Here is a 144,179-nt window from a genome sequence, read left to right as displayed (position 1 = left end):
GCCATTGATGGAATTGAAACCAGAGAACAGGAACGCATAGAAGCTGATATAGAGAGAGACAAAAGGATCTCCAGGAATGAAACAATATTAAGTGAACTGTGTGACCAATCCAAAAGGAACAATATCTGTATTATAGGGGTTCCAGAAGAAGAAGAGAGAGGAAAAGGGATGGAAAGTATCTTAGAAGAAACAATTGCTGAAAAATTCCCCAAACTGGAGGAGGAAATAATAGAACAGACCACGGAAATACACAGAACCCCCAACAGAAAGGATCCAAGGAGGACAAAACCAAGACACATAATAATTAAAATGGCAAAGATCAAGGACAAGGAAAGAGTTTTAAAGGCAGCTAGAGAGAAAAAGGTCACCTATAAAGGAAAACCCCTCAGGCTAACATCAGACTTCTCGACAGAAACCCTACAGGCCAGAAGAGAATGGCATGATATATTTAACGCAATGAAACAGAAGGGCCTTGAACCAAGGATACTGTATCCAGCACGACTATCATTCAAATATGACGGTGGGATTAAACAATTCCCAGACAAAAAAAAGCTGAGGGAATTTGCTTTCCACAAACCACCTCTACAGAACATCTTACAGGGACTGCTCTAGATGGGAGCACTCCTAGAAAGAGCACAGCACAAAACACCCAACATATGAAGACTCGAGGAGGAGGAACAAGAAGGGAGAGAAGAAAAGAATCTCCAGACAGTGTATATAACAGCTCAATAAGCGAGCTAAGTTAGGCAGTAAGATACTAAAGAGGCTAACCTTGAACCTTTGGTAACCACGAATTTAAAGCCTGCAATGGCAATAAGTACATATCTTTCAATAGTCACCCTAAATGTTAATGGGCTGAATGCACCAATCAAAAGACACAGAGTAATAGAATGGATAAAAAAGCAAGACCCATCTATATACTGCTTACAAGAAACTCACCTCAAACCCAAAGACATGTACATACTAAAAGTCAAGGGATGGAAAAACATATTTCAAGCAAACAACAGTGAGAAGAAAGCAGGGGTTGCAGTACTAATATCAGACAAAATAGACTTCAAAACAAAGAAAGTATCAAGAGATAAAGAAGGACACTACATAATGATAAAGGGCTCAGTCCAACAAGAGGATATAACCATTCTAAATATATATGCACCCAACACAGGAGCACCAGCATATGTGAAACAAATACTAACAGAACTAAAGGGGGAAATAGACTGCAATGCATTCATTCTAGGAGACTTCAACACGCAACTCACCCCAAAGGATAGATCCACCGGGCAGAAAATAAGTAAGGACACGGAAGCACTGAACAACACAGTAGAGCTGATGGACCTAATAGACATCTATAGAACTCTACATCCAAAAGCAACAGGATATACATTCTTCTCAAGTGCACATGGAACATTCTCCAGAATAGACCACATACTAGGCCACAAAAAGAGCCTCAGAAAATTCCAAAAGATTGAAATTCTACCAACCAACTTTTCAGACCACAAAGGCATAAAACTAGAAATAAACTGTACAAAGAAAGCAAAGAGGCTCACAAACACATGGAGGCTTAACAACATGTTCCTAAATAATCAATGGATCAATGACCAAATCAAAATGGAGATCCAGCAATATATGGAAACAAATGACAACAACAACACTAAGCCCCAACTTCTGTGGGACGCAGCAAAAGCAGTCTTAAGAGGAAAGTATATAGCAATCCAAGCATATTTAACAAAGGAAGACCAATCCCAAATCAATGGTCTAATGTCACAATTATCAAAATTGGAAAAAGAAGAACAGATGAGGCCTAAGGTCAGCAGAAGGAGGGACATAATAAAGATCAGAGAAGAAATAAATAAGACTGAGAAGAATAAAACAATAGAAAAAATCAATGAAACCAAGAGCTGGTTCTTTGAGAAAATAAACAAAATACATAAGCCTCTAGCCAGACTTATTAAGAGGAAAAGAGAGTCAACACAAATCAACAGTATCAGAAACGAGAAAGGAAAAATCACGACGGACACCAGAGAAATACAAAGAATTATTAGAGAATACTATGAAAACCTATATGCTAACAAGCTGGGAAACCTAGGAGAAATGGACAACATCCTGGAAAAATACAACCTTCCAAGACTGACCCAGAAAGAAACAGAAAATCTAAACAGACCAATTACCAGCAATGAAATTGAAGCAGTAATCAAAAAACTACCAAAGAACAAAACCCCCGGGCCAGATGGATTTACCTCGGAATTTTATCAGACATACAGGGAAGACATAATACCCATTCTCCTTAAAGTTTTCCAAAAAATAGAGGAGGAGGGGATACTCCCAAACTCATTCTATGAAGCTAACATCACCCAAATACCAAAACCAGGCAAAGACCCCACCAAAAAAGAAAACTACAGACCAATATCCCTGATGAATGTAGATGCAAAAATACTCAACAAAATATTAGCAAACCGAATTCAAAAATACATCAAAAGGATCATACACCATGACCAAGTGGGATTCATCCCAGGGATGCAAGGATGGTACAACATTCGAAAGTCCATCAACATCATCCACCACATCAACAAAAAGAAAGACAAAAACCACATGATCATCTCCATAGATGCTGAAAAAGCATTTGACAAAGTTCAACATCCATTCATGATAAAAACTCTCAGCAAAATGGGAATAGAGGGCAAGTACCTCAACATAACAAGGGCCATCGATGATAAACCCACAGCCAACATTATATTGAACAGCGGGAAGCTGAAAGCATTTCCTCTGAGATCGGGAACTAGACAGGGATGCCCACTCTCCCCACTGTTATTTAACATAGAACTGGAGGACCTAGCCACGGCAATCAGACAAAACAAAGAAATACAAGGAATCCAGATTGGTAAAGAAGAAGTTAAATTGTCACTATTTGCAGATGACATGATATTGTACATAAAAAATCCTAAAGACTCCACCCCAAAACTACTAGAACTGATATCGGAATACAGCAAAGTTGCAGGATACAAAATCAACACACAGAAATCTGTGGCTTTCCTATACACTAACAATGAACCAACAGAAAGAGAAATCAGGAAAACAACTCCATTCACAATTGCATCAAAAAAAGTAAAATACCGAGGAATAAACCTAACCAAGGAAGTGAAAGACTTCTACTGTGAAAACTACAAGTCACTCTTAAGAGAAATTAAAGGGGACACTAACAGATGGAAACTCATCCCATGCTCGTGGCTAGGAAGAATTAATATCGTCAAAATGGCCATCCTGCCCAAAGCTATATATAGATTTGATGCAATCCCTATGAAACTACCAGCAACATTCTTCAATGAACTGGAACAAATAATTCAAAAATTCACATGGAAACACCAAAGACCCCGAATAGCCAAAGCAATCCTGAGAAAGAAGAATAAAGTAGGGGGGATCTCACTCCCCAACTTCAAGCTCTACTATAAAGCCATAGTAATCAAGACAATTTGGTACTGGCACAAGAGCAGAGCCACAGACCAATGGAAGAGACTAGAGAATCCGGATATTAACCCAGACATATATGGTCAGTTAATATTTGATCAAGGAGCCATGGACATACAATGGCGAAATGACAGTCTCTTCAACAGATGGTGCTGGCAAAACTGGACAGCTACATGTAGGAGAATGAAACTGGACCATTGTCTAACCCCATACACAAAAGTAAACTCAAAATGGATCAAAGACCTGAATGTAAGTCATGAAGCCATTAAACTCTTGGAAGAAGACATAGGCAAAAACCTCTTAGACATAAACATGAGTGACCTCTTCTTGAACATATCTCCCCGGGCAAGGAAAACAACAGCAAAAATGAATAAGTGGGACTATATTAAGCTGAAAAGCTTCTGTACAGCAAAAGACACCATCAATAGAATAAAAAGGATCCCTACAGTATGGGAGAATATATTTGAAAATGACACATCCGATAAAGGCTTGACGTCCAGAATATATAAAGAGCTCACATGCCTCAACAAACAAAAAACAAATAACCCAATTAAAAAATGGGCAGAGGAACTGAACAGACAGTTCTCCAAAAAAGAAATACAGATGGCCAACAGACACATGAAAAGATGCTCCACATCGCTAATTATCAGAGAAATGCAAATTAAAACTACAATGAGGTATCACCTCACACCAGTAAGGATGACTGCCATCCAAAAGATACACAACAACAAATGTTGGCGAGGCTGTGGAGAAAGGGGAACCCTCCTACACTGCTGGTGGGAATGTAAGTTAGTTCAACCATTGTGGAAAGCAGTATGGAGGTACATCAAAATGCTCAAAACAGACTTACCATTTGACCCAGGAATTGCACTCCTAGGAATTTACCCTAAGAATGCAGCAATCAAGTATGAGAAAGATCAGTGCACCCCTATGTTTATCGCAGCACTATTTACAATAGCCAAGAATTGGAAGCAACCTAAATGTCCATCGATAGATGAATGGATAAAGAAGATGTGGTACATATACACAATGGAATACTACTCAGCCATAAGAAAAGGGAAAATCCAACCATTTGCAGCAACATGGATGGAGCTGGAGGGTATTATGCTCAGTGAAACAAGCCAAGAGGAGAAAGAGAAATACCAAATGATTTCACTCATCTGTGGAATATAAGAACAAAGGAAAAACTGAAGGAACAAAACAGCAGCAGAATCACAGAACTCAAGAATGGACTAACAGGTACCAAAGGGAAAGGGACTGGGGAGGATGGGTGGGTAGGGAGGGATAAGGGGGGGAGAAGTAGGGGGGTATTAAGATTAGCATGCATGGGGGGGTAGGAGAAAAGGGAGGGCTGTACAACACAGAGAAGGCAAGTAGTGATTCTACAACATTTTGCTATGCTGATGGACAGTGACTGTAAAGGGGTTTTTAGGGGGGACCGGGTATAGGGGAGAGCCTAGTAAACGTAATATTCGTCATGTAAGTGTAGATTAGTGATACCAAAAAAAAAAAAAGGGCAGTTCCTGTGTGGTAACCTCCAATGAGTTCTACACAAGGGTATAAAGGGCATATAAAAGTGTAGGCAAAGGGTCTGTTTGTGTTTATACAGAGGATCAAAGCCTAATTGGGATACCCCAAAAATGAACTAAGATACGATATGAAAAAGAACTTCCAACATCAGCACTCTCGGGAAGACTCATGCCAGAAGATGATCATCAAAAAACCCCAACAAAGATCCACGCACTGCTACACCTGTAGATGCACTCATCCCACCAGTTCCTGGACTTGCCATGGGAATGAGGAAGGAGATATCTAAGCTGGCCTGTGCATGCAGTAAAACAACAGGTTTGGCTGGATCTGTACTGTTGGAATTCAATAAAGAATTAGGAGAAGTGCAAATTGTAGCGCTCCAGAATCTTGCAACTACAGACTATTTACTGTTAAAAGAACATAAGGGATGTGAACATTCCCCAGGAATGTGTTTTAATTTGTCTGATTTTTCTCAAACTATTCAAATTTGGTCAGACAATATCCATCATATCATTGATAAGTTTTCACAAATGCCTAAGGTGCCTAACTGGTTTTTTTGGTTTCACTGGAGATGGCTGGTAATTACAGATATGCTTTGGTTATGTAACTATACTCCTATTATGTTAATGTGTGTGCGCAATTTAAGTAGTAGCTTAAAACCTATACATGCTGAAGTTACTCTACAAGAAGATATGTCAAAGAAATAATCAATCTTCCCATGTGTTCTTCCGCCTGCTACTTCTATAGCTTTTCTTCTTCCTTCCTAATTACAACCCTTAAATAGAATTCGTGCCTCATATCAAATTTACCCAGTATCATAATTCTTCCAAGTGGTAAAGATACCTCAAGACAAATGCTGGGCATAGAAGCTACAGGGCATAAATATGCAAAGAAATAAAAAGCTAACCATTTCAAACAATAAGGCTTCTCTCTCACTTACCAACTTTACATTTCCCTGTATGGCCCCGGAAGATGACTGGTTAGCCAGAGACGGGTAAGATTCCTCAAGGGAGGAACAACCTAAGACAGGCACAGTCGCAGGGGGGTCATCAGGTGAGAAATTGGGGATCAACAGAGGTGAGGCTTAGAACCTCACCCCCCCCCCTGTTCTGAGAGAAATCTTCTGCATACGTGGATGTTTTATTGCCCTTGTCTAGCTTGGATCAACACATAGTCTACAGGCACACACCTGATCATCTACATTTGCTCTCTTACAACACTAAACTATGTTTTCTACCTTTATCTTGTATCTACCTACCACTTCAGCGTTTTATTAAAAATAATAATAATAAAGAGAGAAATGTGGTATCCACATATAAATCAAGTATAAAAATCAAATGAGTATTCATATTTGAACTGACTGTTTATAGTTCATAATGCATGAGCAAAACCGAAAGTTTCTGTGATGACTGCCCTTGTACTGTTCACTATGTAACTTATTCACTATGTAAGAATTTGTTCTCCATGTAAGAACTTGCTTGTTATGCCTCAGAAGATTGGAGACTGATGAAAATTAGGCTTGGGGTGGATTAATGATTGTGCATTGAGCATTGACTCCCCTATACACAATTTTATTGTTGTTAACAACCATTTGATCAATAAATATGAGAGATGCCCTCACAAAAAAAAAAAGAAAAGAAAAGAAAAAAAAAAAAAGTACACACTTCCAATGGTAAAATAAATAAGTAACCGGGATGTAATGTATAGCATAAGGAATATAGTCAAGATAATGTAACAGCTTGGTATGGTGATACCTGGTACCTAGAATTGTCATGTATATAAATGTTGAATCACTATGTTGTACACCTGAAACTAATGTAATGTAATACTGTGTGTCAACTACCCTTCAATAAAAAATAATTATCTAAAAAAAAAGAAAACAAAGCAAGATAATCCATTGTGGGATTTGCTTTGGTCTGCTGGGGGGCCCAACTTGTTTTTCTGACTTTACCCAGGTGCTACTTTTCTTCCTCTAGCACTAAACAAATGATTTGCAACCTGGGCAATGTAGCAAGCAAGCCCAAAACAAATGTAGTAGAAACAGGAAGGATTCCATCTTGAAAATAAAATTGCATTTTAAAACCCCCAAAAAAAAAAAATACCAAAAGCATTCTTCAACGAACTGGAACAAATAGTTTTAAAATTCATAAATAACCACAAAAGACCCAGAATAGCCAAAGCAATCCTGAGAAGGAAGAATAAAGCTCAGGGGAACTCACTTCCCAACCTCCAGCTCTCCTACAAAGCCACAGTAATCAAACAATTTGGTACTGGCACAAGATAAGACCCACAGACCAGTCGAACAGAATAGAGAGTCCAGATATTAAGTCAAACATATATGGTCAATTAATAAAGGATAAAGAAGCCATGGGCATATAATGGGGAAATGACAGCCTCTTAAACAACTGGTGTTGGCAAAACTGGACAGCTACATGCAAGAGAATGGAACTGGATCATTGTCTAACCCTATGCACAAAAGTAAATTCAAAACGGATCAAAGAACTGAATGTAAGTAATGAAACCATAAAACTCTTAGAAAAAAACATAGGCAAAAATCTCTAGGACATAAACATGAGTTACTTCTTCATGAACATATCTCCCCAAGCAAGGGAAACAAAAGCAAAAATGAATAAGTGGGACTACATCAAACGGAAAAGCTTCTGTACAGCAATGGACACCAATAGAAGAAAAAGGCATCCTACAGTATGGGAGAATATATTCACAAATGACAGATCCGATAAAGGGTTGACATCCAAAATATATAAAGAGCTCACACACCTCAACAAACAAAAAGCAAATAATCCAATTAAAAAATGGGCAGAGGAGCTGAACAGACAGTTCTCCAAAGAAGAAATTCAGATGGCCAACAGGCACATGAAAAGATGCTCCACATCACTAGTCATCACGGAAATGCAAATTAAAACCACAATGAGATATCCCCTCACACCAGTAAGGATTGCCACCATCCAAAACACAAACAACAACAAATGTTGGTGAGGATGTGGAGAAAGGGGAATCCTCCTACACTGCTGGTGGGAATGTAAATTAGTTCAACCGTTGTGGAAAGCAGTATGGAGGTTCCTCAAAAAGCTCAAAATAGAAATACTATTTGACCCAGGAATTCCACTCCTAGTAATTTACCCTAAGAACACAGCAGCCCAGTTTGAAAAGGACAAATGCACCCCTGTGTTTATTGCAGCACTATTTACAATAGCCAAGAAATGGAAGCAACCTAAGTGTCCATTAGTGGATGAATGGATAAAGAAGATGTGGTACATATACACAATGGAATATTATTCAGCCATAAGAAGAAAACAAATCCTACCATTTGCAACAACATGGATGGAGCTAGAGGGTATTATGCTCAGTGAAATAAGCTAGGCGGAGAAAGACAAGTACCAAATTATTTCACTCATCTGTGGAGTATAAGAACAAAGGAAAAACTGAAGTAGCAAAACAGCAGCAGACTCACCGAACCAAAGAATGGACTAACAGTTACCAAAGGGAATAGAACTGGGGAGGGCAGATGGGAAGCGAGGGATCGGGGGGGGAAGAAAGTGGGCATTATGATTAGCATGTATAATGTGGGGGGGCACAGGGAGGGCTGTACAACACAGAGAAGACAAGTAGTGATTCTACAGCATCTTACTATGCTGATGGACAGTGACTGTAATGGTGTACGTGGTGGGGATTTCATAATGGGGGGAGTGCCTAGTAACCATAATTTTGCTCATGTAATTGTACATTAATGATATCAAAAAGAAAAAAAAGATCAGGAACAAGACAAGGATGCCCACACTCTTCACCTTTATTCAACATAGTTCTGGAGGTCCTAGCCATGGCAATAAGACAACACAAAGAACTAAAAGGCATCCAGACTGCTAAGGAAGAAGTTATACTGTCACTGTTTGCAGATGACATGATACTGTATGTAAAAAACTCTAATAATCCACTCCAAAACTACTAGATCTAATATCTGAATTCACCAAAGTTGCAGGAAACAAAATTAATACACAGAATTCTGTTGCATTCCTATACACTAATGATGAACTAGCAGAGGGAGGAATCAGAAAAGCAATTCCATTCACAATCGCATCAAAAAGACTAAAATACCTAATAATAAACCTAACCAAGGAAGTGAAAAACCTATACTCTGAAAACTACAAGACACTCATGAGATAAATTAAAGAAGATACCAATAAGTGGAAAGACATCACATGCTCATGGACAGGAAGAATTAATATTGTCAAAATGGCCATCCTGCCTAAAGCAATCTACATATTCAATGCAATTCCCATCAAAATACCAACAGCATTCTTCAGTGAACTACAGTAAATCATTCTAAAATTCATATGGAACCACAAAAGATCCCAAACACCCAAAGCAATCCTGAAAAGGAAGAATAAAGCTGGGGGAATTATGCTCCCCAACTTCAAGCTCTACTACAAAGCCATGTAATCAAGACAATTTGGTACTGGCACAAGAACAGAACAATAGACCAATCTGGAACAGACTAGAGAGCCCAGATATAAACCCAACCATATATGGCAAATTAATATACGATAAAGGAACCATGGATATACAATGGGGAAATTACAGCTTCTTCAATAGTTGCTGCTGGCAAAACTGGACATCTACATACAAGAAAATGAAACTGATTATTGTCTAATCCCATACACAAAAGTAAACTCAAAATGGAAAAAGACCTGAATGTAAGTCATGAAACCATAAAACTCTTAGAAGACAACATAGGCAAAAATCTCTTGAATATAAACATGAGCAACTTGTTTCTGAAAGCATTTCCTCGGGCAAGGGAAACAAAATAAAAAATGAACACATGGGACTACATCATGCTAAAAAGCTCCTGTATGGCAAAGGACACCATCAACAGAACAAAAAGGCATCCTACAGTATGGGAGAATATAGTTGTAAATGACATATCTGACAAGACGTTAACATCCAAAATATATAAAGAACTCACTTGCCTCAACACCCAAAAAGCAAATAACCCAATTAAAAAATGGGTGGAGGATATGAAGAGACAATTTTCCAAAGAAGAAATTCAGATGGCCAACAGACACATGAAAAGATGCTCCACATCACTAATCATCACGGAAATGCAAATTAAAACCACAATGTGATATCACCTCACACCAGTAAGGATGGCCAGCATCAAAAAGACTAAGAACAACAAATGCTGGCAAGGATGCAGAGAAAGGGGAGCCCTCCTACACTGCTGGTGAGAACGTAAGCTAGTTCAACCATTGTGGAAAGCAATATGGAGGATCCTCAAAAAACTAAAAATAGAAATACCATTTGACCCAGGAATCCCACTCCTAGGAATTTACCCAAAGAATACAAGTTCTCAGATTCAAAAAGACATATGCACCCCTATGTTTATCATGCAGCACTATTTACAATAGCCAAGATATGGAAGCAACCTAAGGGTCCATCAGTAAATGAATGGATAAAGAAGATGTGGTACATATACACAATGGAATACTATTCAGCCATAAGAAAGAATCAAATCCTACTATTTGCAACAACATGGATGGACCTGGAGGATATTATGCTCAGTGAAATAAGCCAGGTGGAGAAATAAAATGCCAAATTATTTCCCTCATTTGTGGAGTATAACAATGAAGCAAAATTGAAGGAACAAAACAGCAGCAGACTCACAGACTCCAAGAAGGGACTAGGGCTTACCAAAGGGAAGGGTGTAGGAGGGCAGGTGGGGAGGGAGAAAGGGACTGAGGGGTATTATGTTTAGTACACATGGTGTGAGGGTTCACGGGGAAAACAGTGTAGCACAGAGAAGGCAAACAATGAATCTGTTGCATCTTACTACACTGATGGACTGTGACTGCAATGGGGTATGGATGCAGACTGGATAATATAGGTAAATGTAGTAACCACATTGTTTTTTCATGTGAAACCTTCATAAGAGTGTATATCAATAATACCTTAATAAAAAAATAGACATAAAACAAAAGTAGAAATAATAATAATGCCGAAAAAAATTTTTTAAACACTGTCATTTTCTGTGTAGGCACTGATTGGAAAAAGTTTGGGAAGGAGTAATGTAAGAATAGGAAATTGAGAGAAGAAGCCCAAAGAATGAATCCTAGAGTATCCAACATTAAGAGATTAGGGAGATGAGCAAAGGAGGCTGAGGAGAGGTGAACAGTGATGAGGGAAGTGAGTCAAGACAGTGTGTTATCTGCAGCCCAGGGTTTAAAACAGCTGGGTATAGAAAAGAGTGCCTGTGTCAGATGCTGCAGGCTGGTCAAGTAAGATGAGGCCTGAGCCATAACCCCTGGAACTAACAACACAGGGTCACTGGCGACCTTGGCAAGAGCCACTCCAGTGGAGGTGAGGGAGGAGCTGAAAGCCTGACTGTGAGCTTTCGAGAAAGAGCATGACTACTTTTTCTGGTTTTGCTATAAAGGAAAAAGAGATATATATAAGTCATCATGAGAGAAGGATGTAGGGTAAAGAAGTTTTTTTTTAAATCTTAAAATGGGTGACATTATAGCAAGCATATATGCTGATGGGAGTGATGCAGCAGATAGGGAAAACTTGTTAGAAAAGGGAAGCACTTCTGGAGCAAGGTGCTTGAGAAGGCACAGGCAAGAGTTTCCAAAGTAACAGGAGGCAAGACCAAGGATGTTGTCATTGCGTAGATATGGTAATAAGAAGTACACAGGCTCTCTCTCATTAGTGAAAGTAAGAATGACAGAGAAAGTATATAAAGTTTCAGGAAAAAAGAAAAGTTGTTAAAAAGTCATCTAGGAAAAAATCCATTGCTTTCTTCCTTCAACTCTGAATCCTGAGAAATTGAGCCATTTTAAGGACCCACTGATCTCAGTACACTATCAAATGAAAAGGGTTCTTATGTGTTTATACATTATACTTCATCTTTACCATGAGACAACAGAAGTGATGAACATTCCTTACATAAAGTAATAACACTGTACTCCCTACTCTCTCTGCTCTCAGTTGGACAGTTTGGAGCTACTTATACTAAAATTAACCTTGCACACATCAAACCCAATACCTTAAGAACCTAGTCTCTTTTAAGGAGATGAGCCTAATAATCTGTATGAACAAAATGATGTCCCATTTCCCTACAGAGTAGATTAAGAGCAGAATTGATTTAATGCCAAGTACGTTTTAAATACTGCACCTCAAAATGCATCATGTTCACATAAAAAAAAATGATGTAACAGCCTGGAAATTCAGGAACAGACAATGCAGCTTTCAGCATCAATTGAGAAGGTTCATTCCCTTCATGCCATCCATGGCTGTCTCTACAGCCCATTCAAACACAATGTATTAACAGCTTCCATGAATATGATGCTTCTGAATGAGTTTTCTCCACCCTGGTTGATGTTGGGGTTAAAAGCCAAGGAACTATCTGTATCCTGCTCCCCCTCTCCCACATATACACATACTAACATTGTAAGTAAGCATGCCTGCAGACAGATAGAAGCTGCACAAGACCAAGAACAAAGACCCCAGAACTCTGAGGACCCTGTTCCACACCCCCATTACACACATGCACACCCTAGGATTGTGCTAAATATTCTTGAAGATGTTGTGATTCAAGACAGCTATACTGGACCCAGAATTCTCATCCCAATTTTGCCATCAAGAAGCAGTGGGCTTGATAAGCTACTGAAAATCTGGTCTGCACAAGGCTATGATGTGAACTTCAGCTCTGTTTCTAACCAGCTCACCTAAGTCAGTCTCAGACTTCTTTGGGGATAGGGGATAATTAATTTCTACTCTGCAGGGGTGCTGGGACAGAACAGAGACTCAATGTAATTATTTTATTCCTTCACCTCCCTAAGCCTGTTTCCTAATCTTTAAAATGCAATGATTTCTAATGCCAGCTCCCCTTCCCTTAAACGGTTGCTGTGAGGAGCCAGGGAAATCACTTATATGACATATAGGCTTCTCCAGGATATTCATTAAAGCAAGACGCTGGCAGAGAGATGAATGGTGGAGTATTATGATCATTTATTTGATGCAAAGAAAACGTTTCTATTTTGGAAAAGTACACTTTCTCACAAAAGAACCTGCACAAAAATAAAAAAGAGAAAAGATGAACTAAAAGTGGATAACTGTAAGAGGAAAGCTACAGAAAGGATGTCTTACCACAAGGTAAAAATTAAGGCTTAAATTCACATGTCCAGTTTATTCCTCCTAGAGCCTCCAAAGAATAATCTCTTAAGATTGCTTACAGCCAAAGGTGGTGTTTCTAAAAGTATGACCCTAAGGACTAGCTTCTTTTGACAACCCTGATGAGATTGTTTAAAATATAGCTACCTGGGACACTCCCCCAAGAACTCTGATCTTTAGATCTGGATTTGAACCCAGAAATCTACATTTCAATAAGCCTCCAGATGATTCTGATACCACCAAATACTGAGGACCATCAGAGCAGCCTGTCCCAATGAGCAGCCCAGTGCCCGTGAATTATTTGTGCTTCCTCCAAGAGGACTCCTAACACCAGCCCCAGACTGAGCTGAGCCTCCCGCTCACCCCCAGCACTCCCCAGGCTGGTGTCTGCAGTGGCCTGTGTCTCCATTCACAGTCACTGGTCCTGAAAATGGAAAGCTGGCTTTGTGGGAATATAATTGTTATTAAATGATTATACCATGAGCAAGAATGCTGAAAATCCTGGTATAAAATGCTTCTAGAAATAGGATGAATGGGAGAATCTGCCACGCATCTCATTTCTGGTCAGAGAGAAAGAGGTTTACAATGTGTATCAAATGTTTTTAAAATGTGCAAACCTTTTGAGCCAGCAATTCAACTTCAAGAAAACTATCCTTAGGAAATACAGAGATGTGTGCAAAGATGTGTGTACAAAGATAGTCACTGCACCTTACATATAATAGAAAATAATTTAAACCAATCACCCAAAAACTGTAAACTGGCCAGAAAAATAATGGAACCATAAAATAAAATGCTATCTAACTACACTATTGACTATTTTTAGAACTCACGTTCTAAAAATGTTTTATTGATAAAGAAAAATGTTCATGATACATTACTAAGTAAACAGCTGACTATAAAATGGCATTATTATTCATTACTATATTTTAAAAATAGACCCTATTTGTTTCATATATATTTATATTCATATATATTGTATAAACATGTATCCCCAAACATGGAAGAGAGATGGAAGGACATTAGTTAATTATTAAGAGTCCTTCCATGACCCCTATTGTTGCTGAGGATATCTACCAATACATGCTACAACTAGTAGTTAAAAGTTTAAAGAGAAACAAGATTTGCATGGTCTCAAGTTCATTTATTAATACAGATGGAAAGTAACTTCACACTAGAGAAACCCAGCGGACACCACCATCACCAAGCCATCCAGAATTATAAAGCCAGTAATAAGACATATGGAGGTTATGATCTTTGAATATGATGCACTGAGGAAAGTACCTTTCTGTGTTATTCTTGCAACAGTATATAACTTCATTACAATCAGGTAGGAATAGCTAACAGATTCAAATCAAGGTATATCCTACAAACTAACCAGTCAGTACTCTTCAAAACTGTCACGGATTGTATGAGATTAAGGAGACATGACAATTAAACACATTGTTTAATCCTAGATGGGATCCTGGAACAGAAAAAGGTGAAACATTGGTGAAATTCAAATAAAGTCTGTAGTTTAGTTAGCAGTATCATACCACTGTCAGTGTATTAGTTTTGATAATTATACTATGGTATGTAAAAAGTTAACATTAGGGAAAGCTGGGTGAAGGATATGCAGAAATTCTTTGTACTGCTGTGTTAGTTTACTATTGCTGCATAAAAATTACCACAAATTTAGAATCTTAAAGCAAAATGCATTTATAATCTCACACTTCCATAGGTCAGAAGTCTGGCACAGCATGGCTAGATTCTCTGCTGAGGGTCTCACCTAGCTGAAATCAAGGTATCCATAGACACTAAGGCTCTCACCTGGGACTCAGGGTCCTCTTGCAAACTCACTGGGGGCTGTTGGCATGATTCAGTTCCCTGCAGTTATAGGAAGAATGTTTTGTTTCCTCACTGGTTATCAGCCCGGGGCCACCCTTGTGTCCTAGAGGCCTCTCTCTGGTACTTGCACATGGCTCCCTCTATCTCACAGTTATCAAAAATGTGTTGAGTCCTCATGCTTTGAATCTCTATGACTTCAGCCAGAGAAAGTTCTCATTTGTAACCTTAAATACAAATGCAAAGTTTCTTTTGCCATCCAATAAATATATTCAGAGGCTTCTGAGATTAGGGCATGGCTATTTGGGGGACACCATTTTCTCTTTATTTTTTTTTTTGCAACCTTTCTCTAAGGCTAAAATCAGTTCAAAATAAAAACTGAAAGAATGATTATCTCTTGGTGTTGATATTTGGGGATATCTGTTTTTTTTTCTTTTCTAAGTCTTCTGCATTGAGTGTATAATATTGCTACAGTCAGAATTTGAGATTTCTCTGTTGTCTTGCAAATATATATAAATGCAAAGTCTGATAGCATAAGAAAACTTTGCTGACATCTTCAAAACCAGACTGGCTCAAGAACAGCAAACAGGAATGCTACCTGCCTCTAACCTCCCAAACTGTCCATTCTTTCTCAAGCAAACACTGCTTGGAATTCAAGCAAAATTCTAAAATTAACTTTTCCTATCAAATAAGTCATTTGTGATAAGGTCTTACCTGTCCAAGAGATTCCCCAAAATACATTTTCTGAAGATAACCTGTAGTTTGAAAAATTGAAGGTGAGGGGATAGATGGCTGTGTCAGAGCTGAGACAGAGACATCTTTCTAAAACCACATATAATAGGAAAATATAATTAATAAAACTAATCCTGAAAGAGCAACAGGAAAGAAGGCTGCGCCAGACTGCATTCAGCTGGAGAAAAGAACTGACCTCACAGAAAAGGGTAATGTACCAAAGTTGTGACCCAGAGGGACCCAAGCCCTTCCCCACACCACCTCACTGGCGGGAGGAAGAGAAACAGAGTGGGGAGGGAGTAGAGGCCTGGGACTGCTGAACACCTAGCCCTAGAGATCACCTCTGGGAGCATAAACCTATATTACATGGTGCTCTGGTGATTAGTGGGGTGGTAAAGCTAAGAAAGGCAGAATACCTGGAGAGACTGAGATTCCAGCTGCTTGTGGAAAACAGGGATCCATATCCAGTTGATCTGGGAAGGCAGACTGAGAGAATTTCTAAAAGTGAGAGGGCTGCTAAAGGGGCAAGACTGCACAGAGCTTACTGCTCAGGAGAAAGGACAGGTATACAAAATTGTCCAGGTGCACCCTGACCGGTAGGTTGGGAACTATCACAGTCTTCAGGTGCTCCATCCCACTGGCTGGCTACAAAGCATCAGGGCCCCCCACCAGGATACGCAGCCTGCTGCACCTTCCTCCCAGTCAACACTCACCTGGCTCACAAACCGGCAAACCCTGACCTGGAGAAAGGCCAGCCAGAGGGAACTCTCGCCTACAGCAGCTACAAACGCAAAGCATAGAGGATTACACCAGGGTGTGTTCGACCCACTGGTTCTGGCAGTGGAGACAGGCATAGCAGCCAGAAAGCAGGAAACAGCTATTTCCTCCCCCCAGGCAAAAGCACCACTCTTCTACGACCCCCAACATCACTCCAGGGGCTGAACAGCTCCAGACAGTAGAGCTTCTGGGCACTAGATGGCGCCACATACAAATATGAAATGGCAAAGGAACCTGGCTCAAAGAAAAATCTCAACACCACCAGAAAAAGGGTTTTGTGAGACAGAACTAATCAATTTTCCTGAAAGAGATTTCAAAATAAAAATCATAAACATGCTCATGGAGGTATAGAAAAACATTCAAGAACACAGGAACAAATTTAGGACAGAGATTCAATCATTGAGGAATACAATGGAGGGTATTAAATCCAGATTAGATATGGTGGAGGAGAGAATAAATGAAATAGAAATTTTAAAGAGGAATACAAAGAAGCTGAGTCACAGAGAGAAAAAAGGATCTCTAAGAATGAAAGAATATTGAGAGAACTGTGTGACCAATTAAAATGGAACAATATTCATATTATAGGGGTACCAGAAGAAGAAGAGAGATAAAAAGGGATAGAAAGTGTCTTTGAGGAGGTAATTGCTGAAAACTTCCCCAGTTTGGGGAAGGAGATAATCTCTCAGGCCATGGAGGTACACAGATCTCCAAACACAAGGAACCCAAGGAAGACAACACCAAGACATATAGTAATTAAAATGGCAAAGATCAAGGATAAGGACAGACTATTAAAAGAAGCCAGAGAGAGAAATAAGATCACATACAAAGGAAAACCCATAAGGCTGTCATCAGACTTCTCACCAGAAACCTTACAGGCCAGAAGGCAGTGGCATAATATATTTAATGCAATGAAACAGAAGGAACTGGAACCAAGAATATTCTATCCAGGAATACTATCATTTAAATTTGAAGGAGGGATTAAACAATTTCCAGATAAGCAAAAGCTGACAGAATTTACCTACCACAAACCATATCTACAGTGTATTTTGGAGGGACTGCTAAAGATGGAAGTATGCCTAAGGTTAAATAGCTGTCACCAGAGGTAATAAAAAGGGATAGACAGAGAGTACAGAATATGATACCTATTACAAAAAGAATGGAGGAGGAAGAAAAAGGAGAAAAAAAGAACCTTTAGATTGTGTTTGTAATAGCATACTAAGTTAACCTTGAACCTTTGATAACCATGAATCTAAAGGCTGCAATGGCAATAAGTACATACTTATCGATAATCACCCTAAATGTACATGGTCTGAATGCACCAATCAAAAGACAGACAGTCACTAAATGGACAAAAAAACAAGACCATCTATAAGCTGCCTACAAGAGACTCACTTTAAACTCAAAGACATACACGGACTAAAAGTGAAGAGATGGAGAAAGATATGTCATGCACTTTTACCACACAAACAGACTTCAAAACAAAAGAAAGTCACAAGAGACAAAGAAGGACATTACATAATGATAAAATGGTCGATCCAACAAGAAGATATAACCATTATAAATATATAGGCACCCAACAGAGGAGCACCTACATATGTGAAACAAATATTAACAAAATTAAAAGGGGAAGTAGAATGCAATGCATTCATTCTAGGAGACTTCAACACCCCACTCACTCCAAAGGACAGATCAACCAGACAGAAAATAAGTAAGAAGACAGAGGCACTGAACAACACATTAGAACAGATGGACCTAACAGACATCTACACAACTCTGCACCCAAAAGGATCAGAATACACATTCTTCTCAAACGTACATGGAATATTTTCAAGAATAGATCATATATGAGGCCACAAAAAGAGCCTTGGTAAATTTAAAAAGATTGAAATTGTACCAAGCAGCTTCTCATACCACCAAGGCATGAAACTAGAAATAAATTATGCAAAGAAAATGAAAAATCCCACAAACAAATGGAGGCTTCACAACATGCTCCTAAATAACCAATGGATCAATGACCAAATTAAAACAGAGATCAAGCAATATATGGAGATGAATGACAACAATAATTCAATACTGAAAATCTGTGGGACACAGCGAAGGCCATGCTAAGAGGTAAGTATATTGCAATACAGAGGTATCTCAGGAAAGAAGAACAATCCCATATGAAAAGTCTAAACTCACAATTAACAAAACTGGAAAAAGAAGAACAAATAAGGCCCAAAGTCAGTAGAAGGAGGGACATAATAAAGATTAGAGTAGAAATAAATAACATCGAGAACAATAAAACAATAGAAAGAATCAATGAAAGCAAGAGCAGTTCTTCAAGGAAATAAACAAAATACATAAATACCTAGTAGACTTACCAAGAAAAAAAGAGAATCTACACACAAAAACATAATCAGAAATGAGAAGGGAAAAATCACAACTATACCACAGAAATACAAAGAATTATGAGAGAATACTATGAAAAATTATATGCTAACAAACTGGATAACCTAGAAGAAATGGACAATTTTCTAGAAAAATACAACCTTCCCAGGATAACCCAGAAACAAATAGAAAATCTGAACAGACCAATTACCACAAATGAAATTCAATTGGTAATCAGGAAACTACCTAAGAACAAAACACCTGGACCAGATGGCTTCACCGCTGAATGCTATCAAACACTTAGTGAAGACCTAATACCCATTCTCCTTAAAGTTTTCCAAAAAGTAGAAGAAGAGGGCATACTTACTAACCCATTCTATGAGGCCAGCATCACTCTAACACCAAAACCAGGCAAAGACACCACAAAAAAAGAAAATTACAGACCAATATCCCTCGTGAACATACATGCGAAAATACTCAACAAAATATTACCAAACCGAATACAAAAACACATCGAGAGGATCATCCACCATGGTCAAGTAGAATTTTTTCCAGGGATGCTAGGATGGTACAATATTAGAAAATCCATCAACATCATCCACCACATCAACAAAAACAAGGACAAAAACCACATGATCATCTTCATAGATGCCAAAAAAGCATTTGACAAAATTCAACATCCATTCATGATAAAAACTCTCAACAAAATGGGTATAGAGGGCAAGCACTTCAACATAATAAAGGCCATATATGACAAAAACACAGTCAACATCATACTTAACAGCAAGAAGCTGAAAGCCTTTCCTCTGGAATCAGTAACAACACAAGGATGCCCACTCTCTACACTTTTATTCAACATAGTTTTGGACATCCTAGCCACGGCAATAAGACAACACAAAGAAATAAAGGGCATCCAGATTGCTAAGGAAGAAGTTATACTGTCACTGTTTGCATATGACATAATATCATACAAAAAAAACCCTGATGACTCCACTCCAAAACTACTGGATCTAATATCTGAATTCACCAAAGTTGCAGGATACTAAATTAATACACAGAAATCTGTTGCATTTGCATACACTAATGATGAACTACCAGAGGGAGAAATCAGAAAAACATTCACAATTGCATCAAAAAGAATAAAATACCTAGGAATAAACCTAACCAAGGAAGTGAAAAACCTAAACTTTGAAAACTACAAGACACTCATGAGAGAAACTAAAGAAGATACCAATAAATGGAAACACATCCCATGCTCATGGATACAAAGGATTAATATTGTCAAAATGGCCATCCTGCCTAAAGCAATCTACAGATCCAATGCAATTCCTATCAAAATACTAACAGATTCTTCAGTGAACTACAGTAAATCATTCTAAAATTCATATGGAACCACAAAAGACCCCAAATAGCCAAAGAAATCCTGAGAACAAAGAATAAAGCAGGGCGGATAACGCTCCCCAACTTCAAGCTCTACTACAGAGCCACAGTAATTAAGACAATTTGGTACTGGAACAAGAACAGAACCATAGACCAATGGAACACACCAGAGAGCCCTAATAAAAAACCCAACCATATATGGTCAATTAATATACGATAAAGGAGTTATGGACATACAGTGGGGAAATGACAGCCTCTTCAACAACTGGTGTTGGCAAAACTGGACAGCTACATGCAAGAGAATGAAAATGAATTATTGTTTAACCCCATACACAAAAGTCAACTGGAAATGGATCAAAGACCTGAATGTAAGTCATAAAACCATAAAACTCTTAGAAGAAAACATAGGGGAGAAGTAGGGGGGTATTAAGATTAACATACATGGGGGGGTAGGAGAAAAGGGAGGGCTGTACAACACAGAGAAGGCAAGTAGTGATTCTACAACATTTTGCTATGCTGATGGACAGTGACTGTAAAGGGGTTTATAGGGGAGACCTGGTATAGGGGAGAGCCTAGTAAACATAATATTCGTCATGTAAGTGTAGATTAGTGATACCAAAAACAAAGCAAAAAAAAAAAAAAGGGCAGTTCCTGTGTGGTAACCTCCAACGAGTTCTACACAAGGGTATAAAGGGCATATAAAAGTGTAGGCAAAGGGTCTGTTTGTGTTTATACAGAGGATCAAAGCCTAATTGGGCTACCCCGAAAATGAACTGAGATACGATATGAAAGAGAACTTCCAACATCAGCACTCTCTGGAAGACTCATGCCAGAAGATGATCATCAAAAAACCCCAACAAAGATCCACGCACTGCTACAGCTGTAGATGCACTCATCCCACCAGTTCCTGGACTTGCCATGGGAATGAGGAAGGAGATATCTAAGCTGGCCTGTGCATACAGTAAAACAACAAATTTGACTGGATCTATACTGTTGGAACTCAACCAAGAATTTGGAGAAGTGCAAATTGTAGCGCTCCAAAATCTTACAACTACAGACTATTTACTGTTAAAAGAACATATGGCATGTGAACAGTCCCCAGGAATGGGTTGTTTTAATTTTTCTGATTTCTCTCAGACTGTTCAAGTTCAGTTGGACAATATCCACCATATCATAGATAAGTTTTCACAAATGCCTAAGGTGCCTTAATGGTTTTCTTGGTTTCACTGGAGATGGCTGGTAATTACAGATATGCTTTGGTTATGTAACTATACTCCTATTATGTTAATGTGTGTGCACAATTTAAGTAGTAGCTTAAAACCTATATATGCTGAAGTTACTCTACAAGAAGATATGTCAAAGAAATAATCAATCTTCCCATGTTTTCTTCCGCCTGCTACTTCTATAGCTTTTCTTCTTCCTTCCTAATTACAGCCCTTAAATAGAATTCGTGCCTCATATCAAATTTACCGAGTATCATAACTCCTCCAAGTGGTAAAGATACCTCAAGACAAATGCTGGGCATAGAAGCCACAGGGCATAAATATGCAAAGAAGTAAAAAGCTAACCTTTTCAAACAATAAGGCTTCTCTCTCACTTACCAACTTCACATTTCCCTGTATGGCCCCGGAAGATGACTGGTTAGCCAGAGACGGGTAAGATTCCTCAAGGGAGGAACAACCTAAGACAGGCACAGTCGCAGGGGGGCCATCAGGTGAGAAATTGGGGATCAACAGAGGTGAGGCTTAGAACCTCACCCCCCCTGTTCTGAGAGAAATCTTCTGCATACGTGGATGTTTTATTGCCCTGGTCTAGCTTGGATTAACACATAGGCACATACCTGATCATCTACATTTGCTCTCTTACAACACTAAACTATGTTTTCTACCTTTATCTTGTATCTACCTACCACTTCAGCATTTTATTAAAAATAATAATAATAAAGAGAGAAATGTGGTATCCACATATAAATCAAGTATAAAAACCAAATGAGTATTCATATTTGAACTGACTGTTTAGAGTTCATAATGCATGAGCAAAACCGAAAGTTTCTGTGATGACTCCCCTTGTACTGTTCACCATGTAACTTATTCACTATGTAAGAATTTGTTCTACATGTAAGAACTTGTTTGTTATGCCTCAGAAGATTGGAGACTGACGAAAATTAGGCTTGGGGTGGATTAATGATTGTGCATTGAGCATTGACTCCCCTATACAGAATTTTATTGTCGTTAACAACCATTTGATCAATAAATATGAGAGATGCCCTCACAAAAAAAAAAAAAAAAAAAAGGACAGACTTCCAATGGTAAAATAAATAAGTAACCGGGATGTAATGTATAGCATAAGGAATATAGTCAAGATATTGTAACAGCTTGGTAGGGTGATAGCTGGAACCTAGAAATATGTATATAAATGTTCTACCACTGTGTTGTACACTTGAAACTAATGTAATGTAATACTGTGCGTCAACTACCCTTCAATAAAAAATAATTATTAAAAAAAAAAAAAAAAAAAAGAAGAAAACATAGGCAAAAATTTCTTGAATATAAACCTGAGCAACTTCTTCCTGAACAAATCTCCTCAAGCAAGGGAAACAAAAGCAAAAATGAATGCATGGGACTACATCAAATTGAAAAGCTTCTGTACGGCAAAGGACACCATCAACAGAACAAAAAGGCTTCCTAGAGTATGGAACAATATATTTGTAAATGACATATCTGACAAAGCGTTAACATCCAAAATATATAAAGAACTCACACACCTCAACACCCAAAAAGCAAATAATCAAATTAAAAAACGGACAGAGGACATGAAGAGACAATACTCCAAAGAAGAAATTCAGATGCCCAACAGACACATGAAAAGATGCTCCACATCACTAATCATCAGGGAAATGCAAATTAAAACCACAATGACATATCACCTCACACCAGTTAGGATGGCCAAAATGGAAAAGACTAAGAACAACAAATGCTGCTGAGGATGCAGAGAAAGGGGAACCCTCCTACACTTCTGGTGGGAATGTAAGCTAGTTCAACCATTGTGGAAAGCAATATGGAGGATCCTCAAAAAACTAAAAATAGAAATACCATTTGACTTGGATTTCCACTCCTAGGAATTTACCCAAAGAATACAAGTTCTCAGATTCAAAAAGACATATGCACCCCTATGTTTATCGCAGCACTATATACAATAGCAAAGATATGGAAGCAACCTAAGCATCAGTAGATGAATGAATAATGATGTGGTACATATACACAATGGAATACTATTCAGCCATAAGAAAGAAACAAATCCTACCATTTAAAACAACAGGGAAGGACCTGGGGGATATTATGCTCAGTGAAATAAGCCAGGCAGAGAAAGACAAGAGCCAACTGATTTCCCACATATGTGGAGTATAACAACGAATCAAAATTGAAGGAAAAAAACAGCAGCAGACTCACATACTCCAAGAAGGGAGTAGCGATTACCAAAGGGGATGGGTGTGGGAGGGCAGTTGGGGAGGGTGAGAGAAGGGGATTGAGGGGTATTATGTTTAGGACACATGGTGTGGCGGGTCACGGGACAAACAGTAGCACAGAGAAGGCAAACAGTGAATCTGTGGCTTCTTACTACACTGATGGACAGTGACTGCACTGGGGAAAGGGTGGGGACTTGATAATATGGGTGAATGTAGTAACCACATTGCTTTTCATTTGAAATCTTCATAAGAATGCATAACAATAATAACTTAATAAAAAATATAGATACATTAAATACTTACTTGTACATATATGGGTGTCCTTTATTTTATATAAAAGCACCATACTAGACATATATATTCTTCAATCTATTTTCAATGCTTATTTTCCTGGGCAATATTTGCAAACATCATTTCTGTTCTTTCTAATGACTGAAAAGTACTCCACTGATTATAAGTACCACCTTTTGCATAACTTGCAAAATACTGATTAACTTTCATATGTTTTTAATTTTCTCTCCTCCTTTAAGACAGGCTGCAATATGAACATCCACATACAATTATATCTAAATTCCTAGTAGAATTTCTGGAATGAAGGATATGCAAACTTAAACTTCTGGGAGATACTGCATAACTACTCTCCAAAAATATTGTATCAACATACCTCCCCACTCTTACTAAAACTTCTATTGGGTTCCTGTCATGTGCCAGGTATCACGTAGAGGTGGACAAGTATGTATTTACATTTTAGAAAGTATCAAGAAATAACAGAGAGGTAAGAATGAGGCTTGAGTCAGAAATCTGCACTGAGGACCAGGCACAGGGACCTGTACTTGTTAGAAAAACTCTGAATTCTGCCACAATGGGACAGAAAAGGCAGTATGTCACACAGTATGTCTTAAGGCAGAGTTGAGTACTAAATGCCAGATTAAACTGTAGAAAATTATAAGAGTGAATTCTTTTTCTAATTTCTGAAAGCACCTTACATGCACTATCAGTGTTCTTTGCAACCATTTAGAGCTGGGAAAACAGTCAGAGAAGTCAGGGTTATTGAATGAATGAATGGGTAAAATGACCACTAGCTTTAACATTGCTGGGACAGTCATATTCTGACCAAGTTTAAGCCCACAAGCATTTACAATTTTATTTATAATAATTAAAAGGGGGTCAATGTTAGTAAATTCCTATTTGGAAAAATAAAAGACATAAATTAGACCAGCATGCCTTGCAAAGTCACATTTAGGCAATTCAAATTCAGTGCTAAATATTCTTTTAGAATTCATGAAAAAATACCCTTTTAGACTAATATCATAAAATATTACAATTCATGAAAAAGATAACCAAAAGGCAGGTAAAGCCAAAAAGAACAAATGGTACAAATATCTACAGACATGACAATATACAAACTGTGACATAAATCTATCAGAAACCAGTAAAACTGTACTGATCCTGCACTTCCAGTTTGCTAAAAGACAAAGCTTGAAGTAGAAACAAACTCAGTTATAGCTGACACAAGAAAATCCAGACTGAGGCATAACACGGTTTCCAGAAAGGATGTGAACTAACAAATATTAGGTATTTGGATGGGACTGCATTCAACTTGAGGTAAAAGAATGCCTTAATAGGTATGTAGTGGAATGGAAAATATAGGAATAAGGGATATCTGGACCACTGAACAACCAGATAATTGACACTAACAAAATCCACTGGTATCTGGTAGGGCCCCCAGGTACCAAACCCCAGGGGTTTAAGGGATTCCAGTCTTTAATCAAATCAAAAAGTGACAATGGAGAGAGTAAGGAAGAGCCTCAGGGGTGGACGGACTTGTTAACTTTACATACCAAGACACGAAGAGTGCGAAATACAGGAGGTGGGCCTCTGGGACAAGACAATACGTAACCGTAAAAATAAGTCTTTAGGTCAGGGTAGGGCTTAACGCTAAGTTCCAGAGTTTTAGACCAAAGGTCTTTAGGTTCTTCCTCCTACACTTAAGATTCTTGTAGAGTTTAAGATATGTTGAGCCTGCAGGTAATATCAAAAGGCTGGATCTTTGGAAAGAAACTAGTTACAACGGCTGGGAACCAGGAAAGGCCTAATTAAGGATTTGCCTAAATAGAATTCGATGTTGGAACTGAATATTTTATATGTAAATATTTTACTGCTATCAGAATTTGTCTTACTGCACTTACCCCAATCTTACACCACCAAACTAACCTGCATCACCTATTGATGCCCTTGATTCCCAAGGAAGCGGAGAAGAAAGACACTGGTGTGGCTTACAGATATTTACCATACGTCATTAGCCTCACATTACATACTAATATCATGGAAGAAGGCTATCTGAGATATGAAGGTTACGGGGAAAATCTTCAGAAACTTTTCGAAGCTTAAGTTCTATCTCTACACTTCAGTACCCTTCACAATCTCTTCTCAGATAAGCATCACCACCCATCACTGAAAAATCTCATATCTCCTAATAGGAAAAGTAAGTATACAAATGAAATATATGTCTACAAGTGAATATGTGACCTATAAATGAAAAAAGAAGTCCCGTCTATGCTCTATCCTCATGTGCGTTCTTGGCACCTCATATCACATACCTCCTGCTCATCACACCGGAAACGTCCCCAGATAGATCAATCCAGGCACCTCTAAAAGCGTACCACCAAGGAAGAGATCCATAGATTTCCTCCACCAAACTAGCTTACACCACATACACAGATCGCTAGCAACTCGGCCCTAGCTCACTTCATCACAGTCACAGAGCCCTTAGTGAATTCCATTAAACAGGGAAGCAAAAACAGAAGCAATCCAGACACTGACTGCAGGCATCGGTCCTTATGGTTGCGTGCACAGTGTGACGCACAAAAAAGACCTTTTCACAGACTCCTTTTAAATCTCTCAATTAAATCCATCAAGTCAAGTTAGTGGATGATGCTTCACAGTAAACAATCATCAAGAGGAAAACATGCACTATGTCCTACAATGCTGGGTTCCTTAAAAATGGGGGGACAAGGAGAAACCATGTAGACAAAACCAGAGCATTTGAAAACCACCCAGTGTACACACCTGCCAGTGAGTGAGTAAATGAGGTGCTCTAACATCACACAAAGAGGGAAAATATACTTAAGATTATTCTATTTAGGGTACAGAATTCATGGCAATTGCTGCACTATATGGATACCTAAAATATATGTAAAATATACTGAACTGTCTGTTCTGTTAATACGAGGCCAAAAATGTGTCAATTTGATTCTCACAGAAACTGAAAAATCCACACAAATCTCTCTTTTCCTGTATCTGTTCATCTTGCCTGTTCCCTATTCTCCAGGAAGGGCCTCCTCTTTCTCTAACTCTTCTCTTCAGGTTGCCTGCCTTGTGCCCAAGCATGGCAGGCAGAGAATCCTTGGGATCCAAGACTCTACAGTGGCTGTTTGCAAGGCGGGAGGAGGCTACTCTAACTGCCACACTGGGTACACCTTGTGAGAAGGAAAAGGGAAGATAAAGCAATGCCTCTCTGGATAAAAGAGTGGGATGGCAGGGTGCCTGTGCAACCCAAGGAGCCAGAGGTAACAAATTATGGGCAAAAGAACTGCAACCAAAGGCTGGAAGGAGGAAAGGTCTGCAATCAGCGGTGTCTTCTAGCTGTCTGTTGTTTGCATCTAATGGGCAGAGTTCATTTTGCGAAGCATCAGGCACTGAGGAAGAGCACCCATGCTGCTGGAAGTTGATAGAAAGTAACACCCATGAGCAGAAGATGCCAGATAAAGCCTTGCCCTACACACAATGCCTATAAGGAAGAAAATAAGGAAAGTAGAAGAGAGATGCAAGGGCAACTGGCTTCGCCCAGCCTAGCACAAGGAAGACAGGATTCAAGGAGAGGAAACCAAATGGAAAGATCCTTGGACCACATCTTTCCTCACAAGGAGCACTCAACAAATTCATCCAATTCTTGAACCAACTTACAAAAAGAACTCCTTAATCACTTCCTGCACTCTTAAAAATGGAAAGTTCATTAAACAGATCAACTGATACGATTTCAGAACAAATGTAACTGTTCAACATAAATGTAGCTCCTTCCTAAGGATATTAACTAACAGAACATATAATTTTAAATGGGTAGTATGTTATAAAATATATTATAAATAATTATTCGTTTTTTATATTAATGAACATCTATAAGAAATGTTGAGATGATTTCCCTAACATAAGATCCTGGGGGACAGGGGGGCTGTCACACCTGTCCTGTAGGATTCCCCCTTCACAGAGCTCAGCCATTTAGGTGGTGTTTTAGCTCACCTACTACTGCCTCCACCCAATCCTGTCTTCTTGTTGGGAAGCTGACCTCGCTATTGGCCACCTTGTACCTTTAAACTGCCTGCTTGCAACATCATTCTCCCACCAACCTATCACCACCTGTAGAATCTTGGGGTTTCCATGGAGTTGTTTGTAAACAGACTTGGAGCATCGCAAGTGACCAGTGACCGGTAAGCTTCGTACTGGACACACGGGCTCTTTGGCTTCAGCCACTCAGACATCCTCTAGCATCTTCTCCTCATCTCTTGGATCTACAGTTGGTGTTTCCTCTTCTTCTCTGACCATGTCAGGTAAGGAAAGAAACTCTTAAAAGATTTTCATTAGATATTTTTCCCATTAAATATAGTAGCAGGTTCAAAACAGCATGAAATAATGGGAGAAAGTGTTGAACTAGAAATCTGGAGACCTAGTTTCACTTTTGACTTTGACATTTACTAGCTGTGTGACTTCAGACAAGTCATTGACTCTCCAGGAAAATCTGGATTTTGATCATCTGTTACATTAGGATGGCAGGTTGGTTCTCTCGGGTCCCTTTCTTTTCCAGTATTGAGTCTTAAATGACAACCATGTAGAAAATGAAATCAGAGGCATTTGAAAGTGTTTCCACAGAAACAGAAAAACAAGGTGATGTAGAAAACTGGCAGGATACACTGAGATGTGTCTCATCTGTAGTGGCCTCCCTCCACTAGTGTTTCAAATTTACTATGTTTTAACTTAACGATGTTCAAAAGTAGTACCACATGTGTGTTCTATCTAAACCAGGTGAAAAGAGAAAGTAGGGAGAGAGGATAGAGAGTACTGGGCTATTCAAAAGGAAGGAAGTTGAAGATTGTTTTCATCAGCACAGGCCAACAGGAACCAAGAGGGTGGAGAAAATTTAAGAATGAAGGCAAGCATGGAGCAGCTCTCAAGGAAGAGGAGCAGTTTGAGTGGGATGTCGAAGGAATCAAAGATTTTAAATTAAAGCAGAAGCACAGAGTGGAATCTGCTCAGAGCAGGGCAGAACACAGCTGATCTAAGCAAATGCTTCCATGAGTAGACTCAGAAGGAAAGCCAGGCCAGATAGGGTATATCAGGCATCAGAAAACAGGAGCTTATTAGAAGTCACACACAACTGTTTGTTCTTTCCCACTGCCTCTGAACCACAGACAGCACCTTACAGTTTTGAATATAAACGTTTTAGAAGTATGTTTTAGAAATCATGCTTTCTATGAACAAGAAACTAACTCAAGTGGTTATCTAGGAGAGTGAAGGAAAAAGAATTTTTACTATTTTATGTCATTCTGATTTTTAAACTACATAGATGTTTTGCCTATTAAAAATAAAATTAAGTCTTTTAATGAAATGTTATCTCCTAACTTGAATCAGGACTAACTGCTTTTGTGATAAGTAAGTTCCAAGTCAAGACTGCTTTTCATCTTTAGTTATTTTCTTCCTAATAAAGAGGGCACACTAATAAACAGCTATTAGATGCTTTTACATATAAGCTATTATAAGAAGAAAAATCAAGCCCACATCTTTAATTCCACATTTATCTAATAAAATTTTGTGTAGTCCTTTGGGTTTTCCTACATTAAAAAAAAATAAATTTAATTCTAGCCATGATGGTTTCTCTGAGCTTTCAGGATGACACTTTCCTGGATGTTCAAAACGATTGTGATCTAGGTTTTAAGATAAATATTAAAATCTTCATGATGCTTGTTAAGTGTCTTTTTCTCTTACGTGATTATATTAATTGAAATATATATATATTTCTACTAGGCCTGATATCTGTTACATACTGGCTAATATTCAGACAGCTATGAAAGGGCACAATAATGGAATTCTTTTATACTTAATATCTTGCTCTCTGCTTTGTACCAGCTTTTACTGAAATATTTGTCTACAAAAATTATAGCTACCTGTACTTGCACATTTATTGCATTTTGCTACTGTTTATGCAACTTTTTACTGATATTATCTTCTCTTTCTGAATGTATTGTCTAGGAATTCATTCAAAATCACCTTCCAGTGTGGGCTATTTTTTTGTCTAGCAGTGTTACTAACATACAGTAGGCAATATTCACTTTCATTGTATTGCACATAAGACACAGAACTTCATTTGTTAGTTAACTTATGCTTCAATGCTTGCTCCATACACACCCCACTTTTCATTAGTATCTCTATATTTCCTTTTAGTTTTGTGATACATGCTTATCACAAATTTTCTCATTATCTTTCCAGAACTTATTATATTTTCCTCTATATAAATCATATGTAATATATCACTTTTATACGAGTATGATTTATACTGTCATTATTGTTACTATTAAACCACCTTATTCATGAATAACCTGAAGGTCACAGAGAAAATAAGTAACTTATTTCCCTCAAAAAGCACTTTTTGAGAAACTCACTCTCAGGTAGTCATTTTGACGGAGGATCAGAAACCTGGCTTGAAGACGGTAAGAATGGACCCTTCATTTACCAGCTGGACTAAGCTATACGTGAACGCTGGGTAAGAGCATGCGAACTGCACAAGCAAAAGGAGACACTGGGGATTACAACAGGAGCAGCTGTGCTATTTTCCAATGGACAAAAACAAAACAAGACAAAAAAGCCCATATGAAAAGTTCCATTTCCCCTGGTTTCTGGCAGTGTAATGCTCAGAGCAGAGTCCTGGCAAGGAAGTCAGGATACTTAGGGTCCTGCAACCTGGTAATGACACTACCAGAATGGGAGAACATGAACAAGCCCATCTGACCTCTCTAAGCCTCAGTTTCCTCACTTGTAACACAGGAGTGTTAGTAGTTCTTGAGGGACCTCCCACTTCTAAAATGCTTCAATTCTAGGAAATAGCACGGGAGAAGATACTAATGCAGGCTCACAGGGAAGAAGGGCGGGGGGAAGGATGCTTCTAGCCTAGAGAACCATTAGGAACCCCTCTCCTGGGTCTGCTGCACATCTGCCCAAGCTAGGAGCACGGGCAGTGAGTCCCGAAGGGTACCGGACGGCTCCGGCACCGAGAACCATCAGAAGCGGACTGGTTCTTGCTATCTCCAGTGGGTTGGTATTAGAGTCTTCCTGACAGCAGCGACCTTAAGGTAATGCTACTCCTCCAACAGAGAATTTTCAACCGCTCTGATATTTTTCCCCTACAGAAAATTTCCAAAATCCATCTTTACTTGGAACTCCAAGCTCTCTGCAGCTCTCTCTTCCCATGGGAGCCATGCGGCTTCTTCCTTAACAGGAAGTGTCTGCAACTTCCCCAGGGTCTCTGCTCCCAATGCCAGTTCGACGTGGCTGCTGCCATCAGCCTCTAGCATCTCTTTCCAGCCACTCATGGGTAGTGCCTACTTTTACCAACATCCTGGCACAATTCTGTTGTCTGGAGTTACTGGCCAGAGCCAGATCTCCACTTCAGCTGCTTCCTACCCATGTGGTTTTGAGTGGGATGTCACAGGAAGCATGGAAAAGAAGTCCTCTTCCCTTGGAGACCTTACTGAGACTGTCACTGACCAGAACACAGCCATGTCCATGGCGGCCCAATATGATAAGGCTTCAGATGCCAGTAACATGGTCCCTCTGTATCCATCACTTTCTGCCAGCCTTGTTCAGGGAACACCATCTCACATGCCAATTCGGGGACATAGCCTGTCACTTCTGCACCAGCAAGGGAGCCGTGTATGTTACTACAATCAAGGCACACCGGGGCCTCTGCTATCTGGAGGACGTGGCCCCTGCCTGCAGCCCTATGGCTCTGTGTCTCATATGGGAAGGAGGGCCTCTGCCCCTCAACCAGGAATGGTGACGGCGCTAAAGGAGGTTCAGCCCGCAGATACCCTACCACCAGGCTCCACATCTGGAATCTAGTACTCTGCGTCTGCTCAACCCATCACAGAACCACGTTTTCATGGTGAGTGCAAAACAGCAAGTAGGGAGAGGAATAAGGTGAGCATTCAAAAGAAAGGTCCAAGTTCTCTGCAGCTCTACAGATAGGCAGAGTTTAAGTCCTGAGACTTTAGTAACAACCACTCTCAGTGCTCTTCATTTTCAGACCTAATAGAGGTGGGAAGGCAGGACGCCGTAACGGCCGTCTATGCCACAGGCACATAAAACCCAAGAGCGTACCAAGGGATACCATGCTTTTCATGGCCCCAGCCGATCAGTCCCCCCGTACACTCCCACACTGCAATGAACTCCCTTTTCCTCATCTATTCCTGATGTTTGGAAGGCATTTCACTTACTGTGCTAGTACAAGTTTAACTTTCCCTCACTTCCTTAATTGACACCAGGATTTAAGACCTACGTTCTCTCATCTTGTCCAAAGCAAGCAGGCTATGAATCTGTCCTTGCTTATGTATTTCATCAGGAAAAACAACATTCTCTCTCTTAGTCTATGGGGTGAGGTGTTCTTAACGTCTCAGGAAAGCAGAAAGGATTGAAGACTGCATATAAGACTGCTAGGCCTTGTAAAACACTTCATATTTTAAAAATCACTTTTACCTTTTATTTGACTTACAAAAACCCTACCAAGTACAAAGGAAACCAAGCAACAGTGACATCGAGTGATCACCAGTAAGAGCTAGAACAGTTGCCTCCTCTATCTCCTAGCACAGGGTGCTGCCCATGATGCTTAAGAACTAGGACAAAAGTCTTGTCCGTGTTGAACAGTGCATGATTGCTGTGCGGTGTCTAGCAGCACCTCACTTACCAAAGACGGACTTCTTCCTTGTTCCTTGGTAGTGATGGAGACTTCGCTGGGAATGGAGACTTCCCTGGGTTTGCAGCCACAAACTCCAGAACTCCCCAAGACCTGCAGCAGAAATATCCAGACAATTGAGAGTAACCGACCACCGGAAGTTGGGGGCATTTCAATGACAGCTTCAGTACAGACTTCTAGTAATCCTTCGGCACTCCCTCCAACTAAAAATGAGATTAAAAGTTTGGATGGTATTAAAACCAAGCCTTCAAAGCCTCTGGATGCCTCCCAGAGCCACACAGAAGACCAAGACGATGCACTCCTCCCTTTACAAATCCCTGGTATTCACCGGCTCCTGGCCTGCATTCATCCCCTTGGCCAAGAGTGGCAGCCTGGTTCTGAAGACACTGACCTGGGAAACAACAGCCTGAGCCCTGAGGACCAAGGGACACTGGGAAATGAGGCTGAATCGAGCAGCGGTTTTCCTAACATTGCCGCCCTGGTGGAGGACAGTCACCTCCCTCAGCTCTTCAGCTCCTTGAAAGACCTTGATCAGTCCAAAGGTCCCGAGGTGGTCAAAGCCAAAGATACCAGAGCCATCGACTTAAACCAGCTGTGGGAGAGGTCACGTACCAAAAAGGGGTCCTCTGGTCAAGCCAGGAAGACCAAACATAAGGCCTCTGAGCCTCTCAGTGCTGCTCCCAAGGCCAAAATCCAGCCAAAGGACCCGAACAGTCTCTTAGGAGGAGACATGAGCATCTGCAATGTTGCAGACGATGACAAGGCTCCTAACTGCAAATCTGCAAAAGCTGCATCAGGCAGGACCAGCAAAACTAGGAGCCATGAACAGGAGAAGACCAAAACAACCAGAAAAAGCAACTCCAAGAAAGCTGCAGAGGGTAAGCAGTCCGGGAGCAGAGTCAGGGCAGAGGAAAAGGCAACCGTTCCCAGGATGAAGCGCAAGAAAAATCAACCTGAGCTCAGTCAAGAGAACTTTAAAAAACCTTGAAGCACCCTAGGCATGCACATGCTGGAGTCTGTGCAGGTTTTTCATGCACTGGGGAAGAAGACTGATAAGGCAACTGGATTCTCTTCTTCCCAGACCTTGGGAAATTCAAGGAACCCCAAAGACCCCCAGCCACCCCCAGCCACCAAACCATGCCTGAATACTCTACAACAGGGTAAAGGTCTTGAGGAAACTCATGCCAAAGCCCAGAAACCAGATGGCAGCGTCAAAAAAGAGTGTCCATCTCCAGACCAGGATGAACGGCCACCTCCTGGGAAGGTCACATTGGTGCCCCTGCCTTTTCTGAGTGAGGACAAGCCTCAAGCTCATCGAGTTCCTCGGAGGCCACAGTCTCTGGCCTCACGCCGGCCAGCTGTGGCTTCCTCTACCCGGCCTGGATCTACTGACGCAGCTCAACCTACTGCAGTCGGTTTGTCCCGGCAAGCACGTGCATCTTTGACGGGTCCTGCCTGCTCGTCTCTGGGTCCAGCCTTGACCAACTCAACCCAACCAGACCTGACCAACTCTATCCAGCCCGGGGTCACCCGGTCTGCTGCTGCTACACCTGCACCCTACAGGACATCATCTTGCACTCCTCTCCAGCAGGAGCCCATTCCCACTGCTGTGCCCCAGCACCAGCCTCCACCCAAGCCTCAAACCCAGCTTCCACCCCAAGAATCCTGCTTCCAACCCACTCCATGGAGGAAACCCAATATTTCTGGGCCAGTAATGTCAAAGCCCATCACAGAAGAGCAGAGGCCAGAGCGGGAGGCTATGAAGAGGCGGGCTCAACGAGAGCGGGAGAATGCTGCCAAATACCCCTTTGCAGGGAAAGTACAGTTTTTCATCGAGAGGGAAAAGGAAATGGAAATTGCTGACTACTATAGCTACGTAATGTAAGAGCTGATAGGATTGTTGGTGCCACTTTGGTTACCAGCTGTAGACAGACAGATAATAAGGTTCTACAGATAGATAGATAGATAGATAGATAGATAGATAGATAGATAGATAGATAGATATGTTTCCACACATAGACAGATATGTTTCCACGCGTAGATAGACATAAGTTTCTCTATTTATTCTGATAGATTTTAAGACAATAAATATAGTAGAATTATAGATGAGTAACAAAGCAGCCTTTTGAGTTTTGATATGCTTTCAACTGTGGTTTCTCTTTGGTGGGAGTGGGGATGAAAGCCTGTATGAGAAAGACAGACCTGCAAGGCGGACGGCACGTCAGGGAAAGAGGATAAGAACTGGGAGGGAGGAAGGAACTCGGCCCAGGGTCAGGAAGGACAAAGGGGAGAGAGAGGTTACAGGTTTATAAAAAGGAGCCGGCGTGCAGGACATGGCAGAAATAAGAAGTGCATCAGGGCTAAGGCTCAGGAGATGAGTCTAGGTTGACCAGGAGAAATGTAAAAAGTCTCTCATGAGGGCTGACATCATGTCTCATGACCACCAGGTAAGTATTTTAGAAAACAAGGGATTCAGGACACTCCAAAACTTTGGGCTGCCTAATCCATATATGATTATGGCCGGGAGAGGTGAATACAAATCAGAGAAGAATCTGCCAGATGAATGGCAGGAGCTCAGAGCTATCCTGGGGGCAGCTGATAACAGGGCCTGAGCCCAGTGAACTGCTGCAGCAGGAGGCCCACCCAGAGCAGGGCCTGGGATTTAAATAACCATTTATTCGACGCCTGCGCACCAGGCCCAAGAGCACACTACTGTCTGTATCACTGTGCCACTTCACTAGTGAGGTTCAGCAATGGACTGAGGTCACATGGCATGGGGAGGGGCAAGGCCTCAATTTGAGGCCTATATCCCTGCAAAGTCCTTGGTATTTCAGGTGCCCCTAGGCGGCCAACCTGGCTTTTAGAGCATGGCACCAAGAGCTTAATGGTGTACGAGATCAAACTTCAAGAAGGGCCTAAATGTTAACTTGACAGGACTGGTCCTCCTCCATCAACCCTGATGCTTGCAGCCTGCTCCAAATGTCACTAACAACGTAAGCTAATGAGAAATATCACCCTGGAAGCATCCGTTTCTTCCAGGTGAGAGCGAAGGGAGTGTGTGCGTGCTGGGTTGCCCTGCCGCCAACTGGAGGCCCAAGGCTCAGGATGCTCCAGAGGCAGCTACTTAGAAGGTCCCTTGGGGCAGCCACAGGGAGGGTGCAGGACTAGACAGGAAAGGGAATGGAGTGGGGAGAGGGGGAGAGGAGAACAGCAGGTAATGACCTTGGGAAAACTGGTAATTCACATTATAAATGTTATTAAGATAAAGAGACAGTTCTCCAAAGAAGAAATTCAGATGGCCAAAAGACACATGAAAAGATGCTCCACATCACTAATCATCAAGGAAATGTAAATTAAAACCACAATGAGATATCACCTCACACCCGTAAAGATGGCCAGCATCGAAAAGACTAAGAACAACAAATGTTGGTGAGGATGCGGAGAAAGGGGAACCCTCCTACACTGCTGGTGGGAATGTAAGCTAGTTCAACCATTGTGGAAAGCAATATGGAGGATCCTCAAAAAACTAAAAATAGAAATACCATTTGACCTGGAAATCCCACTCCTAGGAATTTACCCAAAGAATACAAGTTCTCATATTCAAAAAGACATATGCACCCCTATGTTTATCGTGCAGCACTATTTACAATAGCCAAGATATGGAAGCAACCTAAAGTCCATCAGTAGATGAATGGATAAAGAAGATGTGGTACATATAAACATAAGAAAGAAACAAATCCTACCATTTGCAACAACATGGGTGGAGCTGGAGAATATTATTGCTCAGTGAAATAAGTCAGGTGGAGAAAGACAAGTGCCAAATGATTTCCCTCATTTGTGGAGTATACCAATGAAGCAAAACTGAAGGAACAAAATAGCAGCAGAGTCAGAGACTCCAAGAAGGGACTAGTGGTTACCAAACGGGAGGGGTGTGGGAGGGCGGGTGGGAGGGAGAGAGGAAGGGATTGAGGGGTATTATGTTTAGTATACATGGTGTGGGGGATCACGGGGAAAACAGTGTAGCACAGAAAAGGGAAATAGTGAATCTGTGGCATCTTACTATACAGATGGATGGTGACTGCACTGGGGAATAGGTGGGGACTTGATAATATGGGTAAATGTAGTAACCACATTGTTTTTTTCATGTGAAACCTTCATAAGAGTGTATATCAATTGTACCTTAATATAAAGAAAGAAAGGAAAAAGAAAAGAAAACATGGTGTCTTGCTTTCTGAGGTTTCCTGGCTCTGCTCTCCTCCCCAGCTTTAATCAAGACATTTCCCTTTGTGTCTGGTGTTCCTCCGAGAAGCTTCTCCTCTGTGTGGGCCACAGGCTGGAAAGGAGCTCTGGCCGCTCAGGTTCAAGATGTAGAGGGGCTGGACTACTCCAGCTCTGCGGACTCTGTCCTGGGTCCCTTGGACTTAACTCACTCTGTGGTTGGGGAAACCTCCCCTAGTCTCTGCTGCTCTTCTCACATTGGCCCACAGAGCTTCCCAGTGACTACCTGCTGGCTCTTTGTAGGCCTCCTGCCCTCATGCCCATCCTCCCGTCTGCCACTTCTTCTGAAGCAGACACCGAGGCTCCAGGTAGGTCTGTGGCTGGTGGTGGTGGTCAGCCCCACCCTCATGTTTGGGATTCCTGGTTTCATGGTAAGTGCTGCCCATGGGTGTTGGGTTTTGGTGGATCTATTTCCATGGGATGGTTTGGGGAGATTCAAAACCTATGCCCCTGATTCCATCTTTCCGGAATTCTACTCCATCATTTGACATACTTATTTCACACTGGAGGCCCTGTGAGTTTCAGTCCCCCAAAGCAGAGCTCCTCGTGCCCTCTCCTGTTAGGACTCTGGGTCAGATGAGGCTTTCTGAGTCTCCTCTGTCTTACATGGCACCTCATGTCTGCATTTGCTCAGTCCATGTTTTGAAGAAGTCGAAACACAACAACATAACTAGCTCAAGAGTGGAGGGACATCTGGCCACCACAAGGGGTGGAATAAACCTGTGGGCAAGTGGGGAGTCTGGAAAAAATGTGTCTTTGCCTTCCCTCTTTTCTGTCTCCTTGTATCTACTTTCCTAAACATGTACAATATGGAATCTCCAATCTGTCCTCCTCCCCAGCAAAAAACCTGGTCCATGTTCAGTTTTCTTCACGTCAGTTCATGGTAATCCTTTTTTAAATTGCTCAGGCCACAAACATTTAAAGTCATTTGACTCTTCTCTCTCCCTCCCAACCACACATCCAGAACATCAGCAAATTCCATCTGCCTGACCTTCCAATTGTTCCCAGAACTTTCCCACATCCAATCACTTTGCTACCCATCTTCTCTACTTCACGCCCCCATCATACTCTACCAGGACTACCAGGAGAGCCTCCTACCTCAGACGTTCCCCAACTTTCTAGATTCACAGAGCCTTTGGTGTCTCACCTGTAGGCTACAGGAAATACTTTATAGTTCCATTTATTAAGTAGTTAGCTGCCAACAATCTAACAAGTATTTATGCTTGTAGTAGGCTAGGCAGTTTCTTAATTTAAGCCCAGAAATTCCACTTGTAAGTTTTATCCAAGAGAAATAAAATTGTAGGTCCACAAAAAGTCTTGTACAAGAATGTTCATAGGAGTTTGATTTGTATTAGTGTCCAAACTGAAAACAGCCCAGGTGTCCTTAGGCAAAGAAATAAACTGTGGTGTCGTTATGTAAAAGAAAACTACTCAGCAGTTGAATGTGATGAATTTTATGGTACACATAACAACACTGATTAATCTGGACAACATTATGCTGGGTGAGAAAAGCCAGGCACAGAAGAGTACATAGTGTACACATCCATTCAGAAAGTCTAACACAGGCAAAGCTAATCTATAGTGATAGAAATCAGAGTAACAGCTGATTCTGGAGGGGAGATTGGGAAGGAACAGACAGATACTCTCTGGGAATTATGGAAATGCTCTAAAAATAGAGCTATGAGTTACATGGGTATATGCATTTGTCAAAATTGGCTGACCTGTATACTTAAGGTCTAGGAATCTCACTATATGTAAATTGTACCATGATTAGAATAAAGAACCAAACTCATCATTCTTCTTTCCAAATCTTTTCCTCCTATTTTTTTATCTTAGTTAATAGATCACCACCTATTCTTCAAGCCCAACTCATCCTAGATTTCACTCTTCCACTTCCTGCCACCTTCACCTACTTTATTACAAAAACCTAGAGTCCATCTCCTAAATAACTCTCAAATCTGTCCCCTTATTTCTTTTATTAATGACCCAGGCATAATTCACATCCCTAGACTATTGAAATAGACTTATAACTGGACTTAAGTTTTCTTAACTATTTACAATGTCAACAGAGTGATCTTCCTAAAATTCCTAATTTACTATGTCATTCCCTCACTAGAAATTCTTAAAAAGATTTACACTCCATGTAGAAGAATATCTAAACTCCTGGCAGAACAACAAGCCAAGACTACCTGGTCTGCTCTGTGAACATGCCCAAGGGATTTCATGTCCAAAGTGATCTAGTTCCCAAGTAGAGGTGTGGCAGTTCTTGTTTTCTATCTGATAAACTATACATTTCATTTATGTTTCAGGTTCGAGTGTGATAACCTGGATTTTATAATCATCTCAGCCCGGTAACAAATGCTCATCCTCCTCCCTCTTTGCCTCAGTGAAAGTGGTCTCCATCTCCAGTCACCAAGACTCAAAGCCTGGAGACACCAGCTCTTCCTTGCCCTCCTCTCTCACACGCTGGCGCAGAAGTCCTATCCATTTATCTTCAACAGTATCTACTGTGGCCGAAAAGCTGCCTTCTGCAAAGCTTCTTCTAATATCAGGACCGACCACCACCTCTCTTTAAAATTAAAATTGTCATTCATATTTTCAGCATCCCAAGGAGTCCCACTTTCCCTGGGTATCACCATAACTGTTGCTTTAACTGGAGTTTTGTATTACAAACTTCAAAAAGATCAGCCTGAAAATGAGGACTCCTAGTGATCAAAATCAACTGTCCATTTTACCTCAAAAGAAAAAGTCCATTTATCCCAAAGTCAACATCAGAAGCTGGTCCAACACCAAAACAAAGGCTTACTTTCCTCTCACTGAAAATAAGCAAAAACTGAACTGTTTTTGTTGGGACTGCTACTTACCAAACAAATGTGCAGAGCATGGGGGGTTGAAACATATTACCTCTGAGATGCCTTCTAACTAAGGTACTTTGCTAATATTCAGTGTGGCAGATTAAAGACAGCTCTTAAAGTCAGTCCTCCCATTAGAGGTGGGGTCTATGTCACCTGCCTTTAAATTTGGGCAGGATCTATGACTACTTGACCAACAGAATACTGCAAGAGTGATGCCGTGCCATTTTCCAGGCTCAGCCCCTAAGACACAAGCAGTTTCTATTTCTTGTGTCTTGAAATGGAGCCCTCAGCCACTCTTGGAGCCCTCAGCCACCATGTAAGAATTCCAACTGCCTAAGGCCACCATGCTGCAGAAACATGTAGGGAGGTCCTGAAACTGCATGAATAAACAGAGATGCCCAGCCAGCCCCGAGTTGATGTCTCAGACATCATGGAACATAAATGAATCTTTCTCAGTGTGTTGTGTCTGCATTCCTGCCTCACAACAACAAAATTATTTTAATTAAGTTCTGGGGTAGTTTGTTACCCTGAATTTGGTAACCAGTACGATAAAAATCTGATAAAATTAGAAGTATTAAACAGAAGTTTCCATTCTACAGAAATATGTTGCTAATAAAAAAATCTGATTATATCTTTCAGATATCTTTATGAAATTTTAAGTAAATCTATTAGCTATGAAACAAAAGAAGAGCAGAAAGTTTGTGTGTCATTTTTAAAAAGAGAGAATTAGGGGTTAATATTGGAATCTTAATATATTTTGCTTTCCAGAATGCACATGCAGGAGAACATGTCAAATTTCACCTCAGGATGACTCCTAAGTTCACACTTTAACACAATTATTTTTCAAAACAAAGCATTTCATTCATTTACTTAACCAATGAACATTCAATGAATCCAGATTCCATTCTCAATGCTAGAGATAAAATGATGAACAAAATGAGCAGTTCCTGTCCTCTGAGAGCTTACAATGAGTGATAAAATATAAAAAAGAGATAACCAGTAAGCCTCAGCTGAGCTCAAAAATAATAAAATCATCTCAGTGGACAAGGTACAGATACACAGAAGGGCATCTCCAGGCCTACTGGGGTCTAGGGATGGAGCCCAGCACTGGCATCCAAGAACTCAAATCCTAAGGAGTAAAGGAATCTTGCTCTCTGCAAGACTACAGTGCCAAGTCAAACTCGATGCTTGAGTTTCTTTCTTTAGAAGAAGCTGAAAAAGAGAGCTGCAAACTGGGGCTAGGTGTCCTGACTTCACAGGAAGTCACGGGCCTGGGGAGGTGAAGAACAGAAAATCCAAGCCAAGCTGGATCTGAGATTCCCAAATATGATCACAGGACAAGAGCAGCAAAATACCATAAGATCTGATTCTGGCCTGGGAATACTATGGGGGTGAGAAGGACAACACATGATGGCAACTATAAAACTATAAAACCATTTGACAGGAAGGAAATAGAAAGCTCACCTATAAAACTGTGCATCTATTCCTGACAACACACAAAACATATACCGGTGAAATGAAACAAAACCAGAACCTCTTAAAGCCCACCTAAAATGCTTTGCCTACATAGAAGAAAAGCTGTAGTACTATTCTGTAAGGGAAGTTTGTGCTTTGATTTGTTATCTATTGAGTTTTTATTCTTGTTCCGAAAGTGATCAACAATTGCTATCATGAGGAAACAAAACTCAGCAGCCTGCCAAATATCAAAGGAGGTCTGATGGGCACAGTTAATTATGAGTCTATTCAGCTGTGTAGCCGCCATGGTGCAGCTCTGGCGAGGACTGTGGGGCCAGCCACAAGTGAAGATGACTCTCCTCTTTAAGGGGAGTCGCTATGACTCTAAAGGAATAGATAAAAGTGAACATGAAATTGCAGGTATTCTCACATACAGATTTGACTACTTTAAGACAAAAACAAAATGAAAAGTGCTTTGAGTCATAAATACATTTTTCATAATTTGATCACAAGTAAAATAATTTCCTTAACCAACGTCTATTAAATTAAAGTATGAGTGGAATATATACGGTTGTCCCAGGTAACTTCTGCCTTATCTATTAGCGAGGCAAATTAGTATCCAGGATCCAGCCATTTCATTCTTAAAAAAAAAAAAAATTGAAGTAAATGTCTAACCAGTTTGATAAGAAACTAGCCAGGAGGCAATACTGAAGAGTCAAGAAGAGCACAGACAAGTTCAGAAGCCAGAATGTTGAGACTCTGATCTTGACTCTGCCATGCAGTAGATGTGAAATCTTTGGGAGGCAGCCTTGCTTCTCTCTGCCTCAGTGTCCTCATGCACTCACATACCGTAACGGCACTCCCATATTACCTTTTGAGTGGGTCTTCACAAATGGAACCGAGTAATACAGAACAATACTTTGATAAGAATATATTTCATTTTGCATCAAAAAATATGAAAACCTACCTTTATGGTGGCAATCTAATGAAGAGCTCTTTTATTTTCAGATGGGAGTGGGGACTTTAATTTTTAAATAAGTTATCTTTCACAAGCTCAGAAAGGAATCACTACATTTAAATGGAAAATTCCCCATCCAGGAAGAAGCAAAGCACGCAGGGACGGCATCTGTTTTCCAACAGTGCCCCTGAAGCCAGCGCTAGAAGCAGGAAGGCAGACGGCCAGGAGGCGAGGCAAAGGGTGTGGCCACACCACCTGGGTGGGCTAGAGATAGGACAACGCCCACCACCCCAAAGGCTCTAGGCAGGCTGGGAAGGGGGCAAGCACTGTAGTTGGTGGCCTGGCAGGTTATCTGTTGCACTGCTCTGGCAACAGAGCAGCAGCTTCTGAATGTCGCCTTTGCATATAGATATCTAAACCATTTGTTGAGAAGATAATCCTTTCTCCAATGAATTGCCTTTGCCACCCTGTTGAAAATCAATTGATCATATAAATGTGAGTTTATTTATGGAATCTATTCTGGTCATTGATTTTCTTTTAAATCTGTCTTGACACTGATACCATATGGTCTTGACTGCCAAAGCTTTATAATAAACCTTGGAATCAGACAACTTAAATCTTCAAACTTTGTTCTGTTTTCTCAAAGTTGTCTTGGCTATTCTATATCCTTTGCATTTCCAAATGGAATTTAGAATCAGTTTGTCAACTTCAAGAAACAAAAAAAGCCAGCTGGGATTTTGACTGGGATTGCAATGAATCTATGAATCAATCTACGGCAAACTGACAACTTAAAAATATTGACTCTTCCAACCTATGAATATGGCATATATCTCCATTTACTTAGGCATTCTGTACTTTCTTCAGAAATGTTTTGTAGTTTTCAGTTTTGCACATCTTTTGTCAGATTTATCCCTAAGTATTTCATTCTTTTTAAGCTGCTATAAATAGTATTATTTTTAAATTTTTAATAGTTTATTGCTATATAGAAATAAAATTAATTTTTTGAGTATTGGTCTCATGTCCTGAAAACTTGTTAAACTCATTTATTAGTTTGAGTAGCTTTTTATACATTCTATAGGATTTCCTATATAGACAACCATGTCATCAGTGAATATAGACCACTTTCTTCTTCCTTTCTAATCTGGATGACCTTTATTTCTTTTTCTTACCTTACTGCACTAGCTAGAACCTCTAGTACAATTCAGTGGGGAATAGATGGTCTTTTCAATACATAAGGCTGGTTCAATTGAATCTTCATATAAGAAAACATGAACCTTGACCCCTAACTCACACTGTACACAAAAATTAATTTGAGAAGCCTCATAGACCTAAATGTGAAAGGTAATATTCACATACAATAAAGCAATAGTATTATACTATCAAAGAAAATATAAGAGACTATGCTAATGGGTAAGAGCATGCAAAGATTCCTTAAATGAGACACAATAGCAGTATAAATAAAAGATTTAAAAAATTAATTCAACTTAATTTATCAACGTATATATAAATTTTATAAATCAACTTATAAATTTCATTAAATTAATAAAACTTCTATTCATCAAAGACCTCATTAAAAAAATGAAAAGGTAAGAGACAGGCCAGCAGAAGATATTTGCAAAACATGTACCTGACAAAGGGCTCCAATAAATTAATAAGAAAATGTCTGAATAAATTTTAGGGTAGGGGGAGAAGATTTGCTCAGACCTTCACAAAAGAAGATATCCAAATGGCCAAAAGGAGAAGAAAAGGCATTTGACATCATAAGTCATCAAGGAAATGCAAATTAAAACAACAATTGAGAAATGCATTTCAGCATTTTGTAAGTACAAAGCAATATGCAGATATGGCTGTGTAAAACATTTAAAGCCCACCTTATCTACCTCCATGTAGTACACAATTCAGCTAAAGTACTCTATAAAAGAAACAGATAATACACATAAGTAAAAACATTAACATAAATACAGTATCATAAACCTGATTTTTGGACCACAAAAAGAAAACCTGAGACACCACTACAAACCAACATTCCCAACCCTCACAAGTATGCAACCACTTGGAAAAACTGGCTATATCCACTAAAGCTAAACATGCATATTCATCCTAAAACCAAGCACTTCCATTTCTGGATATATACCCAACATACATGAGTGCTTACATCCACCAAAAGACATGTACAAGAATGTTAATGGCAGTTTTATTTGTAACAACCAGAAACTGGAAATAATTCCAAAGTCTACCAACAATAGAATGGATAACTACATTGTGTTATATCCATACAGTGGAATACTACAATACTGAAAAAGAACTACTGCTACATGAAAGCACATATTACAAATAGAATATTGAGCAAAATAAGCCAGCCACAAAAGATTACATCTATATGATTCTATTGATATGATGTTCATAAACAGGCAAAACTTACCCACAATTATTTCTGACAGGGGGAATACACAAGGTACCAGAAATTACCTATATCTTGAGTTGTGTGGTGACTAGGCAGGCACATATGCACATAAAAATTCCCTATGCTCTACACACAAGATTTATGTGTTTTATGTAAGTTCAATCAACATTAAAGAAAACTAAATAAAATGCCTGTTTCCAAACATAACCAGTTCTAACTATACACATACCTGTTTCTGGGCCATAGCTGTACTCCATCACTCTAATTTTCTTGTAGGTTTGATGTCTACAAAATAAGATCACTTCTTTTTCTTTCAAAATTTTCTTGCACATGTATGTTTCCAGAAATAAGACTAATTTTCAAATTCTTTAGAAAAATTCAATTGGGATTTTTATTAAGATTATGCCAAATTTGTAACTTACTTGGAGAGCATTTACATCTCTATAGTATTAATCTTTCCATTCAATTAACATAATTCATTTATTCAGGAATTTTCAATCAAGTTTAAAAGTATTCTTCATGTTGGCCTTGAATAGTTTTTATATATGATGTATATTAAGTAATTATGGTTTCTGTTGCTATTATAAAAGAAATATTCATCCCATTGCATTCTTTAATCATTGTTGGTACATTAAAAGCTGCTTTTTAAAAAAATATCTGGCTGCAAAGAAGAAATTCAGATGGCCAACAGGCACATGAAGAGATGCTCCACATCGTTAATTATCAGGGAAATGCAAATTAAAACCACAATGAGTTATCTCCTCACAGCAGTTAGGATGGCCAACATAGAAAAGACTAGAAACAAGCTCGGATTAACATATAGTCTACAGGCACACACCTGATCATCTACATTTGCTCTCTTACAACACTAAACTCTGTTTTCTACCTTTATCTCGTATCTACCTACCACTTCAGCATTTTATTAAAAATAATAATAATAAAGAGAGAAATGTGGTATCCACATATAAATCAAGTTTAAAAATCAAATGAATATTCATATTTGAACTGTTTATAGTTCATAATGCATGAACAAAACCGAAAGCTTCTGTGATGACTGCCCTTGCACTGTTCACCATGTAACTTATTCACTATGTAAGAATTTGTACTCCATGTAAGAACTTGTTTGTTATGCATCAGAAGATTGGAGACTGACGAAAATTAGGCTTGGGGTGGATTAATGATTGTGCATTGAGTATTGACCCACCTATACAGAATTTTATTGTTGTTAACAACTATTTGATCAATAAATATGAGAGATGCCCTCACACACACACACAATATATATATATATATATATATATATATATATATATATATATATATATATAAACACACTTCCAATTGTAAAATAAATAAGTAACCGGGATGTAATGTATAGCATAAGGAATATAGTCAAAATATTGTAACAACTTGGTATGGTGATAGCTGGTACCTAGAATTATCATGTATATAAATGTTGAATCACTGTGTTGTACACCTGAAACTAATGTAATGTAATACTGTGTGTCAACTACCCTTCAATAAAAAAATTTAAAAAATAAAAAAATAAAAACTAAAAATAAAAAAAAAAGAAAAGACTAGAAACAACAAATGCTAGCAAGAATGTGGTGAAAGGGGAACCCTCCTACACTGCTGGTGGGAATGTAAACTAGTTTAACCATTGTGGAAAGCAATATAGAGGTTCCTCAAAAAACTAAAAATAGAAATATCATTTGACCCATAATTCCACTCCTAGGAATTCACCCAAAGAAAACAAGTTCTCAGATTCAGAAGGACATGCACCCCTATGTTTATTGCAGCACTATTTACAATAGCCAAGATATGGAAGCAACCTAAGTGTCCATCAGTAGATGAATAGATAAAGAAGATGTGGTACATACACTCAATGGAATACTATTCAGCCATAAGAAAGAAACAGATCCTACCATTTGCAACAACATGGATGGATCTAGAGGGTATTATGCTCAGTGAAATAAGTCAGGCAGAGAAAGACAAATACCAAATGATTTCCCTCATTTGTGGAGTATAACAATGAAGCAAAACTGAAGGAACAAAGTAGCAGCAGACTCATAGATTCCAAGGGACTAGTAGTTACCCAAAGGGCAGAGGTGGGGAAGGGTGGGTAGGGAGGGAGAAGGGGATTGTGGGATATCATGATTAGTGCACATGGTGTGTGTGGTGTCACAGGGAAGACAGAGTAGCACAAAGAAGACAAGTAGGAACTCTGTGGCATCTTACTACACTGATGGACAGTGACTGCAACGTGGTATGGGGAGGGACTCTACAATAAGGGTGAATGTAGTAACTACATTGTTTTTCTTGTGAAACCTTCATAAGAGTGTATATCAATGATACCTTAATAAAATAAATAAATAGATATCTGACTGCCTTGCCAAACTCCCTCATTCATTTTAGTTATGTTTCATTTGATTCTTTTAAATTCTAGGTTGTGTGTAAAGTATTAAATAAAACCTTTTCCCCTTTGTATAAGAATCTGACTTTTGGTTAATTTTCTGGTTTCCTAGAAACAGACAAAGATGACATGTTTCAACTAAGTTACTGGACAACACTGCGTATAATAAAGAGCCATGGTTTGTAACTTTTTTCTGGACTAGGAGTCACCATAGCCTTGGATTCCTTTTCTAACCTGCAAGTCCCATGTGGGGACCCTGGAAGTCATGCCTGTGGAGTTGTTACCAGAAATATTGTTTGCTGAGGGGCATTAAATCAGGCAACTTGTGTGTCTAACTAATGTAGTCTTATTTTCTTGCATCTGAGCCATCTGCTGAGTGCACTGCTACCAAGATTCCTACCACTAGGAACATCTGACACTGCCTTGCTGGCATGTATGGTTCCTGTCCTATGTCCTTCTGAATAGACTAGTTAAGTGTATAGCCCCCAGTAGTCTTGTGAGTCTGAATCTTTGATCTTCCCATGGGCATTGCAGAGCAAAGGCCGCAGTTGGGTAGACGTTCAGACCCTGGATTCAATTTGACCAATGGACTATGAGGTAAAGGAATGAAGGAAATGCTGACAAGGCACTGAATGCCTGGGTGGGAGTCCATTTACCCATAAAATTTTGTGGCACGTAATAGAGGAGAAATCATCCCTTTGTGGGTCAGATGTGGGTTGGTGGGTTGTAGTAAAACCAAATTCATAGTCAGCGGAGAAACTGCCCACTGTCTATGAAAGGGACCTGACCAGAAACCCAGGTGCAGCCGGGCTAAAGGGACAGATGAACACCTGCCTGGATGAGTGTTGAAGGAGGGCCACAAAGACAAGAGAAAGAACCTGAAGATGCTTATGATGGGACTGCCACCTAGAAGGTGAATAGAACTACAAGTGGACTCCAATTCCATTCAAACTTTAATGTACGTGGAGAAATGTTTGAGAGCACCCAAGAAAGCAGAGGGCAAAAGCAGACAAATAGCTGTGTGGTGGTCACAAGGCTCAGGCAGAGCTACAATAACAACAGTTAAACAGGATTTGGGGTCACGAATAAAAGGTTAAAGAAAGCTCTCCATGTTTAGGAAGGGGTTACCCCAGGCCAACCTCAGAGTCTGACAAAAGCTATATGCTAAGTACTTGAGTAGATTCAAGGCCACATTGATGCCTGACAAGTGTCCTCTGCTGCCATCTAGTGAAAATTGGTAGGAATACAAACATTTTCTATAGTGCCAAATTTTTAAAGCACTAATGGGACATTTTCTTTAAGCTATTAAATGTAACGTTAAATTTAAATATTTCTTTTAAAATAATTTAAAATAAGCTGAAATTTCAGACTGAATAAAACCCTTGATTTATACATGGTCTGTAGGGAAAAAAGACTCTTTTTCTAAAAAGGTTCAATAAATTTGGCTGTAGCATGTTTAGTTTGCTAAATCCTACCATGTAATAATGTTTGATATGAAATGCCTAGAATCCCCAGAATAAAGGGTACTGTAGGCACTTCAAAGACTATTCAAGTTGTATAGGGTATTGAGGAGACATCCTTATCCCACTGAGTAGTACAAATCCTGGTGATCAAAAAATGGGCTAACTTGGGGATAAAAAATGGCAGAATAAGAAGGCAAGGTGGAAACCTCCTCTCACACACACACACCAAGGAAGCAAGTACAACAAATACAACTAAACTTGAAAACAACATGAAGACTGCAGAACAGACCACTTACACCTGGTGAGTAAGAGAAGACCGCACAGAGAAGGGTAAAGAGGCAGACCCACCATCAAGCAGGACTCCAGCCCTTCTCCCACCCCAGGCCAAAGGGGGGACGAAGAGGAACAGAGTGACGAGGGGACACCTGCTCAGGAACTCTGCACACCTGGCCTTGGAGATCTTCTCTGGGAAAACAAGTCCACATTGCAAGGGGTTCTGGTGATTAGCAGGGATGGAAACCAGGGATAGCTGGAACACTCTGGAAGGCTAAGACTCCAGCCACAGGTGGAGGATAGGCATGTTCTGCTCGTCCTACTCAGACCCAAAGCAGAGGTGGCAGTTTGAAAGACTTGCCAGCAGCTCGAGGGATCCTAGAGGTATAAGGGTTGGAAAGAGCTCTCTCCACAGGAAAAAAGGCAGGCAAACGGACATTTCCCCAGCCCTGCCTTGACCCAACAGGAGGGGCACTCTCAGAAGCCCCAGAAGCTCCATATCCCTCACTGGCGACTCAGCCCTAGGCACTGCCCTGGGCACGCACCCGCTCACTTGGGCCAGCACTGTCAGACATTGCTGCCTGGCAGGCACAGGGAGACTTTCCCAGCTTTCTGTCTTGTCTCAGGCCAATTAGAGGGGTGTCTGCATGAGCAGGCTACAAGCACTCCTTCCTCCCCACAGGCATCCCTGCCCAGTGTTGCAGGTAGCCTAGCCCGGTGCCACACATGCACACACACGTGCCCCACAATAGACGCCACACACAACACAACTCACAGCTGCTGCCACTGCCACTTCCACTGCCACCATGCACCCCACCACCCATGTGCCCTGATGCCTCTGCACGCCTGCACACCCTGCCAGCACCTGACACCTGCCCTGGAGCCAAGCAACCACCCTTTTCCACACCATTAGTCCAGCAGGGCAGGCAGAATGTGACCCTGCTCACAACTATCTCAGCAGAAGCACTGCTTTCTTTGATCACAAAGGGCCAGCTGAGACAAACTGCCATCTGGGGTGGACTGAGAAAGACCACTGCAGACAGACAGACAGAAAGGCAGCCCCACCCATTGCCCAAAGACAGCAACTGGGGCTCCACCACAAAGGAGAACCAGGCACTGGAGAGTAAAGAGTCTTGAGCTTCTAGGTACCACAGGACACCTTCTTCATAAAACCATTACTCTCTAGACCAGGAAGCATAACAGATCCATCTAATACAAAGGAAGAAACACAGAAACCCCGACAAAAAGAGGAGGCAGAGGAACATGTTTCAAACAAAACTTCAGTATAAGACACCAGAAAGAGGGCTAAATGAAACAGAGATCACATAATCTTCTTGATAAAGAGTTCAAAGTAACAGTCAAAAATATGCTCACTGATCTGTGGAATGGCACTGAAGATCTCAAGGAGTACTTCAACAAAGAGATACGAGACCTGAAAAAGAACCACTCAGAGCTGAAGTATATAGTAACTGAAATGAAATATACAATGGACGGAATGAATAATAGATTGCTGCAAGTAGAGGAGACGATCAATAAAATGGAAATTAAGAGAGCAGAAACACAATGAAACTGAGGAACACAGACAAAAAGGAATCTCTAGAAATGAAAGAATGCTAAGAGAACTCTGGGACAACTCCAACAAAAAAATGTTTGCATAATAGGGGTACTAAAAGGAGAAGAGGGAGACAAAAAGACATTAAGGCTTTTTGAGGAAATAATTGTTGAAAACTTCCCCAATCTGGGGAAGGAAATAGACACTCATGTCATGCAAGCACAGAGAGCCCCTAATAAAAGGAACCCCAGGAGATAATACCAAGACATTCAAGAATTAAAATGAAAAAGATTAAGGATAAGGAGAGAGTACTCAAAGCACCCAGACAGAGAAAAAAGATTACTTATAAGGGAAATCCCATCAGGCTATCAGCAGTATTCTCAGCAGAAGCTTTACAGGCCAGAAGGGAGTGGCATGAAACATTTAATACACTGAAACAGAAGGACCTTCAACCAAGAAGCCTCTGCCCAGCAAGACTATCATTCAAATTTGAAAGGCACATTAAACATTTCCTAGATAAACAAGGGCTGAAGGAATTAATAACCACTAAACTGCAATTACAGGATGTGTTAAAGAGACTTCTGTGGATGGAAATATTCTCAAGCCTAAATAGTTTTCACCAGTGAAAATAAACCCACAGTAAAGGTAGTAGACCAATTACTTACCAACCAAGTACAAAATTAAAACAAAACAATAGTAAAACCAACTATACATAAAATCACTCAAGGGATACACACAAAAAAAATGCAGATTACGATATCTAATACATAGAGTGTGGAGAATGAAGAAGAATAAAGAAGTGCTTTTAGATTGCATTTAATATAGAGCAATCATCAACTTAATAAGGACTGTTAGGTAGTTAGGAAGCTATCCTGAACCTTATGGTAACCACAAAACTAAAGCCTATAGTAGATACACAAAAAATTAAAAAAGAGAAATCCAATCACAACATTAAAGAAAATCATCAATAACAAGAGAAGAGTATAAGTGAGAAAGGAACAGAGAGAAGCAATAACAACAACCAGAAACCAATTAATAAAATAGAAAAAAGTACATACATATCAATAATTAGCTTAAATGTGAATGGACTGAATGTACCAATCAAAAGACACAGAGTCACTGAATGGATAAAGAAACAAGACCCATCTATATGCTGCCTACAAGAGACTAATTTCAGACCCAAAAACACACACAAAATGAAAGTGAAGAGATGGAAAAGATATTGCATGCAAATAATAGGGAGGAAAAAGCAGGAGTAGCAGTACTTATACCAGACAAAATAGATTTCAAAACAATGAAAGCAACAAGAAACAAAAAAGACATTACATAATGATAAAGGGATCAGTCCAAAAAGATGATATAACAATTATAAATATCTATGCATCCAACATAGGAGCACCTAATATATAAAACAAATATTAACAGAACTAAAGGGAGAAAGAGACTGCAACTCAATCACATTAAGAAACTTTAATACCCAACTTATATCAATGGACAGAACACCCACACAGAAAATAAATAAGGAAGCAGAGGCACTGAACAACACATGACATCAGATAGACTTAACAGATATCTACAGAACATTCTACCCAAAAGCAGCAGGATACATTATTTTTCTCAAGTGCACATGGAATGTTCTCCAGAGTAGATCACATACTAGGCCACAAAAAAAACCTCAATAATTTCAAAAAGACTTATATTGTATCAAGCAACTTCTCAGACCACAATGGTATGAAAATAGAAATAAATTAAACAAAGAAAACAAAAAAGCCTACAAACACATGGAGGCTAAACAACATGCTTCTAAATAGCCAATGGGTCAATGAACAAATGAAGAGAAACCAAGCAATACATGGAGACAATGAAATAAAAAATAGAACAGTTGAGAATTTGTGGGACATCACAAAAGTGGTTCTAAGAGGTGAGGACACAGCAAATCAAACCTACTTCAAAAAACAAAAACAATCTCAAACAGTCTAAACTCACAATTAAAGAAACTAGAAAAAGAGGAACAAATGAAAATAAAGTTAGTAGAAGGAGGGACATAATAAAAATCAGAGCAGAAATCAATAGAGAAGAATAAAATGAGAAAAAAATCTATAAAACTAGTAGCTGGTTCTTTAAGAAAATTAAAAAATAGGCAAATCCCTACCCTGACTTATCAAGAAAAAAAGAGAGCAGGCACAAATAAACAAAATCAAAAATGATAAAGGAATAATCACAATGAATACCACAGAAATACAAATAATTATTAGAGAGTTCAATGAAAAATTAAATGCCAACAAATTGGGCAACCTAGAAGAAATGGAAAAACTCTTAGAAAAATACTACCTTCCAAGAGTGACCCAGGAAGAAACAGAAAATCTGAACAGACCAATAACCAGCAATGAAGTTAAATTGGTAATAAAAAAACTCCCAACAAACAAAAGTCCAGTACCAGATGGCTTCACAGCTGAATTCTACCAAACACTTAAAGAAGAGAGAATACCCCTCCTTCTTCAAATATTCCAAAAAGTAGAAGAGGACGGAATACTTCCAAACTCATTTGATGAGGCCAGCATCACTCTAATACCAAAGCCAGCCAAAGACACTACAAAAAAAGAAAGTTATAGACCAATGACCCTGATGAACAAAGATGTAAAAATCCTCAACAAAATGTTAGCAAACCAAATTCAAAAATACATCAAAATGATCATCCGTCACAACCAAGTGGGATTAAATCCAGGGATACAAGGATGGTACAATATTCATAGATCAATCAACATCATATATCACATTAACAAAAAGAAGAATAAAAACTACATGATCATCTCAGTAGATGCTGAAAAAGCATTTGACAAAATTCAACATCCATTCATGGTAAAAACTCTCAACAAAATGGGTATAGAGGGTATGTACCTCAACATAATAAAGGCTATATACAAAAACCCACAGCTAACGTCCTACTAAATTGCAAAAAGCTGAAAGCTTTTCCTCTAACATCAGAAACAAAACAAGGATGTCCTCTTTCACCACTTTCCTTCAACATGGTACTTGAGGTCCTAGTCATGGCACTCAGGCAACACAAAATATAAAACTCATCCAAATTGCTAAGGAAGAAGTTAAACTGTCACTATTTGCAGATGACTTATTATTATATATAGAAAATCCTAAGGACTTGATCCAAAAAACTATTAGAACTAATAACTGGATTCAGCAAAGTTTCAGGACACAAAATTAATACACAGAAATTTATTGCATTCTATGTAGTAACAACAAACTAGCAGAAAGAGAAATCAGGAGAAGAATTTTATTTACAATTGCAAAAAAAAGAATAAAATACTTAGGAATAAACCTAACCAAGGGGGTGAAAGACCTATACTCTGGTAATTACAAGACACTCATGAGAGTAATTAAAGAAGACAAAAATAAGTGTGTTACAATGGAATATTATTTAGCCATAAGAAGAAAACGAATCCTACCATTTGCAACAACATGGATGGAGCTAGAGGGTATTATGCTCAGTGAAATAAGCCAGACAGAGAAAGACAAGTACCAAATGATTTCACTCATATGTGAAGTATAAGAACAAAGAAAAAACTGAAGGAACAAAACAGCAGCAGAGTCACAGAACCCAAGAATGGACCAACAGTTACCAAAGGGAAAGGGACTGGGGAGGATGGGTGGGAAGGGAGGAATAAGGGGTGGGGGGAAAGAAAGGGGACATTACAATTAGCATGTATAATGTGGGGGAGGCACGGGGAGGGATGTGCAACACAGAGAAGACAAGTAGTGACTCTACAGCATCTTACTACGCTGATGGACAGTGACTGTAATGGGTTTGTTGGGGGAACTTGGTGAAGGGGGAGCCTAGTAAACATAATGTTCCTTATGTAATTGTAGATTAACGATACCAAAAAAAAAATGTAGCTAGAGGTAGCGAACATACAAATTAAGTAATAGTCCGTGTTTGGAAAAAAGTTTAGATAAAGATATTAGCAACATAAAAAAAAGTAGAAGTGAAAAAAATAATAATAAATAAGTGTGTTAATCTACCCCATGCTCATGCATGGGAATAATTAATAAATACAGTCAAAATGGCCATCCTACCCAAAATAATTTACAGATTCAAGGCAATCCCTATCAAAATACCAATGATGTTTTTCAATGAATTAGAGTAAATAATCCTAAAATTTGTATGGAAAAAGGCCCAAATAGCCAGTGAAATCCTGAGAAAGAAGAACAAAGCTGGGTGTATTATACTCCCTGACTTCAATCTATTCTACAAAGCTATGGTAATCAAAACAGTATGTACTGGGATAAGAACAGACCCATAGATCAATGGAACAGAATAGAGAGCCCATATATAAAACCAGGTATATATGGTCAATTGTGATAATGAGCCATGAGAATACAATGGGGAAAAGACAAACTCTTCAATAAATTGTGTTGGGAAAACTGGACAGATACATGCAAGAGAACAAAACTGGATTACTGTCTAACTCCATACACAAAAGTAAACTCAAAATGGATCAAAGTCCTAAATGTAAGACATGAAATCATAAACTCTTAGAAGAAAACATAGGCAAAAACCTCATGAACATAAGCATGAGTAATTTTTTCCTGGACATATCTTCCTGGGCAAGAGAAACAAAATAAAAAATGAACAAGTAAAATTACATCAAACTAAAAAGCTTCTGTACAGGAAAGGACACCACCAGCAGAACAAAAAGCAACTGACCATATGGGAGAATATATTTGTAAACAATTAATCCAATAAAGGGTTAACATCCAAAGTATATAAAGAGCTCATACACCTCAACACCAAAAAAACAAACAACCCAATTACAATATGGGTGGAGGACCTGAACAGATATTTCTCCAAAACAGAAATACAGACAGCCAACAGGCACATGAAAAGATGCTTCATATGACTAATCATCAGGGAAATGCAAATCAAAACCACAAGGAAATATCACCTCATACTAATTAGAATGGCCATTATCCAAAAAACAAGAAATAACCAGTGTTGGCAAGGATGTGGAGAAAAGGGAACCCTCCTCCACTGTTTGTGGGAATGTAAATTGGTGCAGCCACTGGAGAGCAGTATGCAGGTTCCTCAAAAAACCAAAAGTAGAAATACAATTATGACCCAGTAGTTCCATTTCTAGGAACTTACCTGAAGAAAAGAAAATCCTTGATTCTAAAAGATATATACACCCCTATATTTATTGACACATTATTAACAATAGCCAAGTTATGGAAGCAACCTAAGTGTCCATCAATAGATGAATGGATAAAGAATATGTGGTATAGATACACAATGGAATATTATTCAGCCATAAAAAAAGAAATCCTGCCATTTGCAGTAACATGGATGGACCTACAGGGTATTATGCTCAGTGAAATAAGTCAGGTAGAGAAAGACAAATACCATATTATTTCACTTACTTGTGGAATATAAAAACAAAACAAAACAAAAGTAGTGTTTGGTGGTTGGGATGGGTGAGTGGGGAGGGTGAGAGGAATAAAGGGGCACAAAAATTATCAATCATAATATAAATTGGTCACAGGGATGGTAGTACACATGGAGAATATAGTCGAGGATTCTGTAACGTCTTCCTGTGTTGTCAGATAGTAACTGCACTAGTTGGGGTGAGGATTTAATAATATCGTAACTGTTGAACCACTGTATTGTATACCTGAAACCAACATAAGATTGTACATCAACGAAACTTCAATTTTTAAAAAATGTGCTAACTTGTCCTTTTTTATGTTTAAGGTGTTAACCAAAGTCATGGGGGTGGACTATGGGCAAAGATTACACAAAGCACTTCTGCATGAGACTCTAACCTTAGGTTTCTTTACCTGAATATGTCAACTGTGCTGCTAGGTAACACTGCTCATAATAAAAATGATCGTTGATTAATTGCACCTGGACTGACAGACCTATAAATAGTTAATGGGGAAACCACTGTTTAGGGGCTTCCTGAGTGTGGAACTGTTCAAACTGGGCATGTCCCTTGCAGAGACCCTGGAAGCCCTGAAAGCTATGTCTGTAATTACTGTGAGATTGTCTGCTGGAGGTATCGGGCTTTTAAATGAGAGCAGCTTTCCTAAAGGCCAGATGTGGATCTCACCTCTTGCACTTACTGAGTGAAATGTGGCAAGGACACTCACTGCAAAGACGCCTGCAGCTGCCCCTCTGATTACCGTAGTTCCTGACCTGTATCCTTTTAAACAGGCTGAGTGTGGCCTGTGGTCATCTTGTGAGTCTGAATAAGAGTAAGAACATGACTGATGGGTCTTAGAAAGATAATAACATCAGCTGACATGATGACTTTATTTTCCTTTCCATAACTATTCTCATATCCTTTTCACTTGCTTGTTATAATTTGTTGAAATACAGTGAACATAGTGGGGGAAAGGGTACAGCAGATGAAGAGTAAGGGAATGCCTTATCGCCACCTTATATATTTTCACTTTTTATCATGAAATAATTTCAAACTTACAACAAAGTTACAAAAAGAATATAAAGAACTCCAAGAAAGACTTCACAGAGATTGACAAACTGTTAATATTTTGCCACATTTGCTTTATTTTTATTGTCTCCCTCTATGTATTTGTCATTATTATTATTATTATTATTATTTGAGAGTATCACATCACGTAGGTGTACTAAAATATTTTGTGTATTTCCTAAAAACAAGACATCTACTTACACAATCACAGTATAATTTTCAAACTGATAATTAATATTAATACAATGCTATTATCTAATTAACAGAACTATGAAAATTTCATCAGTTGTCCCAGTGTTATTTCTATAGCATATCTTTTTCCTGGTCCCAGAACCAATCTTTAGCCATCACATTGTTTTTAGTTGCCATGTTTCTGTAATTTTCTATAAAGGAGACTAACTTCTTAGTCCTGTTTTCTTTGATGGAATGGGCATTTTGAAGAGTACAGGCCATGTTTTAGCAGATCAATGCAGATTTGTCTGATGTTTCCTCATGATCAGATTCAGGTTTGGGGCCCCACACTTCAGGGACATCCACTCTGGCCCTCCTCTTGCCTCACCTATCAAGTCTAGAGCCTAGGAAGCAAATCCATTGGATCTTGTCCACTCCCCATTCTAGACCAGAAGTCAGCCAACTTTTTCTTTAAAGGTCTAGAACACAAATATTTTAGGCTTTGCAGGCTATATGATCTCTGCCACAACTACTCAATTCTTGCCAATGTAGCAAGAAAGAAGCCATAGATAATATGTAAATGAATGAGCATGGCTATTTAAAATTAAATTTTATAAATTTTATAAAAACAGGTGGAGGTCCTAGATTTGGACCATGAGCCATTGTTTGCTGACTCCTATTCTAATCCATGCCCCAGCTACCAAGAACTCCAGAATCCCATGTCCAGGCAGCCTCAAGTCCATTTCCAGGGCAAGCCTGTGTGGGCCTCTCTTCTCCTGAGGCACGGCATATGGCCACTCCGGTGTGTGTTACCCTAGGCTTGAGTATGACCAAGAGGTGGCTGTTTTGAGGAAGGTGGAACAGATGTGAACACACAGTTGAGTGTGAAGGTAAGGCCTCTGTATTGTGGGAAAGATTTGGGGTGGAAAAAGAAGGGGAATCAGGCTCTCCCTGCTTCACCATGTTCTGCTGTGAAACACCAAGGAATCTGAAAATTCTACTTTTGAACCTGGCTTCCAAGTCCATTTGAAGGTATAGTTAATCCAGCGAAAGTGGATATAACATACTTTATTTAATCCTTTGTTGCTTGAATTATAATTTTATAACATACTTTATTTAACCCTTTCTTGCTTGAATTATAATTTTAAAACATTTAGATACATGGTATGCGGTCTCCATTTATAATCTGTACCTGCCCTGTAACACAAGGGGCAGTCATGTAAAAGCACAAAAATATTTCTTAGAACAACGTCAGACAGGCTGAACTCATGTTAGCCTGCAAAGGGAATCTGCAAGTTGGCTCCTATCTCCACATTGCCCCAGGAGAGCCAGGAGCAATCTGTGGCAATGCCTCCTAGGCTCCCTTGCCAGCTTGGCAACAGACCCCAGGCTCAGTGCTTAGATTCCCAACAACAGAACAGAGAAGACCGCAAACTGGCCAGTTCTCATTCTTCCCACCCTCTACCTCTGGAATGTCTTTTCTTTCTAGTTTATCTAACTAATGTCTTTGACCACTTGATATTTAAACAAAAAATTTCCCTGTGACAGACCTAAGGGCTCTGGAGGTTTCTTTGTCTCCCTCTTTCATTTTTTTAACACCCCACCACCCTGCCACCATGACTTACTGCCCCCTCTGCCATCACCACACTGCCATCACTGCCTCCAGTCAGCACAGGGACTTAAGGCACATTTTTCTTATCCAGAACACTCCAAAGTCAGAAGATGTTGTAGGGGGTTGCCATGTTACCAACACTAGGGCATGCTCACGTCCAACACACTTTGGAATTTCAAGTAACTAAATAACACCAGTATAGTGCCCAGACCTCATAAGTAGTGAAGTATATTTGGAAAGATGAGCAATTCTTTAAAATGTTACCCCATGAAGTACCTCTAACTTTTTAATATTTTTTAGAAGTGATGGATATTGGTCTAAATATCACATTCAGTAATGTAATACTTTTGGTAAGGCATCCAATTACATCCAAATTTAAGTATTACTGCTATATAATTTACATAACTACTATAATGGAGTATCATATAATTTATTGTTATGTAATTTATTGTCTCATTATTTTGCTCATTTTTTTACTTCTGTCCTAAAATTGTTTCCTATAAATATCCCATTATAATGTTTCTTTTTATATTAGTTTGAATCCCTAGAAAGTGTTTATGAAAGTGTTTTACCAAAATACATTGATTAAGTACTCCATCAATATGCCTATTGTTTATCATAATTTACTTATTTATATCTTCCATAACTCAGGTCACCAGCAAGACACATAATTAGTCAAGAAATGAATTAGAACAAAAACAAGAATTTTGTAGACAAAGAAGCGAAGCTGAATCAGTTATTGATAAGTTAGTTATTTTCTCTTCTGGCCAGGTGCTGTAATAGAAAGAACAGAGGTTTGGACTGAAAAGACTTGAGTGCAAGTCTCAGCCACTGACCACCTTAAGTCAACACCATCACCTTCCCCAGCTCTTGGTTTTCCCATTACAAAAAGAGGAGCATGATAATGCTGTGCTCTGCTCTATGACTGCAGGTCATATAAAGATCAAATGATAGATGCTTTGTTAACAGTACATTAATGTGCTAGTTGTTATGATTTCACAGCATGCAAATGATCCCAAATGCTGTAGTGACATTGCTCTCCTTTGACAGATGTTATCTGGACTTCCCAGCACAGGGATCAACATGCTGGAACAGTCCTCTCTCTTCATTGGAATTAGACGTTAGGAATTAGTACCTCCTTAAATTTTATGCCTACCCTTCCTTATCCCAACCCCAGCACTGGTACCTGAGAGACACTTGCAAAGCCTGTAAATGCAGGAATAAGCCATTGTAATTACTTCCCAGCCTATTGCGCTCCAGTTCCTATGGTACTGAAGTTCCACTGGAGGGACTGGCCTTCTCCGTTCCTCTGCATTGGGCAGACAGGGGGCCTAGAAGTCACAGGAATTTAAACTTCGTGTCGTCCTATCCTGTGGCTACCCACAAACTAAGTTTCTCCTATCTGCAAACTTTACATCTGCATATACACTTCAGAATAAAAGTAAACGAGCAGCTATGAAGTTCTACTGTACTTTCATTTGAACCTTGGACCTATTGGTTGAAGTATCTCAACAAGTTTGAGGAATTTTGGAACACTGGTCTTTGAAATATTTTTTCTATCCCATTCTTTTCCTCCTCTCCTTTTGGGATTCCCAATGCATATATAATAGACCACTCAATACTGTCCCACAGGCCACTAAGACTGTTCATCTTTTTCAATCATTTTCTCCCTATAATTCATGTGAATAATTTCTACTGACCTGTCTTCAAGTTGCCGCTCCTGTATTCTGCAATTCTAGACTGCTATCAAGTTTATCCCATGGATGTTTTTGATTCCTGATAACCCTTAACCTTGGGCTTACTTGTAAGACATGGTCCTTTGTGTTTCAATAGGAAGCTTTCAGGGGTTCACCAAGCCCTTCCTTTTAGTCAGGACTTGAACTTCAAACTAGCACTGAAGTTTCTGCCTAAAATTCTAGCTAAAACTTTCAGCTGGGCTCCCTGAGGTCTTGGCCTGGTGCATGTTCCCTTTAGGAGTCAACCAGGGATTTGAGAGGGATTGACATGCATATTTTATGGTTTCGCCCTATGACTCCTTCCTTTCCAGGATGCTTCCTCTATTTCCAGCTGTTTTCGCAGACCTAAAATCTAATCTCAGTCTCTTTAGCTCATAAGACCACCACTTTATATTTTAGATCTACTCTACCATTTGTCATGTGTTGAGGAGAACTGGCAGTGCCCTCAAGGGAAAGCCTAATAAACTGGAGCTATCCCAGTTTCCTTCCCTTCTTGCAACACTCATGTTCCCTGCCATTCCTGACTGTTTTAGATTGCTCACCAGTGCCCTCAAGTAATAGCATTTGAAAATTTTTTTGCTCCAGGGTTAATAATGATTATCAACAGGTGAGTCCAATACAAGACACTGTCATTTCCAGAATTAAAACTCCACCTTCTATGGCATTTGAAAGGAGCTACTTTTCCTTGGACACTTAATTGTAGTAAATCATACATAGTGAACATAAAAATATTAAATAGTCCCTTTTTTTAAGAAGTTTTTATTGTGGTAAAATATATGTAATATAAAATTTAACACTTCACCATTTTTAAGTGTATAGTTCAGTGGCCTTAAGTGTATTCACACTGTTGTACAACCATTACCACCATTCATCTCCAGAATTTTCTCATCATCCCAAACTGAAATTCCATACCGATGAAACAAAACTCCCCCTACCCTCTCTCTACCTCTGGCCCTAGGTAACACCATTTTGCTTTCTGTCTCTATGAATCTGATTATTCTTGTACCTCTTATAAGTAGAATCCATCCTTTTGTTGGAATATTCCCTTTTCAAAATGAATGAACTGGTTAAAGAAGGCTATTTAACCCCACATTTTAATCTCCATGCCCTGCCAATTCCCCACTAAAATAATAGCAAAGTAAAAGGTACAAATCCACAAGAGACTGGAATTTCCACAGAAATCAAGAAATAAAAAATTTCAACCAAAGTATTGAAGATGTAAAATAGAGGGTGGACACAAAGAACAAATACTGTATGATTCCATTTATATGTATCTACAATTCAAACTCATAGACAGAAGGTAGACTGGTGGCTTCCAGGGGCTGGGGGAAAGGGAGAATGGAGAGTTATTGTTTAATAGGAGTTTCAGCTTGAGTAGATGAAAAAGTTCTGGAGGTGGATGGTGGTGATGGTTGCACAACAATGTGAATGCAGTTTGATGCCACTGAACTGTGTACTTAAAAATGGTGAATATGATAACTTTTATGTTATGTATATTTTACCATTCACACACTATTTAAAAATAGAGAGTGGAGATAAGGGAAAAAGCAAAGAGCAGGAGGCCAAGGACTGGAATGCAGGTGGTAGGGAGTGGGGAGGGGGACAATAGCCCAGCAGGAGGCAAATCATCCCATGGATCCCCAAGTGGTTTATGCCTTATAAATGCCCAGTAGAGCAAAGTGTAGGAGTAAGACATGGGGCTAAATCTTACTCCCCTTCCTACCATTCTCCCATAGCAGCCATGCAGTGGCCTGACATGTACCCCCCCCCCCAGGAAAACTGCAGAGGTTCTTCTCTAAAAAAGAATGGAACATCCCAAAACTTCTATAATCTGTCACTTAGAGATTCGTCAGTTAAATATCTAAACAGTGGCTTCCCTCCTGATCACCCTAAGTGAAGTCCAATCAATTAGTCCACTACAAACACAGAGGCCCCCATCGCAGAGATGATTTATAATCTCATTCACATATATGCTCCAACGGTCACCAGACTTTGAAGAAAGCATCCAAAATGAAAGACTCACTCTAAGATAAGCAAACAAAATACATAACCAAAGGGCAAAGGGTATCTTCATACTATGGAATTGTCAATATAGCAAAGGTCATACATAGTCAGAACAGGCACCCAGACATAACGAGCCCACCTTACAATGCATACAGCCTGGCTTCAGTCCTCCTCCTGGAGGAAATAAAGGCAACTCAGGAATGAAAAAGAACTTTAAAACATCTCGAAATACTTGCCCTGTGAGATTAGCCTTTAGTTAACATAGCTGGAAACGTCCAAAACGTCTAAAACGTCTAAACGTCTAAAATGGATGAATCAAGAATTGGTGATGTAAGCATATTATTTTAGAGACAAAGATAAACACCAAGAGAAACAGATGAAGGACTTAAAAGCAGTTGCCTCCATGGGACTACGGCTTGAGTAGGTTGGGAATAACTGCTATGCGTCATAAGCCCTTCTGCATGATTTGATGGTTTAGCCTTATGCATGTATTAGGGGCACTTTGATTTTTTTTCCCCCCAAAGACAATGACTGGAAGGCATTTCTTCTCATGTAGCACTGTTTCATTCTGAAACTTCCCAATTAAGCTTTTGGCTAAACATATACATATGATGATGATAATTATTCAGGAATCAGAGGTTTGTAAAAACAGTGTGTGCCATTAGAGTAATCAAGCTCAGCTCTAACACATCTTGGCTTTTGAGGATAATTACACCACACTGGAGGCCCAGATGGGGTGAATGAGAAAACCATGGGTATCTGCCATATAGTAACAAGAAAACATCATGCAGAACTACTCAACTGGCAATTGAAATTTACATGTTAACTTAGTACACAACAAGAAATGGATAAAAATGTTTGGATGTGGAACAAAATATTTTACTTTAAAAACCAAATATAGAACATAGGTGCAGTAATGAATGTCCTACACAACTCATTTTGAGCCCCTGTTATTAAAGTAGAATCTTTAAACCTAGCAGTTTCTTTCATATTCTATTTTTTTAAAAGTCACTTCCCTCTGTGAGCACCTTTGTTGTAAATTCACAAAATACTAAAAGAAATCATTTATCTATTAATTCATCTGACAGATATGTTTTGCATGTCTACTCTGTGAAAAAACCTGAGTTGGTGCTAAGAATGCAGTAGTGGAAAGGCACATACAGCCCCTGCTCACACCACAATTTACAGACTAGTGTAGAATATGGAAAAGCAAACAGGCAATTTCACCACCATGAAATTAGCTCAATGGCTGAGTTAGTACAGCTTAAATAGGATCATGTAGGAGGAGCAACTATCTCAGATGGCCAGTCTTAGGACAGCAATCAGGCAGCTCCTGGGTGAAATGATATCTGGAATGAGAGCTGCAATGGGAAGACTTGAGACGGAGAATCTGAGAGAAGTTTAACATAGCTTCTGGAATGTAGACAAAGGCTGGTGGGGCTGGGCAACAGCACAGAAAGCATGGAGGACAGTAAAGAGGAGTGACAAGAAGTAAGTCAGGAATTCAGCAGGAGTCCATTCACAGAATTTTGTAAACAACAGACTCCAGGTTACCCTAAGATCACAGAGCAAAGAGAAGCCATTGAAGACTCTGTGTGTCCATGGTGGGGAGCAGGGGCAGGGCTTGAGATCCAGGTCTGGCATCATCAGACTTGTATTTTAGATTTTCCTCAGATAAATTCACTATAGATTAATTTCCATTATTTTGCTTACTTTTCAAGCACACACACTTCTTACCCACTTATACTGTTTGTTGTTAAGGCTGCTGGACAAATATTTGAGTAACAGTAAAAATAATATAACTAATTATAGAGTGCTATTAAGTTTACAAAGCATTTTACCATATGTACTCTCACTGCATATACTTAAGAAGCAGAAGAAAAGATCTGTGAACTAAAAACCAGGTCAACAGGAATTACCCAAATGAAAAATTTTGGAAAATTATTCAAAGAGCAAAGAGAAAAAAAAGAAAAAAAGGAAACAGAACAAAGCATAAGAGACACGTAGAACACTATCAAAAGCTATAATTAATATCTATAAGTAGAGAAACACAGGGAGAAAAAGGGGGAAGTGGGGCAAAAGAAATATAATAAGAAAAGCTAATTATTGAAATTTCTATAAACTGATGAAAGATATCAACCCACAGATCCAATAAGCACAGCAAACCCCAAACCAGCAAGAAAAACATAAAGCCATACCTAAACACAACACAGGCAAACTTCTGAAAACCATAGATAAAGACAAAATCTTAATTCAACCAGAGAAAAAGACTCATTACATTCAGGGAAATAACAATAAGACGGCTAGTCACTGAAAGGATAGTTGTGGGTAATCATCTAAAAGGCTATTTCAAAAATTGTATAAGAATGTATTGACTCTTTAAAAGAAATAACATCTTGCAGGACTTGTAATATATGTAGACATAAAATATATGATAATAATAACACAAAGGGAGAATGTAAATAGAATTATATTGTTTAAGACTCCTACATGTTTATAAAGTAGTAAAAAACAAATTCAGTCTACCTTATAGTAAATTATGGATACATTTGATAAACTATAGGGTAAGCACTAATATATTACAAAAAGGTAGAGCTAAAAATACAATAGAAGAGGAAAGAATAGGATAATTACAAATATTTGGTTAATGCAAAAGAAATAAAAAATAGAACAATAGAAAATAAATAGCAAGAGGTAAACTTAAACCCAACCATATCAGTAATTACATTAAATATAAATAGACTCATGTTCTAAGTAAAAGTCAGAACTTGTTAAATTGAATAAAAAGACAACATTTAATTATATGCTATATTACAAAGCACACATTATAAATAAAAGGATAAAGATAGGTGAAAGTAAAAGGATTAAAAAGATATACCAAGCAAATATTAGTCATAAGAAAGCAGTTATATATAAGACTTTTTATCAACATGACCTCAGTAAAATATATACATATGTATTTTGAAAAAAAATGTGTGTGTATATAAATTAATATATATATATATTAAGAAAACAAAGTAGTTATAGCTTTATATATATAGAAAAATCAGGAGAGAGTTAAAATCGAAATTACATGTACCTAATAACATAAATGAAGCAATAATTGATAGCTATAAAAAGATAAAATGAGTATGGGAGAATATATTCATAAATGATATATCTGATAAAGGGTTAACGCCCAAAATATATAAAGAGCTCACACACCTCAACAGACAAAAAGCAAATAATCCAATTAAAAAATGGGCAGAGGATCTGAACAGACACTTCTCCAAAGAAGAAATTCAGATGGCCAATAGGCACATGAAAAGATGCTCCACATTGCTAATCATCAGAGAAATTCAAATTAAAACCACAATGAGGTATCACCTCACACCAGTAAGGATGGCTACCATCCAAAAGACAAACAACAACAAATGTTGGTAAGGATGTGGAGAAAGGGGAACCCTCCTATACTGCTGGTGGGAATGTAAACTAGTTCAACCATTGTGGAAAGCAGTATGGAGGTTCCTCAAAAAACTCAAAATAGAAATACCATTTGACCCAGGAATTCCACTTCTAGGAATTTACCCTAATAATGCAGCAGCCCAGTTTGAAAAAGACAGATGCACCCCTATGTTTATCACAGCAGTATTTACAATAGCCCAGAAATGGAGGCAACCTAAGTGTTCATCAGTAGATGAATGGATAAAGAAGATGTGGTACATATACACAATGGAATATTATTCAGCCATAAGAAGAAAACAAATCCTAGCACTTGCAACAACATGGATGGAGCTACAGGGTATTATGCTCAGTGAAATAAGCCAGATGGAAAAAGACAAGTATCAAATGATTTCACTTATATGTGGAGTATAAGAACAAAGAAAAAAACTGAAAGAACAAAACAGCAGCAGACTCATAGAACCCAAGAATGGACTAACAGTTACCAAAGGAAAAGGGACTGGGGAGGATAGGTGGGAAGGGAGGGATAAGGGGGAAAAATGGGGATTACGATTAGCATACATAATGTAGGGGGCAGGCACGGGGAAGGCTGTACAACACAGAGAGGACAAGTAGTGATTCTATAGCATCTTACTAAGCTGATGGACAGTGACTGTAATGGGGTATGTGGTGGGGACTTGTTTATAGGGGGAGTCTAGTAACCATAAAGTGGCTCATGTAATTGTAGATTAATGATATGAGAATTAAAAAAGAAAGAGAAAATGATAAATCCACGTCATAGAGATTTTTAACACACCTCTCAGTCACTGATAGAACAAAAAAAATCAGAAGATTTGAAGAACACTATCAAACAACTTAACAAATACAGAACACTACACCCAATAACTATAGAATACACATTATTTTCAAGTGCATATGGCACATTCATCAAGATATCAAGCTGTCTCAGTAAATTCAAAGGATTGCATGCAGAGCGTACTCTCTGCCCCTCCCTGATGCAAACACAAGAAAAATTATTAACAAAAGAGGACTACAAAATTCTCCAAAATTTGTAAATTATGCCACATACTTTGAAATAACTTATGGGTCAAAAAAAGAAATCACTAGAGGAAGTTAGAAAATATTTCTAACTTAATAATAATGGAAATCAGATTGTGTGGGATGTGGCTAAAGTAGTGGTTAGAAGGAAATTTACAGGTTTAAATACCTACATAGAAAAGAATGGTTTAACATCTACAGTTTAAGCTTCTATCTGAAGAAGATAGGAAAAGAAGAGCAATTAAACCCAAAATAAGAAAGAAGGAAACAATGAAGATAATGGTAGAAGTAAATGAAATGGAAAACAAACAATAGATAAAATCAACAATATCAAATCTGGTTCTTGAAAAGATTAATAAAACCCATAAACCCCCAGCAAGACTGATCAGAAGGAAAAAGGAAGAAGACCCAAATTATAGGGGAAACATCACTACTGAGCATACACATTAAAAGGGCATTAACAGGTATTATGAACAAGTTTATACCAATACATCTCACAACTTTAGATCAAATGGACAAATTCCTTGAAAAACATAACTTAATGAAATAATGTAAGAATGGAAAACCCCAAAAGTTCTACTCTAGGAAGAATGTGAAGTTTCATAAAAGAGAAACTCATTAATATGGGAATCAAATACACCAACACTTGCTAAAGTGAGATATGATCACAGGGTAAGATTTTAGGGTACTGTCTACTCAACCTAACTTTTACTTCAAGAAAGAACTTAACATGCTGCTGCCAAGAATGCAGTTACCTGACAGCTTTCAATTCTAGTCCATGCTCTTCCTGGGCAGCCCCAGCCTCTGACCCAGCAGAGCAGCGGTACTAGGGCCTGAGGTGGGTCTCCTCTAAAGAGTAATCTTTCCAGCAGACTGTTAGGTTGGCCAACACATCTTCAGATCTGCAACAGAGCCTGGTGCTCTCCCTCCTCACTCCTGCTGCTTTTCCCTTTTTCTTTTCATAGGCATTACCTCCAATAAAGCTCTTCCACTCTTAAATGTCTCCACTTCTACTTTTGAGAAGAACCAAACAACAAACATGCTGGGTTTAGGACTCAACCCTGTGTGAGATGTGGCTCCTCCAACATACATAAAATGACTGACCCAATACCTAGCACAAAGTGGACCTTCAGTAAATGTTAGTTGCCTTTATTTTTGCATCATTTAGGACATGCATTTGGCTATGAGTTAAGAGAGAGCCAAACTAACACTGGCACAAGACAGTCAACAGTCCAGGCTGGTAAAATGGCTTCACCACGTCATAAAAGTCCTTGCCTTCTAGCTGTTCCTGCCAAAGAGTCATGTGAGTGAAGACACTCTGGACCCCTTAGGCCAGACAAGCCATGACCAATGATTCCAGTTGATGCTACATGGAACAGAATCGCTCAGTCAAGTCTTGCTCAATTCTCTCATTCATAAAATTGTGAAATATGATAAAAATTGTTTTAAATTATGAGTTCTTTGTTACACAGCAATAGATAACCAGAATAAATCTAATACAGAGAGAAAAATTACTATAAAACCTTATATCTAATACCTTGATACAATAGCATTTGGAAGTTCTTTCTTGCTTTATTTTCATATGTTGCCTGTTTTTTAATTTTAAAAAGTATTTATACTCATACAATTTTGTATTCAACTTTTTAAATTTTATAAGCATGTGCTCACGGTGCTATATAACCTTAATTTAATAGGGTCATAATATGAGGAGACTGAATATTTTTAATTGTAATACAATTTAACATACCAGAAAATTCAATCAGTGACATATGGTCCCTGACCTATGATAGTTCAACTTAAGAGTTTTTCAACTTTACAATGGTGTAAAAGGGATACCCATCCAACACATAGAAATTGTACTTTGAATTTTAAATTTTTATTTTTTTCCAGGGTTTACCATACTCTTTGTGATGCTGGGCAGCAACAGAAAGCAGTTCTCAGTCAGCCACAGGATCACAAAGGCAAACAACTGATACATTTACAACCCATTCTGTATACACATAACCACTCTGTTGTTCAATTAACTGCATGAGATATTCAACAGTTTATTATAAAATAGCCTTTGTGTCAGATGATTTTGCCCAACTGTAGGCTAATATAAGCGTTCTGAGGATGTGTAAGGTAGGCTCGGCTAATCTATGATGTTTAGTAGGTTGGATGTATTAAATACAGTTTCAACCTAGGATATTTTCAACTTAAAATAGGCTTATCTGACGTGACCCCACTGTAAGTCAAGAAGATCTGTAGTCTTTTCTTCTTTGAAAAAATATATCACCCTGCAACTCTTCAAGTATGAATGTTTCACAACTTTGTAGATCTTGACAAATGTAGAACACACAGGACAAAGAGACATAGCAAGAGCTCCCTGGCAGGTTAACAAACCAGTAGAGTGGGGAGGTGGTGGTTGTCGCCCTTCCTCAGTGCTTGGAGCTGCCCCAACCCCCACCCAAGAGGTGGCAACTCTGCTTTGATGCCCACAGGGCTGTGCCCACACACAGGTCTGGGTAACTGGCAAGTACACATTAGCCTTCATGCAGGTGACCATGGATCCCAAGGGATACATTTCTTCTAAATAGCACCTTCTGAGACCCAGTGGCCCTCCAGAAGGAAGGACACCAAGTTTCAGAGAATGCAGAGGAAGGCCTCCTGGTCAGGCCCCTTCTGGAACAGAACAGGAATCTCTACTCTGCAGCCTCTGGACTGGCTCACCCCTCTCCCTCAAGTGCCCAGATGCCCTTTTTTTGTAGAAAGGGTCCCAAATCCCAGTTGTCACACCAAAAGATGGTGAAGGAAAGGAGCCTTGTTTCTCCCATATTCTCTACAAGACACTTCCCCAGCCTCACCAAGCAAAAACAAATATAAGTAAAAAAGTGTCCTAGCTAGAAACACAGGTTTGGCTGAGCCTCCGACGCTCCCCTTCTGCCCTTTCAACCAGACTGCCTTTCCTTAATCCCTCCAATATAAAAATTCTAGAGCTTCTACTCCTGGAAATATTCAGTGGAGAGTTATCTTTTCTGTAGGCTACCAGCAGTCATGAGTGGCTCTTAAGCAGGGGCGCAATATGAGATTTGGGTTTTCACAACTATAGTAGTGAAATGTCTCACAGTTCTCAACCTTTTTCCAGCACGTAAATTGGAGATTCACATGCAGATTCTATGGGCTACCACCACTGATCAGCTGCAGTTATGCATAGTTCCTTGTGCCCTAGGGTGCAGGAAACCATGAGTTGCAAAACATAAAGTAGAACCAAGACTGGTGACTGATTGGATATAATGAGATAAGGACTCTTGGTTTCAGGATGGGACACCTGGGTGAGTCTTGGGGCCAGTGATGGAGATGAGAGCACAGAAAAAGGACAGGTTTGTTTTGGGAAAGGAGAGTAGTAGTGATGCCGGGGTTCTTGTTCACAAAGCCGAAGAATGAGCTTCACAAACACGCAAGGTACAGGCTTTTATTTAGAGATAAAGTAAAAGGACAGAGCTCCTGGCTCATGCCAGGAGGGGACAAGAGAGTCCAGGGTGGTGCATTGTCTAGGGGTTTTATAGGCAGATGAGGATTTTTCGAGACCATGAAAAAAAGCTTAGGGGTGTGGACTTATTAAGTGGTCCTAGGATATTTAGAATTAACTTGATACAAGTAACTTCCTGCTCTGTTGATTTCTCCCTGAGATACCAGCATCTTGGTCTGGGGGCAATGAAACAAGACCACCTGCTCAGCCTGACCCCAAGGTGGGCTGAGGCATTGTTTGCTAAAGAGTAAGTTAAATACAATCTTATCTTTAAGGTGGAATTCTTCTTGCCTTTTACTGTGTTGCTTATGCCTGGGCTTCCTTGCTAAATTAGTTTGCCCAGTTTGCAAAATCACTTCATCAGATCTGAAGGAGAAAAGACAGCACATAGGCCTGGGCCTTTTAGCATGCTAAAGTGAATCTTACACATGATTATAAATGATTAGCATAAAATAAACATGTGCTACTCTTCTTTATCTGGGGTATATTAACTTATCTCACTGAAGAATGACTCCAGAGCTGAATGTTTAACACAGAGTTTTAGTAGGGGGTTTCCTTGCATGTAGTTACATTGTGCTGACTGCAAATACCTGCCTTGCTTTTTCTGGAGGCCCTCACCCTACTGACTACACCCACGGTCCCTGTCTCAATAGATGCAGATAATTTTAAACATGTTGAGTTGGAAGTGCCTGTGGGACAGCCAAGCAATTTCATCTAGTAAGTACCTACTTTGTGTGATCTGGAAAACTGGAGATCTGGAATGAAGATATAAATTTGGGAGTCATCAGCTTAAAGATGGAAAAGGATGAGCTCACTCAGGAAGCATGAAAAGGTAGTAAGCTGGGTTCCAGGCCTGGAAGGGGGAGAAAAGAACAGGCATAAGAGTCCAACTCCCTCTTGGGAATCTTATACTGAAACAGGATTTCATAGCTTTCCTTTGAAGCCATTGTGCCCCAAGCCCACCACAGCCTCTCGTTTCCTCTCTTGCCTCCCCATCTCCATGTTGCCAGGCTTCTCATCATTTATTCACTCAGTTCACTAGACATCCTGCCTCTGCTGTTCTTACCCAACTGTTCATTCATACAGTAATTTATTTAGAAGCTGCCCTATGCCAGGCCCTCTACTAGGTCCTAACCACACAGCAGTAACCAAAACAATGTCCTTTATTCAAAACATTTACGTGCTAGTGAAGGCAAGGGACACACAAAAATAATTAGACATTTTTGGGAGAGAAAAATGCTGTGAAGAAAAAGCAAGCAGAGTAAAGGTATGTAGAGTGATGCAGGTGGGTATTATTTTCAACAGGGCAGTAAAGAAAGTCATCTCTGGAAGTAACATTCAAGATCTGAATTAAGTGCAAAAGTTCTGGGCTAAGAAGGAGTGGTTAAATGGTAAAGTGAGGTAACAATGGGCTAAATCATGTATGTTTTTGTAAGCCAAAGGAATGAGTCTGGCTTCACTCTGTGTGACATGGAATCATTGGAGAGAGGAGTATTGAGGGGGAACTTGATCTCACACTTTGACAAGATCCCTCTGGCTGCCCCATTGAGAAAAAACTGTTCGGCGCAAGGGCTGAGGCAAAGAGAACTTGTAGAAAGCTATTACAATAATTCTGATCAAAGTCTGTTTTAGAGAAGCAGGAATGGAGATGGTGAGACGTTATCAGATTCAAGATATATTCTATAGGTGGAATGGACAGGATTTGCAGTCAGAACAGATGTAGGGGTGACAGAGAAGTCAAGGGTGACTCCACGTAAGAGCAGTGCAGTAAATGGTACCAGCTACCATGTCAAGGTGAACAGTGGGGAAAGGTTAGGTTTAGAGGAAAAACTGGAATTATAGCTTTGAACGCATAAAGTTGCCAATATTCAACTAGACGTTGAGGAAGCTGCGACTTTTATGAATCCAGAGTTTACAGAACTGATCAAGGCTGCAAATACTTGGGACTGGTCTGTGTACAATGGCACAAAGCCACGAGCTTGGATAAGACCATCTGAAAGTGCTGCAGAGTTCCAGCTCCAGGAGCAGGTAAGGGGAGAAGGGGAGGGGACTCTACAGCAGCTATGGCTGCTGTTAATGGTGCCATGAGAGCTCCACGAGGGGTGCAGTTACCTCAAAGGGGAAAGGACCAGGACATAAAGGGGCTCGCTGGGAGCTTGGAGGCGTCTGGCCAACTTTCCAGGCAGAGAGATCGCATTTGCAAAAACAGAGAATTGAGAACAAAATACAACGGGTCTGGAAATGGCGGAGGCCGCAACGAAGGTCAGGACGGCCGCACACGCCTCCACTCCAGCCCACGGAATCCCAGAGCCACTAGGTTCTTCTCTCTCTGGTTCGCCTCTCGGCCGCGCACAATCACGGGTGCGACAAACCCGGCCAAGAGGCACTATCGCGACCCCTCAAACCACGGACAAGCGTAGAGCCGCCTGTCGCCGGCTGAGTCTCGCGAGAGCGCGGCCTCCTGGCCCAGCATGCCCCGCGCCGCCGCCGCTGCTGCTGCCGCCGCCGCCGCGCCGCGGCTTGAGGGCGGGAGGCTGGGGGAGGGTAGTGGAGCGGCGCAGCCGCCATGTTGGGTCTTAGGCGGCTGCTGTAAGCGCCGACGGAGCGAGCGGGTTTGCGGAGCGGTGACAGCAGTGTGGGATCTGCCTCTCTGGGAGCGGCCCAGAGCGGCGGCGTCTGCGGCGTCATGAGCGGGGGCACCCCTTATATCGGCAGCAAGATCAGCCTTATTTCCAAGGCGGAGATCCGCTACGAGGGCATCCTTTACACCATCGACACAGAGAACTCCACCGTAGCCCTAGCGAAAGGTACGCCGGGCAGGCCTCAGGGAGGGGTGCCGGGCCCGGCGCCCTCTCTGGCTGCGCCCGGCTCTCGGCCCGCTTCTTCCTCATTCCCTCCCTGCGCCTTCCGTCCTCCCGCAGGCCGTTCCCTTCCCGCCCGCCCCGGCGTCGCGGGCCAGGCCACGGCCTCCCCCGGGCTCCCTGCCTTGCACCCGAAGGTCCGCGCTTTCAATCCGGGAACTATAGGACCGAGAGCGGGGCGGGCGGGGCGGCCCTGAAGTCCGAGAACGGGCCGGAGAACACGGAGATAAGTGTCTTACAACTCCCTCGTTCGGGGGTTCTGTCGTCTTAGCACAAAGCAAAGCCTGAGTATTCAAAGAATTTGAACGGCTAGGTTGAGTTTGGTGCTGATTTGATTCTACAGCACCTTTTATTTCTCAGCGTTCTTAATTTCAGTTCGTTGCAATATTCTTCAGGTGAATTTTAAGTAATGTGCCAAAACTTTGGGTTTGTTCTGCGACACAAACCGTCTCGAAATGCCGTTGGTACCATCGAGCAGATCACATCCACTTATCTCGTATGTGGTATTTGCCTGTTAAACCGGAATTCTTCTCAAAGCCTGTTGTGCAACCATCTCTTTAAAAATGCTGGCTCTTCTCACGTCGACCTTGTTTCTGAAACTGGGGTGGGAAGGAGGGTTCACGCTTGATCCAGGACTCTTGTTTGGAAAACAGATCTGAGTGGTCAGTGGGCGCTGCCTGATCCTTGTCTGAGTGTAAAGAAGGAAGGTGTCCTGCGCATAGTAGTTAAGCATCGCACGGTCTGTGTGGGTTTTGTTTCCGTTCACACGTGCTGGGCCTTCGCTCTGCCAGGAAACCAGGGAGGAAATAAACTTGTATCTCCTGGTCTTAAAAAATCTCTTAGGTTTGGAGTACTTAGGAAAGGGAAGCAAGATAACTAAGGTAATTTTCCCAGCACATCTGGTAGTTAGGGAAAGAATAACATAGTTGGGACAGTGGTCCGGGAATAAGAAGAAATATTATAGATCTGTGAAATGAATTTTAATCTTTAACTGATAGGAGAATCATCTCGCAGTATCAAACAAGTTTTTAACGCCTTAATGAGATATTTTGGATGCTCTGGTGGATCCTTTCAGTAACACCCGCTTGGAAACAAATTTGATACCTGGGTAGGAATTTTTCAATTACTTCATCTTCGTTTCCTTTTTTTTTTATAGATGGATATTTCGCTGTACAGTGTTATAGTTTTTAATGGCCTTATGAAATTAAAAAACCTCTCTAAAATTCTTGATGTGAACCACATACAAGTTAAAAACAATATTTAAAGTAGTTTAAAAACTTCTAAAGAAGACTTTGTTTCACCTAATTTGAATTTTAAGGTATTTTGCCAGCTTAAGTGACTTACCTGTGAGTTGACTGTACTACCTTTACTCTTTACAAAGAAAAAATCCATACATTTTCAAGATTTCTAATCTATTAACTTCAGTCTTTTAAAAATCTGTGAATATACTCATATGCAAAACCTTAAAAATGTCTATATTTTAGTGACCTACGTTTTTTCATGTGTCTTTTCAACAGCTTCTAAAGTCAATAAACATTTTATTTATCTATAATAAATTCATATGCCAAACATAATTTGTTCCTTGTATGTGACTTATATGACTACAGCAATGAAAAGCTAAATTAAAAGTTTTAAAAATAAAAATTAATGAAAAGTTTTTTCAATCATTGAATTTAAATAATGATGATAATATTTGATATTTAATACCACATACATAAACATGCTTTTTCTTAAGCAATATGATTTGTTCAGTGTGTAACAGATTTGGGGATTTAATTGTGTTTGCAAAAACTGGTGTTTTAAAATCTTGATTATTATTTTACTTAGCAGTGTCTAATCTAAAGCTGTTATGTAACTGTCCAGTCAACACTGGGCACTTATTTCAAATTTCAAAATTAGAATGGGTGTTTAGGCTTAAAATTTTACATTTTATATTTATATGACTTGTTGAATAACGTGATATCTGAGGCACCTCTTTTTTCAAAATATGAAGAATGTCAGTCTTAACAGATTAAAGCCAAAAATTTATTCCTGGGGTTTAGAATTATGTATTTGGATTTAGAGACCCACCTTTTTTTAAACTATGGATTGAATTAAATTTCTTTGAGTAACATATTTAAAGTTCCCTTTAGGATGTTAATTTCTCCTCCTCCCCCAAGAGTTTTTCCCTTTTTTTATTGTGAAATATAACCACACATGTTGAAAAGATGCATAGATAGAAATAAGATATATTTAAACAAAGAACCTTGTAACTACCACCCAAAGGCAGATACTGCCAGCAACCCAGAAGCCTCCTACCCCCTGCAACTTCCCATCATGACTACTACCCTCTTAAACCAGATGTAAACATTATTCTGACGTTTAGTTTTTTCACTTAAGTTTACATCCCTAAGTAATAGAGTGTAGTTCTGTCAATTTTTGAACTTTATATAAATGGAATCATCGTTTATATGTTTTACTTTGAATTTTGTTGTGGCATAATATTCCATCATGAAAGTTTATTCTGCAGTTTGGATAGTCTACAGTTGATGTTTAAATTGTTTACAATTTCTGCTGTTAGGAGCGATGTCTCTAGGACTACATGTGTTTGAGCACATTGGATGCATATTTATGTAATTTTCTTGGAATTGCAAGATCATGGGGAATATGTGTCTTTATCTTTATTGGGTAATGCCAAACAGTTTCCAAAGTTGTTTACTAGTGTTTATTTCAATTATTGGTGTGTGAGAGTTCTAGTTCCACATTTCTCACCAACAGTAATACTTAGTGTCAGATATTTTAACTCTGTCCAGTCTGGTGAGTATGTATTTGTACCTACCTGGTCCTAATTTTCCTGATTACTAGTGAGGTGAACACCTTTTCATATCTTGATCATTTGGATTTCATCTTTAATAAAGTGCCTTTGAAATATTTCGCTCATTTTTCCATGGACATGCATGTCTTTTTATAGACTTAAGTATTCTGAATATGAATCAGTTCAGTATAGCTGAATGTTATCTACTGCAAGTATCTTTTCCCATTTAATAGTTTCTTTTGGTGAACAAAAGTTCTTCATTGTAATGTAAATATGTTTATCACTCTTTATGGCTAGAATTTTTCCCTATACCAGGGTTATGAAGATAAATTATTTAAAACTTCCCGTTTGCCTTCACACAGGTAGGTGTATATTGCACCTGAAATTGACTTTAATACTCCAATTAGCCATTTTAAAAACTGGGTATCATTGAAGTAAAGTTTTTAATGGATACAGTGTGAGTCTGTAAAGTACTTTATTCATAGGGATCTTCATTGGAGTTTTGTGGGGTGTTTGTTTCTGGAAGAAAAATGTGACCCAGAAGGCCAGTTGGAATAGTAGCTTTTTGTTCTTGGGCAAGTGATTTAACCTTAGCTTTAACTTCATCTTTAATGATAATAATGCCCATCCTTAAGAGTCATTCTAAGAATTAAATGAGATAATATCAAAAGTAACTAGTTATTATAGGTACTTAATAGAGAGTAGCCATCTCATTGTTATTTCCAACCACCATTCCTGTCTAGGTGCTCAAGTCTCTCTAGTACCCCAACTCCATCAGTCTTTCAGACCTACTGTAGTCTACAGTCTATTGATCTTGCTACCATTCACTGGGTTATAAACTCCGAAGGTGAAAGTGGCTTTCTATCTTGAGATCACCAGTGATTGGCATGTGGTGAGTTCTGAGGAGACAGAATACTACAGATACAGAGGCTCAGTAGTAGTGATTTTAGTAGGGGTGACAAGTCTGTAGTGGGTATAGAAAGAGATGATAGGAGCTGGGGACAAAATGTTTTCACTTGTTACAGTAGTAGTCCCTAAAGGAAAGGAAATAGTGAGGGTGAAAAGGGGGCCGAAGAAGAATGTGCAGATGTGCAGAAAGTGAAAGTTTGTGCAACAGTAGACTCAGACACTGAGAAGTGACTGGTGGTTACCATGGGGGAGGGGTTGGGGTGGTGGGGAAGGAGGGTGAGGGGGATAAAAGGGCCCAAAAATTCTCAGTCATAATGTAGGTTGGTTATGGGGATAGTAGTACAGCATGTTGAAAATATAGTCAATGATTCTGTAATATCTGCCTATGTTGAGAGATAGTAGCTGCACTAGTGGGGGAGGATTTAATGATATGGGTAACTGTTGAATCAGTGTGTTTTATACTTGAAACTAAGAGTGTATATCAATTATACTTCAATTTTTTAAAAAGTGAAGCTTTGTGGAGGCAGGTTGTGGTGTGATTCAAAGAGCAGTCCTATGGAATCTTATTTTTTTATAGCTCCCATCCCAAGTAAAAAAATCCAGGGCCTGCTTACTACCATCCTGCTGTAAAGAGTCTGTGCATGGGTACTACATTGTTGAAGAGATTTATAAATGGAACTCTTTCAGTATTTAAGTAATTAAACCCATATATAACAGCTATTCGAAATATGTGGTATCTCAGGTGGTTTCAGCAAGTTAGTGTATGATACTGGATATGCAACAAGAACTGTATCAAGAAGAGATGAAAATTCCAAGTGCAACTTTTCACCACTCTCCCCCAACCTCCAGTTTGATGCTTTTGCATATATGCTGTTTTTAAAATATGCTGTGTTTTCTGGGGGATTTTCTATCCTGTTGACATCCAGTTATTTATTTTTGCTATAGTCATTCTCCCAATTTATTCTGAATAAGTTTATTGTATACTTTAATTCAATTTCCTTGGTATTAAATAGTGTTTGGAAATAGCTTACTTAATAGGTTTCTCTATTGTGGAATGTATTCAAGACATATTCAAATGTCAGCAATATGTAAGGCACTGTGTTAGAACTATGGGAGGTGCAAAGATGATTTAGATATAGATCTTTCTTCTGAAGATCTTTTAATTCTAGAATGGGGAGGCATAGATGATAATAGAATGCCATGAGATTTTTAGTGGAAAAACATATTACTTCCCCATTGGGAGTATTACTGGTAGAGTTGTGTGATGGATTTTGTGTCAGTTTGGCTGGGTCATATGCCCAGTATTGGGCAGCTATTCTGGATGTTTCTGTGAAAGTGTTTTTTGGGTGAGATTAATATTTAATTAATCAGTTGAAGATCTTAATAAAACAAAGACTGACTTCCCCTGAGTAAGAAGGAATTCTGCCAACAGACCACTTTCAGACTCAAACTGCAGCTCATCCCTAGGTCTCTAGCCTGGCAGCCTGCTTTGCAGATTTTTAGATTCTCATATGAGATAATTCTTTAAAATGTGTGTGTGTGTGTACACCTGTGTGTATGTGTATGTACATGGGTGTGACACACAAGTGCATCCTGTTAGAACCCTTACAAATAAAAGTACTGTATAAGGTGAAATTTAGGGTGGGTTGAATGCGGGGCAGAACTATATCTGATAGAGGACAAAATCCTGCTCTGTGTATTGAGAATGAGTTTGGTTGGAACTTTGTAACTTAAGATTGGATGGTGGGTTGGGAACAGGTCTTAAATTGACAAGAGTTTTAACTTTTAAAACTACATCTTAAATCTTAATCTTGATTTCCATTTGGACTTAATATTAGCCTTAGTTTCCTGACTTCTTTTGGGGATTTTTCTTAAGTAATTGAACCTTTCGTTTATTGCCTCACATTTTGGTATTCAACAGACTTATTTTTCTTTCTTTTCAATTGATACTAGGGTCTAATTCATAATTTTTAGTTTGTGTCAAAAACCTTAGACTTCTGATGCCATTTTGGGGATACTAACTGTGCTTAACTATATATATGTTTGTCATTTAAACTTAGAAAGCTTTGGTGTAACGGAGACAGTGTATTGGGAAGTTGGTTGCTACAGCGCTTTCCTCTAGCCATGTACTGGGACTGTATATATAGGTGTTAGTACACTGGTAACCAGGTTTGGCATTACTGTGATTTTGACCTTGCCTTATTCTAGTGAGAGAAATTTTTTGGGTAAATGATTTTGCCAGAACTTTGACCCTATTTTTTAAAAAGATCATCGTGGGATGCATGTTTATTAATAAACCATTGCTGATGTTTGTAGCCAGAAACAAGGAATTGATTACATTCTTTAAGACTAATAGAGAAAATTATTTTCCTTATTTTCCACTCTTTTCTTAAACATTGGCCTAAAACTAGGGAATAAGAAAAACTAGAATACTTACTAAAGCAATGTAGCAACATGATGAAGTTTAGAGTATAGAGGATATCCACACCTCATTTCAACCCTGTAACCCAGCAATTACTATCATTTTGTGTATTCTCTTCTCTTCCAGGTTATATTTATATGTAGGTGTGTGTGTGTGTGTGTGTGTGTGTGTGTGTTTGAGGTATAATTCATATAATATACGATTAATCATTAGAAAGTGTATGACTCAGTGCCATTTAGTCTAGTCACAGTGTTGTGCAACCACCACCTCTCTTTAGTTTCAGAAGTTTTTCATCCCCATAGAAGAATACCTCTCCCCATTAAGTAGCCTCATTTCCCCCTTTCCCCAGTAACCACTAACCTGCTTTCTGTCTCTATGGCTTTTCCTGTTTGGCTCTATCATATAGAAGTTATCAGTCATACAATATTTGATCTTGTGTCTGACTTCTTTCACTTAACATAAATAATGTTTTGGAGCTTCATTCTAGCTCTGACACATATCAGTGTTTCATTCCTTTTTATGGCTGAATAATATTCCTCAATGTGTAGGTGGGTATTTTTTGGAGGAGTTTGAGTAAGATTGATGTTAATCTTTAAAGGTTTAGTGAAATTCACCAGTGAAACCATAGGGTATTGTTCTTTGGAAGTATGACTACCAATCCAGTCTCTTTACTTGTTATAGGTCTGTTGATATTTTCTTTTTCTTCTTGAGTCAGTTTTGGTAATTTGTGTGTTCCTAGGAACATCTTTTTCATCTAGATTATCTAGTTTGTTGGCATACAGTTGTTCATAATATTCTCTTATTTCCATAAGGTTGGTAGTAATGCAGCTGCTTCCATTTCTAATTTTAGTTATTTGCATCTTACTTTTTCCATAGTCCAGCTAAAGGTTTGTTGATTTTGTTGGTCTTTTCAAAAGAACCAACTTCTAGGTATTTTATTCTGTTTTCCTGTCCTCTGTTTATCTCCACCTCTAATAGATATCATTTCCTTCCTTCGGCTAGATTGGGGATTAGTTTGGTCTTTTTCTACTTAAGATGTAAAGTTGATTAGAGTTTTTTTATGTGGCATTTAAATTGATATAATTTAGCATTACAGCTGTAAACTTCTCTTGAGTATGGCACCCTCTGCCTGCCATAATTTTGGCATGTTGTGTTTTTTTCATTTATCTCAAAATTTTTCTTAATTTCTCTGATGATTTCTTTGACTCATTGGTTAAGTGTGTGTTTAATTTACAAATACATGTGCATTTTCCAGTTTTTCTTTAACTCATTTCTAGCTTCATTCCTTTGTGGTTAGGAAAGATACTTTGTAAAATTTTTATTTAAGCTTATTGAGAATTGGTTGTGGCCTAACATATGGTCTGTCTTGTAGAATGTTACCTGTGCAATTGAGAATAATGTATATTCTGCTACTGAGGGGGAAAAAAGGGTATTCTGACTCTTAAATGTCTTCACAAGACACTACTAATGAAGTAACTTCCATGCTTACTAGTTGAAACAGTAGTCAACCTCCTCTGTGCTGGCCCCTTGGTGAATTGCCAGGCAGATCAAATCATACAACTCTGATTTTTTAATTACAAAGCCCTTATTGCCCACCTGTCCCAGCAGGCTGCACCAGGAACACAGGCCACCATCCCCATAGCTGCTTTTCAAAGAGATGGGAAATGCTGAATGGTAACACCAGCCTCTATGCAAAATGCCAAAATTCATCAAAAATTACCAGCCTCTTTTTTTTTAATGTTTTTTTTTTAATCAAATAGTGGTTTAACAGTCCCCCACATCTGCCCTGCCCCTGTTCCCACCCACTCCCCTCCTCCTTGGTAACCACTAGTCACTCCTCAGGGTCTCTGAGTCTAATGCTGTTTTGTTCCTTCTGTTGTGCTTTGTTTTTATATTCCACAAATAATGAAATCATATGGTATTTGTATTTCTCCACCTGGCTTATTTCACTTGAGCATAATACTCTCTAGATCCATCCATGTTGTAAATGGCAGGATTTCTTTTCTTTTTATTACCAGCCTCTTTCTTCATCAAGTTCTTCCGTGGATACTACAAGTGTTTGATTAGACTGCATAGTTCCAAAATGATTTACCCAGTCTGTGCTCACCTGCTCAATAGTTGTTTCGGTGGAGGGACTAAATTCCTGGACCTTCCTACTCTGCCATCTTCCATGATGTCACTTGCACTCGTGCTTTTACTTTAGAAAGTGGTGCTCTTTTGGAAATTACAGTTTTGTAATCTGTCTCATATACACAACATTTTTAACGTTATTGTGTATTTACCTAACTTTTTGATGTTACAAATAATACAACAGTCTATTCTAGGAAAAGGTGGCCAGAGTTGTAGAATTTTAAGAAATTGCATTTGATAAATCATGTTATTTTGGTGAGCTTGAGTCTCTTTAAGACTGACCCCCCTTTCTTTATGTACCCCTTCACCATAATTTGCCCAGTAACTTCCAAATTGGTCTTCTGCTTCTGTTTTCATTTTATTTTCCACAGTCACAGAATGACAAATATTGAAGAATGGTGGTTGTCAGGGGCTAAAGTAGGAGGAAATGAAGAGTTGTGGTTCAAGTGGTATAGTTTCAGTTAAGCAAGATGACAAAGTTCTAGGGCTCTGCTGGGCAACATTTTGCTTCTAGTTAGCAGTACACTTAAAAATTTGTTAAGGGGGTAGATCTTATGTGTTCTTACCACAATTTTTAGAAAGTAGTTTAAATGATAGCATTGGTAAAAATTTAACAGTAAAGTTGTTTATCAGCTTAAAATGAAAAAATTCAAGCCTGATGGAAGAAGGTAAAGGTAAAGTTGAGGCTGCTGTTGAAGACCAAGGAAAAGTGTATCAAGATTGGGAAGAACTATGCAGTAAGCACTTCTAAGACTGAGTAGGTAGCCTAAACTGAGCCAAAAGAAAACTTGGGGTGAGTGGGCATCATATACTATTCCTCCATGGCTTGCTGTGTTTAGCCGCTGTTTACATACAAGTACAAAAAAAAAAACAACAGTTTAGGAAATATTGGGGATGAACTAATGTGATTTCTGACTGTACTGACATAATTCCCTTATTTACCAATTGCACATGGGCTAATTCGTGAATTGAAACATGTTGTAACAGAACAGTAGTAGTAATTTTCTACCTTTTCTGTGGTGGTTATGCTTGCTTTCTACTCTCAGTGCCCAGGTTTCAACCTTCAATACCTCTCATCAGTTCTGTTATCTTATAGCCCTATGTGCCCTTTTGATCTCTTTTCTAATTAATTCATTCTTTATAATACTTAAAAGAGTTGTCTTTAAAACATTAAATCTAATCAAACCAGTCTCCATCATTTACAACGTGTTTCTCAGATGATTTGGTGTGTGCAAATAGTTCTCCATGGTCTCTATTTTCATACTTTTTCATTTTGCCTCTTGCTGTATGATAGAGGTTTTCTTCACACCATGTTTTGGAGTACGTCCTTAGTTTTAAACTTAATTGTTGGTTACCTTTAGGACCTCAAATAACTGTTAAGTCTACATATATTTTTTTATCGATTTCCCCCAAAATTTTATAAAGTGACTCCCTACTATAAAAGATGAGAGTATCAGTTTATGTATTTACTATTGTGTTTCCAATTTGGGCTCATCTTCACCTCTCAGTTTTTGTTAGAATACTATGTGATACATTGTCCTGAATTACTTTGTTGATACTTTGCAGCTTTGTAGCCTTTTTCAGAGCTATTAAATTTACATTCTGTTCTAGGATACTAAATTGTCACATATATTTATGTGTTTGGGTGAATGTGTGGCCTATCTCTCTTGATAATCACTATTTCTGTGAGTTCTTTATTTTGACACAGCAAAGGATAAACCTTTGTATGGCTCATAATGCATTAAATATTTTTCTGGAAATAGATTGAAATGTTTTGGTCATATTTATATCTTATCAGGATTTTTTTTTTATTTCTTTATGTTTTCTCTTACTGTCTTTCTCAGAGACATCAGTTAGCTGTTGGATCTGCATAACAATAACCATTTTATTGCTGTACTTTTTCTTTACATCCTGATTGTTTTTTCTCCATACTGTTTTCTATTAATGGCTTGATTTTACTTTGACTGTTCTCTTGTTAATGTATTTGTTAGTTGTGCTATTGTATTGTCCATTTTTCTCATTCCTTAACTCTGTATGCTACCTTTTCAGTGTCATTTTGATCAGAAGAGTTATTTTTGTCAATGTAAAACAGTTCTTTCTGAAATGTTCCATTTCCTGTGATAAATATTAATCCTGAATGCACTTTTCATCTGTCTCTTGTGTAAATGGGAATAGTTTGAATGGTTTCAGTGGAAGCTTCTCTGTGATTTTGTAGGAGGGCCTTTGACTTCACCTCAACCCACACATACACACTTCGGGATGAGCTAATCTCTTTGGAGGCCTGGGTCTTTATACACTGTATGGTGGTGCTGCAGTTAGAGGTGGGATTGACTGATTGTGATTTTCTTAGCTTTGCTTTCTAGTCTAGTCTTTGGCTTCCTTTTGAATAAAAGATAAAATGTAAACCTTGTCACTTACTCCGGCCCTGATAAAGTACTGTTTGGCCATCAGGCAAAGGAGAACTTCAGTGAGAGCATTCCATACCTTTTCCCTTATCACATCTGTGTTCCTGTCTCCATCCTTGAAATTGGGGGTGCCAGTGAGAATTTCTCAGGGCATGCTACATACATATTCTAGGATTGGTCTTCCAGTTTAGACTAACAAATTCAGTATCTGAATGCTACTTTTTAATAAAATTTCATGATATGAATTAGAGGTATTTTCCTGGTGTGTATATATTTTAACTTTTTAAATTTTTCTTCAGTTTCAAGAGGGTTAGTCTTCTGCAAACCTACACCTATACCACCATTTTTCTTGGAAGTCTCCTAAGTACTAGAAAGAATTTTAGGATAAATGGGGGGCATTATTTAAACTGAAATAACATACATTCTGTCTGGCTCTGGATCAGTTCTGCAGAAAAATGCATATATTCAAAACATTGCACAGTGTTAAAGGTTTACTTCTTCTGGGACATTCTTTAAGTAGATAATACATGATCTTTCAAACTTTATTATTTGGAACTTCTCTTTGGATGTAGACATCTTCAAAAGTCTCCTAAGATAGTGAGTCTGAAATTTCAGTATTCATAAGAAACTCTTGGGCAGTTGGTTTAAAATACAGACTTCTGGACCCTTCCTCTCCCCAAAAAGTCTGATCCAGTCAACTTGAATAGGATCCCAGAAATCTTTTTGACCAGTTTACCGTGATGCAGGTAGTCCCACTTAAATTCTGAGTAATGCTGTCTTAAGTGTTAAATTATGTGATAGATGTTTTAGGTAACTAGGGCATTTCAGGTTGTCCCAGAGGGCTTAATAGCTAACTGCTCATGGCTCAGCTTTTAGAGGACCTACTACTCACCAAGATAAGATGTTTCCTTTATTGTCTTCTCTTAATCCTGAAGCTCCGGGAAATCAAGAAGTTTCCCAGCCTTTGGGATTTTGTGGGCTGCAAAGATCTACACTCACTACCTGTTCCCTCCCTCACAAGAAATACCACCTAGGTTGCCAATTTTTTATTTTGCTGAATGTGAGGGCATTAAAAATAAATCAACAATGAAGAAGGAACATTTTTAACACTTCCTTTCACCCCAACTACCAAAGATAGAAATTTTTTAAATGTAGAAAAACGTCTTATGAAGCACTATCTGAACATGAGTAGGTACATATCTCCTGTATTCTGTTTTCTTACCAGTTCGGTCCTTTGGTACAGAAGACAGACCAACAGATCGTCCAATACCGCCTCGAGATGAAGTGTTTGAATACATTATATTCCGTGGGAGTGATATTAAGGACCTCACTGTTTGTGAGCCACCGAAACCACAATGTTCTTTGCCTCAGGACCCAGCTATTGTTCAGGTAAATTTGTCTTGGAGTGTAAGTAAACTTCATGTATATGGCTAGCCTTGGCTTTCACCTCTCCTGGGCTTTGTTCTTTGGTTTTGGTTTTGGTTTTTAATTTTCTCAATTCAGTGTTCAAAAGTTTACCATTTCCTAGTTATCTAGATACCAAAATACCTGGATAATGTTTTCACGTAGACTTTTCTCTTTAGAACATAAGTTGGGACTAAATAAAGTGAGAAATAGCTGAGGAATTTATTTTTATCATAAAATATTTTCTAACTTCAGCAAAGTTAAAATAGCTAACATTTATTGAGGTCTAACTGTATGCAAAGCAGTATTGAAGGCACTGCACATGTAAGTTAGTCCTCACCACACCTTCCAAAGTTGGTACTGTAATTATTCTCATTTATACAGTTCTCATTATACAAATGAATAAATTGAAGCAGAGCCACAATTTGAAAAGACCTAGGTAGTCTGGCTTCAGAATCCAGGATCCATGCCACTATCGTTTACATTTGGTTTATGTTACAAGCCAGGGTAGTGATGACTACCCTTAAGTAAGATTATTAGGTTTAATGGGGGGGAAGGGCAGAGCTAAATCACATTTTATACATATATGATATATGTGCAGTGTTTTTAATAAGGTATCACAAATGTAAACAGATTTTAATATGTACAGATACATTCAATTCCCTAAATAAGGTATTAAAAAAGAAGACCCTAAGTGGTCTCAGTAAGGGAAATAATTTATTAAAAACAGAAACATATGATTGTAAATTATGAATTAAAAGAAGATATCTTTTAAAGTGCCTTTTTACATGTTAATATAGAAACTGAATTTCAGCTGTAACAGAGAGGAAGCAGGTTAACATAAGAGTATTTGCACTTGAGGGCAACAGGTGATGAAAGGTTATGACCCCCTATGGTGTTCCTCCTGAATCCATTTTCTTCTCAACCTTTTTTTCTTGTCAGAAGTCTTTGGTGTTTTGCACTAATATAAATGCCTGTTGATTTAAACTAACTTTCCCTTTTTTATGCTGTGAATGACAAAATCTTAATTTTCCACAGAACAGTCTTAGAATATATATTTTCTTACATAGGATTTGTCTTACTTCCAGGTAGTAATAAAAGAAAATACCTATTGAACTCTATAAAATTAAAATGAAACAAAAAAAATACCTTTTAACACTTACTTCCTGTTTATTTTTCCTGAATATAAGACAAACTTTTTAATAAGAAATGGTAATATTGATTCACATAAACTGGAGAAATTCTCCACTCTCATCCATCCCCACCTTAAGTCTAGCTTTTGAGGAAGTAAGTCTAAAAGAATCCGGAGAAAATGTGAACTTAAATGTAAGGAGTAGAGACACATTCTAATAAGGTTGCCTCCACCAAAGAGTAGTGTTACCTATTTCTCATATACATCTTTTGATGATTCTCCAGGAAACCAGTTATTTAAGTAATCAGCTTTATAAAAGGAGAAAAACCAAGAGAGCACAAATCAAACTTATGTTGAGTAACTTCTTCCACTCACCATAAATTTTGACTGGAAATCTTTTGATTTATTTATTCATTCAGTAGTAGTTATTGAGTATCTGATAATGTGCCTAACGCTAGAAGTGAACACACAGACAAGGTCCTACCATCAGTGAGCTTATATCCTAGCTGCCATTAATATACTTCATATATATATGAAGTATTTTAAATTAAGGCAAACTAGTATATTAAAGGGGGCATATATATGTACTAAAATATGTTTTAGGAAGTTAAGGTTTTTATGAAATGTTTTTTAACTTAATGGTAACTATATTTTAAAATATAAACCGTTCTGTATAGGATAGTTTATTTCTTCATCTCTCTTCTGTAAATTTAGTAGTACACCTCAAATGATTGAAAATAAGTATAAAATCAAAAGTGAGATGTCTTATTTGTTAGCACCAGACTAAAACTGAATATAACCAAGTGTAATTTTCTCATATTTCCTCTTTAAACAAACTTATTTTACTTATTTGAGTAACTTCAGTTCTCTCTTAAATATGCTGTAAAACTCTTAACTCAGAAGAGGAGTTTATTGTAGAAAAATTTGTTTCAAGTTACACTGAGTATAATTGGCTCATCGTACAAGTAACTGAAGTCAGAGGGTGGTTGAACTGTTGCAATATTAAGTGCATGTTTTAAGTTATTTTAATTGCTTTTGTGTCTAGTAGTTGTAATTTAATAGTTTTCTTAAAAATGTAAATATCTGAATTTCTTTCCATTATATACATGTTGTTTAGAGCCTGGGAAAATAACCTCATGATCTTTCTTCAGTCTTCACTAGGCTCATCTACTTCTTCATTCCAGTCAGTGGGTTCCTATGGACCTTTTGGCAGGATGCCGGCATACAGTCAATTCAGCCCAAGTTCATTAGTCAGCCAGCAATTTGGTGCTGTTGGTGTTGGTATGTTATGTTGTTTTTTTGTTGTTGTTGTTTTGGGTTTTTTTTGTAATTTCCCTGTCTTTAACTTAAATTTTCAGACATTCTGTTTGGTGTTTCTTTTGTAACCTGTTATTTTAAAGGCTTTATTTAATGTCCTTAATGACTAGAAGTTTTATAATTTTGTAAAGATCGTCTCTCAGAATAATCACCTTTTTTTGAACATAGATATATCCAATTACCAAATTTCACAGAATGTTATTTTAAATTTATATAAAATATATCCATTTAAAAGAAACATTTTTCCAACAAGATGGGTTTTCAAAAAAGGGGATTGGAGATAATGCCTTTATTATTTAGAGAATAATAATGCCATTAGGGAGTATTTATATTATGTAGAATGCTGATGGTTATCCCATTTAATACCCTCTATGAGAGATACTCACATATAGCATGTTTGAGGGTGTGCTGCTTTATTATAATGTTTTAGAAACATAACACTATAAGGAGAATGTATAGGAGGGTGGGGTTAAAAAACAGTCCTACTTGTGTTTGGAGAACAAAGCTACATTAACTTAATAATCTTTTGTTTTTATAGCTGTGCATTTTAGCTGTTAAGCATACCTTTATTGATAGTTCCACAGTAAGAATAACTTCTTAAACCTCACATTCTAGCCCTTAATCTTTTTTAGTTCCATTGAAATAATCATTTATCAATTGACTCTGTTTTACTGAATCAAATCCAGTTTCAGATATATCTTGAATCTCATGAGTGTGCTAGCAAGTTTTATCAAAATTAATTACCTTGTCTGAATATACTTTTTTATATAGTTGGGACTTTTCAAGTATGTAAATGTTCTACTTATTCACAGAATAAAAAAGGATGGGGAAAAAGTAAATCCTAAAATTGAATGAATACAGAAAACAACTGGTACTATGTATATATCAAATTGATAACGTAACCACACAGAGAAAAGAAGTTGAGTGACTTATACATTCTTGGTAGAATATATTTTAAAAACAAACAGAACTGTAAAAAACAAAAACAAAATATCTGACTTAGGGTTTGTAATTGACAGTGGTGTCAGTGTTGTTAATTTTTAAGCTGTTTTGATGTATTGTAGGATATAGGGCAAATGAGTAATATATTGGTGGTGTTGAGAAATAGTGTTCTTACTGTGGAGAAGGGAGATAACAGATAAGAAGTAGAGAAATGTAAGGAAGGAACCCTGTGGTATTGAATGTGAATTGGAGGTATGAGTATGAACTCATTTTTTAATGTAACTGGTTATTTCTTTACTTTGTTCATGGAAAGTGTCTAGAAGCAATGACACCCAGTAGCAAAGAATACATGTAGGCCCTCGTGTTGGTTTCTAAATACCATTCCCCACTAAAGGAAACTTGGGCCCCTTAAAAAGAGAAAAAGGATAGACAATGCTCTTTTTAACAGAGAAATCCAGCTAATAAATAGGAAGATTATTAGATATAGAAAATCATGATTTTGTAATCTCCAGTGTAATAATTAGCAAGGATTATCAGTGGATGCTAAAATCACTTGATGAATGGTATTGGAACAGAATATCAAAATGGTCTTAAAGTTTCATCCCACAGTTTACTTATTAATTACAAAGGGAGAAAGATAACGGAGAGATCTGAGGGTAGCCATCTTAATCAAGTAATCAAGTTTGACATTGCCATAATTAAATAATTAAATGTCTCCTGATGTGATGATAGAGGGGGGAGGTGATCAAAGTATATACCCTATGTTAGCTATACTGTTAGAATCCTATTCTGAGCATTCAGATAATCAATCCTTTTGTGACTTCTTCCACTAAATTGTATAGTTGGCTAACTTTCAGTTTATTATTATTATACTTACCTCCTACATTATTGTAAAGTTTATATGACTTAATATGTATAAAATATTTGAACAGGGTCTAGCACATAGTGTCTACTACTGTAAATACTTCTGCCATTCTGCAGAGCCTGCTTCTCTAATCAGAATGTTTTGTGGTGATAAAATATATATTCCTTATAAATGCTTTTATCTAATTTTAATATTATTGAGGATTGCTGATTAGTGTTCTTTAGGTCTCACAAAGGTAGAAGGTTTTACTTGTGTTTTCCATATCAGTAGAGTAATTTTTGCAGCAGCAGATTACTTTTAATTGTTTGATTTTGATAGGATAATTTGTGGAGTGACTAATTGGAGGACTATATATAATATTTAGAAGTTGTTAAATGAGGAATAGGAAAACTATAGCATTTATTAAGGTGGCAATTAATTTTTTTAAGGCATGAAATCAGATACAGTTTTGTATTGGCACAAATTAAGCCAGATTTTAATCTAAGCCTCTTGTTTTCATTTTTGGTCCCTAGTATTCTGATTTAAAAAGGAAGTTTAAATAAATCAGGATAATAGTATTGCTAGTTGATGAGGAATTTTTTAATTTTCATATAGTATTATTGTCTTTTCTAAAGTTTTTGTGCATTTTATATCATGAAGGAGTAATATCCTTAATATCTTTAGAGATTCTAAAATAAAGATATACAGCCCAACATAAAAATAGACAAGGGTTAAAAACCAACTTCACCTTTTTGGAAAAAAAGAAATATGGCCTTTAAATGTGGAAAGATGCTTAAATCTTGCCTACAATAAGAGACTGATTAAATCTGCTCCAAAACACTTTTTTTTTTCCACTATCAATTTGCATAAACCCAAAAGTTTGAGTATAATCTCTTTTGGCAAAATAGTGGGGAAACAGACACACTCATACATTGAAATAAATGGTGCACCAGAGAAAATTCAAGCACTATTTTTTTAGCTCTTACTAAAATAATTCTTATGTGCAAAAATCAGGTCATCATTGACTTTAATATATAGGCCCTTAGGAAAAATTAATTATCCCACAATAAATGAAGCAGCAAAACAGCCATGGCATGCTAAGTCTTATAATACTCCTATGGGCAAGATGGAGGAATAGTGGCTGAACAGACAAATGTGAACAATTTAGCTGATGGAAATCATCAAATCATATTATACAGTGATCATCTTAGGTCCCCAGTGTTTTACACAGATTAATTTTTAATCACTGAGTTTGATGAAGATTATCTCTATCTAATTTATCAGGACCACCCACAACCGAATCATCTGGAATGCTTCTTAACTGTTAAAAGTCATGCTTACGAGCCCAAAGTCACAAAGGTATTCCCATGAATTAGGGATGACAAAGGATAGTTTAAGATCTGCTCTGATAAAGTGTAAAGGAATTAAACATTCCAGTTAAAAGGCAAAGATAATCAAACTGAACTTCAAAGAAAACAAGGCCCTGCTATATGATGTTTGTAAGAGATGCACTGAAAGACAGAAAGTGAGAAAATAGTAGAAGGCATGACATACCATACAAACACTAATACAGAAACTATGTTTGATAAATCAACATCAGACAAAGCAACTTAAAGATTTGGAGTACTAGGAGTAGTACTAGAGGTAAAGAGGAATTCTTAATGGTATAGAGGGTGGTTCTTCAGGAAGCTAAACCAATCCTAAATGTGTATGTAACTTTTATAAAGTAGTAACACCCAAGAGGGTAGAGTATAGATTCCTTCTAAGTAAACACGATCCACTCATTGAGATAAATCAAATCCTGGGCCCAAAAGAAGTTACATTAAATTTAGAAGGATTGAAATCATACATGGCATCTTCTCAAGCCACAAAGAAACTAAATTTGGGATTAATAGTAAAAATAACTTTAAAATACCAAAAATTGGAAATTGAACAGGCTTATAAATCAGTAATAAATCATAAGGGAAATGAAAAAATATTTTTTAATTTAATCATCACAAAATACCACATACAAAATTTGAGTAGAGCGTAACCAATACTTAGGTGAGATTTCATACCTCTAAATTACATATATTAGAAAACTAGAATGTTCTAAAATCAGTGCTCATAAGCTAGGAAAAAAGGAAAGAAAATTACCTCGAAAATAGTAGAAGGAACAAAATTTAAAAAGCAGAAATCAATGAAATAGAAACCAGCCAAAATATATATAACATCAACCAAGTCAGGAGTTGGCTCTTTGAAACTTTTCATAAAATTAATAACCCCCTAGCAAGACTGATTAAGGAAAAAAAAGAAGATCGAAATCATCATATCAGGAATGAAAGAGTACACTTTAGATCCTAAGAGGATAACGTGAAAATAGTGTGAACAACTTCAGATCAAGAAATTTTGACATCTTACATAAAATAGTCAAATTTCTTGGAAAATACAACTTTAATAAACCAACACAAGAGGAAATAAAAATCACAATAGCCCTGTATCTGTTTAAGAAATTGAAACTGTTATTTAAAATCTCCCACAAAGAAAATTTGCTTTACTGACAGATTTTACCATTTAGGGAAGAAATAATTTTACCAATCTTGCACAAACTCTGAGAGAATAGAGGAAGAGGTCTTCCTAACCATAACTGAGGCAAGCGGAATCAAAATCTAATGAGGTCATTACAAGAAAAGAAAATTACAGTTCACTATCTTCCATAAACATATATGGAAAAATCCTTAACACAGTATTAGCACTGGAAGCCAGCAATTCATACAAACGATAATACATAATGACAAAAGTGAAATTTATCTCAGGACTGCAGGGATCTTTTAACATTTGAAAATCATTAGTGATTTGTCACATTAACAAAGTAAATTAGAAAAACTGCAGTCCCAAAGTATACAACAGAAATTTGATAAAATTCAACACTCATATATCAACTGGGGAATGAAGGGAATTTTGTAAATTTGATCAGTGAAATGAAAAGCTTACCTACATAATGGGGAACTAATGAATGCTTCTCCCTTGAAGTAAGGAATAAAGCAAAGGCAAAAATATCCTTCAGCATTTAATTTATTGTTCTAAGGTCCTAGTTCAATAAGGCAAGAAAAAAAATAACAGATTTAAAGATTGCAAAAGAAAAGCTAAAAATGTCTTCATTTGAAGGTGGCATGATTGTGTAGAAAATGCAAAGAAATATCCAAACCACTAGAAAGAATAAGTAAACTTAACATTGTAAAAGGATACATAATAAAGATATAAAAAATCAACTGTGTTTTTGTATTCTAGAACAGATGGGTTGGCAAACCCATATAGCCTGTGGACCAAATCCAGCCAACTTCCTGTTTTTGTAAATAAAGTTTTGTTGAAATACAGCCACACCCATTTATTTACATGTTGTCTATGGCTGCCTTTATACTTCAGGGGCAGAGGTGAATAGTTAAAACAGAGATCATATGGCCTGAAAAGCCTAAATTATTTACTATCTAGCCATTGAAAGGCTTGCTAACACCTGAACAGATTACTGGGAAATGTAAAATGCAACACAGCTTACAGTAGCATCAGTAATATTAGATATCCAGGAATTAATATAGCAAAATATATCCTCTGTAACAGTGGTTCTCAATGGAGGGGGCTAATTTTTCCCCAGGGAACATTTAGTAATACATGGAGACATTTTTGGTTGTCACAACTGGGGGATACTAATATCTGGTGGGCGGAAGCCAGGGATGCTGCTTACCACCCTACCAACCCTTACAGCACAGAATTGTCTGACCGAATTTGTCATGCAGAAGTGGAGAAAACCCTGATGTACAGTGAAAACCATAAAACATTGCTGAGAGAAATTCAAGATTGTAAGTGAGGAGTTAATCCATGCTTGTCAGTCAGAAGACTCAATATCATTTTTAAAGTGACACTTTCCCCAAAATTGATTTGCAGGTTGAAAATAATCCCAATTAAAATCCCATCAGATATTTTGAAATAGAAATCGATATGCTGATTCTGATATTTATATGGAAATACAAAACCTAGAATAGCCAAAACGATCTTGAAGAAGAAAGTTTGAGGCTTGCACCCGGTTTCAAGATGTACTATAAAGTTACAGAAATTAGAACAGTGAATTATTGATACAAATATATACGACACCAGGATCAAAGAATAGAGAGCACAAAAATAGACACACTTAAATACTGATTAAAAACAAAGGTGCCAGCACAGTTCAGTCAAAAGGGGGTATCTTAGCGTGATATCCCAGTAGCTGGATATATTTGGAAAAAATAATTAACTTTGACCCCTGCCTCATACCGTATATAAAGAATAGTTTGAGGTTTAATCAGTAGCAGAATTGGGATAAAGGGGGTGTGAGGTATGTCAAGGAGCTCAGAGAAAAGATGGAGGATATAGAAGAGTTTGCTGACTAGGGGATATGCAGTGAGAAGTTGAGTCAGTGAGGAAACAGAGTAGCATGGAGATAAAATGTGTCATCACAAGCAGTGACTATAGCATCTTACTATGCTGATGGACAGTTGACTGCAGTGGGTTATGTGGGAGGGACTTGATAATATGGGTGAATGTAGTAATCACAATGTTGCTCATGTGAAACCTTCAAAAGAATGTATATCGATACTTTAATAAGAAAATTAAAATACATATATATCATCAGAGTGTTTTATGTCATGGTCATTGCCCAGAAATACTAGAGATAAAGGTATGGAGTCAGCTTCCCCCAGAAATTCTGAGAGCACTGATCCCCACATTTCCAGGGATTTGGGAGGTTATATTAGGCCTTTCCTGAGATGGCTGGGGCAGTAGCCTGACTGGATCACACACACCTCTGTCCCGTTGGCTCTCATTATCTAAGATACTGTGCTAGATTCTGATGCCCCATTTTAAGAAAGTGTGAACAAGAACTCATTAAATTAGGACGAATCCAGGGAGGGGAGCACATAGTAAAGACCACATGAAGGTAAGTAGTGGTTGAAGGAACTGGAGTTGCTTAGTTCGGAAATGAGAAGATTGTGAGGGACATGATCATAATCTTCAAATATTTAAAAAGTAGACAGGTAAACTGCTGTGGAGTAGACTAATGAAAATAAGGAAAGTGATGAGAAGAGGTAGGCAGATAAGGAGAGGTCCTTATAAACTGAAATAAGTCATTGGAACTCTTAATCTTGAGGACAGTGAAAAGCTATCAGACGGTCCTAAGCACTGTAGTAAAGTGATTATATTTGTATTTGATAAAAGATTATTCTGACTAACACCTATAGACTGGATTTGGAGGTTGGGGGAAGAAGGGAAATAATTCCTGCTAGAGAAAACCTGCCTAGATTAAATATTAAAGAAGAGAGCACAGCTTATGAAAAGTGAATCCATAAGTACTGTAGAAACTTTGAGAAGATTGACATAATCTAGTATATCAAAGAATTGAGAACTTCCTAGGGACTTACTCCTACTACCAGAACTTTTTGGGGCAGAATGTAGCCCCACAGTACCATCCTGAGGGGAGGCAGTAAAAAGGACAGGAGTCTGTTGTCTACTGCTGGAGGCTGAAAAGGCTCTCTTAGACACCTGTCTGCTGATTTGCCTGTTTGTGCAGATACTTGGTATTAACGTAATTGAACCTTAATGTTGGTGTAGAATGTACCATTTCTGCTGTTTCTGTATCTGATGTTGGTCTTTGCTGTCCCCTCTGATTAAACTGCCTACAGTAATATTGCATATGTAACAAAAATTACTTGGATCCAAGGGTTCTAGAGTATATATTGGCTCGCTTTTTTCCTGTATCGTCAATGATTTCTCAAACTATTTTATGATGCACTTTTATTAATTTCTAGGATTATTAAGTTGCACAGTGTTTTGGGGGGGCAGCAACAATTATCATTGAAACAGTGTATTACTTTATATAACTGAAAGGTTTAAATTAAAAATTTTTTTTATCATTAAAAAAAAAGCTGGAAGCTCCTTGACATCTTTTGGAACAGAAACATCAAACAGCGGTACCCTATCCCAAAGTAGTGCAGTTGGTTCTGCCTTTACACAGGATACAAGATCTCTAAAAACACAGTTATCTCAAGGTAAGCTGTTTTTTCCTTCTAAACTTCCATAGTACTTTTTGTCTTTCTCTGAATGTTAGAACTTTTGCAGTATGTAAGTCATATGTATAATTTATTTTGGGTTCTTTTTAAGTTTTTCTCCTAATTATTTCTAATATTATTGAGTGACTTCCATTATTTAGGCTTTTCACAATTCTTAGATCATAAAACTAAAACAGTAAACATTCTCTTAAGTTTGCCCTTTTTTGCAAAGCAGTGATAGAACTTGTATATAATAGTTAAAGATACCACATCAGTCCTAGACTCATCACTGAAAGTGAACTATTCCTTTATGAAGTTGAAATAGTGGCTGAAAAAAACAAATTATTCACTATGCTATTGTGTAGCATCCTCACAGGATCCAGAGCAGTGGTACTCAGTGTGGACCACCCACAACCAAATCATCTGTAGTGCTTCTTAAAAATTTAGATCCTGAGGACTGCCATATCAGAATCCCTGGAGTTTAGAGATCTGCATTTTAATAAGCTTCTTAAAAGATACTGTTTCTTTTTTTTTAATTATGTTTTTCCACCAGCCAGTCTCCTAAGCTCCAGTGGTCTTAAGATTCCAAATCCATTTTCATCTGCTGCTAAAATGGATGTTATTGGCTCATTGCTTTATATGTATGTCTACATTTAAATAAAACAATGTAAAGTCATTTTCTTAATGACTTTAAAATACATTTAAAGCTACTGAGGGTAAAATAAAGCCAATGCTAAATATAATCCTGTGCATTTCACTTTAGATATTTTGAAATAGTTGCAGTTACTGTTATTCATAGTGATTTTAAGTAACTTAATTTTTAGTTTTTTTAACATTCTGAAGATTGGTTGTATATGACTTTTAAATACACTAAGCATAAGGAAGGAAATAAAAATACCCAGTTTTGCTGCCCAGAATAAATTCACATTTTGTAGTATATACTTCCAGACTTTTTTCTAGGTTAATATAAGCATATATTTGTGTATATGTGTATTGGTTTGTTATTTTTTAAAGAATTCTTTTTTAGAGAAAAATATTCAGTATTTTTAAGAATTATTTTATAAATAATTATGAAGTCCCATTATAAAATGGGACTCTTATTAGTAACTAACAGACTTAACCATGAGGAGTAATTTTTTTTAAGGTATGTAGTGCTCTTACCCTAATACCTGATATGTAGAATATGCTCAGTAGTGATAGCTGCCTTAACCAACAGGCAACATTAGCCTTAATATTGAAACACTAGAAATTCTTGTTAAAATCATAAATAAGAATGCCTAGTAACATTGCTGCTCAGCATCGTTCTGGAATTTTTAGCTAAATCAAAAATACTTGAAAAGAAATAAAAAATACAAATATTAAAATTAGCATTATTTGCTAATGCTCTGACTTTCTGCTTGGAATTGAGAATTTGCTTGAAAAACCTAGAACTAACAAGGGACTTAAATTAGATAGAGGTAAGTGTAAAGCAAATGTGAAAAAATAGATAGTTGTCCTAAAACCTAACCTACCAATTATGAATGGCGTTAATAGAAGACTTCACAGTAATGAGAAATAGAAATTATATATAAAATACATAATAAGAAATATGACCAACCTCTATGATGAAAGATACAAAGTGTAATAGAGGGACATAAAAGAAGTCAAATATAATTAGAGAAACAGATCTTCTTAGATATAAAAATTTGGTATTGAGATTTTACTTCTCATGTTAATTAAATTTGCTGTACTTTCAATAGTAGAATTTAATAAAACATAACAGACTTGAAAATAAGACTTAAAAATCTTATCCTAAAAATTTTATCTTAAAAATAAACATGGAAATATAGCTAGACAGATTTAAAAAATAGTGAGATAAGGCTTGCCTACTTGATAATAAAATATATATAAAGCACCAAAGGAATAGATTTAGAGATAAATGGAACAAAAGTCAGAAACTGATCCAAGTGTAAATATGTAATTAATATATGGTAAAGACACTATTGTTAAACTAATAGACAAAGGGTGGCTATCCAGTAAATGATGTTAGGACAGACAACAGCCTGATCATTTGGGGAAAAATAGATTCCTTCCCTCACACTTAGGATGAAAATTATTTTAAATAGGTTAAAATACTTTTTAAATTTTTAAGTAGATTTATTAGAAGAAAGAGGTTTATATAAACCAGTAGCAGAGAATGCCTGTGAATCTACATTTTACAAAATTAATAAAACACCCAGAATTTTCTTTCAACTAATAAGAATGTGAAGATAGGTCAAGAGGGTATGTTTTTATTATGCTGAAATAACTTCTGGATTTATTCCTAATAATATGTTCAGTATCACCTGTATTTCCCTATTTATAACAAAATTGCTATCATGATTAGTAGACTTTAATTACAAGGTTTTTAAAGTACACAACAAATGAGTTCTCACTTGCTATGATTGCTCTATCACTTATGGTTCTGTAATACTGGTATCACAGGATATTTTCTCAAAGAAAAGCTTTCATAAAGTAAGTTTTAGAAACTTACAATATCATTTAATACATTATTGTAACACTAAACAATAGGCCTTTCAAAATCTTAATAATTCGTTTATGTGTCTCTTTATAAGGGGATAAGTGATCACAAAATGTATTCTCATAGACCAAACTTACATAAACCACCATGATTTCCCATTATAATCATTGGGGAAATTACACTATTTCTGTTAATGGCAGAGTAAACTTTGTTATTAATGACTAGAAATGGTGGTACACAATTGTAATTGCATACTTTAGATAAACATAAACTTGTGTAATAGTACTAATAAATGGTCCCTGAAACATCTGGTGTGCAGTAGCCAATGCATTCTCAGCGTGCACCGGTTCACCAGTTGTTTGGAGCCTGTGCAAAAATGTGCACAGGTGGGTGGTAACATTTACAGTGTATTTGGAATTTTTTTCTTTTTTTATGTAAAATTACAATTTTTTTAAGCAAAACGTATTTTGGTGCAATGTCACGGGATATGAGAGTACCTTGAGCAGAGATGTAGAACAAACAGAGCCAAAAAGCATGATGGGAACACCAAAGTTACATTCTTTTGTTCATACTGTGACCTCATAAAATGAAAAATAGAATCTGTAAGTACAAAACCCATATTAAGCAATAACCTGCCAAGAGATCTTGCAAATGGCAAGAAATGGGTATTGGTACTATGTAATTATCTGAAGGGTTTACTTGTTGCTGGCCTTTCAGTATTGATGTTTAATTAATTACCCAAGCCCCTGAGGTGTTGAAAAATTTTACCTAATTTCCTAGTTCTTTACTTCCCTTATTTTAGAAATTTAACAGAGATAATACCTAAAGTATAAAGGTATCAGTTTAGACACACCTTCAGAAAGTGTTATAAAAAAAAAGTTGAGAACAAGACAAGGATGCCCACTTTCCCCACTTTTATTCAGCATAGTACTGGAAGTCCTAACCATGGCAATCTGACAACACAAAGAAATAAAAGGCATCCATATGGGCAAGGAACAATTTAAACTGTCACTTGTTGCAGATGACATGATATTGTACATAAAAAACCCTAAAGAATCCACTCCAGAACTACTAGAACTAATATACTAGAACTTGAATTCAAGCAAAGCTGCAGGATACAAAATTAATACACAGAACTCTGTTGCATTCCTATACGCTAACGATGAGCTAGCAGAAAGAGAAATCAGAAAACACTTCCATTCACAATTGCATCAAAAAGAATAAAATATCTAGGAATAAACCTAACCAAGGAAGTGAAAGACCTATATCCTGAAATGTACAAGATACTCTAGAGAAATCAGAGAAGACGCCAAAATATGGAAATAGATCCCGTGCTCATGCACAGGAAGAATTAATATTGTCAAAATGGCCATCCTGCCTAAAGCAATCTGCAGATTCAATGCAATTCCCATCAAAATGCCGACAGCATTCTTCAATGAACTAGAACAAATGTTTCTAAAATTCATATAGAACCACCAAAGACCCCGGATAGCCAAAGCAATCCTGAGAAGGAAGAGTAAAGCTGAGGGGATTATGCTCCCCAACTTCAAGCTCTGCTACAAAGTCGCAGTAATCAAACAATTTGGTACTGGCACAAGAATAGACCCATAGCTCAATGGAACAGAATAGAGAGCCCAGATATAAACCCACATATATATATGGCCAATTAATATATGATAAAGGAGCCATGAACATACAATGGAGAAAGACAGCCTCTTCAACAAATGGTGTTGGCAAAACTAGACAGCTACATGCAAGAGAATGAAACTGGATTACTGTCAAACTCCATACACAGAAGTAAACTTGAAATGGATCAAAGACCTGAATTTAAGTCATGAAACCATAAAACTCTTAGAAGAAAACAGGCAATTGAATACAAACATAAGCAACTTCTTCCTGAATGCATCTCCTTGAGCAAGGGAAACAAAAGCAAAAATGAACACATGCGACTACATCAAACTAAAAAGCTTCTGTATGGCAAAGGACACCATCAGTAAAACAAAAAGGCATCCTACAGTGTGGGAAAGTATATTCATAAATGACATCTGTTAAGGGGTTAACATCCAAAATATATAAAGAGCTCAAATGCCTTAACACCCAAAATGCAAATAACCCAATAAAATGGGCAGAGTATCTGAACAGACAGTTCTCCAAAGAAGAAATTCAGATGGACAACAGGCACATGAAAAGATGCTCCACATCACTAATCATAAGAGAAATGTAAATTAAAACCACAATGAGATATCATGTCACACCAGTTAGGATGGCCACCATCCAAAAGACAAGCAACAACAAATGCTGGCAAGGATGTGGAGAAAGGGGAACCCTCCTACACTGCTGGTGGGAATGTAAATAAGTTCAACCATTGTGGAAAGCAGTATGGAAGTTTCTCAAAAGACTAAAAATAAAAATACTATTTGACCCAGGAATTCCATTCCTAGGAAATTACCCTAAGAATGCAGGATCCCAGTTTCAAAAAGACATATGCACTCCTATGTTTACACCTATGTTTATTGCAGCACTATTTACAGTAGCCAAGACGTGGAAGCAACCTGAGTGTCCATCAGTAGATGAATGGATAAAGAAGATGGGGTACATATACACAGTGGAATACTATTCAGCCATGAGAAGAAAACAAATCCTACCATTTGCAACTGGGTAGAGCTAGAAGGTATTATGCTCAGTGAAATAAGCCAGGTGGAGAAAGACAAGTACCAAATGATTTCACTCATTTATGAGGTATAACAACAAAGCAAAACTGAAGGAACAAAACAGCAGCAGACTCACAGAACCCAAGAATGAACTAGCGGTTACCAAAGGGAAACGGGTTGGGGAGGGTCGGTGGTAAGGGAGGGATAAGGGGATTAAGGGACATTATGATTAGCCACTATATAGGGGGCGCATAGGGAAGGAAGTATAGCACAGAGAAGACAAGTAGTGACTACAGCATCTTACTATGCTGATGGACAGTGGACAGTGACTGTAATGGGGTATGTGGTAAGAACTTGATGATAGGTGTGAATGCAGTAACCACAGTGTTACTCATGTGAAACCAGAGCATAAGATTGTATATCAATAATACCTTAATACCAAAAAAAAAAAGTTGAACCCTCTGGAAATAATAGCTAAAGTGTTAGTATTATCTTACGGTTGTGAGTACTGGGGAAAGTCTGCCTCTGACCTCCCCACAGCATAATCTTTGGTAATAAACCTGGGGAATCTTGTACCAGGCAGCAATTCTTGAAAAACTTTCTTAGACCTCATTACACGAGGTAGAAATACAGATAAAGTTACCCAGGCTTTTGGGGGGTTTTTGATGGTTGGGCAGGGGGTTGTTTTTGTTTCTTTACTAACCTAGTGACCAGCTCAACAAAGCAGTTTTAAGCTCTGGTCTAATAAGTAGATAAATTCACATTTGTGCTAAGGGTTTGACTTGGTAGAAATAAAACTAGACCATTTTTTAGAGTCTGGATTATTTTGAAAGTCCCAAAGGATAGAGTAGTTTCTTATCTTTTGGTTACATTTTAGGTCGTTCAAGCCCTCAGTTAGACCCTTTGAGAAAAAGCCCCACCATGGAACAAGCAGTACAGACCGCCTCAGCCCACTTACCTGCTCCAGCACCTGTTGGGAGAAGGAGCCCAGTGTCAACCAGGCCTTTACCATCTACCAGCCAAAAAGCAATAGAGAATCAAGAGCACAGGCGAGGTAGAACTTGAGCTATTTACTGTTCCTTAATTAACTGATCAACATTTTCCATCCACCTAATTTTCATTAAAAAGATATACTTTATATGAATGATCCTAGAAGGTTTAAACTGAACTTGATAGAATGTTCAGTCTTTCAAATATGACTCAAAGTAGTGATGATGGTGGGAATATAGATTTTTTGGTTTTGTTTTGGGGTGGCTTTTTTTCCCCATTTATATAACTTTACAGAAGTTTTCTTATGTATCCTAAGTTAATTTGTCACTTCATATGTCTTTTATAGCTGAAGTACACAAAGTTACAAGACCAGAAAATGAGCAACTCAGAAATGATAGCAAGAGACAAATAGGTAAGTTACTTAGATCTGAAAGCCATATCCTATGCTTGCTACTATTGAGAACATTTTAAATATATGATGCATAAATACTATAGAAAAATGAACAGCAGGTATTGGTGACTATAGAGGAGTAGTACAGGAGAGTTTTATTGTCATAACAGAACAGTTCTTTATCTTGCTTACAGTGGTTTTATAGATCTGTATATGTGGCAAATGTCATACAGCTATACCTAATGGCATACCCAAAGAAGACTATGCAAAAACTGTTGAAATCTGAATGAGATCTTTAGTGTAATTAATTATATTGTACCAGTGTCTTTTCCCTGGTTTTGATATTTAATAATGTTAAATAAGGTGTTACTTTTGGAAGGGAAGCTGGGTAATGCCATAGGATCACTCTGTACTGTTTTTTTCTATATATGTGTGTGTCTGTGTCTTTGTCTTTTTTAAAATAAAAGCCTTTTTTTCCCTAAATCATTAAGTTTCTGGAATAAACTGTGGTAGACAGTTATCTTTTAATGTATTCTTGAATGTTATCTGGTAATAGGATTTGTACACTTAATATTTTTCATTGTTGTATTGGTTCATTTTTTTTACTGTCTTTTGTATTCTTCTTTATGTTTTTGTGTCAGTTTCCTGTTAGCATGATAAAATTGTTTTCTTGGTTTTCGGTGCTTTTAAGATTAGAATTCTCTGTACCTTTAAAGTTTGAAAAGTTTTCTCATTAAAATTAATTAAGCCCTGAGCTTTTTTTCTAATTGTTGAAGAACTTTTTCTTTCATGACTATTGACTTAAGATTCTACATATTCTTTATCTGTTTTGTAATCTATAACATTTACCCCAGATTTGTTCATTTTATTATTTTTAAACTTAATAGTAATGAATAAATTACAGTTTTAAGTTCTTCTAAATTAGAAAATAAAGGCAGTGTGCAATCATGTTACTTAGGTAATAATTGGGAGGAAAGTGAATCTTTCACTTAAATTTAGCAATTTTTTTCTCCTGTACATGATGTGTTTTTGTAGGTGCTATATGGCAAAGAATACAGTTTTTTGTTTGATTTACCATGTTTCACTTTTTTTAATTTGGAAAAATAAAATCCCTCTCTCAAAATAAAATAATTGTCATACTTCCATTATTTAAAAATCACATAAAGTAATAAATAAAAGTATCTGTCACGACCCTTCAAAATTCATCCCCCAGAGATACATTAACAGAACAGTGAATGTTCTTTCAGATTTTGTTGTTCTTGTTACTTACAGAGAAAGACTATACTTAAAACATTTTTTTTTAAAGACAGAAACATTGTGCTATACTTACTGGATTTAGGCCAAGGCATCTCTAAAAGTATAGTTAAATTTTTAAATATCCTGCTTACCTAGATTTAAGTATCTGGAATGCTGGTGTGGGTTTTCATGGTTTTGTTTTCTCATATTTGGGCAGTTTGCCAAACTTCAGCAAACAGTGAACACAAACCTGTCTAATACTGTATGGCCCCCTCTGATCTTTGTCAGTGTATTCTGGAATAAGTTTATTCCAGAAATTTAATGTATTCAATTATGATCATTGAATTCATAGTGCTTTGTGCTCTGTATTTTTCTGTTAACTCTTTCATGTTAACTACTATTCCTTGTTCCTCTTTTACTTTTTTCTTAACTATTCTTGTGCTGGAGATTTGGCTCTCAAGTTTTCACTCTAATTTCTGCTTTGGTATTGTTTTATCATATCTCATAAATCCTATTACCATATTACGTTGTAGAGAAAGAATAGATACAGTAAGACTTGAATAGTATGAAACCATTTAGAGGCAGACCAGATAAAGTAGGAAGTACTTGATGTTGGTGAGAGTTGGTGCTTCTTGTCTTTCATGTTATCTGTGGTATGGAAATAACACTTCCTACCTTGCAATTTGTGAAAACTAATGTCAATTTATTTTTCTTGCTATAAATCTTGGTTCCTGTGATCTTTTCCATTAAAGAATTCTTAAATTTTGAGAACCCACTTTGGCATTTTGTATTTATTAGGGTTATAAACAGAACAAAGCCCCTCCCCTCAAAGGCTATACAGTAAATTTAGTACAGAAGTCTCCCAAACGTTTCGGTTGTGTATTCTTATCAGTAACATACATGACTTTGGACCCCTTAAATACAAATTTCATGTGTGCAGTTCTCAGTCTTTTATATATTAAATGTTAATGAAATTTCATTTCTTTTTACATAAAAAAAATACAGCTATAGTAACATGTACAGAGACCTGTAAACATTTCTGTTGTTGACAATAATAATTTCTATCCTAAATCAGCTTATTTTTTCCTTTATTGACATAGTTCCAGGTGCTCCTTCAGCTCCAAGGAGAGGGCGTGGAGGTCATCGAGGTGGCAGGGGAAGATTTGGTATTCGACGAGATGGTCCAATGAAATTTGAGAAAGACTTTGACTTTGAAAGTGCAAATGCACAATTTAACAAGGAGGAAATCGACAGAGAGTTTCATAATAAACTAAAATTGAAAGGTGAGTTTTCCCTTTTTCTACTCAGGAAATATTCTCATTTGACTTGTGAAATACAGATATTTAGTACAAGTCTTGACCTTTATGGTATGTGCTTGTTTTTCACTAGAAGATAAACTTGAGAGACAGGAGAAGCCTGTAAATGGTGAAGATAAAGGAGACTCAGGAGTTGATACCCAAAACAGTGAGGGAAATGCAGATGAAGAAGATCCACTTGGACCTAATTGCTATTATGACAAAACTAAATCCTTCTTTGATAATATTTCTTGTGATGATAACAGGTATAGTATTTTTTTTTTATATATTTGTACTGTTTTTTTTTTTATTTCCACAGTTTAAGTTTTGAAATTGCTGGATGCTTTACTACATAATTCTGATTGGAAAATGGCTACTAAAATAATACATGACTTAATAAATACTGAACTTACACATTTAGATAACCTCCATACAATGAATGAGTATTAAGGTCTTAAGTTAGGAAAAAAGCTACTGTGGTTTTCTGCATTTAATAATTAAAATAACTTTCAAGGAGATAAACAAGTGTTTCAAAAGGTATAATCCAAGAAGTACCATCTAAGCAAGTGTTTTTGATAGGTATAATCCAAGAAATACCATCTTAGAGATGCCAAGTTTCTTAATGTATTCTTGAAACATTGCTAATGAAACAGAATAGACATGCTTGTGTGTTACTCTCTCCCTGATTAAAAGCAGTATAACACAACATTAAAAACAGTCTCCCTCTTATAAGAGTTGAATAACTTATCCTTTTATAAATTCTATGCATTTCCCTTTTCTTCTAATAAGCCTGGAAATGATTTAAAAACATTGGACCAGAAGGCAGAGGGGATAGACACTAGAGGTTGAGAGACAAAGTCCTCCAATTTAGGACTTACGAGTATTATTTTGGAGAATTCATTTAAGTTGGTTTAACAAATTTTGCCTCTTTTGAATCTATACAACATTTCTATATTGCATTTCTTTTTTCTTTTTTTCTTTTTTTTGGTATCATTAATCTACAGTTACATTAGAAACATGTTTACTAGACTCCCCCCATCACCAAGTCCCCCGCACAAACCCCATTACAGTCACTGTCCACTGACCATCAGCGTACTAAGATGCTATAGAATCACTACTTGTCTTCTCTGTGTTGCACAGCCCTCCCTGTGCTGCCCCTCCACATTATACATGCTAATCGTAAGGCCCCCTTTCTTTTTCCCTGCCCTTATCCCTCCCTTCCCACCCCTCCTACCCAGTCCCTTTCCCTTTCCCTTTGGTAACTGTTAGTCCATTCTTGGGTTCTGTGATTCTGCTGCTGTTTTGTTCCTTCAGTTTTTTCTTTGTTCTTATACTCCACATATGAGTGAAATCATTTGGTACTCGTCTTTCACCACCTGGCTTATTTCACTGAGGATAATACCCTCTACCTCCATCCATGTTGTTGCAAATAATAGGATTTGTTTTCTTCTTATGGCTGAATAATATTCCATTGTATATATGTACCACATCTTCTTTATCCATTCATCTACTGATGGACATTTAGGTTGCTTCCATTTCTTGGCTATTGTAACTAGTGCTGCAGTAAACATAGGGGTGCATCTGTCTTTTTCAAACTGGGCTGCTGCATTCTTAGGGTAAATTCTTTGAAGTGGAATTCCTGGGTCAAATGGTATTTCTATTTTGAGCTTTTTGAGGAATCTCCATACTGTATTCCACAATGGTTGAACTAATTTACATTCCCACCAGCAGGGTAGGAGGGTTCCCCTTTCTCCACAACCTCGCCAACATTTGTTGTTGTTTGTCTTTTGGATGTTGGCCATCCTTACTGGTGTGAGGTGATATCTCATTGTGGTTTTAATTTCCATTTCTCTGATGGCTAGCAATGTGGAGCATCTTTTCATGTGTCTGTTGGCCATCTGAAATTCTTCTTTGGAGAACTGTCTGTTTAGTTCTGCTGCCCATTTTTTAATTGGATTATTTGCTTTTTGTTTGTTGAGGTGCGTGAGCTTTTTATATATTTTGAATGTCAACCCTTTATCGGATCTGTCATTTATGAATATAATCTCCCATACTGTAGGATGCCTTTTTGTTCTATTGGTGGTGTCCTTTGCTGTACAGAAGCTTTTCAGCTTGATATAGCCCCACTTGTTCATTTTTGCTTTTGTTACCCTTGCTCAGGGAGATATGTTCATGAAGAAGTCACTCATGTTTATGTCCAAGAGATTTTTGCCTACGTTTTTTTCTAAGAGTTTTATGGCTTCATGACTTACGTTCATGTCTTTGATCCATTTTGAATTTACTTTTGTGTATGGGGTTAGATGATCCAGTTTCATTCTCTTACCTGTGGCTGTCCAGTTTTGCCAACAGCAGCTGTTGAAGAGGCTGTCATTTCCCCATTGTATGTCCATGGCTCCTTTATCATATATTAATTGACCGTATATGTTTGGATTAATATCTGGACTCTGTTCTGTTCCACTGGTCTGTGGCTCTGTTCTTGTGCCAGTACCAAATTGTCTTGATTACTGTGGCTTTGTAGTAGAGTGTGAAGTTGGGAAGTGAGATGCTTTATTCTTCCTTCTCAGGATTGCTTTGCTATCTGGGGTCTTTGGTGGTTCCATATAATTTTAAAACTATTTGTTCCAGTTCATTAAAGAATGGCATTTGTGTTTTCATAGGCATTGCATTGAATCTGTAGATTGCTTTAGGCAGGATGGCCATTTTGACAATATTAATTCTTCCTAACCAAGAGCATGGGATGAGTTTCCATTTGTTAGTGTCCTCTTTAATTTCTCTTAAGAGAGTCTTGTAATGTTCAGGGTATAGGTCTTTCACTTCCTTGGTTAGGTTTATTCTTAGGTATTTTATTCTTTTTGATGCAATTGTGAATGGAATTGTTTTCCTGATTTCTCTTTCTGTTAGTTCATTGTTAGTTTATAGGAAGGCAACAGATTTCTGTATATTAATTTTGTATCCTGCAACTTTGATGAATTCAGATATTAGTTCTAGTAGTTTTGGAGTGAAGTCTTTGGGTTTTTTATGTACAATATCATGTCATCTGCAAATAGTGACAGTTTCACTTCTTCTTTACCAATCTGGATGCCTTGTATTTCTTTGTTTTGCCTGATTGCCGTGGCTAGGACCTCCAGTACTATGTTGAATAACAGTGGGGAGAGTGGGCATCTTTGTCTTATTACCGATCTCAGAGGAAAAGATTACAGCTTCTTGCTGTGAAGTATGATGTTGGCTATGGATTTGTCATATATGGCCTTTATTATGTTGAGGTACTTGCCCTCTATTCCCATTTTACTGCGAGTTTTTATCATGAATGGATGTTGAATTCTGTCAAATGCTTTTTCAGCATCTATGGAGATGATCATGTGGTTTTTGTCCTTCTTTTTGTTGAAGTGTTCAATGATGTTGATGGATTTTCGAGTGTCGTACCATCCTTGCATCCCTGAGATGAATCCCACTTGATCATGGTGTATGATCCTCTTAATGTATTTTTGAATTTGGTTTGCTAATATTTTGTTGAGTATTTTTGCATCTATACTCATCAGGGATATTGGTCTGTAGTTTTCTTTTTTATGGGGTCTTTGCCTGGTTTTGGTCTTAGAGTAATACTGGCTTCATAGAATGAGTTAGGAAGTATTCTCTCTTCTTCTATTTTTGGAAAACTTTAAGGAGAATTGGTATGATGTCTTCTCTATATGTCTGATAAAATTCAGAGGTGAATCCATCTAGCCCAGGGGTTTTTTTCCTGGGTAGTTTTTTGATTACCAGTTCAATTTCTTTGCTGGCAATTGATCTGTTTAGATTTTCTGTTTCTTCCTTGGTCAGTCTTGGAAGGTTGTATTTTTCTAGGAAGTTGTCCGTTTCTTCTAGGTTTTTCAGCTTGTTAGCATATAGATTTTCATAGTAGTCTCTAATAATTTTTTGTATTTCTTTGGGGTCCATTGTGATTTTTCCTTTCTCATTTCTGATTCTGTTGATGTGTGTAGATTCTCTTTTTCTCTTAATAAGTCTGGCTAGAGGCTTATCTATTTTGTTTATTTTCTCAAAGAACCAGCTCTTGGTTTCACTGATTTTTTTTCTATTGTTTTATTCTTCTCAATTTTATTTATTTCTTCTCTGATATTTATTATGTCCCTCCTTCTGCTGACTTTTGGCCTCATTTGTTCTTTTTCCAGTTTCAATAATTATGACCTGAGACTATTCATTTGGGATTCTTCTTCCTTCTTTAAGTAGGCAGGCCTGGATTGCTATATACTTTCCTCTTAAGACTGCTTTTGCTGTATCCCACAGTAGTTGGGGCTTTGTGTTGTTGTTGTCATTTGTTTCCATATATTGCTTGATCTCTGTTTTAATTTGGTCATTGATCCATTCATTATTTAGGTGCATGTTGTTAAGCCTCCATGTGTTTGTGAGCCTTTCTGTTTTCCTTCTATAATTTATTTCTAGTTTTATGTCTTCGTGTTCTGGGAAGTTGGTTGGTAGAATTTCAATCTTTTTGAATTTACTGAGGCTCTTTTTGTGGCCTGTAGTGTGTGTTCTATTCTGGAAAATGTTCCATGAGAAGAATGTATATCCTGCTGCTTTTGGGTGTAGAGTTCTGTAGATATCCGTTAAGTCCATCTGTTCTAGTGTATTGTTCAGTGCCTCTGTGTCCTTACTTATTTTCTGTCTGGTGGATCTGTCCTTTGGAGTGAGTGGTGTGTTGAAATTTCCTAGAACAAATGCATTGCATTCTGTTTCCTCCTTTCATTCTGTTAGTATTTGTTTCACATATGTTGGTGCTCCTGTATTGGGTGCATATGTATTTTTAATGGTTATATCCTCTTGTTGGACTGACCCCTTTATCATTATGTAATGTCCTTCTTTATCTCTTGTGACTTTCTTTGTTTTGAAGTCTATTTTGTCTGATACAAGTTCTGCAATACCTGCTTTTTTCTCCCTATTGTTTGCATGAAATACCTTTTTCCATCCCTTGACTTTTAGTCTGTGTATGTCTTTGGGTTTGAGGTGAGTCTCTTATAAGCAGCATATAGATGGGTCTTGCTTTTTTATCCATTCTGTTACTCTGTGTATTTTGATTGGTGCATTCAGTCCATTTACATTTAGGGTGATTATTGAAAGATATGTACTTACTGCCATTGCAGGCTTTTGATTCGTGGTTACCAAAGGTTCAAGGGTAGCTTCTTTACTATCTAACTGTCTAACTTTACTCAGTTATTGAGCTATGATAAACACAGTCTGATGATTCTTCATTTCTCTCCCTTCTTATTCCTCCTCCTCCATTCTTTATATGTTAGGTGTTTTATTCTGTACTCTTTTGTGTTTCCTTTGACTGCTTTTGTGAGTAGTTGATTTTATTTTTTGCTTTAGTTAGTATTTAGTTGGTCTGCTTTCTTGTAATTTTATTTTCTCTGTTGACATCTATTTAGCCTTAGGAGTGCTTCCATCTAGAGCAGTCCCTTTAAAATATCCTGTAGAGGTGGTTTGTGGGAGGCAAATTCCCTCAACTTTTGTTTGTTTGGGAATTGCTTAATCCCTCCTTCATATTTAAATGATAATCGTGCTGGATACAGTATTCTTGGTTCAAGGTCCTTCTGTTTCATTGCATTAAATATATCATGCCATTCTCTTCTGGCATGTAAGGTTTCTGTTGAGAAATCTGATGATAGCCTGATGGGTTTTCCTTTGTAGGTGACCTTTTTTCTCTCTCTGGCTGCCTTTAATAGTCTGTTCTTGTCTTTGATCTTTGCCATTTTAATTATGTGTCTTGGTGTTGTCTTCCTTGGGTCTCTTGTGTTGGGAGTTCTGTGGGCCTTCATGGTCTGAGAGACTATTTCCTCCCCCAGTTTGAGGAAATTTTCAGCAATTATTTCTTCAAAGACAATTTCTATCCCTTTTTCTTTGTCTTCTTCTTTTGGCACTCCTATAATGCAAATATTGTTCCGTTTCAATTGGTCACACAATTCTCTTAAAGCTCTTTCATTCCTGGAGGTCCTTTAACTCTCTCTGCCTCAGCTTCTCGTGTTTGTTTTCTCTGATTTCTATTCCATTAATGGCCTCTTGCACCTCATCCAGTCTGCTCGTAAGTCCCTCCAGAGATTGTTTTATTTCTGTATTCTCCCTCCCAACTTGATCCTTTAGCTCTTGCATATTTCTCTGCAGGTCCATCAGCATGGTTATGACCTTTATTTTGAATTCTTTTTCAGGAAGATTGGTTAAATCTCTCTCTCCAGGCCCTCTCTCAGGGGTTGTCTGGGTAATTCTGGACTGGACCAAATTCTTTTGCGTTTTCATGGCGATAGAGGTGGTTGTGGGCAGGTAGAATGTGTGTCAGCTGGGAGAACAAAGTCCTTTCCTGTTTGCTGGTCGCCTTGCCCTTTTCCGCTGACTGTGTCAGTTACCCACACTCGTGGACCAGCCTCCGGATTAATTCCCTAAGCTACTGTTGGCGGGGTCGCTGTCAGAGTAGCCCAGAGCCCTGCCGGGAATGACAGGCACGCCAGGTGAACTCTCCTGAGAGAACGGCACCCTTTCACACTTTGCCCCAGTTTCTTCTTGCTCTGGGCAGCTGCATACTGGCGGCAGCCTTTGGGTCTGGCCCGGATGGCTGTGCACTGTGAGGAGATTCGGCACCTGCTGGGGCCGCGGCCACTCCCAGGCCGCTCGGCTGCCACTGCCGCTGACTTGCGTACCCGCTCCCAGCTGCTCGAATGCCCCTACCACCAGCTCGCGCTCACACGCCCACTACTAGCCTGCTGTGTCAGGGGCTGCGCCGGCCATGGGAGCGACTGACAGGCTGAGTATCGCCATGAGGGGCTTCAGAGCTGTGCTGCCACCCAGGAGGTTAGGGCCCCTGGAGTTCCCTGGGTTTCCCAGCTGCTGGGCTGAGTGTGCCGGGTCGATTCCTTCCAGCTGTGAGGTCCTGTCCCTTTAAGACTTTCAAAAAGCACTGGCATTTCTTTTGTCCCAGGGGAGCCGGCTGTGGGGACCCACTCGCAGATTTTGCTTTTCCATTTCTCTAATATCCAGCACACTGTGCACTGTGTGTCTGCACTCCTGGTGAGGATTACTAGAGCTGGTTGTTTAGCAGTCCTGGGCTTCCACTCCCTCCCTGCTCCAACTCCTTTCCTCCCGCTGGGGAGCTGGCGTGGGGTGACCGCTCGGGTCCCGCCGGGCTGCGGCTTGTATGTTACCCCCTTTGTGAGATGCTGAGTTCTCGCAGGTGTAGATACAGCCTGGGTGTTATACTGTATCCACTGGTCTCTCTTTTAGGAATAGTTGTATTTGGTGTAGATATAGCCTGGGTGTTGTACTGTATCCACTGGTCTCTCTTTTAGGAATAGTTGTATTTGTTGTATTTTCAAAAATATGTATGGTTTTGGGAGGAGATTTCCGCTGCCCTGCTCATACCGCCATCTTGGCTCCTCCAGCTCCAGGTATAGTATTTTAAGTTGCTCCTCTTAGGCTCTTAAACGAGGTTGAAGTTTGAAATTTCTTATAAATTCAAAGTTTAATGAATACTTAAAAATGCCTTAATGAGCAATTTTTTAGTGTTTTATTTCACTAAAATAAAATAAGCTCTACTGAAACTCAATTATATTACTCCTTGCAAAAAAAAAAAAATGACCATATGCTTTTGTTTAGGGATACATTCACATTTGAAAATAAGTAATTAAAACAGAGGCATTCATTTAACAGCTAAATAAGACCTTTTAGTTTACATCTCTGCAATGTAGTTGAAATGAAGCCAGGGCCAGAAGGGCAAATATTACTTTGAAGTTTGTTGATATAGTAAAGCTCAGCCATATTACAGTAAGTATGGATCCAGAAAATTGTCAGGTTAATTTAAAGGATTCCCAAACAAGCTAAGAGTTCCAGAGTTTCTACTGCCCTGTCCAAATTGTCCTCCTCTTAACTGCAGTTTGGTTCCATCTGGTGGCAGTTGTCTGCTTTAGTTTAAACATAGATGGGGGTGATTCTGATGTGAGTCCTGTGATTGTCTGGGCTGTGGAGAGCAGTAGCAGCAATTTAAATGCTTGTTTCAGGCATCTGGTCCAGGGGTGCACTAAGAACTTGGGGACCTATCCTCCTCCTAGCTTCCTGAGATGGGTTTCCATTCCTGGCTTTGTCCTCTCTTCCCCTGGGACTATGTAGCAAATGGACTCATTTTTCAATCCCATTATATCTGAATTCCCATTGTGTTAGGACTGTAAGTTTGTTGTATTAACTGTATTTGTGAGAAACTAATAACCAGTTCTATTTTGTTAAAATATTTAACAGAATATTATAAGTACATATTGCCTTGAACAGCTTGTGATGACTTAAGATGAGATGCTTATTTTTATTTTATTTTTAGGAATTACTTAGCCTTAATTCAGGAATTAGTGCTACATAGTTTTGCCAGAAAATGTTCTTTAAAGCCATTTTGATACACTAAAGATTATTTGTTCTTATAATAGAGAACGGAGACCAACCTGGGCTGAAGAAAGAAGATTAAATGCTGAAACATTTGGAATCCCACTTCGTCCAAACCGCAGCCGTGGAGGGTACAGAGGCAGAGGAGGTCTTGGTTTCCGTGGTGGCCGAGGGCGTGGTGGTGGCAGAGGTGGTACCTTTACCACCCCTCGAGGATTTCGTGGTGGATTCAGAGGTGGTCGTGGCGGCAGGGAGTTTGCAGATTTTGAATATAGGGTAAGTATTATTAATGTTTTGGAGTTGGCATACAGTTTTATGAAACTAAAAATATTTTTATTTTTATCTGTTTTGGGCAAATATTTTCAAGGCATTTATATAACTTCAATTTTGATTGTTCACTGGAGAATGTATCTGATTAGGATTTTTATATAATTTTACAAAGGAGTAACTTCCTGTCTAAAGAGTTTTTGTTGTTTTTTTTTAATCTTCAGATCGTGGAAATAAGCAATAGGAATGAGATACTCTTTTTGTCTTTTTTATTATAGAGCCATGATTTTTTAATGACCCCTAAAAAAATAGAAGACACTGACTTGTAAGAGTTCTTCTTTTTTCTATTTCTTTTCCTTTTTTAAATAAATTTTTTCTTGGAGCCATGAGGGATCGCTTAAGACATTATACAAAGACTATATAATATCACCTTTATTTCATATCACATAATATGCTTTTTAATGTCAGAAGAGTCTAGAATGGAAGACAGCCCTATGTGTTCAATAGCATCTAACATTTATACAGTGTTTTACATGTTCTCGCCATTGTTCTAAATGTTATTCACATGTTAACTTAGACCTCACAGCACCTCTGAAATAGATTCTATTTTCATTCCCATTTTTATCTCTGTCTTTAATAGAGATATTAAATATATTATCCAAAGTCTGCTAATAACTGATGATTCTGGGTCTTGAACCTAGGAAGTTGGCTCCCAAATTAATGCTCTTAATTTAGTTTCGTGCAAAACTTATTTTCCCTGGTTTTCTTTTTTTTTCTTTCTAGGAACGTATTTGTTTTTTTGTTTTTCTTTTTTTTTATTATTAAGGTATTATTGATATACACTCTTAAGAAAGTTTCAAATGAAAAAACAATGTGCTTACTACATATACCCATATTATTATCAAGTCCCCACCAATACCTCATTACAGTCACTGTCCATCAGGTATAGTAAGAGGCCACAGACTCACTATTTGCCTTCACTGTGCTACACTGTCTTCCTCGTGACCCCCCACACCATGTGTACTAATCATAATACCCCTCAATCCCTTCTCCCTCCCTCCCCAACCACCCTCCCACATCCCTCCCCTTTGATAACTGCTACCCCCTTCCTGGAGTCTGTGAGTCTCCTGCCATTTTGTTCCTTCAGTTTTGCTTCATTGTTATACTCCGCAAATGAGGGAAATCATTTGGTACTTGTCTTTCTATGCCTGGCTTATTTCACTGAGCATAATATCCTCCCACTCCATCCATGTTGTTGCAAATGGCAGGATTTGTTTCTTTCTTATGGTTGAATACTATTCCATCATGTATATGTACCACATCTTTATCCATTCATCTACTGATGGACACTTAGGTTGCTTCCATATCTTGGCTATTGTAAATAATGCTGCAATAAACATAGAGGAACATGTGTCTTTTTGAATCTGAGAACTTGTATTCTTTGGGTAAATTCCAATGAGCAGGATTCCCGGGTCAAATGTTATTTCTATTTTTCATTTTTTGAGGAACCTCTGTATTGCTTTCCACAATGGTTGAACTAGCGTACATTCCCACCAGCAGTGTAGGAGGGTTCCCCTTTCACTGCATCCTCGCCAGCATTTGTTTTTCTTAGTCTTTTCAATGTTGGCCACCCTAACTGCTGTGAGGTGATGCCTCGTTATAGTTTTAATTTGCATTTCCCTGATGATTAGTGATGTGGAACATCTTTCATGTGCCTGTTGGCCATCTGAATTTCTTCTTTGGAGTATTGTCTCTTCATGTCTTCTTCCCATTTTTAAATGGGGTTATTTGCTTTTTGGGTGTTGAGGCATGTGAGTTCTTTATATATTTTGGGTGTTAACCCCTTGTCGGATATATCATATACAAATATATTATCCTGTACGGTAGGGTGCCTTTTCTGTTGATGGTGTCCTTTGCTGTACAGAAGCTTTTTGTTTTGATGTAGTCCCATGAGTTCATTTTTCCTTCTTTCCCTTGCTTGAGGAGATGCATTCAGGAAGAAGTTGCTCATGTTTCTATTCAGGAGAGTTTTGCCTATGTTGTCTTCTAAGAATTTTATGGTTTCATGACTTACATTCAGGTCTTTGATCCATTTCCAGTTTACTTTTGTGTATGGAGTTAAACAGTAATCCAGTTTCATTCTCTTGCATGTAGCTGTCCAGTTTTGCCAGCACCAGTTGTTAAAGAGACTGTCATTTCCCCATTGTACGTCCATAGCTCCTTTATCACATATTAATTGACCATATATGCTTGTGTTTCTATCTGGGCTCTCTAGTCTGTTCCATTGGTCTATTGTTCTGTTTATGTGCCAGTACCAAATTGTGTTGATTACTGTGGCATTGTAGTAGAGCTTCAAGTTGGGGAGCATAATCCCTCCAGTTTAATCCTTCTTTCTCAGGATTGCTTTGGCTATTGGAGGTCTTTTGTGGTTCCATATGATTTTTTGAATGATTTTCTCTAGTTCATTGAAGAATGCTGTTGGTATCTTGATAGGAATTGCATTGAATCTGTAGATTGATTTAGGCATGATGGCCCATTGGCAATATTTATTCTTCCTATCCATAAGTACAGGATATGTTTCCATTTATTGGTATCTTCTTTCATTTCTCTCATAAATGTCTTGTAGTTTTCAAAGTATAGGTCTTTCACTTCCTTGATTAGGTTTATTCCAAGCTATTTTATTCTTTTTGATGCAATTGTGAATGGAATTGTTTTCCTGATTTCTCTTTCTGCTTGTTCATCGATAGTGTATAGGAAAGCAACCTATTTATGTGTATTAATTTTGTATCCTGCAACTTTGCTAAATTCAAATATTAGTTCTAGTAGTTTTGGAGTGGATTCTTTAGGGTTTTCTATGTACAATATCATGTCATCTGCAAATAGTGACAGTTTGACTTCTTCCTTACCAATCTGGTTGCCTTTTCTTTCTTTGATTGCTGTGGCTAGGACCTCCAGTACTGTGTTTCATAACAGTGGGGAGAGTGGGCATCCCTGTTTTGTTCCCAATCTTAGGTGAAAAGCTTTCAGCTTCTCGCTTTTAAGAATGATGTTGGCTGTGGGTTTGTCATATATGGCCTTTATTATGTTGAGGTACTTGCCCTCTATACCCATTTTGTTGAGAGTTTTTATCATGAATGGATGTTGAATTTTGTCGAATGCTTTTTCTGTATCTATAAAGATGATCGTGTGGTTTTTGTCCTACTTTTTGTTGATGTGGTGGATGATGTTGATGGATTTTTGAATGTTGTACCACCCTTGCATCCCTGGAATAAATCCTACTTGATCATGATGGATGATCTTTTTGAGATATTTTTTTGAATTCTGTTTCCTCATTTTGTTGAGTATTTTTGCATCTATGTTCATTAGGGATATTGGTCTGTAATTTTCTTTTTTTGTGGTGTCTGCCTGGTTTTGGTATTAGAGTGATCTTGGAAGTATTCCCTCCTCATCTGTTTTTTGGAAAACTTTAAGCAGAATGGGTATCATGTCTTCTCTATATGTCTGATAAGATTCAGTGGTGAATCTGTCTGGCCTGGGGGTTTTGTTCTTGGGTAGTTTTTTGATTACCAATTCAATTTCATTGCTGGTAATTGGTCTGTTTAGATTTTCTGTTTCTTCGTCGGTCAGTGTTGGAGGGTTGTATTTTTCTAGAAAGTTGTGCATTTCTTCTAGGTTATCTAGCTTGTTAGCATATGGATTTTATTGTATTCTCTAATAATTCCTTGTATTTCTGTGGTGTCCGTCGTGATTTTTCCTTTCTCATTTCTGAGTCTGTTTATGTGTATAGACTCTCTTTTTCTCTTAGTAAGAGTTCATAGGGGTTTATCTATTTTGTTTATTTTCTCAAAGAAGCTCTTGGTTTCATTGGTTTTTTTCTATTGTTTTATTCTTCTCAATTTTATCTATTTCTTCTCTGATCTTTATTATGTCCTTCCTTCTGCTGACTCTGGGCCTCATTTGTTCTTCTTCCAGTTTCAATAATTGTGACTTTAGACTATACATTTGGGATTGTTCTTCCTTCTTTAAATAAGCCTGGATTGCTATATACTTCCTCTCAGAACTGCCTTCGCCGTGTCCCACAGAAGTTGGGGCATTGTGCTTTTGTTGTCAACTTCTGCATTCTTTACTGTGGTTTTATTACCTCTGGTGACAGCTATTAAACCTTAGGAACACTTCCATATATAGCAGTCCCTCCAAAATACACTGTAGAGATGGTTTGTGGGATGTAAATTCTCTCAGTTTTTGCTTCTCTGAGAATTGTTTAATCCCTTAATCAAATTTAAATGATAATCTTGGCAGATAAAGTATTTGTGGTTCAAGGCCCTTCTGCTTCATTGCATTAAATATATCATGCCACTCCTTTCTGGCCTGTAAGGTTTCTGCTGAGAAGTGTGATGTTAGCCTGATGGGCTTTCCTTTGTATGTGATCCTATTTCTGTCTCTGGCTGCTTTTAACAGTCTGTCCTTATATTTGAACTTTGCCATTTTAATTATATGTCTTGGTGTTGTCTTCCTTGGGTCCCTTGTTGTTGGGAGATCTGTGCACCTCCATGGGCTGAGAGACTGTGTCCTTCCCCAAATTGTGGAAGTTTTCAGCAATTACCTCCTCAAAGACAGTTTCTGTCCCTTTTTCTCTCTCTTCTTCTTCTGGTACCCCATAATACGAATATTGTTCCGTTTGGTCACAGAGTTCTCTCAGTATTCTTTCTTTCCTTGAGATCCTTTTTCTTCTCTGTGCCGCAACTTCTTTGTATTCCTCTTCTTTCATTTATCGTCTCCTGTACCATATCTAATCTGCTCTTAATACTTTCCATTGGTATGTGAGCAGACTTGATAATGGGGGGAGTCTAGTAACCACAGTGTTGCTCATATAATTGTATATTAATGATACCGAAATAAAAAATAAATATAAAACCTTCCATTGTATGCTTTATCTCTGGTACTGTGTTCTGTAGTGATTGGATCTCCAACCGGAATTCATTCCTTAGTTCTTGAATATTTTTCTGTACCTCCATGAGCATGTTTATGGTTTTTATTTTGAAATGTCTTTTAGAAGATTCATGAGATGGGTTTCATTTTACTCTTTCTCTGGTGTATGTATGATTTTGCTTTGAATCAGGTTCCTTTGACTTTGGATATTTGTATGTGGCACCCTCTAGTGCCCAGAAGCTCTACTCTCTGGAGCTGTTCAGCCCCTGGAACAATGTCGGGGGTTGCAGGGGAGTGGTGTTGGTGCCTTGGGGGAGGAAAGAGCTGTTTCCTGCTTTCCAACTGCCATGCCTGTCTACACTGTCAGAACCAGTGGGCTGAACACAGAGTTGTAAGCCTCTATGCTTTGCGTTTGTAGCTGCTGTAGGCAGGGCTTCCCTCTGGCTGGCCTGATGCCCGGGCAGGGTTTGCTGGTTTGCATGCCAGGTGCGGGCTGGCCAGGAGGAAGGTGGAGCAGGCTGTGTATCACTGTAGGGGGCCTTGGACCTGCATAGCCAGCCAGGGGTCTGGAGCACCTGTAGATGGTGAAATTACCCAACCTGCTGGGCCTAGGGCACCCAATTTTGTCTACCTGTCCTTTCTCCTGAGCAGTTAAGTTCTGTGCAATCCTTGCCCCTTTAGCAGCCCTCTCACTGTTAGAAAGTCTCTCAGACTGCCCGCCCTTCTTTTGTCCCAGAGCAGCCAGATATGGATCCCTGTTTTCCACAAGCGCCTGGAATCTCAGTCTCTCCAGGTATTCTGCCTTTCTTATCTTTCCAACCCCCTAATCACCAGAGCACTATGCAATGTAGGTTTGTGCTCCCAGAGCAGATCTCCAGAGGTAGGTGTTCAGCAATCCCACACTTCTACTCCCTCTCTCCTCCATTTCTCTTCCTCCCACCCGTGAGCTGGGGTAGGGGAAGGGCCTGGTCACAGCTTTGGTACATTACCCTGTTCTGTGAGATTTATTGTTTTCTCCAGGTGTATACAGTCTGGCGCAGTGTTCTTTCCTGTTCTCTTTGTGGATTAGTTGTGTTAATTATATTTTGTATTATATGTGGTTTTTGCAGGAGGCCTCTGTCTCTCCTCTCACGCGGCCATCTTTAATCCTTCCCTGGTTTTCTTATTTTACATTGGTATTGAAAATCTTAGGATATATTGGCATTTGGTAGCTGCTGCTAGAGAACCAATAGCTTTATATAATATGGTGATATGTATAATTTAAAGGAGTAGTATTTGATGACCACCTGTCCAACTAGAAGTCTTTTTTCATAGTTTTTTTTTTATATACTTGGTATTTTTTCATTTATAAGAACAGCACATGTTCCTCAACACAGCCTGTAAGGCACTTCATGATGTGCCTGCTTCTCCAGGTCAGAAATCTTACTGGCTCTAGTCCTTTTTGTCAGTGGGATTCCTCTTCATTCTCTTTACTGCAGATATGTGAGCCTCTTGCCCTTGTTTAGTGCCAAGGTTGTTTCTAACTCAGGACCTTTTACCCATTCCTTCTGCCTAGAATGTTCAGTTTGCTCCCTCTTGCAAGCATTCATGTTTGTGCTCTTGGACTCTCTTGCTCTCTCTCTTCTCTCCTTACTGCTCCCACTCCCAGTGTCCCTTCTCCTCTCTTTATCCCTTCCCTTTGTGAACTTGTCAGTTATCAGCTTTTTAGCTTGTACCTTGTTTGCTTTCACCTGCGTTTCTCTATCTTCACCTGCTTTGGGTCCTGTGATCTACTTAAACTTAACCTTCCTCAGAATGACCTCATCATCTCCCCAGCTTCCCATCTCAGCTTGCCTCCTCCCAGTGTTCACATTGGCTAATGGTTTACTATTTTCATCTCCTGGGTGGTGGAGATGTCCATGATCATGACCCATTTCTACATTACCACATTCATTCCTTTTAGATGTCCCTGCCAGCCATCATAATACCACACTCATTGGCCTTTAGATTTTCTCTGTGTCTTTACCTAACTTCAGTATATCAGCTGCCTTTGAAGATCCTATGACACCTCCTTATTGAAGACCACATTGAGTCAGCTTGGTTTGAGAAAAAATACATTTAAATTAGACTGGATCCCAGTGAGAATTTTAGTAATTGTTGCTAGTGTAACCTTAGTTGAGTTGTTAAACCTTTCAGGCCCTTGGTTTTCACATTTGTGAAAAGAGGATTGCGCAGTTTTATCTCAAATACACCTTTTAAAGATCATTAAAGTCTCAGTTGGAAAACATCTGAGATGTCTGACTGCCTGGCCAAACCATAAACCCTGTTTTATCCCTTATTCAGGACTTGAAGCTTACTCTTCCTAAGAACCCCATCCCAGGGATGTCCTGAGTATTTGGATTTCACAGATATCCATACAAGTAGAGTCTTTTTTCCCTATATCTTCAAGCTATTGGTTTAACTCTACCCATAAAAATACACAGACTATATATATTATTCATGATAATTTTTCAAATATTTGAAAAAAAAAGCTGTCATACTGTCTGTAAAACTGAACTATTACTTCCCTTTATCTGAAAAGTTATCAATAACCTTTCCATAACCACTGGGAGCATTGTACACATGCTTATGAATGTAAACATTTCTTTTAAGCTGTGTCTTACTGTTCATTTTGAGTCTTCAGTTAAAACCCCTAACACACACATTACAGAATAGAATGCATTATAGAGGTTGTCTGCATGTCTATCCACACTTGTTTATCCCTGACAGATAGTCTAGCCTCTGCTTGGATATTTCAAGGAGTTGATAGATTCACTGGACCCTCAGGCATGGCCCCTTCGTTAGAAGATTCTAATGTGACATTGACCTGCCCACTGATATATCTGGCCCCATTTCTCATTTCCCTCTAACCTAATTCAAGCAGACACTCATTGTCATTTCTTACATCCACTGTACTTGATTCCAACTCTAACCTCATTCATTGACCAAATAAATTGAATTCAGCATATATGCCAAGCACTGTTCTGGTGGTAAGCAAAATAGTCCCAGCCTTCTTGGTATTTATTATCCAGTGGGGACACAGGCACAGCTAGAAGTCAGAGCTCCCTTCCGTTTATGCTTCACAGTCCTGCCCGAGGTTTGCTCTATCCTTGGAAACCTCTCTTCCTTCCTTCACTGTTTACTTACTTTTCTGACCTCTTGTGAGATCTGTTTTTAAAAAGCACACATTTTAAATGCATTCATGTTCCTTATTTCATTTGTTCTTTTCTTCATTGCGAGCTAGATAGGAGCCTTGTGGCATTAGTGAATATGTATTCTACTTGTATTTCCACCAAATCACCTTGTTCAGCATTGAGCCAGAATAGGCTTGGCATACTTAGCGTGTTGATTAGAAATGCAATACTTCAGCCTACTCATGAGGCCAAAGGTTCATCAGTGTGGCTAGTTTTTGATTGTCTGTTCCAAAGTTGAATGACCCTTCTATTTGCCATTAGAGCCCTGATCTTCTCAGCAGCCTACACCTTCTAAATCATATCATCCAGCACTTTTGAAGGTAAAAATAGTGATCCTTATTACGTGAAGGAGATTTACCTTCAGGGATTAAACTCATTTCTGAAACAATATGTAATACTTCTCAGAGTTGAATGTCAGTACCATTTGCAGCAGCCTTTGTGTGGTGGGTTGACTTTGTTCTTTGTGTTCTGTTGGCATGAATAATTACAGTTTTGGGGTAAGCATAAGCAAATCTGGCTGTTTAATGAAAACATGGTTAAAGATAGGATCATGGAGTTTTAGAATCCTTAGAAATATCAGCCAAACTAGAACCTCTTTCCCACCCTATCTCCAATACACAGGTACAAACTAATAAAACCAAAACTCATTTTTTTTAACTTCTGGCCCAGTTTTCCTTAAGAGTAATGTTAAAAACATAAAATTGTGGTGAGCATGGTCCTGTGAGTATATTGTACTTTTTTTCTTTCTTTTTGGGGAGGAGATCAGGCCAGGGATAATAAGTATGTAGTCAGCTCCTCTTTTATATGCTGCTGCTGAAGAGGTTAAGCCACCATGATGGATAAGGCAGATTGCCTTCCATTGAGTCTGTGTTTCTGCAGAGAAGGTCCAGAGATATTGAGGTATCCGAAATGACTCAGCATGGTACTCTCTCCCCCATCCCCCTTACATTTTCTCCTTCTTTTCCCTCAACCTCTCTGTCCCTCCTCCTCACTCCTCTTTCTTTCCCTCTCTTTCTCGCTTTCTTTTTTTTTTACCTTTCAGAAAACGACAGCTTTTGAACCCTAAAAGGTCTGGATTGATCATACAGCTTTCTGAAAGGTAAAAAAAAAAAAATGGGGCATGTGAAGGTTGGCTTTTGTCGGGGGTGGTGGGATAAACTTCACCTTATTTATTGCTGTACCAACTTAAACCATACCATATGTTTGTATTCCAGTTTAATAACATCATGCAAATGGTTTGGTATTATATATACAGGTAAAGTTAAGTCTTTAACTTAGGAAATGTATATTTATAACAGAGTGAGAATCAGCAGTAAAAATCAGGTATGTGTTAGCAGCTAGTCCTGAGGAAAATAGAGGCCTGCTGGCTCTGATGTACATACAGGCCTTCAGTTTAGAATTAGTCTCAGTGGAAAGCTAGAGGCTTCTTGAGATTTTTATTGCTTTTTCCTCATTATTTTTTTAAAATTTCCCAGTCAGCTCTCTGGTTTTCAGAACTCACTTCAAATTTAAAAGTTACCCTTTTGAAATGAATTTCTAAATCTTCTGACATGAAACTTTGGAGAGGAATGTTATTTTACTGTCTGGAAATTTTATTGCTTAGTAAAGACATCAGAGACTTAGGGATTTTATTAATCTTCTTCCAGAGTATGTTTTCAATTATTGATGAGTTTGAGTACTATGTTGAAGGTTTAAGTTTTAAAAACAAAGTATCATTGTTTTTAAATATTATTAGTATGTCAACCAAAGATAGTGGGGTGCAGTTGTATCTTATGGGGAGCCTTCTTTCTGGAACCAGCCCCTCAACAGCACTGCTTTAACCTCTGCTAACTGGAAAATGCAGTTTACAAATAACTACTGCTGGATGTGGAAGTTACAAAAAGATGTTTCCTGAAAATCAGTGACATAGATTTATACCTGAAAGTAAAAGGAGGATATATTCAAAGGTAGTGGAAAATACACTGAAGCAAATTAGAAAGATAAACCAATACTTGAAACATAACCTAATTTTTTTTTCCTTTTTAGAAAGACAACAAAGTTGCTGCATAGTCTCCAAACAAGTCTTTGAAAATAGGTGAATTTCTAGCTCTTCATGGTCCTGAGAATTTGTTTCAGTCTTTGCGAAGAATGAAGAAGTGAATTCGCTGTATATTTGTCACCAGCACTGGGTTTTTGTTCGTTTGTTTTTCTGCTTAATTTCAAAGATAAAATGCAGTTACTTTTTGGGGGAAATGCTCATCTGTGAAAATGAGCATTAAATATATTTGGAATAGCAGAAGGTTAAATAATTTCTTATGTATAGTTAAACTAAAGCAGTACTTCAGTGGGACTTAATAAGTATTTTTTCATCACTGAAAGGATTTTTCTTATCACTAAATTGTATTTGGCAATTATTGTAAGTTGCAAATAGGGCCGTGATACTGTGTTTTGAGCCACAGAAGGTGTGTGTGTGTGTGTGTGTGTGTGTGTGTGTGTGTGTGTGTGTGTGTGTGTGTGTGTGTGTGTGTGTGTGCGTGCGTGTGTGTGTGTGTGTTTCTTTTTGGAAATCCTGTAATATCCCTTTGAGGTAGCTTATTTCGTCAATTAATTAGGGTGCTGGATGGTAGATGATTCTGTCAAGTCAACTATGTACACACAGTAAATACTGTTTCTTAGGCAAAGGTAACTTTTTTATATAGTTGTAAAATTCCATTATATTCCATTGCCAAAGAAACATTAAGAACTTTGTATAGCTGTATAAAAAGCAACTAATTTTCTAAAGAATAAACATTTTAAAGTCCGCAAACATACTGTGTCCTTGGAGAAGTTAATGTTCTGAGGAGCAAAGCTGTTATGGGTGGGTCCTTTTTCCATAGCTTTCCAGGCTAAAGAATTCTGATTTGGGGTTGCTTTTTTTTAGTATTTGGAACATAAATGAAGATTTTATACATTCTTCCAGTATCTAAAAAGGCTAAATTACTCATGCTCATTGTGAGAACTTAATTTTATAGCAAATGGCATATCACAGGATTTGTCCAAATAATAGATATTTTCAGGATACAAATGTAAATAATCATAGATAAGAATGTATGTAGTTGTATTTTCAAATAAGTACCCTCCCTTTTTTAAGACAATAAAGCTAGGCAACAATTAATCTGTTCTTCCTAATATGCCTAGAATTTTGTTGTGATACTTTGACTCACTCCATTATATTTCAAGAGGATTCACAATGTTAGAATTATTTTGACAACCTGTAAGATACCGTAACACTGATCCTTGGGCCTGTGACCCACAAATGACTCACTGTGGGTTCACTGCTAGTTATAAATAACAAGTAAATCTTTTTGATATTTTAAGCTAAAGGGAGAAAAAAACTGGCCATTGTGTTTTTATGAAGGCCATTGGAATAAAGAGATCCAAAGATTTAAATATTTTTATCTATTTTGATTTTTTTAACTTCCTCCTTAAAATATTTAGTAGTAAAGGAGATGTGGGATACTACACTGTAGGAGAATTAGAATATTTAAAGATGGTTGATATTTTTAATTTTATATCTTTTATATAGCTCTACAAAGAATCATTTTGTAATTTGGTTTCATTATTAAGGTCTAGTACTTGGCAGCCATAGTTTAGATAATATTGTTTAATACTGTTTGCTTGCATGTTAACAACAAAACTTTTTTGAGGAATCACAAATCATGATATTGAAAATATTTTTGAGGCATTCTGAACATCAGAGCAAGTGCTATGGCATAACTGTATAGACTGAGATGTCCCAAGCCAATTTTGAGAAGAAAAACTGTAAATACCAGGACTACATGCTCTGAAAGTATGAATTCATACGTTTTCCAAACCCTCTGGGTCATTGACTAAGGCATTTGGTGCCCCAGTAATTGGAAGCGTGGCATACCTGCAGTGCACCTTACAATATTAAAGCAAGGTTTTTATTATAAGATAGAATAAAACTGTTAAATAAAAATGCTCGTCAAAGTTCTTTCTCTTTAAACAGTAGTAGTCTCTTAAAATAGAAACATATTGAAAGACATCTTTTAAATATAAAGGTGGAATTATTGTCATGTTTATAGTCCCTGATATCATTAAATTAGTTTCTAGCTTTTTTCCTAAAATTTATTTATTGCTCTAGGTGTTCGGGTAAAGCTAGAAGGTCTTCTCTAGAGTGGAGACCGCTCCTAAGTTAAAATCTATGACTTGAGATGAAGCCAACCTGGCAATGGCCAAACTGGAAACCTCAGTCTACATTGCATGCTCTGTTGGTGGGCAGGTGCAAAAGAGGATAGAGGAAGGGCTCACTCTGAAACTCAGCTATTACATAGACCATTTCTGTCTTCAAAAGAAAATTGTGAAGGGTAAGGAGAGAGGTGAGGAATGTTAATCCAGCTCAATGCCTCTTAATCAGAGGCTGAACTGACATCCCAGGAGCATTTAGGAATGTGAAGGGGGTATGTTTTGGTTGTCACAATGACTAGGGCCCACCACTTCCATTTAAGAATAAGTGCCAAAGATGACAGATATCCTGCACTGTGGTGGACATTGCTATATAATCAATTATCCAGTCCAGAGAGCAACAGTGGCCCTTCTGCTTTGAGAAACACTGACTGAAGTCCCTCTACATGGAAAGACAGTGAGTGGGGAATTAATACTCCCCTCCCGAAATTTTTACAAACACCAAAGAAATCTTCTTTACATGGAATTTGGAAGGCAGGGTATCAAGGGACCTTACTTTCGGTAGCATGGTCAACATCTCGGAAAAACGTTGTCATACAGGCATCACCACTTGTCCTGTTCTATCTCTGTGGTTGACAAATCTCTTATCAAAATCCACTAAAGAGCATTTTCTAAGTATAAATTCCCATGCCCCACACCTAGAGAGTTTGATTCTGAAGTTCTGTTCAAGTTTCAGGGGTAGTTCTGACCAGCCAAGTTTAAAAAGAGTTTTCAAACATCAAAGCTGCCTCATCTAAACTAGCCCCCATCTTTAAGACCCATGGTCAAGTTTCTACAGTAGGATTGTAGGATTTCCCCATCCTTCCAAATACATTATATCCAGATTGTGACTGAATCATGAGAGGGAAAGGACTAAGTGGAAGGGGAGCATTTCTGCAGACAGAATCTAGAGAAAAACGAGGAGATTGAAACTCATGTTTTCTCCAGTTTGGCTGCTTTGAGAACTGAGTATTAGTTTTTTATTCCTAGTATACAGGAAATGGATGGGTGTTGTTTCTTTCTCAATTTTACATGGTGGTGTCCCTGTCATTCTGGGTTACCTGCCTGAAAAAGAAGCTGCTCCTTCTGCAAGGCCCTGTATTAACAGCTTACATCTAATCATGTCATCTGGATTTGGTGTTATAAGATCCCCCTACTCTATTAAGAGACTATAAGCTGGTGTAAACTGTGATGGTGGGGAGAGTGCCACCATACAAAGTCATCAAGGTGAGTAGTCTCTTATAGGAGCTCAGACGTCACTGATTTGTTTACCGATTTGACTGTGTTTTTAAAGATTATAAGTATTAGTACAAATCAAGTTGGAAAACATTTTGAGAAGTAAAGTAGCACTACTAGTCTATGAATCTGAGGATGCTAAATGGGGGTTTGCTCAGAGCACCCTACCTTAGTGTCTCCCAGGATGAAGGGGACACTGAAACAACTGGGAAGAGGTATATACCCTGAGTAGGAGTTGATCAAGTGAGGGAAGTAAGGGTGCATGTAGCTTTGGGTAGCAGAGGTTTGGAGGCCAGTGTCAGCCAGTCATCCAACCAGTGAATACACTGGGAAGCTGGAGATGCAGATCCCAGGCACTGCTCTCTTGAGAGTAACCCTGGCCTCCTGAGGAGGAACAGTGTGAAGGTTCTTACCCTGTTTTCCATAGCCAGTGTTAGTAAAAGCAAGCTTGTGGTTTTGAGACATTTATAAATCTGGCTCCAAGAGCATGTGGTGAGACTATGAACCTAATGTTTCTGTTCTCTGTGATGGTGCAGAGCTTTGAGCCAGTGGTATGGGTGTCCTTTAAATTTTAGTTCAGTTCATATTTAACAAACTTGGCTAACTGATAAACATGTTTTCAGGTTTAGCTCATAAATATATCCAAATAGGCCTGAATCTGATTTCAGTTCATAATGAATGTTGATTTAAGGAAATGCTTTAAAGTGCACTGACGTTGTGTTGTGGTTTGTAAAGAAATAAAGCAGCTCTTTGAGGCCAGAGTGTATTTCAGTTCAATAACGCACCTTTGTTAGGGTGGCTCAGTTTAGGTAGACAGAACACATGAGAGCAGCCAGCTAGTAGCTCATGGCCTGAAAGCCTTTCTTTTGCCTCCAGACTTGAAGAGCAGTGTGGGAATGGAAGGAGAGAGCAAAGAAGGCCAGTCTTGAGGGAATGTGAGAAGCCTGGGACCAGGGGAGACTAATGATTCCAGTGGGTGGTGTATAGTTGTCCCAGTAGAGAGGACAGGAACATGTTTACCAGGTGTCTGGAGTGTGCCAGTGGAATCCTGGTAGTCACCTAATCCTGATAATCCTCGGATGCTAGCCTCACACAGAATTGTTGATGAGAATGCAAATCCCAACATTGCAATTCAGGATTTTGCTTGTGCTGAAATTGTTTTGTGAATCTTTTCTTCATAGGTTAGGTGGGTGATGGTTATCCCTTGCTCCATTACCCAGTGTTTAATAGCATTACTTGGTCGCAAAGTGGGTATGTGGAGCCTTGTAGGTTACAGTTATACTGGAATTAAGTTTGGTTTGATTTTGTTTTGTGAAAGTGGTACGTTGTAATAAGGATATGGGTAGTATGGAAGATAGTTTTTATTTTTTTTTATTTTTTTTTTTTTTTGGTTTTTTTTTTTTTTTTTTTTTGTTTTTTTTTTTTTTAGATAATTATTTTTTATTGAAGGGTAGTTGACACACAGTATTACATTACATTAGTTTCAGGTGTACAACACAGTGATTCAACATTTATATACATGATAATTCTAAGTACCAGCTATCACCATACCAAGTTGTTACAATATTTTGACTATATTCCTTATGCTATACATTACATCCCGGTTGCTTATTTATTTTACAATTGGAAGTGTGTACTTTTTCTTGGTTGTTGTTGTTAGGGCATCTCTCATTTTTATTGATCAAATGGTTGTTAACAACAATAAAATTCTGTATAGGGGAGTCAATGCTCAATGCACAATCATTAATCCACCCCAAGCCTAATTTTCGTCAGTCTCCAATCTTCTGAAGCATAACGAACAAGTTCTTACATGGAGAACAAATTCTTACATAGTGAATAAGTTACATGGTGAACAGTACAAGGGCAGTCATCACAGAAACTTTTGGTTTTGCTCATGCATTATGAACTATAAACAGTCAGTTCAAATATGAATACACATTTGATTTTTATACTTGATTTATATGTGGATACCACATTTCTCTCTTTATTATTTTTAATAAGATGCTGAAGTGGTAGGTAGATACAACATAAAGGTAGAAAACATAGTTTAGTGTTGTAAGAGAGCAAATGTAGATGATCAGGTGTGTGCCTGTAGACTATGTGTTAATCCAAGCTAGACAAGGGCAATAAAACATCCACATATGCAGAAGATTTCTCTCAGAACAGGGGGGGTGAGGTTCTAAGCCTCACCTCTGTTGATCCCCAATTTCTCACCTGATGACCCCCCAGCGACTGTGCCTGTCTTAGGTTGTTCCTCCCTTGAGGAATCTTACCCGTCTCTGGCTAACCAGTCATCTTCCGGGGCCACACAGGGAAATGTTAAGTTGGTAAGTGAGAGAGAAGCCTTATTGTTTGAAATGGTTAGCTTTTTATTTCTTTGCATATTTATGCCCTGTGGCTTCTATGCCCAGCATTTGTCTTGAGGTATCTTTACCACTTGGAGGAGTTATGATACTCGGTAAATTTGATATGAGGCACGAATTCTATTTAAGAATTCGTTGTAATTAGGAAGGAAGAAGAAAAGCTATAGAAGTAGCAGGCGGGAGAAAACATGGGAAGATTGATTATTTCTTTGACATATCTTCTTGTAGAGTAACTTCAGCATGTATATATTTTAAGCTACTACTTAAATTGCGCACACACATTAACATAATAGGAGTATAGTTACATAACCAAAGCATACCTGTAATTACCAGCCATCTCCAGTGAAACCAAGAAAACCAGTTAGGCACCCTAGGCATTTGTGAAAACTTATCAATGATATCATGGTTATTATCTAACTGAATTTGAATAGTTTGAGAAAAATCAGACAAATTAAAACAACCCATTCCTGGGCACTGTTCACATCCCATATGTTCTTTTAACAGTAAATAGTCTGTAGTTGTAAGATTTTGGAGCGCTACAATTTGCACTTCTCCTAATTCTTGGTTGAGTTCCAACAGTATAGATCCAGTCAAATTTGTTGTTTTACTGTATGCACAGGCCAGCTTAGATATCTCCTTCATTCCCATGGCAAGTCCAGGAGCTGGTGGGATGAGTGCATCTACAGCTGTAGCAGTGCGTGGATCTTTGTTGGGGTTTTTTGATGATCATCTTCTGGCATGAGTCTTCCCGAGAGTGCTGATGTTGGAAGTTCTCTTTCATATCGTTTCTTAGTTCATTTTCGGGGTAGCCAAATTAGGCTTTGATCCTCTGTATAAACACAAACAGACCCTTTGCCTACACTTTTATATGTCCTTTATATTATTGTGTAGAACTCATTAGAGGTCACCACATAGGAACTGCATTTTTTTTTTTTTTTAATCATTAATCTACACTTACATGACGAATACTTACGAATACTTTGTTTACTAGGCTCTCCCCTATACCAGGTCCCCCCTATATACTCCTTTACAGTCACTGTCCATCAGCGTAGCAACCTGTTGTAGAATCACTACTTGTCTTCTCTGTGTTGTACAGCCCTCCCCTTTCTCCCACCCCGCTATGGATGCTAATCTTAATACCCCCCTACTTCTCCCCCCCTTATCCCTCCCTACCCACCCATCCTCCCCAGTCCCTTTCCCTTTGGTACCTGTTAGTCCATTCTTGAGTTCTGTGATTCTGCTGCTGTTTTGTTCCTTCAGTTTTTCCTTTGTTCTTATATTCCACAGATGAGTGAAATCATTTGGTATTTCTCTTTCTCTGCTTGGCTTGTTTCACTGAGCAAAATACCCTCCAGCTCCATCCATGTTGCTGCAAATGGTTGGATTTGCCCTTATGGCTGAGTAGTATTCCATTGTGTATATGTACCACATCTTCTTTATCCATTCATCTATCGATGGACATTTAGGTTGCTTCCAATTCTTGGCTATTGTAAATAGTGCTGCGATAAACATAGGGGTGCACTGATCTTTCTCATACTTGATTGCTGCATTCTTAGGGTAAATTCCTAGGAGTGCAATTCCTGGGTCAAATGGTAGGTCTGTTTTGAGCATTTTGATATACCTCCATACTGCTTTCCACAATGGTTGAACTAACTTACATTCCCACCAGCAGTGTAGGAGGGTTCCCCTTTCTCCACAGCCTCGCCAACATTTGTTGTTGTTTGTCTTTTGGATGGCAGCCATCCTTACTGGTGTCAGGTGATACCTCATTGTAGTTTTAATTTGCATTTCTCTGATAATTAGCGATGTGGAGCATCTTTTCATGTGTCTGTTGGCCATCTGTATTTCTTTTTTGGAGAACCATCTGTTCAGTTCCTTTGCCCATTTTTTAATTGGGTTATTTGTTTTTTGTTTGTTGAGGCGTGTGAGCTCTTTATATATTCTGGACGTCAAGCCTTTATCGGATGTGTCATTTTCAAAGATATTCTCCCATACTGTAGGGTTTCTTTTTGTTCTATTGATGGTGTCTTTTGCTGTACAGAAGCTTTTCAGCTTAATATAGTCCCACTTGTTCATTTTTGCTGTTGTTTTCCTTGCCCGGGGAGATATGTTCAAGAAGAGGTCACTCATGTTTATGTCTAAGAGGTTTGTGCCTATGTTTTCTTCCAAGAGTTTAATGGTTTCATGACTTACATTCAGGTCTTTGATCCATTTTGAGTTTACTTTTGTATATGGGGTTAGACGATGGTCCAGTTTCATTCTCCTACATGTAGCTGTCCAGTTTTGCCAGCACCATCTGTTGAAGAGACTGTCATTTCGCCATTGTATGTCCATGGCTCCTTTATCAAATATTAATTGACCATATATGTCTGAGTTAATGTCTGGATTCTCTAGTCTGTTCCATTGGTCTGTGGCTCTGTTCTTGTGCCAGTACCAAATTGTCTTGATTACTATGGCTTTATAATAGAGCTTGAAGTTGGGGAGTGAGATCCCCCCTACTTTATTCTTCTTTCTCAGGATTGCTTTGGCTATTCGGGGTCTTTGGTGGTTCCATATGAATTTTTGAATTATTTGATCCAGTTCATTGAAGAATGTTGCTGGTAGTTTCATAGGGATTGCATCAAATCTGTATATTGCTTTGGGCAGGATGGCCATTTTGACGATATTAATTCTTCCTAGCCATGAGCATGGGATGCGTTTCCATCTGTTAGTGTCCCCTTTAATTTCTTTTAAGAGTGACTTGTAGTTTTCAGAATATAAGTCTTTCACTTCTTTGGTTAGGTTTATTCCTAGGTATTTTATTTTTTTTGATGCAATTGTGAATGGAGTTGTTTTCCTGATTTCTCTTTCTGTTGGTTCATTGTTGGTATATAGGAAAGCCACAGATTTCTGTGTGTTGATTTTGTATCCTGCAACTTTGCTGTATTCCGATATCAGTTCTAGTAGTTCTGGGGTGGAGTCTTTAGGGTTTTTTATGTACAGTATCATGTCATCTGCAAATAGTGACAGTTTGACTTCTTCTTTGCCAATCTGGATTCCTTGTATTTTTTTGTTTTGTCTGATTGCCGTGGCTAGGACCTCTAGTACAATGTTAAATAACAGTGGGGAGAGTGGGCATCCCTGTCTAGTTCCCGATCTCAGCGGAAATGCTTTCAGCTTCTCGCTATTCAATATAATGTTGGCTGTGGGTTTTTCATAGATGGCCTTTATTATGTTGAGGTACTTGCCCTCTATTCCCATTTTGCTGAGAGTTTTTATCATGAATGGATGTTGAACTTTGTCAAATGCTTTTTCAGCATCTATGGAGATGATCATGTGGTTTTTGTCTTTCTTTTTGTTGATGTGGTGGATGATATTGATGGACTTTCGAATGTTGTGCCATCCTTGCATCCCTGGGATGAATCCCACTTGGTCATGGTGTACGATGGTTTTGATGTATTTTTGAATTCGGTTTGCTAAAATTTTGTTGAGTATTTTTGCGTCTACGTTCATCAGGGATATTGGTCTATAGTTTTCTTTTTTGGTGGTGTCTTTGCCTGGTTTTGGTATTAGGGTGATGTTAGCTTCATAGAATGAGTTTGGGAGTATCCCCTCCTCTTCTATTTCTTGGAAAACTTTAAGGAGAATGGGTATTATGTCTTCCCTGTATGTCTGATAAAATTCCGAGGTAAATCCATCTGGCCCGGGGGTTTTGTTCTTTGGTAGTTTTTTGATTACCGCTTCAATTTCGTTGCTGGTAATTGGTCTGTTTAGATTTTCTGTTTCTTTTTGGGTCAGTCTTGGAAGGTTGTATTTTTCTAGGAAGTTGTCCATTTCTCCTAGGTTTCCCAGCTTGTTAGCATATAGGTTTTCATAGTAGTCTCTAATAATTCTTTGTATTTCTGCGGGATCTGTTGTGATTTTTCCTTTCTCATTTCTGATACTGTTGATTTGTGTTGACTCTCTTTTCCTCTTAATAAGTCTGGCTAGAGGCTTATCTATTTTGTTTATTTTCTCGAAGAACCAGCTCTTGGTTTCATTGATTTTTGCTATTGTTTTATTCTTCTCAATTTTATTTATTTCTTCTCTGATCTTTATTATGTCCCTCCTTCTGCTGACCTTAGGCCTCATTTGTTCTTCTTTTTCCAATTTTGATAGTTGTGACATTAGACCGTTCATTTGGGATTGCTCTTCCTTTTTTAAATATGCTTGGAGTGCTATATACTTTCCTCTTAAGACTGCTTTTGCTGCGTCCCACAGAAGTTGGGTCTTAGTGTTGTTGTTGTCATTTGTTTCCATATATTGCTGGATCTCCATTTTGATTTGGTCATTGATCCATTGATTATTTAGGAGCGTGTTGTTTAGCCTCCATGTGTTTGTGAGCCTTTTTGCTTTCTTTGAACAGTTTATTTCTAGTTTAATGCCTTTGTGGTCTGAAAAGTTGGTTGGTAGGATTTCAATCTTTTGGAATTTACTGAGGCTCTTTTTGTGTCCTAGTATGTGGTCTATTCTGGAGAATGTTCCATGTGCACTTGAGAAGAACGTGTATCCTGTTGCTTTTGGATGTAGAGTTCTGTAGATGTCTATTAGGTCCATCTGTTCTAGTGTGTTGTTCAGTGCCTCTGTGTCCTTACTTATTTTCTGTCTGGTGGATCTGTCCTTTGGAGTGAGTGGTGTGTTGAAGTCTCCTAGAATGAATGCATTGCATTCTATTTCCTCCTTTAGTTCTGTTAATATTTGTTTCAGGTATGTTGGTGCTCCTGTATTGGGTGCATATATATTTATAATGGTTATATCCTCTTGATGGACTGAGCCCTTTATCATTATGTAATGTCCTTCTTTGTCTTTTTTTACTTTCTTTATTTTGAAGTCTGTTTTGTCTGATACCAGAATTGCAACACCTGCTTTCTTCTCTCTGTTGTTTGCTTGAAATATCTTTTTCCATCCCTTGACTTTAAGTCTGTGCGCGTCTTTGGGTTTGAGGTGAGTCTCTTGTAAGCAGCATATGGATGGATCTTGCTTTTTTATCCATTCTATTACTCTGTGTCTTTTGATTGGTGCATTCAGTCCATTTACATTTAGGGTGATTATTGAAAGGTATGAATTTATTGCCATTGCAGGCTTTAAGTTTGTGGTTACCAAAGGTTTAGGGTTAGCTTCTTTACTGTCTTACTGTCTAACTTAACTCGCTTGTTGAGCTATTATAAACACAATCTGATGATTCTTTATTTCTCTCCCTTCTTTTTCCTCCTCCTCCCTTCTTCATATGTTGGGTGTTTTGTTGTGTGCTCTTTTTAGGAGTGCTCCCATCTAGAGCAGTCCCTGTAGGATGCCCTGTAGAGGTGGTTTGTGGGAGGCAAATTCCCTCAACTTTTGCTTGTCTGGGAATTGTTTAATCCCTCCTTCATATTTAAATGATATTCGTGCTGGATACAGTAGTCTTGGTTCGAGGCCCTTCTGTTTCATTGCATTGAGTATATCATGCCATTCTCTTCTGGCCTGTAGGGTTTCTGTTGAGAAGTCTGATGATAGCCTGATGGGTTTTCCTTTGTAGGTAACCTTTTTTTTCTCTCTGGCTGCTTGTAATACTTTGTCCTTGTCTTTGATCTTTGCCATTTTAATTATTATGTGTCTTGGTGTTGCCCTCCTTGGATCCCTTGTCATGGGAGTTCTGTGTACCTCTGTGGTCTGAGAGGCCATTTCTTCCCCTAGTTTGGGGAAATTTTCAGCAATTATTTCTTCAAAGACATTTTCTATCCCCTTTTCTCTCTCTACTTCTTCTGGAATGCCTATGATTCTTAAATTATTTCTTTTATATTGATCACTCAGCTCTCTTAAAATTCTTTCATTCCTGGAGATCCTTTTATCTCTCTCTGCATCAGCTTCTCTGCGTTCCTGTTCTCTGTTTTCTAGTCCATTAATGGTCTCTTGCATCTCGTCCATTCTGTTTTGAAGTCCTTCCAGAGCTTGTTTTATTTCTGAATTCTCCTTCCTTAGTTCTTGCATATTTCTCTGCAAGTCCATCAGCATGGTTATGACTTTTGTTTTGAATTCTTTTTCAGGTAGACTGGCTAAATCTATCTCCCCAGATTCCTTCTCAGGGGAAGATGTAGCAGATGCCGAAGCTGTCTGGGTTAGTCTTGTCTGAATCATATTTTTTTGCCTTTTCATGTTGACAGGTGCTATTGACTGTCAGCTGGGAGGGCCAAAATTTTCACTTACTACTGGCCTTTCTTTACTGGGGCAACTGCGACCCCTAGTGGCTTGTGTTGGGTAATTGCGTGTAGAGTGGGTCTTTGTGTCTTGCCTGGCCGGAAGGGAGAAATTTCCCTTTCTGTGGGCGGAATTTGTCTCAGGCTGCTTCTCTGCTTTCCCAGCGCCCGGTGGGGTGATGGATGGGGGGGCTGCTTGACTGTTTGCCTCCGTGAGGGGTCTCAGAGCTGTTGCCCAGGGGGTTAGTGCACCCGGTTTTCCCTGTAATTTCCAGCTGCTGTACTGTGACCTGGGTTGTTTCCGTCAAGCTGTTAAGTCCCTGTCCCTTTAAGACTTTCAAAAAAGCCCCCGCTTTTCTTTGTCACAGGGGCATCAGCTTCAGCACCCGCTCTGAGGTCTACCCCCTGTTCTCCCAGTATCCAGGGCCCCCTGGGCATATACTGTGTCTGCGCTCTGGCCCGGATGGCTGGGGCTGGGTGTTCGGCAGTCCTGGGCTCCGTCTCCCTCCCGCTCTGCCTGCTCTTCTCCCGCCGGGAGCTGGGGGGAGGGGCGCTCGGCTCCCGCGGGGCCGGGGCTTGTATCTTACCCCCTTCGCGAGGCGCTGGGTTCTCGCTGGTGTAGCTGCAGTCTGGCCACTGTCCTGCGTCTTCTGGTCTCTCTTTTAGGGCTAGTTGTGTTTGTTGTATTTTCAAAAGTATATATGTTTTTGGGAGGAGATTCCCACTGTCCTACTCACGCCGCCATGTTGGCTCCGCCTCCTGGAAGATAGTTTTTAAAAAGGAAGAAAGAAGAAAAATCTACAGTCCTGTCACCCAGAGCTATTGTTAACACTGTTTGGGTATATTCTGCCTGGTATTGTTCTGTACAGGCATGTGCTGCTCAGCAAAAATGGACTCGTATTAAGTATTGTGAAACTTTCTTTTTCCACTTATATCTTCAGTATCATTGTTTTGTTTTGAAGCATAATATGCACACAGAAAAGTGCACATATCATAATTACCTCTGTAACCAACATCCAGATCAGAATCAACATTAACAGTACCCCCAGAAGTCTCCCTACACCTCCCTTCCAAAAGCCCACTGCCCCCTCAAAGGTAACTACTATCTTGACTTCTAACAGCATAGGTAGCTTTTGTTTTTGTTCTTTATATAAATGCAATTTATACAGTATATAATTTCATGTTTAGTGTCTTTGCTTTTAACACTGTTAAAAGCAAGCTATTGCATGTGGATGTGAACTCTTCGTTTTCATTGCAGCATAATCCGTATGTTAACAGACCACAGTTTATCCATTCTGCTGATGGATGCCATATTCTACTTTTGCCTTTTAATGCTGGCACTGTTTTTTCCTCCCAAGGAAAAGCCAGAGCTACAGTAGATAAGAGGAATACTGACTTAACACACTGAGGACTTACAGTGTCGTGAAAGGTAATAGTGCCCAACTGTGGTGCTGCTCCCACACTAGTGCACCACTGCAAGTCATCTGTTACTGACCCTAAAGTACCAGAAAACCCTCATGTATATCTAGATGTATCTATAAGAGCAGGTGCAGGGTTAATTCTTGTCTGTGTGCCTTGCCTTTGTCCCCTAAAAACACTGCTCCCCTACCACCCTTCCCAGAGATGATGGCACAGGAGTATTTCTTGCCCTGCAAACCTATGTTCCAGAAGTGAGCTTCGTATACTTGTTCCTCCCCTTCCAGTAAAATCCCTACTTACTCTGTTGAGGCTCATGTGATCCTCTTTCAAGTAAGATAATCTCATGACCTGATTACTGCCTGTCTTGAAAAATCTGATACCTGCCTTCTTCTTCTAAGCTTCTTTCCTTCCAAGTGACTTCAGCTTCTGTGTGGTTTACCCATCTGTGTTGGGAGTCCCCAAGATACTCATACTCACATCTATGATTCTTACAGTAAGAGGATACAAAGCAAAATTAGCAAAAGGAAAAGACACTTGGCAAAGTCTAGAGGAAAGCAGGCTCAAACTTTCAGAGGGGTCTTTTAAAGTGGAATAACAAGACGTATTTTGTTCTCCCCAGCAACAAGTTGTTACAACATCTATGGAATGTTGTCTACCAGGAAAGCTCATTAGAAACTCAGTGCCCAGGATATTGATTGGGGGTTAATTATGTAGGCATCCTCTGCTTGGCACATACCAAAATCCCAGACTCCCAGAAGTAAAGCACAGGTAAAACACATTGTTTTTTGTTTGTTTTTGCTATTATTTACAAATACATATTTTAATTTCAACTATATTTTATATTTACATATGTTTCTCAGTCTCTGGGACATAACATTTTTGTTTTTTTGAGAGGGCATATCTTATATTTATTGATCAAATGGTTGTTAACAACAATAAAATGCTGTATAGGGGACTCAGTGCACAATCATTAATCAACCCCAAGCCTAATTCTCAACAGTCTCCAATCTTCTGAAGTATAACGAACAAGTTCTTACACGGTGAACAAATTCTTACATAGTGAATAAGTTCTTGCATGGTGAACAGTGCAAGGGCAGTCATATCACAGAAACTTTCGGTTTTGATCATGCATTAAGAACTATAAACAATCAAGTCCAATATGAATATTTGTTTGATTTTTATACTTGATTTATATGTGGATCCCACATTTCTCCCTTTACTATTTTTTTTTTTTTTAATAAAATGCTGAAGTGGTAGGTAGATGTAAGATAAAGGTAGAAAACTTAGTTTAGTGTTGTAAGAGAGCAAATGTAGATGATCAGGTGTGTGCCTGTAGACTATGTGTTAATCCAAGCTAGACAAGGGCAATAAAACATCCACGTATGCAGATTTCTCTCAAAACGGGGGTAGAGGTTCTAAGCCTCACCTCTGTTGATCCCCAATTTCTCACCTGATGGCCCCCCTGCGACTGTGCCTGTCTTAGGTTGTTCCTCCCTTGAGGAATCTTACCCGTCTCTGGCTAACCAGTCATCTTCCGGGGCCATACAGGGAGATGTAAAGTTGGTAAGTGAGAGAGAAGCCTTATTGTTTGAAAAGGTTAGCTTTTCACTTCTTTGCAGATTTATGCCCTGTGGCTTCTGTGCCCAGCATTTGTCTTGAGGTATCTTTAGCACTTGGAGGAATTATGATACTCGGTAAATTCGATATGAGGCACGAATTCTACTTAAGGGTTGTAATTAGGAAGGAAGAAGAAAATCTATAGAGGTAGCAGACAGAAGAAAACATGGGAAGATTGATTATTTCTTTGACATATCTTCTTGTAGAGTAATTTAAGCATGTATAGGTTTTAAACTACTAATTAAATTGCACACACACATTAACATAATAGGAATACAGTTACATAAGCAAAGCAGATCTATAATTACCAGCCATCTCCAGTGAGGCCAAGAAAACCAGTTAGGCACCCTAGGCATTTGTGAAAATTGGTCTATGATGTGATGGATATTGTCCAACTGTACTTGAAGAATCTGAGAGAAATCAGACAAATTAAAACAGCCCATTCCTGGGAACTGTTCACATCCCATATGTTCTTTTAACAGTAGATAGTCTGTAGTTGTAAGATTTTGGATCGCTACAACTTGCACTTCTCCTAATTCTTGGTTGAGTTCCAACAGTGTAGATCCAATCAAATTTGTTGTTTTACTGTATGCACAGGCCAGCTTAGATATCTCCTTCTTCATTCCAATGGCAAGTCCAGGAACCAGTGGGATGAATGCAGCTACAACTGCAGCATCGCCTGGATCTTTGTTGACGTTTTTTGACCATCTTCTGGTATGACTCTTCCCGAGAGTGCTGATGTTGGAAGTTCTTCATATCGTATCTTAGTTCATTTTCTGGGTAGCCAAATTAGGCTTTGATCCTCTGTATAAACACAAACAGACCCTTTGCCCACACTTTGATCTGCTCTTTATACCATTGTGTAGAACTCACTGGACTTCACCACACAGGAACTGCTTTTTTTTTTTTTTAAGAGAAAGAAATATTATCAGAAAAGTGTACCTCCATAGCCGATTAAGGATATTTAAAGCATGCATTAATCGTTGATTTACAGTTAGTTTTATCCTATCATGGAGTAATCCCCCTATTCTTTCTTTTTTTTTTTTTTGTTATCTTTAATCTACACTTACATGAAGAATATTATGTTTACTAGGCTCTCCCCTATACCAGGTCCCCGCTATAAACCCCTTTACTGTCACTGTCCATCAGCATCGCTAAATGTTGTAGAATCACTACTTGTCTTCTCTGTGTTGTACAGCCCTCCCCTTTCTCCCACCCCCCCTATGCATGCTGATCTTAATACCCCCTTTCTTCCTCCCCCACTTATCCCTCCCTACCCACCCATCCTCCCCAGTCCCTTTCCCTTTGGTACCTGTTAGTCCATTCTTGGGTTCTGTGATTCCGCTGCTGTTTTGTTCCTTCAGTTTTTCCTTTGTTCTTATACTCCACAGATGAGTGAAATCATTTGGTATTTCTCTTTCTCTGCTTGGCTTACTTCACTGAGCAAAATACCCTCCAGCTCCATCCATGTTGCTGCAAATGGTAGGATTTGCCCTCTTCTTATGGCTGAGTAGTATTCCATTGTGTATATGTACCACATCTTCTTTATCCATTCATCTACCAATGGACATTTAGGTTGTTTCCAATTCTTGGCTATTGTAAATAGTGCTGTGATAAACATAGGGGTGCATTGGTCTTTCTCAAACTTGATTGCTGCATTCTTAGGGTAAATTCCTAGGAGTGGAATTCCTGGGTCAAATGGTATGTCTGTTTTGAGCATTTTGATGAACCTCCATACTGCTTTCCACAATGGCTGAACTAGTTTACATTCCCACCAGCAGTGTAGGAGGGTTCCCCTTTCTCCACAGCCTTGCCAACATTTGCTGTTGTTTGTCTTTCGGATGGCAGCCATCCTTACTGGTGTGAGGTGATACCTCATTGTAGTTTTAATTTGCATTTCTCTGATAATTAGCGATGTGGAGCATCTTTTCATGTGCCTGTTGGCCATCTGTATTTCTTTCTTGGAGAACTGTTCAGTTCCTCTGCCCATTTTTTAATTGGATTATTTGATTTTTGTTTGTTGAGGCATGTGAACTCTTTATATATTTTGGACATCAAGCCTTTATCGGATCTGTCATTTACAAATATATTCTCCCATAGTGTAGGGTTCCTTTTTGTTCTATTGATGGTGTCTTTTGCTGTACAGAAGCTTTTCAGCTTAATATAGTCCCACTTGTTCATTTTTGCTGTTGTTTTCCTTGCGTAGGGAGACATGTTCAAGAAGAGGTCACTCATGTTTATGTCCAAGAGGTTTTTGCCTATGTTTTTTTCCACGAGTTTAATGGTTCCATGGCTTACATTCAGGTCTTTGATCCATTTTGAATTTACTTTTGTATATGGGGTTAGACAATGGTCCAGTTTCATTCTCCTACATGTAGCTGTCCAGTTTTGCCAGCACCATCTGTTGAAGAGACTGTCATTTCGTCATTGTATGTCCATGGCTCCTTTATCAAATATTAATTGACCATATATGTTTGGGTTAATGTCTGGAGTCTCTAGTCTGTTCCACTGATCTGTGGCTCTGCTCTTGTGCCAGTACCAAATTGTCTTGATTACTATGGCTTTATAGAGAGCTTGAAATTGGGGAGTGAATCCCCCCTACTTTATTCTTCTTTCTCAGGATTGCTTTGGCTATTCAAGGTCTTTGGTGTTTCCATATGAATTTTTGAATTATTTGTTCCAGTTCATTGAAGAATGTTGCTGGTAATTTGATGGGGATTGCATCAAATCTGTATATTGCTTTGAGCAGGATGGCCATTTTGACGATATTAATTCTTCTAGCCACGAGCATGGGATGAGTTTCCATCTGTTAGTGTCCCCTTTAATTTCTCTTAAGAGTGACTTGTAGTTTTCAGAGTATAGGTCATTCACTTCTTTGGTTAGATTTATTCCTAGGTATTTTATTCTTCTTGATGCAATTGTGAATGGAATTGTTTTCCTGATTTCTCTTTCTATTGGTTCATTGTTAGTGTATAGGAAAGCTACAGATTTCTGTGTGTTAATTTTGTATCCTGCAACTTTGCTGTATTCCGATGTCAGTTCTAATAGTTCTGGGGTGGAGTCTTTAGGGTTTTTTATGTACAATATCATGTCATCTGCAAATAGTGACAGTTTAACTTCTTCTTTACCAATCTGGATTCCTTGTATTTCTTTGTTTTGTCTGATTGCCGTTGCTAGGACCTCCAGTACTATGTTAAAATGCAGTGGGGAGAGTGGGCATCCCTGTCTAGTTCCCGATCTCAGAGGAAAAGCTTTCAGCTTCTCACTGTTCAGTATAATGTTGGCTGTGGGTTTATGATATGATGGCCTTTATTATGTTGAGGTACTTGCCCTCTATTCCCATTTTGCTGAGAGTTTTTATCATGAATGGATGTTGAATTTTGTCAAATGCTTTTTCAGCATCTATGGAGATGATCATGTGGTTTTTGTCCTTCTTTTTGTTGATGTGGTGGATGATGTTGATGGATTTTCGAATGTTGTACCATCCTTGCATCCCTGGGATGAATCCCACTTGGTCATGGTGTATGATCCTTTTGATATACTTTTGTATTCAGTTTGCTAATATTTTATTAAGTATTTTTGCATCTACATTCATCAGGGATACTGGTCTGTAATTTTCTTTTTTGTGGGGTCTTTGCCTGGTTTTGGTATTAGGGTGATGTTGGCTTCTTAGAATGAGTTTGGGAGTATTCCCTCCTCTTCTATTTTTTGGAAAACTTTAAGGAGAATGGGTATTATGTCTTCTCTGTGTGTCTGATAAAATTCCGAGGTAAATCCGTCCGGCCAGGGTGTTTTGTTTCTTGGGTAGTTTTTTGATTACCGTTTCAATTTCTTTGCTCATAATTGGTTTAACTTTTGTGTTTCTTCCTTGGTCAGTCTTGGAAGGTTGTATTTTTCTAGGAAGTTGTCCATTTCTTCTAGGTTTCCCAGCTTGTTGGCATATAGGTTTTCATAGTAGTCTTTAATAATTCTTTGTATTTCTGTGGAGTCTGTCGTGATTTTTCCGTTCTCATTTGTGATTCTGTTGATTTGTGTTGATTCTCTTTTTCACTTAATAAGTTCGGCTAGAGGCTTATCTATTTTGTTTATTTTCTCAAAGAACCAGCTCTTGGTTTCATTTATTTTTGCTATTGTTTTATTATTCTCAATTTTGTTTATTTCTTCTCTGATCTTTATTATGTCCCTCCTTTTGCTGACTTTAGGCGTCATTTGTTCTTCTTTTTCCAATTTCGATAATTGTGATGTTAGACTATTCATTTGGGATTGTTCTTGCTTCTTCAAGTGTGCCTGGATCGCTATATACTTTCCTCTTAAGACTGCTTTTGCTGCATCCCACAGAAGTTGGGGCTTTGTGTTATTGTCGTCATTTGTTTCTATATATTCCTTGATCTCTATTTTAATTTGTTCATTGATCCATTGATTATTTGGAGCATGTTGTTAAGCCTCCATGTGTTTGTGAGCCTTTTTGTTTTCTTTGTAGAATTCATTTCTAGTTTTATACCTTTGTGGTCTGAAAAGTTGGTTGGTAGACTTTCAATATTTTGGATTTTGCTGAGGCTCTTTTTGTGGGCTTGTATGTGGTCTATTCTGGAGAATGTTCCATGTCACTTGAGAAGAATGTATATCCTGTTGCTTTTGGATGTAGAGTTCTATAGATGTCTATTAGGTCCATCTGCTCTACTGTGTTGTTCAGTGCTTCCGTGTCCTTACTTATTTTCTGCCCAGTGGATCTATCCTTTGGGTTGAGTAGTGTGTTTAAGTCATCTAGAATGAATGCATTGCAGTCTATTTCTCCCTTTAATTCTGTTAGTATTTGTTTCACATATGCTGGTGCTCCTATTTTGGGTGCATATATATTTAGAATGGTTATATCCTCTTGTTCTACTGAGCCCTTTATCATTATGTAGTATCCTTTATCTCTTGTTACTTTCTTTGTTTTGGAGTCTATTTTGTCTGATAGTAGTACTGCAAGCCCTGCTTTCTTCTAGCTGTTGTTTGCCTGAAATATGTTTTTCCATCCCTTGACTTTTAGTCTGTACATGTCTTTGGGTTTGAGTTGAGTTTCTTGTAAACAGCATATAGATGAGTCTTGCTTTTTTATCCATTCTATTACTCTGTCTTTTGATTGGTGCATTCAGTCCATTAACATTTAGGGTGACTATTGAAAGATATGTACTTATTGCCATTGCAGGCTTTAAATTTGTGGTTACCAAAGGTTCAAGGTTAGCCTCTTTAGTATCTTACTGCCTAATTTAACTCGCTTATTGAGCTGTTATATACACTGTCTGGAGATTCTTTTCTTCTCTCCCTTCTTATTCCTCCTCCTCCATTCTTCATATGTTGGGTGTTTTATGCTGTGCTCTTTCTAGGAGTGCTCCCATCTAGAGCAGTCCCTGTAAGATGTCCTGTAGAGGTGGTTTGTGGGAAGCAAATTCCCTCAGCTTTTGTTTGTCTGGGAATTGTTTAATCCCATCATCATATTTAAATGATAGTCGTGCTGGATACAGTATCCTTGATTCAAGGCCCTTCTGTTTCATTGCATTAAATATATCATGCCATTCTCTTCTGGCCTGTAGGGTTTCTGTCGAGAAGTCTGATGTTAGCCTGATGGGTTTTCCTTTATAGGTGACCTTTTTCTCTCTAGCTGCCTTTAAA

The 144,179-nt window shown here is 38.3% G+C and overlaps 2 protein-coding genes across 5 annotated transcripts; both read left to right on the top strand.

Annotated features, from left to right (window-relative positions):
• The first annotated feature begins 27,107 nt into the window (after positions 1–27,107).
• On the top strand, positions 27,108–34,698 carry LOC118934427 (uncharacterized protein C2orf78-like). The gene is given in 5 exon segments (XM_057492863.1): positions 27,108–27,201; positions 28,201–28,326; positions 31,177–31,236; positions 31,239–31,931; positions 32,762–34,698. Coding segments are annotated over 5 exon segments (2,835 nt in total). The 3' UTR covers positions 34,624–34,698.
• Positions 34,699–72,939: 38,241 nt separating this feature from the next.
• Positions 72,940–124,937, top strand: LSM14A (LSM14A mRNA processing body assembly factor). 4 transcript variants are annotated; one of them, XM_036929844.2, is made up of 11 exons: positions 72,940–73,206; positions 85,146–85,309; positions 87,608–87,737; positions 95,493–95,615; positions 101,644–101,820; positions 102,103–102,168; positions 104,484–104,666; positions 104,773–104,944; positions 113,132–113,363; positions 122,538–122,594; positions 123,521–124,937. In XM_036929844.2, exons 1-10 carry the CDS (start codon positions 73,086–73,088, stop codon positions 122,559–122,561), a joined length of 1,392 nt encoding a protein of 463 aa, XP_036785739.2. In that variant the 5' UTR covers positions 72,940–73,085; the 3' UTR covers positions 122,562–122,594; positions 123,521–124,937. The 4 variants fall into 4 exon arrangements, with proteins under 4 accessions (XP_036785739.2, XP_036785741.2, XP_036785738.2 ...); XM_036929846.2 differs by lacking the exon at positions 101,644–101,820; XM_036929843.2 differs by lacking the exon at positions 122,538–122,594.
• Positions 124,938–144,179: the final 19,242 nt, after the last annotated feature.

Source organism: Manis pentadactyla, chromosome 15 (genome assembly GCF_030020395.1).
Source record: "Manis pentadactyla isolate mManPen7 chromosome 15, mManPen7.hap1, whole genome shotgun sequence".
Classification (NCBI taxonomy): domain Eukaryota; kingdom Metazoa; phylum Chordata; class Mammalia; order Pholidota; family Manidae; genus Manis; species Manis pentadactyla.
This window is presented reverse-complemented; position numbering and strand designations above follow the sequence as displayed.

Coding starts and splice junctions, on each gene's coding strand:
- LSM14A (XM_036929843.2), top strand. CDS start 73,086: ATGAGCGGGGGCACCCCTTATATCGGCAGCAAGATCAGCCTTATTTCC. Junction 95,616..101,643: donor AAAAACACAGTTATCTCAAG/GTAAGCTGTTTT, acceptor GTTACATTTTAG/GTCGTTCAAGCCCTCAGTTA. Junction 104,945..113,131: donor ATTTCTTGTGATGATAACAG/GTATAGTATTTT, acceptor TTCTTATAATAG/AGAACGGAGACCAACCTGGG.